The sequence below is a fragment of the Malania oleifera genome, chromosome 11 (assembly GCF_029873635.1).
Source record: "Malania oleifera isolate guangnan ecotype guangnan chromosome 11, ASM2987363v1, whole genome shotgun sequence".
In the NCBI taxonomy this organism is placed as follows: Eukaryota; Viridiplantae; Streptophyta; class Magnoliopsida; order Santalales; family Ximeniaceae; genus Malania; species Malania oleifera.
In genome coordinates, this window is record NC_080427.1 from 46,962,901 (window position 1) to 47,107,079 (window position 144,179).

The 144,179-nt window shown below is 36.0% G+C and overlaps 4 protein-coding genes and 1 long non-coding RNA gene across 7 annotated transcripts; 2 read left to right on the forward strand and 3 right to left on the reverse strand.

The window, feature by feature from the left end:
• Nucleotides 1–27,954: 27,954 nt before the first annotated feature.
• LOC131168318 (truncated transcription factor CAULIFLOWER A-like) lies at nt 27,955–101,913 on the forward strand. 2 transcript variants are annotated; one of them, XM_058127655.1, is made up of 7 exons: nt 27,955–28,593; nt 78,990–79,068; nt 80,174–80,235; nt 80,419–80,518; nt 88,319–88,360; nt 101,366–101,407; nt 101,534–101,913. In XM_058127655.1, the coding sequence occupies exons 1-7, from the start codon at nt 28,202–28,204 to the stop codon at nt 101,639–101,641; spliced, it is 825 nt and encodes a 274-aa protein (XP_057983638.1). In that variant the 5' UTR covers nt 27,955–28,201; the 3' UTR covers nt 101,642–101,913. The 2 variants fall into 2 exon arrangements, with proteins under 2 accessions (XP_057983638.1, XP_057983639.1); XM_058127656.1 differs by having other exon boundaries at nt 96,466–101,758.
• LOC131168319 (uncharacterized) lies at nt 67,795–101,710 on the reverse strand. Of its 2 annotated transcripts, none has more exons than XR_009140280.1 (4): nt 101,548–101,710; nt 91,209–91,279; nt 85,726–85,948; nt 67,795–67,989 (listed from the first exon to the last, which is right to left on the reverse strand). It is a non-coding gene; the product is annotated as an uncharacterized LOC131168319 (long non-coding RNA). The 2 variants fall into 2 exon arrangements; XR_009140279.1 differs by having other exon boundaries at nt 101,514–101,701.
• Nucleotides 101,914–127,528: 25,615 nt separating the features above from the next.
• Nucleotides 127,529–130,567, reverse strand: LOC131168320 (ATP-dependent 6-phosphofructokinase 2-like). Its single transcript, XM_058127657.1, has 2 exons — nt 129,847–130,567; nt 127,529–128,721 (listed from the first exon to the last, which is right to left on the reverse strand). Exons 1-2 carry the CDS (start codon nt 130,441–130,443, stop codon nt 127,900–127,902), a joined length of 1,419 nt encoding a protein of 472 aa, XP_057983640.1. The 5' UTR covers nt 130,444–130,567; the 3' UTR covers nt 127,529–127,899.
• A 6,570-nt stretch (nt 130,568–137,137) lies between these two features.
• LOC131168321 (uncharacterized) lies at nt 137,138–137,728 on the forward strand. Its single transcript, XM_058127658.1, has one exon. It carries the CDS (start codon nt 137,272–137,274, stop codon nt 137,485–137,487), a length of 216 nt encoding a protein of 71 aa, XP_057983641.1. The 5' UTR covers nt 137,138–137,271; the 3' UTR covers nt 137,488–137,728.
• Nucleotides 137,729–139,879: 2,151 nt separating this feature from the next.
• LOC131168322 (uncharacterized) lies at nt 139,880–140,480 on the reverse strand. Its single transcript, XM_058127659.1, has one exon. The coding sequence runs from the start codon at nt 140,332–140,334 to the stop codon at nt 140,125–140,127; it is 210 nt and encodes a 69-aa protein (XP_057983642.1). The 5' UTR covers nt 140,335–140,480; the 3' UTR covers nt 139,880–140,124.
• Nucleotides 140,481–144,179: the final 3,699 nt, after the last annotated feature.

The following is a 144,179-nucleotide window of genomic DNA, read 5'->3' on the forward strand; positions in this document are numbered from 1 at the left end:
GGATTAATGAATAATAAGGGGATAAAGGATTTAAGAAGGAAAAGCAGGCCTCGTCGACGAATGTCCTGTCTTCATCGACGAGTGTCCTTCCAAGCTCGTTGACAAACTCTGTTCCTTGTATATGAAGGAATCCCGAGAGAGTATATTTTGGAACTCTGAATTTCGTCGACGAAGGAATCTTTTCATCGACGAAGTTTCTATAGCCTCGTTTACGAATCCACGTGTCTCGTCAATGAAACCCTACCTATAAATAGAGAGTTCTTCATTTTTTAGTGAGAATTCGTGAAACTCTCTCTCCTCTCTCTTACTAAAATGGTTTTCCCACCTTCTCTCCTCGATTTCGGGCCGAATTTAACCCGATTTGATGATCCAGAACTACCACGAGGTTCGTAGGATCGTTCTATGTAAGGTTGTAGGAGCTGATCGTTGATTTGAGGGGCTTGGGAAACATCCCAAAATCAGGGTAAGTGAGTTATTTTGGGATTTTCTTAAGGAATAATGTTATTTGGAGTCTACGAAGTAGTAAATAGGTGTTTTTTCTTAAGATTTAAGTTAGTTGGAATTTATTTTAATTAAAATAGGATTTTTGATCCAGGGTCCAAGTGAACGCTGTGGATATTAGTTCAGGGATCCTGCCAGCGTAGTTCAGGTAAGGGGAAAATTTATATATTAAATCATGTTTTCATGAATTAAAATGAATTATGTGTTATTTATGTATATATGTTTTTAAATGGTATAAAGTGCCAATCATGTAAAAACATGATTTCTGAGCCTAGGATTGCTTGTATAGCTATGTATATGTGAAAATAAATGAATGAAACTGAAAGGAATTTTCTAAGGAATTAAGTAAGAAATAAAATGTATTTTCAGCATATAAATGTTAATTATGGGTTGACTTATTTTGTAAGGAATGTATATGTATTTTATTGTTGAACTGTGTGGCATGAGATTCTATGCAAATATATGTTGAGTGTATGAGATTCAGGCTAAGCAAGAAAAGTATTGTGAATAAAATATGATATGGACAATGTTGCTTGTGTATGTTAAATGCAACCATGTAAACGTAAGACAGCTGAAAGATAGCCATGTCAGTAAATTCTAGCGCATTTCTATGTGGACTAACTGTAGCAGATTCTAGCGCATTTCTATGTGGACTAACAAATGATGGCTAAAGACCAGCTGTAGTACGAAAGAATGAAATGAAAATGTTATGCAATGAAATGACAATGGAATGACCATGAAATGAAATAACAAATGTGAACGAAGTAAATGGGAAAGAGTCACTTAAAGTGAAATGAAATGCAATGTTTAAAGCTATGAACATGAATAGATATGTATGAATGAATAATGACAGAAAGGAATAAAGTATTATGTTATTAGAAGTACCTATGTATGTAAAACATGTTACGATTAGGCGAGGCGAACTCTTCGCCTGAGGGCTTGCTGAGAAAGGCGAGTGCACTAGTAACTTCAGATGTGGCAGTAGTTGCATAACATGCTAGGGCAGAGGGAACCTATTTGTATAGGCGGGTAGATTTCCCTATCCTCATGGTCTTTGTCGGTAAACTATTGTTGAATGCGTGAGTACGAGATCAAGTTAACGCTTGAGGGCTTACTGAGTAAGGTGAGTGCGCTGGTATGCTTTAGTTGTGACCTCAGGGTTACCTATGTATTAGAGCAGAGGGGTGCTACTTGTATGGGCAGATAATCACCCCTATCCTTGGGTAATCTCATGGGCTAAATCTCTGCATATGTTTGATTAGGTTTAGAAAACGATTCCAATGTTATGATAATGATTTGTAAATGTATTTAAAATGATATCTTTATACCTCATGCTAGCCACACGCTGTTTTAATATGTATGTTTCTTCCCTTACTGAGATGTGTCTTACTCGAATATAAATGTTTCTTTTTCAGGACATCCTCGAGGTCGGGCTTAGGAGCTCGATGGTATTTTAGCATTTTTAGGACTATATAAGAAAGGGTATATGATGAACATATTTTGGGGATGTAAATATTTATGTTTTATGTTTTATGTCGTTATGTTTTAAGGATGTTGTGAGAGAAATGGTTGTGAAAATATTGAAATGTTCTGGAGATGTATGTATCTATGGAAATGCAGGTGATGGTTAAATTTTATGGATTTCTAGTTAGGGGATAGTTAACTCTGGTATTACGGTATTGTGGTATTACTGTATTATGGATTATGGAGATTATGATTATGTTTTTCGCTGCATATGTTATGGATGATGATTTATCAGGATATTATCAGGTATAACGCACCGGACTCGGGATTATGGTTTCGAGGCATTACATTATGGTATCAAGGCAATGATTTTAGGGATTTTGAGGATTTAGGAAATGATTTATACCAGAGTATAGGAATAAGTTAAGATGAGAGTAGGAGTGAATAGGTTAGGTATCGAGAATTAGGTTTGGTATAGGGAAGTATAGGATTTTTTTTTTTGTGATTTTGAGGCGAAAATACGTCGACAATTTCCTGTGATTTTTCTAAAGCAGTCGACGACCTTAGAAAAACCACAGTAAACCTTAGATATTTTTTTTTCTTGAATTGTGAGACTGGTTCTTATATGAAGATTTTGGATTTTTATTAGACATAAGTTAATGATTATGATATGAAATTCTTATCTCTTTTGTGTCCTATTTTCAGGATGGATTCTGGAGATAAGAATATAGAGGCTGAAGGAAGAGAGGATTCAGTAACCTCTAGTGAGGAAGAAATAGATACCTCTAAGGTTCTGCAAGGTATCATTCGCAAGTTAAAGCAAAAATGAAGAAGGCTCTAAAGGAACATAATTGTCCACTTGCAGGACAGGGCTATAGCATAAAAGAGTTTATGAGGATGAACCTTCCAGCCTTTATAGGAGGACCTGATCCAGTAGCAACAGAGAATTGGGTACAGGAGATAGAGGAAATCATGGCTGTACTTGACTGTGCGGACGAGCAGAAGGTTCGTTATGCTGCTTTCAAGATGACAGGAGAGGCGAAGTGTTGGTGGCTTTCTGCGAAGCTGCTAGAGGATCAAAGGGTCGTAAAGATAGCTCTTACCTGTGAGAGATTCAAGGAGTTGTTCTTTGACAGGTACTTTCCTTCGCCTGTTAGAGAGGAAAAAATTGAGGAGTTCACCAATTTGACCTAGGGACATATGACAGTTGCAGAGCATGCGGCTAAACTTGTAGAACTGTCTAGTTTCGCTCCATTTCTAGTCCTGAATGAAGTAAGGAAGGCTAGAACATTTGAGAAAGGCCTGAGGTGCAGGATCTATGAGCTGGTGGTCGGGTTTCAGGTTCAGAGTTTTTCAGAACTAGTTGATAAGGCCTCGGTGTTGGAAAAGAGTATCCTGAGCAGCATTGAACCTTCAGAGCAGAAGAAGAGGTCTGCACCATCTGGTTTTCAATCTGAGGCCAATCAGGGATCAGTGAAGAAAGGGAAGGAAGTAATGGGCTCTATATGTCCAAAGTGTGATAAGAGGCATAGGGGCGAATGCTGGTATGGCACTTCGAATTGCTACAGGTGCGGTAAGCCAGGGCACCATAGGAAAGATTGTCGAGAACCCTTGCCTATGGTAGCTGCTCAGAATCAGGATCGAGGAAAGCAGCAGGTACCGCTTGGAAGAGGTGGTCCACCCCGGTTGTACACACTTCAAGCTAAGGAGGATGCCATCAGAGAGGCAGGTATGAGATGATTTAATTTAATGAAGAATGATTGCATGATTTATATGATATTGTGCATGTTGAGTTCTTATGATGGTAGTTAGCAAATGAATTTAAGTCATGTAAAAGGATTATTCGATAGTAAAATTTTAAGGACAAAATTTCTTAAGGAGGAGAGAATGTAATGACCTGGAAATTTAAAATAATTAGGAAATATAATGAATGAAATGGATTAATGAATAATAAGGGGATAAAGGAAGGATTTAAGAAGGAAAAACAGGCCTCGTCGACAAATGTCCTATCTTCGTCGACGAGTGTCCTTCCAAGCTCGTCGACAAAGTCTGTTCCTCGTATACGAAGGGATCCTAAGAGAGTATATTTTAGAACTCTTAATTTCATCGACGAAGGTATCTTTTCGTCGATGAAGCTTCTATAGCACCTCGTCGATGAATCCACGTGTCTCGTCAACGAAGCCCTACCTATAAATAGAGAGTTCTTCATTTTTTAGCGAGAATTTGTGAAACTCTCTCTCCTCTCTCTCTCTCTCTCTCTCTCTCTCTCTCTCTCTCTCTCTCTCTCACACACACTAAAATGGTTTTCCCACCTTCTCTCCCCGATTTCGGGCCGGATTTGACCCAGTTTGACGATCCGAAACCACCACGAGGTTCATAGGATAGTTTTCTGCAAGGTTGTAGGAGCTAATCATTGATTTGAGGGGCTTGGGAAACATCCCAAAATCAGTGTAAGTGAGTTATTTTGGGATTTTCTTAAGGAATAATGTTATTTGGAGTATAGGAAGTAGTAAATAAGTGTTTTTCTTAAGATTTAAGTTAGTTGGAATTTATTTTAATTGAAATAGGATTTTTGATCCAGGGTTCAAGTGAACGCTGCGGGTATCGGTTCGGGGATCCTGCCAGCGTAGTTTAGGTAAGGGAAAAATTTATCTATTAAATCAGGTTTTTATGAATTAAAATGAATTATGTGTTGTTTATGTATATATGTTTTTAAATGGGTATAAAGTGTCAACCATGTAAAAACATGATTTCTGAGCCTAGGATTGCTTGTATAGCTATGTATATGTGAAAATAAACGAATGAAAGTGAAAGGAATTTTCTAAGGAATTAAGTAAGAAATGAAATGTATTTTCAGCATATAAATGTTAAAAATGGGTTGGCTAATTTTGTAAGGAATGTATATGTATTTTATTGTTGAATTGTGTGGCATGAGATTCTATGCAAATATATGTTAAATGTATGAGATTCAGGCTAAGCAAGAAAAGCATTGTGAATAAAATATGATATGGACAATGTTGCTTGTGTATGTTAAATGTAACCATGTAAACGTAAGACAGCTGAAAGATAGCCATGTCAGTAAATTCTAGCGCATTTCTATGTGAACTAACTGTAGCAGATTCTAGCGCATTTCTATGTGGACTAACAAATGATGGCTAAAGACCAACTGTAGTACGAAAGAATGAAATGAAAATGTTATGCAATGAAATGACAAATGTGAACGAAGTAAATGGGAAAGAGTCACTTAAAGTGAAATGAAATGCAATGTTTAAAGTTATGAACATGAACAAATGTATATGAATGAATCAGCTTATTGGTTTATTGGAGGGAGTGGATTTTTCGATAAATCATTCGTATAGAGAAGGGAACAAAGTAGCAGATGCCTTGGCTCGACAAGGTGCTATGGGGAGGAATAATTTGTTTACAAATAGTAGTCAACTCCCTAAAGTTAGCAATGGTTTGTATAAATTGGAGAAGATGGGTATGGCTTATATGAGGTATGTTTAGCTGATTTTCTTTTGGTTTTTGCTCATGCTTTTTGCTGTTCTTCTTTTGTTTTGTTATGTTGTGTGAGATTTGTTTTGTAGGTCATGATTTGTTTTGTTTTGTTTGGACTTGTAACCTGGTTTTGGCTGGATGTTGATGTTGTTCTTTGGGAGATTTTTAACGTTTGTCTTTTGTTATCTCTCATTGATTGTCTTGTAACCATGGTATTCCTCCACCAAAAGTGAGGGGTTATCAATAAATAAATGGAGGTACCGCCCTTCTTTTAAAAAAAAAAAAAAGTATATGAATGAACAATGACAAAAAGGAAGAAATTACGATTAGGCGAAGCGAATTCTTCGCCTGAGGGTTTGCTGAGAAAGGCGAGTGATTACGCGTCAAAATTGCGTAATTGGGCATCTTAACCAGGGTTTTACGGTTTATATTTTTAATTAAATGTCCAAATTTATCCAATATTTTAATAAAGTTCCAAAATTATCATTCTTGAGTTTTATTGCGCAATATATGAATTTTTGGTAATATCTTATCGCAGGAAAAATCTCGGAAACCAAAATCGATACCTGTTCGTATTTCATGCATAACTTTTTTGTCCAAGCTCTGATCGAGATGATTAAAATTTTTGGAGAAAGAGAAAAGGATTAGCTACAACTTTTGTGTTTTTAGTTTGGTGAGAAAAGGGCTCTAGAAGAGTCATATTTGTGATGAACAGGGAACACAAAAATAAAAATAAAAATAAAAATATATAATAATTCAAGTCCTTTCAAAAGGGCCGGGTCAGATTCATCTTGGCTAGATCCGGGTCTAGGGCAACCCAGCTCCCCCTTAAATCCCCTTCTCTTTCTCCCCTGTTCAGCAGGCAGCCCTAGGAGGGCTCTCCTCACTTCTTCTTCTTCTTCTTCCTTTTGTTCCTTCTCTTTCCCTTAGCTTTTCTCTATTCTCTCTCTCGCAGCTTCTTTCCCTTGTTTTCTTCTTCTTCTTCTTCTTCTTCTTCTCCTTATCCTTCTTCTTCTTCTTCTTCTCTTCTTCTTCCTCTCTTGTTACTTGCTCCTGGAATTTTCTCTGCCAGCAGGTTCTCCAACAGCAGCAGATTTTCACGGCTTTTATGCCTCGCCAACACAGCCTAGCCGAGGCTCCCATCCTCTCCACCAGCCACCCAAAACCAGCAAGGCTGCTCCAGAATTTCCCTGCTGCCATAGCACCACTCTAACAGTAGTCCCCGAGCACAACAGCAGAAACCCGAGCCATCCTCTCCAGCAGCAGCTTTAGCAGCTCCTTCTTGCAGATCTCTCTCTCTCTCTCTTCTGTATTCTTTTATTTTCTTTCTTTTGTTTTCAATTGCAACAAAATATTTCTTTTCTCTTCTTTAGTTGTTTATTAGAATTTTGAAGATTGTTTGAATGGGCGTTAAGTTATTTTAATTTGTTTTAGTGGAGTTTAATATTTATTTATTTATTTATGTTTCTTATAATTAATGTTATTATCAGATTGGACGGATTTAATTTAACTCCTTTTATTTATTTATCATTCCTTTAGTTCCTTTTATTTATGTTTCTATTGTGTTTTATTCTCATTTAAGTCAACTGATAGTTAAACTTTGGTTCAAGTTCTTGGTTTGTATTAAAGTTTTAGTCTTTTAATCTGTGTTTGAATTTTGTCTGTGTTTCCGCTACGTGCTTTAATTCCATGATCAATGTTACCATTTTTAATTAGCACGTGTTTTGATGTCTCCTTAGGTAGATTAGAGTTTCCATTCGTACTCTTTAAATTGAAGCATGCTTGTTTTAGGACTTTAATTTAAGTTTTTGTTTAAGTCTCCAAAATTCTGAAAAATCCCGAATCTGAATTGAATTCAGTACATTTTTATTTTCGATTGGGAGAACGTGAAATTGAGATTAAAATACATTCCCTGAGGAAACGATCTAGCCCTTGGGTTTAATGTTACACGACATAACTCCTATACTTGGGATAGTTTCCGAGCTGCTCATTTTTCGAGTGAATCAGTGAGTGCACCAGTAACTTCAGATGTGGCAGTAGCTGCATAACGTGCTAGGGCAGAGGAAACCTACTTGCATGGGAGGGTAGATTTTCCTATCCTCAAGGTCTTTTCCGGTAAACTATTATTGAATGCGTGAGTACGAGATCAAGTTAACGCTTGAGGGCTTACTGGGTAAGGTGAGTGCGCTGGTATGCTTTAGTTGTGACCTTAGGGTTACCTATGTATCAGAGCAGAGGGGTGCTACTTGTATGGGCGGGTAATCACCCCTATCCTTGGGTAATCTCGTGGGCTAAATCCCTGCATGTGTTTGATTAGGTTCAAAAAACGATTTCAATGTTATGATAATGATTTGTAAATGTATTTAAAATGATATCTTTATACCTCATGCTAGCTACACACTATTTTAATATGTATATTTCTTCCCTTACTGAGATGTGTCTTACTCGAATATGAATGTTTCTTTTTCAGGACATCCTTGAAGTCGGGCTTAGGAGCTCGAGGGTATTTTAGCATTTTTAGGACTATATAAGAAAGGGTATATGATGAACATATTTTGGGGATGTAAATATTTATGTTTTATGTTTGATGTCGTTATGTTTTAAGGATGTTGTGAGAGAAATGGTTGTGAAAATACTGAAATGTTCTGGAGATGTGTGTATCTATGGAAGTGCAAGTGATGGTTAAATTTTATGGATTTCTAGTTAGGGAATAGTAAACTCTGGTATTACGGTATTGTGGTATTACTGTATTATGGATTATGGAGATTATGATTATGTTTTCCGCTACATATGTTATGGATGATGATTTATCAGGATAGTAAACTCATTTATCTCTCCCGTACTCGTCCAGATATTGCCTATGTTGTAAGTGTCGTAAGTCAATTTATGCATAATCCAAGTAAGAGTCATATGAAAGCAGTGATTCGAATACTTCAATACTTGAAGTCATCCCCGGGCAAGGGGCTTATGTTCTCAAAACATAACAGTCAATCGATGGTTTATGGGTATACGGATGCGGATTGGGCAGGTAATATCACTGATAGAAAGTTCACCTCAGGATATTTTACATTTGTTGGAGGAAATCTTGTAACCTGGAGAAGCAAGAAACAAAAAGTGGTAGCCTTGTCAAGTGCTGAAGCTGAGTTTAGGGGAATGGCTAAGGGTCTTTGTGAACTCCTTTGGCTAAGAAAGGTACTCACTGAAATCGGGTTTGCCCCCACTTCCGAGATGGATCTCTTGTGTGACAATAAAGCTACAACTGTCATTTCTCACAATCCTATTCAATATGATCGTACTAAATATGTGGAGGTAGATCAACACTTCATCAAAGAGAATCTTGAAGAAAAAACAATTAGGTTTCCGTTTGTGAAATCTGAAGATCAAATGGCGGACATCCGTACAAAAGTTGTATCTTGCAAGGACTTCTACAACTCACTTGACAAGTTGGGCATGCGAGACTTCTATGCATCAACTTGAGGGGAAGTGTTGGCGTGAACTGTCAATGCAAACAACCAAGAGAGATTTGAGACATTTGAAATCTGTAACATCCAGTAAATAAGGGAGTTTAGCTTGACGAAAAATTGTATAGCAAAGTTAAGTGTTTTTTTCGACATAAAAAAGAACCTACCGCTGAACAATGGAAGAAATATACAAAAGACGGAATTTTTTACAACATGAAGACTGTATAAATTATTAGTAAAAAGCTGAATGAAATTAGATAAAGGTGCTTCTTACTTTTGAGATATAAGCAAAAGAAAAAGAAAAACCCGCCACCATATCATACCTTTCCTCCCAAATAAACCCACTGTCTTCTTTTGCTCCAAGTTTGTCAGCCTCCTCTCCTTCTCCACCAAGAAAAATCAACTACCCACATTCATTCATCTACAAATTCTTCAGAACAGCAACCTCCCACCCTCCTGCTGTCTATACTTGAAGAGAGAGAGAGAGAGAGAGAGAGAGAGATGGGTGGTACAGATTGGAGGCCAGTGGTGGTCGCGGGTGTTCTGTTCATCCTCCTGTCACCACGGCTGCTGTTTCAGCTACTTCCACCCCTTAATTTTCTTCCCTGGGTCTGCTGTTAAAATTTATGTATGTCCTTCCTACGAGGAGTTAAAAAAAAATTTGGGTTTTTGTTGGGTCCTCAACAAGGTTATATTTATGTATATACTCTATGATTCTAGTTCTATAAGTAGAAGCAGATAAAGCAGCTGGAAGCAAGAAGAAAGGGATATTTCTTCGCAGCATGATGGTTGCTGCATGCATGATTTAACTTAATTGAATACTGGATTCTTGTTCTAATTCCAAATCTGGCTCTCCACAGTTCAGTTTACGTGAACCACTAGGGGTAGCTTTTCGCATCTAACCGAAGAAGTAAGGGATATTTCTTAAATCCAAAGCTCGAAGAATGAAAAGAAAGCAAAGATCAACAAATAAACTGGAAATGACACACCCTTTGAGAGACCAAAGTCCACAAGCAACAAAAGAAAAGCTCAAACAACATAGAATAGAAGAAACTCGGCTCTCATGCCTGAACACCGTTTCATGGAGTTGTTTGGCAGCTCCTTATGCTTTTGTAGGCTCTATATGCAACAATCTAACGATTGAACCAATCATAGGGAACCCCCTCCTGAAGTCCAGCAACTCCAAGAGTCCAAGTACGAATCAATATTCAATTATTGCGACGTACATTGGATTCAATCGAAGGCCAGAAGTGAACGGATGAGAGGTGAAAAAAAAAAAAAGCCACATTTTTATAAAGAGTACCGGCGGTTGGATTGGATAACAGGATTTGCATCAGATCAGCCGGTGTAGATGTGGATGTGAAGGGCCAAGATGAGAATGGAGAAGACGGCGAAGAAGATGAGACTGTCTCGTGGACAGGGATGGACTTGCCGTTGGTCTTCATACTGCCCAAATCCACGTGCCGGCTGTGTCCTGGTATCTGGGACAGAAGTCCCGGCGACAACACGACGAAGATGATCACTCCGATCAGCACCGGCACCCAGTCCGTCATTTGCCGCGGCTTCCTATCGTCTTCTTCGCTCTTCGGGGAGAAATCGCCTGGCGATCTGTTCTGCCAGAATGAACGAGCGATGATCGAAGCGCCAAATTGGGAGGTTGCATGCGGTGGTATAGTCTGCATGAGCAGCTTCAAGGTGACGCCTGGAACAGAGGAGGAAGTGGGGACAAGAGCATCGAAATGTGAAACCCCAAACCCTCGACAACGACAGCGAGGGAGCGTAGGTTCCACTCTTGGCGCATGGCGACCTCCATCCCAGCAATGATTCGCCACCTACAGGTACCATCGTCCAGGTTTTATTTTTTATTTTTTTTGTTTGAGAAGGACCATCGTCTAGTATCTAATACGTAACGATCAACGTCACCCATGGTTACAATCTCTCTGACCAGCAGCACCGTGCCAAGCTATGCATGAAGGAGTGAGAAAAAGGAAATGAAATGCACTTTGCGCCCATCATATACTTTGGATATTATGGTGGGGCACCAAATTGGAGGTAAAAGCTGCCAACTACTAATAATTTTACGATGTAATGTTTCAAGTAAAAATCGATTTCGTGAACTTAGGATCAGAAAAATCGAATCCGTTATCTTGAAATCACTAAAGTTACAAATCATATTTCTCACTTCACTTGCCTTGGCTCGATTCAACAGCAATATATTCTCATAACTTTACAACCACACAAAAGCAAGCACCAAAAGCAAAATGAAGGCTTCAAAAAAGAGAGATGAGTAAAATTTCTGAGTATGCGGCTTATCTGTGAAGCATATGCGTATGGAATCTCTTAACCGCAAAAAGCCACATACTTTATCCGTGGCCGACGTATTCCATTCCTATCTTAGCAAAGCCAACCAAAGCTGAGGGAAAAAATATGGAATACATGGGCTGTAATTTTGAAAAGGTTTTAAATTTTAATTTGTATTGTATTTAGATGAAATGTAACATAAAAGTTATATTAAAATTTATGTAAGAGGGTGTTTGATAAAATTAAATGTTAAGGGCTGAACAATAAATTCAAATATGATTTTGTGAACCAATACTGAATTGAATAAAATCTGAATTATTTTAACCTTTTGATATCTAATATTTGAATATATATTATTTTTTTTAATTTTTATATTTTCAATACTTAAGAATATAAATATTGAATAAAATTAATGAGCTATTACATAAGTTAAAGTTTCTAATTTTAGGAAGTGCAGGAATTATTCGAGACTGTCATGATATGGTGAAAGCGATTTTTTCAAGCTATTTTGACAATGGTACGAGCAATAGTGGGAATTAAAAGCAATTCTGGAAGGAATTCGTTTATACTAACGACTTCTCGCAAATTGTTGTTGATTGGCTTTGGAAAGGCAACTGTATCTTGTGGTAACTTTGGGATATTTGGGAGGACCTCATGGCGGAGCTAGAAGGAGTGAATTTCATGGTGATCCATCAATATAGGAAATGCAATAGTGCAACTAATTTTCTCGCTAGAGAAGGAGAAATGAGAAATAATGTCATCTACGAAAAATAACATCTTTTACCACGCTTTCTAAAAGGTATCATTTGGATAGATAGGTTGGGTTTCACTTCTTTTCATCATTAGTTCAACATCTCGATTTTTGTTTGGTAGGTTTAAATTTTTGAATTTTTTATTTTATTTTATTATTTTTGTTTTTGATAGACATATTTAGATTTGTTTCTTATTTAGTTTTGTTTGGATTTGTAGTCTTATTTTGGTTGGTTGTTGGTGTTGTTTTTGTGAAACCTTTAATTTCTTTATCAATAATCTCCCAATGCTTGTCTTGTAACCACGGTATTCCTCCGCCAAAAATGAGGGCATATAAATAAAGTTTGCGTTTTTTTTTTTTTTTAAAAAAAGTTTCTAATTTAACATAAATAATTTTCTTATCACATATTTAACAAATAATTATAAATAAAAATAATATAATTTTTTATTATACAAAAATAAAATTTATTATTTTAATTTTAATCACTTGAGTATTGAGTTTTTTTTGTCATTTTCATTTTATAATAATAAATACAATTTGAAAAGAGATCTCTGAATCAGACTTGTTTCCATGTCTGATTTTATCATAAGAATTTAAAAAAAATTCAAAACTGCCACCAAATGCTCTAATGTCTAATAAGTTCACTTATTTAATAAACTTGTTCAGACATAATTTCTCTTTAGAGGTCATTTAGATCAAACAAATGCCCCCCTAAATTCACTCAAATCCAAATCCAAGGTCTTAACTTCATGCTCCCAAATGTAGCAAGAATATATATATTATAGTACTTCTAAAAGAACAAAACTTTTTTTTTTTTTTGTAGTCCTTTTTATGAAAAAAATTGAATTGCCCATTATGCCCTTTATAAGATATCTTTCTAATCTCCCCATTTCATCTTTTGAGTCTTTCTAACTTCTTTATTCTATTTTGGAGAATGAAGCGACCATATTCTGAAGATGTCAAGTAGTGATACTATTATACCAAAATGCCGAGTTTTTTCCCATTTTAACTTTTTTTTAAAAAATATATTAAATAATACCTCATTCTGGGAAGTATTTCCCAGAATGACTCTGACGTAATCTCACTACTTGGAGTAGCGAGATTTAACCAAATCTCGCTACTCTAAGTAGCGAGATTTAATTGGGAGAATTAATACTCTGGTAGCCCCTTTCGACGCGTGGTAAATCTCTGCCAACCACAGTTTGACGCGTGGTAAATCTCGCTACTCCAAGTAGCGAGATTTTGTTGGGATACTTAATGTTGTGCCAACCGCCTTTTGAATTACCTCCACCCGGATTTCGACGCGTGGCAAATCTCGCTACTTGGAGTAGCGAGATTTGCTTCAGAATAACCTCACCCGTTCTTCCTCCTTTCTTGCGCGAACAGAGTACCTATTGCAGAGCTTGCAGAGCCGAGTAGGTGACCGTTGAAGGAAGACTCTGGAGCAGGTGACCGTTGCGGGCTTCATCACATTACAAGTTATATAAGGAGATGGGGTAAGTTATGATTTTCATGTTCAGTGTTTAGATTTTGACATTATTTTTATTTCATTGAAAGCTTTGATAATTCGAGAGAGAGTTTGTGATTTGTGTGAAAAGATTCGTGGACAAACATTACTCTCAAGGTTTGTATTTTATTGTTTTGGTATTTAAATTTAATTTTTTGCTGATAATATATTATTTATATTTCATTGTTTGGGTATTTGAATTTAATTTGTTGCTGATAATATTTTATTTTTTCCATTCAAATTGTTGTTCAATATTTATTTATTTATTTTTTGGATTGTTGTTTCATTGTAAAATGCATTATCTTTCCTGCCCTAGAAATTGTTGAAGTTTCCTCCACTCACTAAATTTGTTGAATTTTCTTCTACTCTTTTGAATATAATTGTGTAATTATAATTAGATCATATAGTTTACTTTCAAAATGGGAAATTTTGATATTCAATTCTTAAATTTTCTTGTACTGTTTTTAATATAATTGGGCACATCCACAAAAGTTGTGAACATAACATGTAAATTGTATGGTTTTAATTGATGTTTTGAGTTAATATGAGTGCACATTGTAATTATAAATTGTATTGTCATATGTATAAGATCTTAGGATCTTATACCTTATTTTCCGGGTTATTAATAATTATGTTAAAAATTTTAAAATAAAAAATTCTGACTCTTATATTAATGCTAAATAACTAAAAAAAAAAATGTGATATTTTTATAATCTACAAAAGAAGAATCTGAAAAATTGAGAATTATTTTCTAAACATTGAACACATCCTCAGGCTTTTCTCTTCCCTTTATTCTTTTCTTTTCTCCAGTTAATTTAGGGCTATTTGAAAAATTAAAATTTGACAATATGTTTGGTTAATATTTATGAAAATTAATATAACTTAAATTTTTTAATTAAAAAATATTTATGTATTATTTTTAAATCAATTGATATTTTAAATATATAATTAAAAAATAAAATTACAAATAATATATAATAAAAATATTATAAAAATAAAAATACAATTTATTATAATTATTTTAATTAATTGTTGTACTATCCAAATTTATTTTATAATAAAATCTTTTTTTTACATGACAATTGAAAAATTGTGAAAAATATTATATTATTGCTTTTATAATTTTATATATATATATATATATATATATATATATATATATATATTAATTTGAATTCTATTTCAATTTTTTTCATAAACAATTAAAAATTGAAAATAAAAACTGAAAAATGACCACATAAAGAAACATATTTATATAATATGTTTTCTTTTTCACTTTTCTAATCTTTAACTAAATAGTTTTATTTTATTTTTAGATTTATGAATTAGTTCTTCAAGAAACTAATAAAAAAAAAAATTAGGGCCAGCACAGCACAATGATTCATATATATATTGTTGGATGCTACGCCTTCTCAATTTCAAAAGCTAACTCATAGAATAAATCTTTCCAAATACTTAATAATTGATTATTAGTACCTTTCACAATAATTCCAATAATCTCTCTCTCATACATGAGACTCCAATTTTAACCCATCTCGAGAAGAATGTTAAAACATGTTTTTGACACTAGTATTTGGGGTGGGATGTTTTTGACACTAGCTATGAAAAAAATGTTGCTTTGAGAATGTGTGTGTGTAGGCTATGAAAATAAAATAAATTTTATTACCTCTTTGTCTGCCTACTCAAGAATCCAGCTATAATGTGACTTGCTGTCTGGACATCAATGAGTTCTCCCTCTCCTAGACTCAGATGATCATATGGGCAAAGTTTGACAAGTTCTCTTTGAGTGAAGAGTTTTCTTAGTTCTCCAAGCTCATAACCTAAATTTCTTTTGTATTTTGTTCACCAATACTCACAAGCCGACTACTTGGTTTCCAACAATCTACTCAATTCTAACTCACCCAAACTCACATACACAGAAACAATGTTCACAGAATCACAGCTCTAGCTATGAAAGGTTATCTCACCCATCCTCTGTCATTAGTCCATCCTATGTAATAGAACAATGGCTTTAACCAATATATAAATAGAGGCAACTGCTACACTGCACAAAAACTGCCAAAAAAGAAAGGTGCTTGAACAGCTGACCATCATTAGAATCGTAAAGTAGCAGAAAACAATTAGTTGGATTACCCGAGTTATTTTGTAGGTGCAGCAGTTCTAAAAAATGCGGTTCCTTAGGGATCAAATTAAAATAAAAAATTCCATAGGATGAAGCCCCATATGTAAAAGATCCTAGGGTGGGGGGTGCCTGAGGAGGCCATAGTCGACAGAGCACTATTAAAGATCCAATGGTACGAGGGCGAAGCCGGCCTCGACTAGTCACCGTCGATGACGCTGACTGGGAACACTGTAGAAATGATAGCTAAAAGGTCACATTATTATAGGAGAGTAGTAATGAGTTTTTTCCTCCCCGAATTTATGTATTTTTCACCAATGTATCGATATAAATGTAGTGTTCACATTTTAAAGCACTTGCGATAAGACAATCCCATTCCCATTTCATGAATCGGGATGTTATGCGTCGTAAGTAACATTTTTCCAAAAGATCCCTTCAACTCCTTTGAGTATGGCTATTTGGATTAGCAATGAATCCTCAAAAGGCTACTTAACAAAATTGAACTTCAAATTAAGTGGCAACCCAACCCATAATGAGGCAGAGTACGAAGTACCATTTTGGAAAAATTACTCTTAAGAGCACCATTTCATAGTTCTTTGGATTCTAAGTTGAATTACAATTTTGGGAAAATCCGAAGTATATGTCATATGGGGAAAATCAATACATATTCATGTTGTTTATTCATAGACACTGAATTCATCTATTTATTTTCTTCATGGGAAAGTTAGGTCTAAACTCTAAGTTCATTCATTCATTAGAATTTGTATACATCTATTTGGTTTATAGTTATTAGTTATTTCGTCTCATTTACACATCACTTATACATACAATTTTGTCTTGTGTAGGTTTGCTTTATTTCCCGATCGCCGATCTAAATGGCAGAAAGCTCAAGCAGTGATCTAGTCACGGTATTTTTATATATAGGGGGGAACATTATAACCGCATTAGATGGTGTTAGGTATAGTAGTCGGCCAGTTTGACTTATTCGAATTGGCCGTAGGTGTAAATTAAGTAAATTATATACGAAAATATATAAATATTTGCATATTGATCCAAATCAATATGCATTGCGGGTGACCGCAAGATACCCTGCGCGAGACTTAAATAATACAGCGGTCTACGAGGCTGTTTCGATATCAGATGATTATAGGTTGCGCATTGTATTGGACGCACACTGTGTCGGTGAGACATATTTAACGATGCAATTGTATGTCGAGACTATTCCTCAAGTAGGTGTAATTGCAGTTAGGCAACCAGATGAGCCCGCGGAGCAATTGGGTGAAGTCAGTGAAGACACCAAACAAACACATCAGGTCGATGTTGGTGGGGAGGTTCGTGCTATGTCCACAGTCGATTTTAATGAATATCCGGGATCGTCATTCCAGCCATCGGAGTACGAAGCACCTGTTCCTCACACATTTCTGCAGGGAGGTTGTGAAGACATCCCGAGTGCGGTACCAGCATCGTTGTTTGCCATTGGGAACGACGCATTGGACGAGGGCATGAACATTACGAATGATGTTTATATTGAAGACGAACACATGCACGAGCAGGAAATGGGTGAAGGGTTAAAGTCCCCAATGATGTGAACTTACCTCACCATGACACGGACGACGCAACGTTTGACGCGCAATTCATCGGCGAGCTTCCGATGTACGGTCATATTGACCTAGCTGCTGCAGATTTAACTGTGGTCGATGAGATTCCCATACGCGTCACTCGTTGGGAAGAATCCTCTGAGTTGAGTAAGGGGATGCTCTTCGGTTCGAAGGATCAGCTGATTGCCGCAGTGCGAATATATCACGCTCGCACCCACCATGACTTCCATGTGGTGCGATCTACTCCTGAGTTGTGGGTTGCTAGGTGTAAGGACCATGATTGCGCGTGGAGATTGCGTGCCATGTATCGGATGATACACCGTTTTTTCGAAATCACCCAATATAGTGGTCTGCATACGTGTCTGAATGAACTTATATCATAGGACCATAACCAAATCACGTCGTCCCTCATTGCTGGGGAGATAGTGAATATGATCAGGGGAGATGCGTCGACGTCGATCGCTACATTGAAGGAGTTCATTGATCGTCGATTCGGGTATTCAATATTTTATAAGAAGGTTTGGTTAGGCAAACAGAAGGCAATAGACCAAGTCTTCAGTGATTGGGAGAAATCGTATGAAACGTTACCGAAGTGGATGGAAACGATGCGCGCGTACAATCCTGGGACTACAGTCAGGTGGAGGTCAACTCCGGTTCTAGGTAGCACTAACAGCGCAACCTTCGTATCTGTTTTTTGGTCATTTGCAGCATCTATTCAGGGTTTTCATCACTGCCCTCCCGTTATATGTGTGGACGGTACACACTTGTACGGTAAGTACAAGGGCAAACTCCTTATTGCGACGTGTCCCGATGCAAATAGGCAAATATTTCCCCTTGCATTCGCTATTGTGCATGAGGAAAGCCTGGACACATGGAATTGGTTTCTGTGTTCTCTGCGTTTGATTACCGACAGGGACGACATTTGCCTCATATCAGATCGACATCCAGGGATTATCGCTGCGGTGCAGCACAATCCTGATTGGCAACCACCACGTGCGCACCACCGATTTTGCCTTCGACATGTCGTCAGCAACTTTAATACGAAAGTGCGGAGTGTCAATATGAAGCGAATGGCTGAGCGAGCCGGAAGGGAGCATCAGGTGAGAAAATTTGACACCTGGATGGAGAGGATATTCGACGAGGGTGTTGAGCCAGCCAAGTCGTTCTTCGATCAGATCCCTCCTCATATGTGGACTCAGTGCCACGACGGTGGAAAGAGGTATGGAAACATGACCACCAACCTGGTCAAATGTTTCAACACCGTCCTAAAAGGAGCACGTAGCCTTCCCATAACGGCTCTCGTGCAACTAACATTTTATCACGTTGCACATTACTTTAATAGCCGACGGGAGTCCGCTCGTAACGCAATATCTGGAGGAAATACGTTAACTCCGCATATATTGCTAGCGATGGAAAGAAGGAAGCTGAAAGCGACCGGACAACGAGTCACGACGTTCAACCGGTCTAGGGGTACTTTTAGCATCACGACCGCGCAGCGGGGACCCCATAAAGGAAACAATGTCCAAACTTTGAGCATCCAGAGGCGCGAATGCTCCTGCGGGAAGTGGCAATCTTTACACTATCCCTGCTCGCACCTTCTTGCAGCCTGTGCCGAGACACGGCTAAATGTGAGCCAGTTTGTTGAGCCATATTGGAGCACTGCCGAGCACTATGCAACATATGCTGCAGAATTTTATCCAATCATGCATGAGGCATATTGGCCAACTTGCTCGTTGCCAAACTTGCAGGCAAATCTTGCATACGCTAGACATAAAGGACGGCCTAGGAGCTCACGTATACATAACGAGATGGATGCTCGGGAAGGTCGGAAACATATAACGTGTAGCATATGCCGTCAAGAAGGACATAACCGCACAAGATGTCCGAGAAGGCCCCAACCTGGGGATGCAGCTGGACCTTCGCACTGACCTATAACTTATAGGTTATCCGGGATTTGCGTACTCTTACTCCTCGAGTCATGACAAGTTTTCAGCTGCCATTCTACTCATTCCTTCTGAAAAATTTGTTTCCAAATGTTAAATCCTCAAACCGCTTTCATTTTTCCGTGAACACGCGAATGCCCCATGCTCAATTTGTCTCTGAGCAATTGAGTCACTGTGTCCATCAATCAAGAATAGTGTATGTTCAGATGAAAACTTGGTGAGACATTTTCATTTGTACACATATAGGATAAACGTTGAGATTTTTGTTCGGCTCCACCATACAAAGCACCGGGGACAGATACTCAATTCTTATGATTTCTATGTTAATGCTTTTAATATTCTTGCTTGTTTGCAGGATCGATCCAGGGCCATCCAATACTACTGTACTGTGTATGGGCGATCGGCACCGGTCCAGTCGGGCGTGGACCGATTCGCATGCTGACGTGTTATATTGTCGAGGGGGCAGTCAGAGCGTACAGGATAGGATAGGCGCAGACCCTCACATTATTAATTGGATAAGTGACGCGGGTTTTTATGGGATATATCAGATTGGCCATATCCAGTTGGATTGGCATCTTGTGACAGCGTTCGTCAAGCGATGGAGGCCAGAGACACACACTTTCCACTTGCCGCACGGGGAGGCGACTATCACATTACAGGATGTCGCGGTGTTATTCGGGCTACCGATTGATGGGTTGCCCGTCACTGGTCGTACAGCTGGACCAGTACAGCATGGAGGCGTCGGTCAGGGGGGAGGACTTCGCCGCATGTGCGAGAGATTGTTAGGAGTGGTGCCCCCAGATGGTGAGCTTGTTGGTGCCCGCATTCGCATGCGGTTTCTAGAGGGGGAGATGTTTCGCCAGCTTCCAGCTGATGCTGATGATCAGACTATCGCGTGTCACGCACGTGCCCACATGCTGCGATTGATATGTGGGACACTGTTCTGTGACCTATCGGAGAGTTTCGCACACTTGATGTTCCTTCCACTGCTCGCGGAGCAAGCAGAGATACGCCATTATAGTTGGGGTGCTGCGACGTTAGCCTGGCTGTACCGGGAGATGTGCCGCGCCGCTGACGTGTCGCACTCATAGATCGGAGGAGCACTCCGCTTATTGCAGGTTTGGGCGTGAGAGAGATTCACGTCGTTAGCTCCTATGCGCCGCGGTGTCCGACGTCTTATTCAGAGGGATGAGAACGGACGACCGATTGACCCAGCTCCACTCGCGTGGAGGTTAGTAACTCAACTATCTCTTCATTTGCTTTAGTTGCAGTACGTAGTAGTGGTTACACCTTACTAACTTACATTTTATTGTGTACAGGTGGAGGGATCAGTTGTTGGCGCCTAATGTTGCGCAACACACACTGCCCTGGTACAGATTCGAGCTGGACATGCACCGGGAGCATGAGGTAGTCAGATGATTATGTGTATTGATAGTATTTTTCAAGATTTGCATATATTCCCATCCCACCTCTGACATTGACCACATGTCTACGCACAGTTCGTATGGGCGCCCTACACTGATGACATTGTTGCCGACCTACCACCTGGTAATGCAGTTGGGTCGGACCTCTAGGTTGCCCGAGTGCCACTCATATGTTTTCATATTGTCGAGTGGCATCTCCCAGACCGAGTGATGCGCCAGTTTGGCTTTCGGCAGGGCATTCCCGATCGCTTCTGTACTTCAGGGGTTGATGTACGTGGGGAAGACTTGCACGAGATTGATGGTCGCGGTCGGGGGAACACAGATTGGGCTGCGGAGCACGCCATGTATGTGATTATGTGGGTACATAGGCGCGACTACATTGTCGAGGGAGTGCGGGCAGATGGCCCGATGCGTCCGGAGGATCCGTATTACGCGTGGTACAGGTCGATCACACGACGCTTTGTAGATAGGACTGCGGCGGTCTACATGAGCCTCGTACGCTTACTCAAATGTATACCTAATTTGTTACCGTGATTATTAGTAGTTCAATGTTTTAACCACTATTTTCGTATGCTGCAGGCTGACGTATTACACCAGGTCGACTCGCTATCATCAGACCCCGCTGTGAGCGATTTAGCGAGAGTTGGTTTGGACATTGTCTACGAGGACGGGCGATGGATCCCTACACCTCGCCGGACCCGGGCCCCACGAGGTGGTCGAGGAGCTCCAGTACGAGGGGGTCGAGCAGCTACCTCCAGCCGTCCATCGAGTCCGGCTTTCTCACCCCCCATTGTACATGGAGTATGTGTTTGGGCCGTTAGCTGCTGATTTTGCGAGACCCTCCAGTGACCGGCGGATTATCGATCTGACTCTGCCGCGACGCCGTCGATGTCGTACTTACTATATGACCCTCTCGATGTGGAGGAGGTGGACGCACCCGGCTTGCCAGCTCGGACTCTTCCAGATACTACATACGACATAGCTCCCCGTCTACTTCACCTGGAGAGGGATTATCCAGTACGTATGGGCAGAGACGACAGACATGTAGCCCCTCGACGTGACCGGACGCCAGACGCGGACGAGCAGCCAGGTGAGGGCAGACGCAGACGGCAGCCACCCCGACACCGGAGACGACCTCCATGCGGTACCGAGTAGCCGATATATGTATTTGTTAATTAGTTCATACTTTCATTTGTACATCAAATATATGTTTACAGCTTCATTTGTACATAATGTATTTATTCAGTATTCATTTGGGCATAATGTATTTATTAATGACTTCATTTGTACAACATCTATTTGTATAGAATATATCATTTGTCCTTTAATTCTACTTGTTTGGAGTATCATTTGTACATAATGTAATTTTTTGGAGTATCATTTGTACATAATGTAATTTTCTTAATTCTGAATTTATAGATCAGCAATAGGTAAAGTGACAAGCAGGTATCATTTAGTGTACTAATTTGATATGTTGAATGTATACGAATCTGATGAATGTAACGTTGTGAACATACTGGTATCAACTGTATTTGAATAATGTTTTCTTTGCACAGGTGCGTGGATGGATATGCTCAATTTGTAAACAGGACTCTGCCGAAATTAGTATAGTATTTTGATAGGTTCAATGTATACGATTCTCGTGAATGTAACGTTGTGAACATACTGGTATCAACTGTATTTGAATAATGTTTTATTTGCATAGGTGCGTGGATGGATATGCTCAATTTGTAAACAGGACTCTGCCGAAATTAGTATAGTATTTTGATAGGTTCAATGTATACGATTCTCGTGAATGTAACGTTGTGAACATACTGGTATCAACTGTATTTGAATAATGTTTTATTTGCATAGGTGTGTGGATGGATATGCTCAATTTGTAAACAGGACTCTGCCGAAATTAGTATAGTATTTTGATAGGTTCAATGTATACGATTCTCGTGAATGTAACGTTGTAAACATACTGGTATCAACTGTATTTGAATAATGTTTTATTTGCAGCCTTTGATACTTTCTTCCTCGCAGACACTTGGGGAATTTCATGTTAATTCCCAACATAAAGAACAATAAGTTTTGAAATGAGTAAAAGACTCCATAAGTATAATTGTAGTAGTCATTGGAGGAGTAATGACTAGTCTATCTGATCTGAGATCATTATGGTGTTCCCTTAGTTGGACAAATGGTCCGATTTGGAGCCAATTGGCCAGGGTGATTGCTAATCAGAGACGGATTCTTGGGGATATGAGGGCCTAAAAAAACCTGTCAAGGCTCTTAATGCATCCCACTTCTCCCAACAAAAACTGCACGACATTCCATTGGATGGTGACCTTCAACTACTACTGAATGAAAGGAGAGGGACTGTGAAATTATAGATGTGAAAGGAGAGGGAATGTGAAATGATAGGTGGTTTGGGTGTGCTGGATGTGAAAGCCTGGCATCTTTCCTTGCTCACAAAAACACTCTGCAATATCCACTCTAAAAAGGCTTTGTCTGGTCCAAATGCGTCAATCAAATCTACCTGAAAGGTTCAAGTCTGTGGGAGGCCAGGATATCAAATGATGAATTCTCACTATACAAAAAGCTCAATAGAATTAAGAATCAGATTATGTGAAGATGTGCGAACCACCTGGATCCATTGTTTCAGCTTTTTGAGGAATGGGACCTCGATCATTCTAGCTCTTTCATTTGCTATAACTTCTGGATAAGTAAAGGAACTACGGGACCAGTTCCTTGGTCCATGGTGGTTTGGAAGAGTGGAAGTACCCCTATACATGCTTTCACTCTTTCGCTGGGAATTATAAATAAACTACCTACTTGTGATAGGCGTATTGGGTTTGAAGGAAACCTGTATTGTTCCTTTTGGTTGGTAAGAGACTTGGTTTAGCCTATACTGTTTATCTCATATGGAATGCCAGAAATAGGAAAAGGTTTGAAGGAAAATTCATATCTCCAATGGAGTTGATTGTGACAATTTAGAAACATATATACACAGTACTAGGCCAAAAGGTCCCTACATTTGCTCAGGCTCTCTTAAGATCCTGAGTGTTAACTTTATTGCTTGTAATTTTGATGGAGTTCATTTCCCCCCCTATATATGCCCAGTGTTCCATGTAAATACTCATTTTGATCAATATATTTACTTTGAGGTAGTCAAAAAAGCAATATGATAAATTGATGGATCATCGACTCTCTTTGTGCTACAGATAGCGGTAATAAATGGAACATAACATTTAAATATATATTTGTTTAAATTTCTTCTCAAGCTATTGTTGGTTTCTACATCCAAATGGTGCTTGATTTGTTTGCCTCTGTTAATGTTTGATATGCATTGTTGGCCCACAACCTAACAGCTTAAGCATTTAGGTAAAGTGGTATTCTAACTTGGTACTGGAGCTGGGTACCAAAAGGTCCTGGGTTCTAGTCTTAATGCCTGCCGTGGTGGTGTTTAAAAAATTATTGTATTCACTGTAATGAGGGTTATTTATCAAGTGTCCATCTCTTCACGTGTTGTCGGGCTGCATGTGCGGGGCAGTGCTAAAGCTTGTGAGACATTGTTAGCCCATAACCTAACAGCTTAAGCTTTTAGGGAAAGTGGTATTTTTACAACCAATATGGAATGTCTAGTTTGCAATTTCAATTTGTGATATTGTGCATTTTTTTTCTAGAAATCAACTCAATATGGTCCTTGATGTTCAGATATTTGCATCTGATAGCTTTCTTGAATTGACGGAGTATACGCGCGAAGAAATTTTTGGGACAAACTGTCGGTAAGATATATTATATTTTGCATTTTTTTTTTCTGAAATATTGTTTATATTATTAAGCTAGAGTGCCTTGACCCTAGTTGCTGGTTGGAGAACACAATCCCATTCTATCTTAAACCGAGTAAGAGCCAAGTTCTTGTAAAATACATGGAGCCTTAGAGACATCCTTTTCCCCACTCACCTCTTGCTTTTAGATCATTCATGTTTTATTTTACAACTTCTCTTCGTGTTTTCATCTCATTGTATTTTGAAGCCTCTCAGTTAGTCATTCACAAATATTTACAGGCATACAACCATAAGTTACATATGGAATGTTATATTCATTTATGTCTCCTTTATATTGAGGGATATGGATGTTAAAACTTGATATACATTGTTGTCCCAAAACATAATAGCTTAAGCTTTTAGGTAAAGTGATAATGTAACATGGTATTGGCGCTGGTTACCAGGAGGTCTTGGGGTCTAGTCTTGTTGCTTGCGTTTATTGTGTGGTTTTTAAAACTATTGTATTTCCTATAAGTGGTAATCTAACAATGGATATATTATCTTTTCACTGGGGGTTTAGGGAGCTTCTTGGTTCTCATTTGTTGGGAAAATTTCCTCTATTCTGAAATTATAATTGAAGGTTAGAACATTTGTTGGTAAATTTAAATGTGGAAGGTAAGAGCATATCAATCTCAATAATTTAGCGCCATTAATCATCATGCATGGGACTGGTGCTTAGAAGCTGGAAGTCTTGGGGATTATAGGTTGCAGGCTAAATATAAACATATTTAGTAATTATTTTTATAAAAAATTTTAAATCCCATCTTGAGATTTGCTGCCGTCCAAAGAGACTAAGCTCTCTGTCAACCATTTGATATTATCCAATCAGATACTGACAAAACTGGGCTGACGTGGGCCATCCAACTCTGCATATTTTGGGGCTGTCCACCCGAGACGATCCATCCAACGTACCAAAAAACACCATAGCACAAGGAACCGAATTTTTTCCTTATTTATCATTTTTTTAAATATAGATATTAAATAATATTTTTTCACAAAACTAATTCTTAAATTGACACGTGAAAAATCTCGCTACTCCAAGTAGCGAGATTTGGTAAAAATCGCTACTTGGAGTAGCGAGATTTGTTTTTAAAAAATCCTCACTCACCAGTTGACACGCTACTCCAAGTAGCGAGATTTGGTTAAATATCGCTACTTGGAGTAGCGAGATTACGTCAGGGTCATTCTGGGAAATACTTCCCAGAGTAAGATATTCTTTAATATATATTTTTTTAAAAAAGTTAAAACAGGAAAAAACTCCCAAAATGCCGACACGTGTACTTTGGATCCTACATACTTGATCAATTGTAAAAGCAAAAAAGAAGAAGTTGAAAGAGATATGAGTCAATATGTACACGCGCGTCGAAGTTTGAATGGAACAAGACTATTACTTGACATATTCAGTTGGACCATTGGACCACCCATTTTTGTTATCATCTTCTCTCTCTCTCTCTCTCTTAAATGATGCAAAGTGGAAATTACAAACACCACCGCACCCTTTTTCATTTGTTGGGGCCAAAAAAAGAAAAAAAGGAAAATAATGATACTAACATCCCCACACCCAAAACTGTACTAAGGAATCATCTAGAGCTACTTCTGCAAAAGTGTCTTTTGGAAAAAATAAAAAAAGCGCCCTCACATGCATAGCGCGGTAGAAAAGCATCAGCATGTAAGAAAGAGTATCAGGAGTTCAATTCAAAGTACATACACTCACGAAACTAACGGTACCTGTGGATGGTAAGAATTTATTCTGTGAACTAACAAGAACCGTGGATGGTGAGAGTTTTCTGTGAGCCTGCGGGGACCGTGAATGGTAATAGAGATGTGTCCTAGGGATCGAGTTGGCCAAACGTCCAACTGATGCACAGAAGTCGTGTCCGCATTCCGGACTTTACCTGATCAGCGAAACCTAGGGGGAGAACGCTAATCCGTAAGTTTGGTACCGCACCAGGGGATCCGAAGGGCTTGTTGGTGGCTGAAGTTCCTATGTAATCAAAAAAAAAAAAAAGCGTTGAATTTAATAAGTACTGAACTGAAAAAAATGTTGAAAGTCATAAGTAATGTTTGGTTGTATTTAAAATAAGTAGTGTTTGGATACTTACTTTTATAATAGGGCATTATATGATTATTTTTAAACATATTTTGAATTATGAATATTAATATTTTTAATGAACTTAATTATTTTAAATATTCATAAATAAATTTAAATGTTTTCTATTAAAAAATAATATAATATTATTATTTTTAACTAATTACAATCTTGTTATCAATGTAGATTTATAACATATTATTATCATATTAAATTACGATGAAAATAATATTATTAATTAAATATAAATTTATAATTTTTTTGGTTAACTTACATTAGTAAATAGTTCTTGTTAAATTAAAAATTAAATCAGAATAGCTGATATGTATTTTTAAATATATTTCAAATAAAAATATTTATATTGTTATAGTTAAAAATTAAAATGATAATTATATTAATTTTATAATTAAAATATAAATATTTTATATTAACTAAAATAATATTATATAATTTTAAATTAATAATAACCTTATTATTAATTTATATTTATAACATATGATTATTATATTAATTTATGTTAAAATAGTAATTATTATTAACTAAATTAAAAATTTTGGTTTATTTAATGTTAATTTAAATTTATAGATGATTCTTTTTATCTATTGCATAATTTAATTATGATTTACTAATAATTAATAGGTAATTATTCATAATAAAATAATACATAGTTAATTTTTAATTAAAATTTAATTAATAATTATGTGAACTATTATTCTTGATTAACAATAATATTGTTCTTAAATTATATTTATAACATATGATAATCATATTAATTTATGTTAAAGTAATATTCTTAATTAAATTAGTATTTTTAATTTTTAATATTAATTTAAATTAATAAATGGCTCTTCTTCGAATTGAATTATGTTTTATTAATAATTAATTGTTAGAGAACTCATCTTCAAAACCTAAGTGTTAAGGAAAGAGAGTTAAGAGGATCTTATACTAATTTTAAAACTGCTCACAGAGACGATGTGAAATTGAATGGACATTAATATTGATATATTATAATATGTAATAAAATAATATATGAATATAATTTTTTAATTATAAAATAACTATTAAATTTTTTTATATTTACAAAATTGATGCAGTGGCCAAAAAAACTATCACAGTTTGTTTATCAAAATTCACTTAAAAAGTTTTTTAAAAATATGTGTGCTCTACGGCTCTTTATTTTTTAAAAAATTTATAAAAATAATAAAAAATTAAATTATATGATATTTTGAGATAATTGTAAATAGTTATAAAAATATTTGAGATAATTATGAATAGTTATAGAGAAAAATTTGATATATTTTAGGATAATAATGAGCGGTTAAAAGAATATTTTAAAAAAATAAAGATACTTATAAGGATAAGTTTCGCATTTTGATACAACGACACTAAAAAAATATCCCTTACAAAGAATCCAACCAAGATGGTCGAAGAGGCCAAATGTGATGTGACGCTGCGGTGCTCATGCTACGAACACAGCTATTTTCTTTCTCGTAATCTATTTATTTTTCCTCCCCTAATTTCAGAAATGGGAATTTCCACGGCTCGCACGCGCGTCCTACGGTCCCCTCCGACGCCAGCCGCTGCCAACAGTGACCGCCGTAGCGGCACCAGGCCCACGCGCAGTACCAGCGAATGAACAATTGAGGGATCCCACAGGGCAACAAAATAGATTCTCCTCGCCCCTTGATTACCCCAGAAACTCCGATTCGCTCGCTTTTTCCCCCTGATGCGTATCGATGGCGATGACGACAGCGGTGGTGGTAGCGGCAGCGACGATGGTGACAGTAGTGGTGAACCTCTCGCTCGCTGGTATAAAACCCCTGGCTGCGTCCCTCGTTTTTCCAAGCACAGAACCCGATCCGCTCTGTTTCTGGGACGCGGCGCTCGGATTGGAGCTTTTTCGGTCTCCGTTTTTAGTGCTAGGGTTAGGGTTTGGGATCGGAATGGCGAGGGGGAAGGTGGAGCAAAAGCGAATCGAAAACAAGACGAGTCGGTTGGTGGCGTTCTCGAAGCGAAGGAAGGGGCTCATGAAGAAAGCTCGCGAGCTCTCGATTCTCTGCGACTCCGAGCTCGCGCTCATCGTCTTTTCCGAGAAAGGCAAGCTTTACGAGTTCTGCAGCGCCAACAGGTACGCCGTTCAAGGCGCTTTTCTATAAATAGGCCATTCACTGAGCAACTTCGCATTCCCCAAGTCACCCACTCGTCGCTTCGAAAAAAATAATAATAATCTTTCCTTCTCTCTTGAGTATCTTTCTTCAATCTCAGCTGTTCTTAAAGCTAAATTTAAATTTTTTTGCCTGCCGGATGAGATATTTTCTCCACCATTCCTTCGCTGTTTGTCTCACCTCATTAAAAGCTGCTGGCTGGCTGGGATCCTTCGAGTCTTTCGCCCCGGCATAAACCCTTGTGTACAAAAATTCATGACGTACCTGAAAAGTTCATGAATGATTTTGATTGATTGTGCCGTGGGCTTAGGGTTCTGCCACCTTAAGCTCTGCCACCATAGTTTTTTTTTTTTCGCTTTCTGTCTTGTCCCTAATAATTATTCTCTAACTGTTTACTTACTGATTTGTTTGTTGATAAGATATCTGTTCATATGTTGCTTTTCACCGCCGTACACTGTTAATTATTTATTTATTTATTTATTTTGGATTACGTACCGGGTATCCACATGTCCGTTTTACGATCCACGTGACTAATCCTGCGCCCCTTGAAGTTGACCCCACAACTCCAAAAGGAGAATAAATTCAGGAGTTCAGGAACGGAAATGAGTTCAGGAGAGTTTGAACACCTGACCTCATGAGAGGCACTCCCGTAACTCACACTACCACCTGAACCACACCCTGAGAGTACTGTTAATTATTTATTGTTCGTAGCTTTACATGAGCAGGGGGTGTTTCTTTTTCTTACAAATACCGTTAGCCTCAAATATATTCATTCATTCACGACGGGTGTTCTTGCTGCACTCCGATGATGAAGTTCTTTAAGCTCATCAACCATGAACGAAACTTACAGCTGAAGTATGCTAAGTGGGCTAACTTTGATCTACAAAAGCATAATTGGAAAATGCAGTCAAGGAGTGAGCACTCATCAACTTATGCCCCGTTTCGTATCATTGTAAAAAATTAAAGAAACGAAATCTGAAAATCAAAAACAAAATTTAAAAGTTAGAAAACAGTAAGGTGGTTAACATTTGTAAAATTAATACAAGTTAAAAATTTTAATTTAAAATACTTATTTTTATTTTTAAATCAAATAATATCATAAAAATATTATTAAAATAATAAAATTACAAATAACATATGTTAAAAAAAAGTATATTATAACAACAATAACAACAAAATCAAACCTTAAGTCCCACTAGTTGGGGTTGGTTATATGATTCTTTTTTCGCTAAATTATGCGATCATGGACCATTTCTTTTTTACAGATTCAGGGTTATTAAATCCTTATTCACTATCTCCTTCCAAGTTAATAAAAATAAAATTCATTATAACTATTTTACCTAATTGTTTTACTTTCAAAATTTACATTATAATAAAAATTTTATTGGACATGACAATTGAAAAATAGTAAAAAAATTATACTTGGCCTTATCATTATTTTTTAAAAATTTTTGTATATTTTTATTTTAATTATATTTAAATTTATATGATCATTTAATCTTGATTTTAATTTAAAAGTGTATAAAATAAATAATTTAATCTAAAAAAATTATTTTTGAATATTAAAATTTTCGACAATAAATTGTCAAAACAACTGAAAATCATAAAATCTAATTTTTAGTTTTTTGGTAAACAGTTGAAATCGGCAACAGAAATAGAATATTGACAACATAAATAAACATCTTTTTATAACTTGTTTCTTCACTGTAGAGAAATAGAAACAAAAAACAAAAAACTGTAACGATACCAAGCGGACCCTTAGGTTTTGATACTATTACGCGCTTACAAGTGAATGAACAATTTTGGTTAGATATTGAAGCATTGAAAGAATGACATTGTAGGGAGTATCTCACTCAAGAAAACTTTCTAAAAGTTATATAATTTGTGGACTTCCAAGTGTTCCCTTAAAGAATACGTGACCTAAAGAACTTGGGCAAAAGACACTCACCTGACACCTCCCTTAATATTTGGCAAAAAGACAGTCACCTCCCTCGAGTTCTAAAAAATATTACTAACCTCTTATGAGATTTCAAAAATATCATGTACCTCAGGTTTGTCAAAAAGACATATCTCTCTCCTAAAAAAACTTGTTTTTTACAAAATGTAAAAGGAGGTTTGCCTAGGATTTTTTTTTTCTTTGTTTTTTTCAAGGGAGATCCTTAAAATTCTTGAAATCTCTAGGGAGGTCCCTGGAATTTTTTAAATCTTATGGGAGGTCATTGTCTTTTTTCGAAACTTCAGGGTAGGTTAGTGTCGTTTGCCCAAAGAAGTTCATTCTTGCTAAAGGTTTAGGAAATATATTTTTAGATTTTTCTATCAAGGTGTATGATTTGTCAAATTTCCAAGATAAGAACTCAAGATATTGTGATATATACCCCATTTACCCATTCTTAAGGCTGCTAGGGAGGAATTAGCATGGATTTCATTGTTGGTTCACAAAGATTTCAATGAGATTCTGGTGGTGGTTGATTGTTTTTCTAAAATGCCTCAAGTTATTTCATATAGGAATAATAAGAATGTCTTCCTATATTTTTTACCTTTATTTCAATTAAGTGGTTAAGCATTACAATATTCTATAATCCATGTTTTAGATTGGAACACCAAATTCTTTAGTCATTTTCACAAATAATTATGGAATAAAATTGGTACTAGTTCGCTTTGTAGTATTCCCTACCTCCCTAATGTAAATAGCACTAAAAAAAATCAGGGTATTAGTGAATTAGTGACGGCATAAAAATAGTTTCTATATCTACCGTTACTACTAACTTCTAGTGACGAATTCAAAATTTCATCACTAATAATGGAGTATTAGTGACGGATCATAACCGTCACTAAAACCCTAATACTATCACTATAAATTCTAAAACGGCTCAACTCAAATTCGTCACTAATAGTTTATATTAGTGACGATTCCTAGATTCGTCACTATTAATACAATATTAGTGAAGGATTCAAATTCGTCACTAATACCCTGCTATTAGTGACGAATTTGAATCATTCACTAATACTCTACTATTAGTGACGAATTTGTAATTCATCACTAATATCCTACTATTAGTGACAAATTTGAATTTTTTACTAATAATTAGAAAAATTAAAAAACCTTTAATACTAATTTTTTTTAATCATCAATTCTTATATAAAAATTTATAATTACATTTTCGCATACATAACCTGAAACCATAATTACTACAAAATTCGTAAATCATTCAAAATTTCAAATTGAAATACAAATTCAATTAAAATAAAGAAATAACATTTGTTTAGATAACAAAAAAATTTTCAAAATATTCAAAATTCAAATACAAATACTAGTACAAATTCAAATTAAAATACAAAAATTTCATTCGTTCAAATAACAATAAAAATTACAAAGAAATAATCAAAAGTTGTATCCGACGACTGTAGTGCGTGCATGCATGACATCGTACTTATGTTATGACAGACGCAAACCTTACAAATTAAGAGTCATTAAAAAAAATTAGTATACAAATTGAAAGCTGACGCTCAGTATAATCAGGAAAAATAATTATATGATATAACAAATTCGCAAAGATTTCATAATCATACATATTACACAATTTGTACGGTAGTAGTATCAATAATGAAAAAATTAATGTTTAATATATATGACAAAAAATGTCAGTGACAACTTTGTTAACATATTTTGACACACATATCAATCCCATTTCACCATCCCTTTTTTCGAATTCACCATCCATGCTGAGATGGTTCAAGAAGGTTTATCTTGATAGAGTTGAGCCTTTAGAATGTATTAACACTCTCAAACCATGTGTCCTACAACCTTTTATTTATGGAGGTGCACATCTTTCTGCTCCCAGTAGATTTGTATATCATTCTCCATTGTACAAGTCTTTAACTTGTTAGTAAAGATTCTAAACTTTCCAATTAAGAAAAAAAAAAAAGAAAAGGAAAGAAAATGTATCCATGAGTAGCCACATGTACCAGATTTCATTTTGCTTAGATTTTTTATAATCTTGATCATCAAAATATTGATCCAAACTTAAGGCCTCCTTTAGAATTTGGAAAATAAGAGAAAAAAAAAGATATGACAAATTCACAAGCTTGCATATGTATCAAAAACCATACTTGCATTCATACATTTACTTGCACAGATTTAGAACTAAAATAGTGGATCTAGTTAGATAATCTGTGAGAAGTTAGACTGATTATCGAGTGAGAAAATTGTAATTCATATTCAACTAAATTAAGTGTTTGTATTATGGTTTGGATAAGATAATTACTGGCGAATGCCGAGCAATCCATCATTTTATGTATACCTTTCATAATTTTCTACCACATATAATCTAGAATTTATTTCATAACATAGTAATTGAAGTTATGTTTGAGACAATAATTTGGTATATTTGGTATATTTGTACAAAATAATGAAAACGACCCACACAATTTAAAGTGCGAGATGAGATATTGGATGGAACACTTGAAAAAAACATGTTTAATATTTCAGGGCTCATAACAAAAACACCCACAAAAGCCCACAGTACTTCTATGAAAGTGGCCAAACAATTGCCTATAACTATTGTGATAGATTCAACCAACCTGCCCTTTTACAGGTGTAGGCTGGGGGCCAAACAACATTTGCCCCATATTCTCCTCTAGGCCAAAGCATCGCCTATGATGATTTAGACACTACAAAAAATAAATTGGTAATAATTCACCATCCACCATTGCTTTTATTAGAAGATAAATAGAAATTTTAGTTTCTAGATTATTATTATTATAAAATGTCACTATTTTTTTTTTTTTTTTGTGATAGTGTTTAAAGTCTTTTGGGCATGTTTCATGAATGCTTCTTTAAAATAAACTAAGCCTACATTACCTCATTTCTTATGATTTTTAACTTTCACTCATCATTTCAAAAATATTTTAACATTCATTTTATCATAATTATTGTTGTACATGGTTTTTTTTTTTTTCTTTTGGAAAAATTTTAACGCAATTTCAGCAGTATGTTGTCTGTAAATTAGATATTTTTTCATAAAACCTGTACCTGATAGGTTCAAATAAGTCATTTATAAGAAGTTCAAGGCACACTAGAACCTATATCCACTACCAGCATCCAATACACATCAACTGCATCCGTCATGTAGGAGGCATTCTAAACCAGCATGCAATCAGGTAGCAAGCAACAATTCACAATATATAATATATCCATTAAATTAAGAATATAAATAGTAGAGAACAGTGGATAGTATTGAGTTCAGTGTAGAATTGTTATTCATCTAGGCATATGGACATGAACGATAAGGACCGATGATGAGAGCATTTAATTTAAAGAATTACGAAGATGATGCTCCCTCTGAGTTATGAATATAGCAGTGTTATCCCAACTAAGTGCACATTTTATTTCCAATAAGTGCCAAATTCCAGCTTTCCTAACCACCGCTTAATTCAGAAATGCCAACAAGTAAAGCTATCATCCGTACAAGATGATTATCTATCATATGACAATTTCCCAACTAAACAAGATATACAACTATGATAAAAATAAAAAAAAAATAAAAAAACATATACGCATTATGCAACCATATCAAGTAATTAGAGATAACAACATCCAAAAATAGGGTGGACCCATAAGGAGGATGCATTTAGAAGGAGGACCACATCCAAAAGGAAGACGCATTCAAAAGGAAGCCGCATCCAAAACGAAGATGCATCCACAAGGAGGATGCATCCAAAGGAGGTTGAATCCGCAGAAAGGATGCATAGGCACATCCACAAGGAGGATGTTTTCACAAGAATGATGCATCCAAAAAGTGCAATACTAATGGAGCTTTCTGAAACAACAAAGATCAAAAAATAATATTATTCGATGAAAAAATAAATAATTATAAACTTGAATTGAAAATATATGCGTCATGTCATTGAATTTAAAATAGATCTTTTGAAAATCAATGCAATCGACGTTCAGAAATCTGTTTTCAGTCCATTAATGGAGTAGAAATCAAGTTATCAGATTTCTTGATGTTAAAATGCAATTATTCCACTTGCTCGTCCCTTCTTGAGGACTTTAATTGAGCATTGATGGCACTCCATGCGTTTTTTAGTGAAAGGTACATAAATAGCAACTTTCTAAAACAAAATATAAATATATTCACACACACATATTATTATTGGATGTGAAAGACATCTATCATTCTCACATCAAACTTTTATGTGTTATTTTTTTTATTATAGTAATTTTCTCAAGTCATATCTGTTTGTAATATTAATTTTTTGCAGTATTCATGCAAACTATCTATAACTACATAATATAAAAATTGCCCCAAATATGAGACTTTAGTTCTTCCCTGAATTTGTACTTTTGCAATGGGTGGGTTAAATTGAATGTTATGACCCATACTTCTTAAAAAAAAAAAAAAAAAGGAATATCTCCTAAAGTTGTGTTTCAAGATATTATTTTTTAATATATAAAATTGAAATTATTTTTATAAAAAAAATTAACATTCTAAGATGATGAGCACAATACTCTATTAAAGCTTATCATTTACAACTTATTAATTAACTCGTTTTATTCAATCATTTATAAACACCTCAATTCAAACTTAACCTATTTATTGTCAATATTGTAGACTATGGTAAAAATTATTCAACCAAACTCCACTAAAGACAACACAACCGGACATATGAGAAGTTAAAGTTATCCTTACATATAGAGAATTCACATTATCAAGGAAAAAATTGCGCAAGTTCTTATGAAGTGGAAAATTTTCATAGAAGAAGAGTCAATTAAACGTTAGTGAAAGACATGAGACAATTCATGGGATAAAGTCTAAAACACTTATAGTCAAACTCTATTATCATGTCAACTGTATAAGGGACAGAATGTCACGAGTCAAGCTTGTTTAGGGCATTATATTTGCATGTAGCTGCTTGTCTTGTGTATATGTGGTGGGTAATCGTCATGTAAATAATAGTGTTGGTTTTATTTTTTGACATGAGTAATTTGATATTATTATAAATCCTAGAGAATACATGTAATGTTATCTCCCCCCCCCCCCCCCCTCCCCCCCAAAAAAAATGATCCTATTACTGTCACCCCTTAAGACTTAGCTTAATGGTTTTTAGTGTCCAAGTTAGAATAATGTATAAAGCTCTTTAGAGGAGCTAGTATAAGTATTCATTAATCATTGAAAAATTCGCTATATTATAAAATAAACAAAATCATAAAATACTTTTGCACAAGTACTATGTTAAGTCATAAGTACCATACATACCTTCTAATCAGAGGAGTCATCCGCATCATCTGGTTGAGATTGGCACATCATTTGCTCGAGCTGCGCTTGCCTATTCATCATATCTTGCAGCTAGGCTTGAAAGGTGGAGACCGTGTCTTTCAATTTCTGGTTCTCCATTTCCACCATCTACATCCGTCGAGCCATCTCATCCGCACGAGACTCAGCGTCTCGACGCGCTCGTTCCATGTCTGCATGAGCCTCCGCATCCATGGATGATGATGCTGTTGGGGCGATGTATCCATTTCCAAGACCTTTCACCCAGCCCCCTGCTCGTTGCCCAAGCACCTGGGAAGTTATCTGGAAATTTGTCATGTGCTGACTCCCCTCTGAAACAGGTGCATCCCTCAACTCAACCATTCGTGCCTATATTCAGTCATGAAAATGATAAAAAGGAATAAGTAAGACTACAACTTTGATGTTTTGAATCAAGTAATAACCGTCCCTACTATTTTGTTTCACTTACATGTCTGCCCTACGCACCCTCACACCACTCCCCCAATCTCTATTGGTTTGTTCTCTGATAAAGATCTGGCAGCGGCTCCTTTGCGCCAATCCGCTTCCCCAATATCGGGATCACGCTACATTATCATATAAGACATCATTAGTATTATATCATGTAATGGTCAGATAGTTTTATATATAGTAATTACCTGTCGATGATTTACAAATAACTTCGATCCACCGCAATGCGTCGTAGGGAGTTTGTTGCGGTTCGCAGCATTTGTTTCACATATGGCCTACAAGGAAGATGTAATGACGGTTTATTAGCGACATCATTGTGAAAAATTAGTGATTATAATACAAACACATCACTTGATAGTGTGGGTCGCGGAAATGGCGACACACCACCTCCCAATCCTCTTAGGAGATCTTATCGTATGGCCATGCTTCTGGTTCATCTCCCATCGCTCGAAAATGCTCGCGCATTTTCAAGCGATAGCTCTTAAATTTATTGTACAATTGGACGTCGACTGCCCTCTTCACATGGTCATCCTTGAGGATGTCCAAATCGAACTCCTCCTGCATATATAGGTAATACAATTAGAATATTAGACATTTTTTAATTGGCTAGTATATTAAAAGTAAAAAAACGTTTAATTTAAAAATTAAAAGGTTTGGAATTACTTACCAAAATGCGTATGTAAAGAACCATGCGCTGCTCCTGAGTCACCTGCGGCTAGCTGAAGGCCGTGACTAGAGCATATCGAACTCCTCCTGCATATATAGGTAATACAATTAGAATGTTAGACATTTGTTAATTGGCTAGTATATTGAAAGTAAAAAAACATTTAATTTAAAAATTAAAAGGTTTGGGATTACTTACCAAAATGCGCATGTAAAGAACCATGCGCTGCTCCTGAGTCACCTGCGGCCAGCCGAAGGTCACATACTATCAGCATATAATGCCGAGCTCCCGGGTCCACGAAGTGCACCAATCGTTAAGCGGGGCGGTGTAACCTGGAGAATCTGCTGCTTTGTCCTCTCCAGGTGCTTCTTCAGCGACATGTTCTTCGCTGCACAACGGCCTGACCTGATCGTGGATGTAGATGCTGAAAGTAGAGTTAAAATAAGAACAACATTATAATCATACATATGAATAACTAACATCAATAGTTGAAATGTAAATAAATTAATCATATCCTTACCAACACTGTTCATCATGGTCGACAACTCACCCTATGTATCAGTTAGGGGTGAGCAAACGGTCGGTTCGGTTAAATTCGGGTAATTAACCGAATTAACCGAAAAATTCGGTTAATATAAACCATTAACCGAACCGACCGAATTGACGAAAGAAACCGAACCGACCCCGACCGAATTGCCCATTCGGGTAATTCGGTTAACCGATTTTAACCGAAATCATTTAAAATTAATTGTTAGAAATATAATACAATTATAAATTTTTTTTAAAACCAAATCCAACTTAATTAAATACCTTATTTATTAATTTTATTAATGAAAATAATATTTTACCATAGAACAAAGAATCCAAATAGGTTAATTAAACTCCTTAATGCACTTACATAAGCAAAATTTATATTCATAAATTATATTTAAAATCTAATTAATTAGTAATTCGTTTAATTCGGTTAACCGAAATTTTTTTTACCCTTAACCGAACCGAAACCGATTAACCAAAATTTTATAGAATTATAACCGAACCGACCGAACCAGGATTTTTACCCGAACCGAACCGACCAATTTCGGCCGGTTAATTCGGTTAATTCGGTTTTCACCGAATTTTGCTCACCCCTAGTATCAGTCGCATAAGTGGTATTCATGTCTGGCAAAGGTGCCGATGGCTCAGACAATGGTGCCACCACATCGAGACCAACGAGCTCCGCTGGTCTCGAGGATGTCGGATCATCCTCATGCGATGTAGTCGAGTGCCTGAAAGGAAGTCAGCTACGTCGACCTCCTGGTGCCATATCTGTAAATTATTAGACAAGTAAATATAAGAAGTACGAATATTATATGGATGCATAATACATATATTTTAAGCTATTTACACATATCAGATACATAGTGACAAACGTAACATGCTTACCCCCCTATACGTCTTCAATATCGATATCATCCTCAATTTCTAAAGTGTCTTCCTCTTCATTACAGTACTCAACCCCTGTTTCATCTTCCCCATCAGTTTCCTCATCGTCGATGAAGTGAACGTCTATAGAAGGTTCAATTGTAATGTCAGCAGTACGTGTTCTGCCATGGCACCATCCTTATGCAATGGTATAGGATCGAGGCCTTCTTCGACAACATTGAAAGCAGATTGCGCTGCTGCACTTACAGATGGCTCATCTTCTTGGAATGCAGCCTCACTAGGACTTTTCTCCCCATCTGCAACTTCTGTAATAGCGTACAAACTTCGGGGAGGAATCTTTTGGGCTACATGTCATTCACCCTTCAATTTGGTGTCTTTAAGGTAAAACACTTGTTCTGCTTGTGTCGCAAGCACAAAAGGGTCATTTTGATATTAGGTCTTGCTAAAATTGACACTGGTAAAGTAGGCATCGGTGTTTATCCCAGTCTTTTTATTGGCAATGTCCCACTAGGTACACTTGAACGGGTGGACGGGTCTATTGGTTTCATAGCTAAGCTCTATAATGTGGTCCAACACACCAAAGTAGTCAATTTCTTCATCTCCTTCTGTGCCTAACACTGCAACCCCACAATTTTGGGTTATTCTATGCAGTTCGAAGGACTTTGTATGAAATCGTAACCCGTTGACAATGGGTTAACTCGTTGATCAAGGTCACATGCCAACGCGTACAAATATTTACTTGTCGTTGGTTCCTTATTGTAATACATGATTTTCATCTATTAAATAAACAGGAGTTTAGAAGAATAAACCGTCAATAGTGAAAACATACATTGCTTCTCACTCAAGTAGTATTTGTTACTTACACGACTCCCAAACCAATTGATAAATTTCTTCTTATGTCTTTCGTCAACATTCTATTCATTTTGGACCAGAAGTTCAGCTTTATGTTCAGTATATGCAACAGTAGTACATGTTAATGTCAACTAAGTATATAATTATGCATATGTAAATACAATGCAAAGTAAGGAGTTTGGAACCGCGTACTCAATATATAGAACAGTTTCATCACAATTATTGAGGACGTAAAAATGAGCCTTTTGTAGATCGTCCATATCAATGAAATCATAAACTCGTGCACCGAGAGGCCGAACATTTTCTCAAAATATAAAGCTCCTTAGTTCTTCATCTTCGACATTAATAGTATGAACGTCTGCATTTCGCTCCTCACGAGTGAATATTATGTCAATATCATGTAGATACATTGAGCAAAATGCAAAACATTCACTGTCAATGTATGCCTCAATGATTGAACCTTCCGGCTATGCCTTATTGTGCACATACCCCTTCAAAGTGGACAAGAACCTGTGCATTTTATATAGCATTATAGACTTGTAGACACAATAAAGAAAAAAATTAAAAATAAGGAAATCACTTGACTATTTTACAAGAACTTTATAATTTACCTCTCAATAGGATACATCCAACGATATTGAACCGGTCCTCCAATTATGGCCTCGCTTGGTAAATGGACGGCTAGGTGGACCATCACATCGAAAAATGCTGGTGAAAATATTTTCTTCAACTTGCATAGTATGATCACGATGTCATCCTCTAACTGTTCAAGTATGTTTATGCTCAATTTTTTAGAGCACAATTGTCAAAAAAAGATCCCCAGCTTAATCAGCACCGAGCGAACATCTTCAGTCAAGTGTCCACAAAGGAAAACGGGTAGAACCCGTTGTAGAACGACGTGACCGTCATGACTTTTCATTCCTAGCATCTTCCCTTCCTTCGTGTTTATGCATCGAGATATGTTCGATGCATATCCATTAAGGAACTTCACTGATTTCAACCATTCGAAGAATTTATTCTTATCATCCTTCGAAAATGTGTAACAAGCTGATGGCATGAGAATTTTGTCCCCATCAGAAAACATGTGCAACTCAGGTCGTATTCTCATATCTTCCATATCTCGACGAGCATTTGCAGTGTCCTTTGTCTTCCCATTTATATCAAGCAATGTACCAATGACATTCTCACAAATGTTCTTTTCGATGTGCATGGCATCCAAGTTGTGGCGTAGTGGAAGATCTTTCCAATATGAAAACTCAAAGAAGATGCTTCTCTTTGTCCAATTCAACTCCCACTCAGCACATTTTCTTTTTCTACTGGTCGGTGGTTTCCCAAATTTCACATCTCCGATCAACCTTAGCTAGTTTAATATCTCTTCCCCACTTAGACGTTTTGGCTACGACCTTCGTTCAGGTTTTCCATTGAAGCTTCTGACACCACGAGTCCTCCAAGGATGTCCAATTCGAAGAAAATGACGATGACACATAAAGCATAACTTGCGGCCATGCTTCAAGGATAAGGACCCAGCATCCTTATTACATATTAGGCATGCTAAGTAACCTTTTGTGCTCCAACCTGACAGGTTGCCGTAAGCGAGGAAATCATTAATTGTCCACAAGACTGCAGCATGCATCCGAAATGTTGTCTTGGTTTCCATATCGAATGTCTCGACTCCTTTTTCCCATAGTTCTTTCAACTTGTCAATTAACGGATGTAGGTAAATATCAATATCATTACCAGGTGCCCTCGGTCCAGGAATGAGTAGAGACATATAAATGAAAGGTTCTTTCATACATCGCCATGGCGGCATATTGTATGGCATCATCATAATTGGCCACATGCTATACGGGTTGTTCATGTTACCGAAAGGATTGAACCCATCTGAAGCAAGGCCAAGTTTGATGTTGCGAGGATCACTAGCAAACCACGGATGCATTTTATCAAAATTGGCCCAAGCTTCGGAGTCTGTTGGATGGCTAAAGGTGTTTCCATCTTGAAGACGTTTCATTTTGATGTCATCTCATATTTGTAGCAATCTTTTTGCATATATACAATCGTTGCAGCCACGGGATTAATGGACAATATCGCAAAACTTTTTTGGGGATCTTTTTACCCTTCTTCTAATTAGTTGTATACCTCGGTTCACCACATTCTAGGCACTCGTTTGCATATTCATGTTCACCATAAAAGAGTGTACAATCATACCTACATGCATGTATTAGAGTGTAACCGAGACCCAATTGACGCATGTATGTCTTTGCCTCATAAAAAGACTTGGGAAGTGTTTCACCATCAGGCAGTGCCGCCTTAATGAGGTTTAAATGCATGTTGAATGCGCTATAAGATAACCCATGCATTGTCCTTGCATGAAGCAACTTTATCAGAAACTCTAATTTTGAGAACTTTTTATAGTTTGGATATAAGGGCACCCATGCATCTCTCATGAGATTAGCAAATAGTTTACCAAGTCGATTCAACCTATTAAAATCGCAAGGTACGGTACCTGCTGAAGTAGATTCATCACCAGTATGCGACACAGGCACATCGCCCGTGTCCATTGCAATCCTCCTTTGCAAGTCACCTAACATTTCAATTACCCCTTCCGAATAGGTATCACCACTTACTATATTTGCCCCCTTATCTTCATCGTTATCATCATCGCTCTGAACTGCGTAATCTTCACCATGGAACACCCATGTTGTGTACCTTTTCTCCATTCCAAAGTCTAATAAATGTGAATATTGGATCAAATCAATGTGTTTGAATGCTATGTTTTAGCATTTCTTGCAAGGACACCTTATTCTACTGGCTTTGTCTGCACGAGGACGCACGAACTCTATGAAATCATGTACCCCTTTCACATATTCTAGAAAAAACCTACCCCGAGCATTCATCCAACTCTTATCCATGTTCATTAATTACCCTATAACATGTTCAAGTAAATGGTGTTATTATTCTGGTTCTCATAATGTTTATAACGCGTGCATCGTGATTCCTATAATCAATCATCATACTTTAAAGGGTACAGATCCTATTCCAATCAACAATGTTGCATTTATATTGCGATCAATCGCTCAAATTCTTTCGTCGTAGTCGTTATAAATTTCACAGCATCTCCCCATGTCTCTCCAAGTACACGAGATGGGGGAAGTGAACATGTTGCTAGTTTTCCATCACTAACAAATTGTCACGACACCCTACTATGTACCTAGAGAACACAAGTAGAGACGCGCTCGAAATATATAATGACAATTGACAAAGCATGAACAATGACAACAATGTAAATACAACTTCTTAAACTGTTCACATTAGACAATCCAAGAATGGTTGAAATACAAACATTACTAATCGTAAGTGAAACAAATAATTAACATGTTCAAGTGATTATTAGTCAACATAGTATGACTAATAATCAATTGAAATATAATAATTGATTTGTCTCACATGTACGATTAGGTATGAATGTATAGTAACTGTTCTTAGACGGGTCTAAGTTTCAATGAATACATGAAATGACAGTAATTAATTTGATATTTTACTTCATATGACATTTAGTTATTGACCTTTCACTGTACATTTAAGATTGTTGTTTTTAGCCAAGTCTTTTTGATTTTCAATTATAAGCCTAAGATCATCTCTTTTCTTACGAATTTCAAAACATGAGAGGCGTGAGTTAGAATGACTTTAAGTTGTAACTGATCATGCATACATTTCTTTGTACATAGTTTTATTATGGAAAAACTTTAACGAAAATTCGGCTGCATGCCGTTTGTAAATTGAACATATCCCAAAAAATTCCTACACTAAAACTTGATAGATTCAAGAAATATACTAACAATATGCATAATTATTGCTCTTAGAATTGTATGATTCCTGACTCAAATCATAAATTCATACAAAGGCCTAAATTAGTTTGAATGTATATGAATATCATAGAAGGCTATAAAAAAAACCATGGTCATCCACTTGCACATGTGGATGAGCATGGGATTTGAAAAGTCATGTATGGAGCTATGACCTTTGATAATTATGTGATCTTCTCTTCTCAACATGTTTCAAAATCATGAAAATAAAAGGTTCTTAATTTCTTTTACACTATAGTATATTTAATGGACGATGCAATATAAATTAGAATAATAAAATAAAAGAAATTAATAAAATCGGTCTGCGAATAAACATTTGTAACCATGGAAAGTTTTGAATGAGTTTAGCCCGTTGATTTACTAAATGTGAGACTTTTTTATGACACTATGACACATCTTTTGTGATTTATATTGTTTGAGTAATTAAAATGTGAGGGAGCTGGCATTAAATTTATTTATGGCATTCATTTCAAACATACATTATATAATTATTCTCATAAAATCATCCTACATTTTAAAATACAGAAAGGGTTTTCTTTGTTGACAAACTCAACTCCAGGAAATGAAATGAATGAAGGAATAGTAGGGAGGAAGCATTTTGATCTTTTTTATCCAATCCAATTCAGTCCAGTCTAGTCCAATCCTATAACCCTTAGGTTTAGCCACCAAACCAATGGCAGCCTAATATGCATAATAACAAAAATTCAAAAGCAAGGACATTTAGCTCATTTCAGGATCACATTCCACTAATTAAGATGATGCTGAATCTAGAATAATATTCTCTAGTAAAAAGAACAACAGCAAGTGTCATTTTTGTACCATAAATAAATAAATACACTTTTACATTTCCAACACTAAAAGAATTTCCATTGAACTCATATGTATCATTTCTTGCAGTGGGCTATTTTTATCTGGCATTCCTATACAGAGGACTCTATATAATAATTAATCTAAACAGGCAACATCAAAATCGCCCAAATTTTAATAAATAAAAAAAACCATACTAGGGGTTGGGAGGCCGAGGACTCAACAGCGTAGCAGTGGCGGCAGCTGCGGCTCCGAGTGCAGCCGGAGGCGGGGTACTCGACGGCGACTAAGTGGCCAGGTAGCGGCGGTGGCGGCTACGGCTCTGAGGGCAGTCGAAGGCAGGGTACTCGACGGCGAGTGGCCGGGTAGCGGTAGCGACGGCTGCGGCTACGACTCCGAGTGCAGCCGGAGGAGGAAGGAAAGGAGGGGAAAGAAGGGAGGAGGGAAAGGAGGGGGATTGGGGAGGGGAGGATCGGGAGATCGCAGCGAGAGACGAGTGGAAAAGGGATAAGGGAAAGGAGGGAAGAGAAGGAAAATTAGGGTAAATTTAATAAAAGGACTAGTAGTGACGAATCCATAACCGTCACTATAGTAGGGCAATAGTGACGAATTAATAAATTCGTCACTAATATTCTGAAACCAAAATTCTTATTTTTTTTAAATACAGGAAGTATTAGTGACGGTCCTCAAATCCGACACTAATACAAGGGCAATAGTGACGAATATATAAATTCGTTACTAATACTCTAAAATAAAAAAATTGAGATTATTTTAGAATACGGGAAGTATTAGTGATGGTTCTCAAATTCGTCACTAGTATTAGGGCAATAGTGACGAATATATAATGTCGCCACTAATACTCTAAAACGAAAATATTCTAATTATTTTTAAATATGGGAAGTATTAGTGACGGTTCTCAAATTCCTCACTAATACTTGGGCAATAGTGACGAATAAAGAAATTTTTCACTAATACTCCGAAACAAAAAAATTCTTATTTATTTTTAAATACGGGAAGTATTAGTGACGATTCCCAAATCCGTCACTAAAATCGTCACTAATACTGGGGCAATAGTGACGAATATATAATGTCATCACTAATACTCTGAAACAAAAATATTAGGATTATTTTTAAAATAATAGTAGTGATGGTTATTTATTCGTTATTATGGATCTTGTTCGTCACTAATACTGTACAAATCATCGCAAATATTTTTTCGGGATAATTTCTGCGTGAAAAACTATTTCCCACGATTTTTTTCGAATTTTAGTGACAAATTCAGTTTCGTCACTAATAGTTCCGTATTAGTGACGGTTCTCAAATCCGTCACTAACACCCACCTTTAGTGACGAAATTGAATTTATCACTAATAAATTTGTCACTAAAAGCTAGCTTTTTTTTTTTGTAGTGTAGGAAAACCAAAGTGGTTAACCAAATATTAGGTAATCTACTATGGAAGCGAGTCTTTTGTAATTATTTGTGAGAAGAATCATATTTGCGATCGGTGGGTGAAGGTGCCATTGTCAGCCATTCGGTGGATTATGCAAAGCATTATCTTGATTAGGGCTTAATCAAGTTGCCTTGTTACCAGAGAAAAAACAAATAGTCGATTTTTGAGTGTCTAGTGGCAATTTATTCCAAATCGAGCTAGGAAATTAACCCATTTCTAGAGATAAGCACTATTTGATTTTTACTCTAGGGGGGTTGCAAGGGCTTAAATTTTTTGTGGATGGATAACAAGGTTTTTAGGGTATCATGGGTTGAGTATCCTAGATTCAAAGGAACTTAAACCTAAAAGTTGTTAGGATGTTTTGAGAGGGTCAAATAATATGAGGGAGGAGGATAATTTATTGTTTTGTGCTTCATGTAGTGAATAAATGACTTTTTCTATTGATGAGCTTCCTAAGCCGATGGCAAAGAATATTAGTGCATGTTTGGTTTCCTTGTTGGATAGAAAGGAGGAAGTGGCAATGTTGGAGAGCTTAGGGTTAGGCAATTTGCAAGGGAGAGGGGAGGAGAATTTGCAAGAGGAAGTCCTTCAACCTTTGTCATAAATGATTAATAACTAGAGAAAGTTGAAAAGGACAAGGGTTTTGATGGGGAGACAATGGTTCCAAAGGCAGCAAGGGTTTGCTTCGTTGAAGAAGGAATGCTAAAGGCTGGTTGGTTAGGCATAGGTCTCTTATTATTATATTGGACCCAGGCTATGTTTTGGGGGGCCTTTTTGAATCGCTATCAGGGTTGTTTGTTAAGCTGGTCCTTATTTGAACTGATGTTGCTTGTTTAATGAAAAGGATAACATTCTAGGTACTCTTCAACTGGGCCATCCAAATGGCCAGGCCCAAAAACTTTTTCTGCTTCCCTAGTTCACAGAAGCCCAAATTCATTCTTTTAAAAATCAAGAGGGGTTTGGACTTCATCAGCCTTATGAGCAATACGCTAAAGATAACACCAATGCTCATCTTCAAAGTAGATTCACAATAGCTAAGAGGTTAGGGAGTTGCTTTGAAATAGAAAAGGGAAAAGGAGGCAGAATTAGAAGGCTATTTTCGAAAAAATTCAACATGTATTCTAAAGGGTGAATATTCTCTTGTAGAGGAGAGGGTTGTCTATATAGGTTGTATATTTGAGATAAAAAGGGAGAAATTCAGGGTATTATTGCTTGTTTGGAGGGCAATATGCTTGGCAAGGAAGTAAAAATTCAGATAATTTGAGGAGTCGAAGGGTGTATGCTCGTTGAAATGAAGTGCAAATGGACTTTGATATGAGGAAGAGGAAATATTTTGAAGAAAATCGAGATTCCTGCGGTGGGAATAAAGAAATTCTTAAAAGATATATTCAAATGGTGTTTTGAGTATTGTAGGGAGCCAACTGGTAAAGGATGTCTCTAACGTTGATAGTGAAAGAAGTAGTGATTTTGAATGTGATAAAGGTTTACTTTTGGATGAGACTCGCGGTTAGCATGACTATATTTCTTACACTTCTTTTGATCAGCTTCAGAATTTATCTTCAATGGGGATTATTATTTTTGAATATGATGGTATAGTTAATTAAAAAGAAAAAAGGTAGTGACAGAATATTGCCACCCAAGGTCAAGCGATTTCCAAGATGGACCTTTATATTCAAATTTTTTTTGGATATATTGGACCTTCAATTGTCTAGTTATTGAAGAAATGAAGTTTAGCTTGATGATTTAACTTGCTAATACAACTAACACATTTACAAATAGGACCCAACTAAACACATAATTACAAATACTAAAAGAAGTCTCTAAAAAAAATACAAAGAGGTCCTACATACACATCTTTCCTAAAACTTCTTAAACGTATGCCTAAAATGTGTGTGTGGAGTCAGTGACCTAGGGGGTATAGGCAAATCCTCCATAAGGGTTTCTTGGTAAACTTTAGTTTTTTTTTCTTTCTTTTTTATTTCTATTTTTAACATTTTTTTTTCTATTTTGTTTTTTAGTTTTCTTTGTGAGGATGTCATATCTTCGCCTAGATTGTATATTCTCTCACTCTTTTAATATATCTTTATTATTATTATTATTATGAAAAGGTAATCTACTTTAGAGCTTTGACAAAAGAAGCCTACAAAGTGGGATTTTTTTCCTTAAGTTAATCTTGCTTGTACTTCCATGGCAAGTCATTTTAACAGAGAATCCATTTTAATCAATTCATAAACATATTGTGATGCACTAATAAGATCTAGCATTAGTTTCAAAGTCACCTTTATGCAATAAGAAGGTGGAAGATTTTGATTCCACAATGACAAGAGTTCATGAGGAAATGAGAGAGAAACTTTGAGAAAACCATAAGTAAGAAGTAATTATCAATTTTCATAGGCTAGAAGACATTAAATGAAAGCTGATCTTGTGTTGAAGAAAAAACAATTTTTAGTTGTTTCTCATCACAATTCTCCAAACGACTGTTTCATGTTTCTAATTAGGCATAGTGGTGGGGGTTCGCCCCATCCAGATCAAAGGACTTCCCTCCAATATAAGTTTGGATAAGGTTGGAAAGGTCGGAGCTCTATTTGTTCTTAAGGACCGAAAATGCAATTGGTGGGTTCGTCTCTCTTTAGAAGTTGCCTAATGGTTATTTCAGGGATTCTCGATTCTTGTTGGTAATTGGGCAAGGGATTTTGAAGTTTTTGGGTGGGTTATGTTGATTATTGGATGGTGATTCATGTGACTAGGGCCAGGGAATTTCATGGAATTAGAATTTGGATGGTGGGGTAAGAAACATTCCATTTTTGTTCTTAAAGGACTGAAGGGGGAAGGGTGGTATTGATTTAGGGATGCCTTCGTTGCTTTGGAGAATTCATGTCAATCAAGCTTGAATGGAGGAGATAGTAAGAAGTTACGAGGATAATGACCCCATGATATAGTGGTATCAGAGCCAATCAAACTCGATTTGATTCACGCCAAGCGCCCAAGAAGGTAGGCAGGGTGGCCACTGGCAACGAGGACATCGCCAGATTGGGTGGGGGAGAAACTCACTCTAAGCACCCATGAGGGTAGGCAGGGTGACATGCCAAGCACCTAGGAGGGGTAGGTAGGGTGTCTCACTAAGCGCCAAGGGGTAGGTAGGGTGCTTCTGTCCCATATCGTAAGCGGTTGGGAGATCCTGAGGGCTTATAAGCATGGGCGCTACACAACTTAACAAGGTACCTTTTTTAGGACTAAAACTCCTCTTGGATTAGGTTTTTGCTTGAAGTGTAGGTGATGGTGAAGGTTGTTTGGTCTATATAAATTTGTAAGAGAAGTTTGTGCTTGCAAGGGGGGGTAGCTCACAACAAGTAGCTTCTTAAGTACAACTAATGGTGTTGAAGACGATGGTGTCAATTGAGCAATGGAAACTAGAGGTGGCTAGGGTTTCTCGTGTAGAAGACGAGGAGAAGAAGATAGAGGTGGCTAAGGTTTTTGGCATGGAAGATAGTTTAACAAAATTAGAGTGGGCTAGGCCTAGCTTATTGTTTATTAACATTGATTTGGGTTGGCTATTTGAAAATAAAAATAGCTTATTAAACTCTCTAATAGGCATTTTGGTTAAGGAGGCAAAACAATTTTTTATATTTAAAAATAGGCCGAAGCAATGGGGAAGCTTATACAGAAGAGCAGATAGGGCACTCATCGTCATTCAGAGTAGCAACATGTTGAACAACTTCCTTCTTTCAATGAAGTACAAAGTTATTCAGATTGTGCTCTTCTTTGAATAAAAACTTAGATGGTTGTGACAAGGATGCAGTGATGCACTAACATAAGTAAAGTGCATAAGGTGGAAGGAGGAGAAAGGTTTGACAGGTTTAAGGTTTTTCCTTAATTGGAGTAAAATGGTGTGAGGGGGGAGCTTAAGGAATGTTATGGGGGAATCTAGCTCAAAGAATTTTATTTCTTGATATTTGGAAAACTAGGATTTCATCTCTAGTTTGGTGGGAAATCAAGTCGGAAAGGGAGTCTATTATGATAATTTGAGAAGTGTTAAGGTGTATGCTTGTCGAAAGAATATGCAAATGGGTTTTGATGGGAGGAAATTTAATGAAGAAAAGCTAGAATTATCTAGTGAGAAGCACATAAAATATAAAGAGGAATTTGTAAGGTTAATTAAGTATACTGGAATAGCCAATCGTTTAGAGGGCAACACAGAGACTAGTGATTTTGAATGCAAAAAAGGTATACTTTGGAACAATGTGGATATTCCTCACATTCTTCTATTGATCGTCTTAGGATTCTATTTGATGTGCCTCCTCCTCCTTTAGAAGGTTTAGAAGGTATTAACATGTTTGAAGATGTGGTTCACATAGTCGATAAAAAGGTTAAGGATTGAATTTTGTCTACTCCTATTCAAGACTAAATTCCTAGGAAGGATATTGATACCCAAAGGTTATTAGATGACTTGGGCCTCAAGTTATCTGATCAAGTAGGTAATGAAGTAAGACTTGATGGTGGCAAATTCTAGGTGAAGAAAGGTCAGAGAGAATTAGCTAATTTGAAGTGTTTGGTGAACTATAATGGGAAGGGTTTAAAGAGGGGATTTCTTCGCTGATAATTGTAGTTTATTTTTATTTTTTTAAATTGTTCCTTTTTGAGTTCTCTTTTGTTTTATTTTTTTAAGGATTTTTTGTCCTTGCTTCGACTGTACACTATACCTTAGTATATTATCTTTCATTAATAGTTTTTATTTTTATTTTTTAACTTCAATCTTAGACAAGCTTGTTGAAAATCTAAAATGTCGAGACTTTAACTATATGATACTGATCTACGATAGGAGTATTCTAGTGGTATGTTAATTTCATTTCCAAAATGCTTCACCCTCAAATAAAGATTCTTCCAAAGATAGAAAAACTAATGAGGAAAAGAAGACTGGAACATGTTGGATTTTCAAGAAGATCAATGACAATGCTACGAGTTGATGTTGCCTCCATCATCCACTCTCATCCTACCCTTGATAACATTTGTTGTAATTTCATGGAAACATGCAAAGAAAATTCTTTCATGAGTTTTTTTTCATGCATAGGGAGGATTATGTAGCAATTAGAAATTCAAATTTTCAATAGGCTACAAATTCCAAAATGGGCAATTTTTTTATTTTATTTTTGTTAAATTACAAGGGACCAATTTTGGAACATTGAGCATCTGTCTCTTATCTCCAAATCACACACCATTCAATGCGTTCGAAAGAAGTTCATAGATAAGTACACCACTTATAGCTAGAAAATAACCATTCCTTGTAGAAGGTTAGAGAAAGATTTAGTGATGCTTTCTACTTAGGGGATCAAAGATAAATGCACCACTTGTACCTTCCTATATAGACTCAACGACTCCTAATAGAAGATTAGAGAAAAACTAAACAATGCTTTGCTTTCTGCATTGGGGGATCAAAGATAAATGCACCACTTGCACCCTTTGCACATAGGCACAATAGGAGTGCATGTTAATGTATGCAAATCCCTTAATATGTACCACTTTGGTAGAATTATGAACAATATGACTTGGTCAACTTTGAACAAATTAACTCTTAGTCAACAACAAAGTTGTAGTTGAAATCTTGGGATGAAAGCCCCTTAGTCTTAGTTCCTTTAGAGTGAATTTGTTTTATAGGCTAATGTTTTGCATGACTGAACCATATTCAATAGTGTTGGATTAGTTTGGCTATGATATTATACCATCTCATATTTGGTGTTTAAAATTTTACGGTAGCAGTTATAATTTAATTTTTATAATTTTTTTAGCAATGAAAAATGCTGCAACGATACAATTTCTGATGTGAAGTAATGAGTATGGATAAATAGGGGGTAGTATAGAATGAAGAAAAGAAATGAAGAAGAAGATAGAAGAATGGAGAAGAGAAGAAGACAAAGGTTACAGATAAAGGAGAAAGTTCAAAAGGAAAATCAGAGATGGAGAAGTGAAGAAGAAAAGAAAAAGAATAAAGAATGAGAGTGCAAAATGGGGGATTGAAGGGGAAGAGCAGAGATCAATTTTGGGCTTTCATACCAAATTATACAGGATAGCATCAAGAATTGCAGCATAGAAAGAAATTAGAAGAGATATAGGAAAACAAGGGAAGGGGGAGAAGAAGAAGGAATAATGAATAAGGGGGAAGGAGATGCACTTGGGGGGGGGGGGGGAGAGATCTTAGATTAATTCTCAAATTTTTTTGATAGCAAAAGAAGAATTTTACTTATTAATAGATTAAGAATGTACAAGTAGGAGAATAAGACATCTCCTTTGGAAAAATTTTGGAAAACCCAAACAAAAACAAAAAGAAAACCAAAAATAAAATAGAACAAATCAAAACCAATGCACTCTAATAGTTTGACAAATATTGCCAGTTGCATTGAATATTTGAAAACTCACTCACTTAAATTCAAATGACCCACACACCAAAGAGAAGCCAAATAATGAATCTTCTCCCAAACTAGAAAATACAAAAACTTCTTGGTTGGAAAAATACACACATTGCCTTCCATCTACTACCCTCCCAAATATTGCAGAGAAAGCCAAACAAGCCATTGTCAAGTTGAAGCACACAATATCCACCACACCAGTTCTTGCCCTACCAGATTTCAATAAGATGTTCATCATTGAGTTTGATGCATCAGAAGTTGGCATTGGTGCAGTTTTAATACAATATAGATGCCCAAATTCTTTTACCAATAAGGATTTTTCTCCGTCCCACATCAGCATGTCTGTTTAAAATAAAGAGATGCTAGCCATAGTGCATGGAGTTACAAAGTGGAAGTTGTATTTAATTGGTCGACATTTCCAAATTCAAGCTAATCACAAGAGTTTGAAGTATTATTTGGAGAAATAAATGTGTTCCATGGAACAACAAAAGTGGGTCACTAAGTTGTTGGGCTATGACTATGAAATTATTTACAAGAAAGGGACTGAGAATGTGGTGGCAAATGCACTTTCACGACTTCCTAAACAAGTTGAACTTGCAGGTATTTCTGTACTTGCATGTACTACTCTTGAATATATTAGGGAGGAATTCTGGAAAAATCTGGAGACTAGAGGTATTATCCAAAAGTTACAAAATGAGCCAACTTCAGCCCCTCCTTACCTTTAGGATTCTCTAAACTTATTGTATAAATGAAGGATTTTATTAGTGCCTAATTCAGCCCACAAGCAAACCATAGTGCAAGAATTACATGCATCAGCAGTTGCAGGTCACTCTAGTTTTCTTAGAACCTACAGCGCATTTCTCAAGGATTTTACTGAAAGGGAATGAAAGGTGAAATAAAAAAGTTTATGGCAGAATGTGATGTTTGTCAATGACAGAAAAGGGAAATCATGGTGAGCCCAGGCTTTCTACTGTCTATTCCTACTCTAAAAGAAACTTGGACTGATATCTCCATGGATTTCATTGAGGGAGTACCATCTTCTTATGGTAAGTCTACTATTTTTGTTGTTGTGGACTGTCTCACAAAATATGCCTATTTTTGTGCCATAACTCACCCTTATACTGCTATAAATTTTACTCATACTTTTGTTAAGGATATTGTAGTCAGTTGCATAGAATTCCTCAGTCTATCATCAGTGACAGTGACAAAGTATTTATTAGCAACTTTTGGAAGGAACACAATTGAATATAAGCATTGTATATTGTCCACAATCAAATTGGCAAACAAAAGTTGGTGATGGGTGCTTGGAGACTTATCTTTGATGCTTTTCTACCAACAAATTGAAGGATTGGATGCAATGGCTCCTATGGAAGGAATGGTGATATAATACCACTTATCATTCCTCCATCGAGTTGACTCCATTTGAGGCAGCTTATGGTTGAGCTCCTCCTATTCTTGCTAGGTATTCATTTGGATTATCCAAAGTTAATCAAATTAACAAGGAGTTACATGATCAAGACAAAGTACTTCAAATCCTCAAGGAAAATCTTGTTGTAGCTCAAGCTCGTCTGAAACAAGAAGCTGATAAGCACCATAGTGAAGCGAAATTCTTAGTGGGAGATTGGGCATTTCTCAGGCTACATATAGACAAATATATTTGACTGTTTGTTCTTCAATGAAGTCGTCTACTCAATTCTATGGGCCTCATAAGATCCTAAAATGCATAGATCCCATTGCTCATCATCTTGACTTACCAACATATTTTAAGGTACATCTAGTTTTTCATATCTCTTACCTAAAAGAGAAGTTAGGCGAGCAAGTTACTGTGTAGCACCACTTGTTTGATGTTGCACCTATGGGTGAGGTTCAAATGCAACCATAAACAATTTTGTATAGTTGAATGGTCAAATGTAGAAATAGAGACATTGCATAAGTTTTAGTTAACTAGTCTCACTTACAATCTAAAGACGCAACTTGGAAAACTTATCAATCCTTGGAGGAGATATTCCCAGAGTTTATTGCTGCTTAGCCTTGATGATAAAGCCAATTTGAAGGAGGTGAGAATGTTAGGATTCCCAAATCAATTGGGGTTTTCTCTTTAATGATAGAATTCCCAAATCAATTAGGATTTATAATTAATCTACTATAAATCCCATTTAAGTCTATTTAATGTTAGGATTATTTAATGTTGTGATTTTTATTTAATGTGTTAGGATTCGCAAATCAATTGGGATTGAGTCCATTAAGGACTTGGATTGGGATATTTTACATTCCCAATAAACCCTATATATGTATGTAACCTTATGGGACTTTTCCATGCAATTAATAACATAATTCATAGCCTTTGGCCAATTTGGAGGCATTTCCCCTCAAAAGTGATCAAACCCTATTTTCTTTTACTATTTTCCTTTATTAGAATTTTCCTAATTTCTCCATTATAAAACCCTAGAGGCTTATCATAATATCAAAAAAAGTCCATTATATTAGAGTTAGGCTCAAGGATGGATGATAAAGACTCGTTACCTATTAATTCTTTCGTTTGTTTAAATTGTGTTTAACGTCACTAATGCCCCCTTGCACAGTTTTAGAGAACAATTAAATACACTCTTCCCCATATAGTTGTTTGTTTTGTGTAAGGTCATTAGTTTGCTCCAAGGCTTACTCCCTTTTCTTTAGAGTTTTCCTTTGTAAGTTGTGCCAAGGCTTCCTTTTCATACAAGGCTAAATCAGCTCCCAGCTAACCCACCAACTCCTTCTTCATTTTAAAAAGATAGCTCCTCACTTCCCCCCTCCCTAAAAATTAGTATGATTATTTTCTACTCTCTACCCATCATTTCCTTTGATTGTTTTGTCTTTCCCTCCCCTTAAGTAAGATGTCAGAATTACGTCCCCTCTACTCTCAAGAATCTCTAACTCCTTTTCTGATGATCCACTAACTAAACTGAAAGAAAGCTATGGATCGATATCAAGTGGTGCATTCTTGAGATTCTCCTTCATCACCTTCAAATCTTTCAAACATTGTGTCTTTTATACCTCTCCATTCAATTAACCTAGAAAGCTTTGCCCACCCTCCCTTTCTAACTTTCCCCTTGACTCCAATCCACTATGCTTACTCATCTGATTGCTAGAAGGGGTACTGTCGAGATTTTGATTAAATGAATGACCTAACTTAAAGATAGGTCTCTCCCTTTATTTATAATACAAATCAAATACATTCTAATGACAATAATACCCTTACTAATTCTCACTAATTAACATATTAACACACTTAATAATAATACAAAAAGACATAAATAACCTCTAACCCTCCCCCTCAAGCTGAAGCATAACTGTCATATGCTCCTAGCTTGTACAAATAAATTTAACACGAGCAACCCTCAAAGATTTGGTAAACAAATTAGTAAGTTGCATGTCAAACTTCACATAAGCAATAGTAATGAGCTTCTACATAAGTTTCTCCCAAACAAAATGGCAATGAAATTCAATGTGTTTCATTCACTCATTAAAGACCGGGTTGGAGGCAATATGAAGAGCAGCCTAGTTATCACACATAAACTTCATAGGATTTGAATGTGAAAAACTCAATTCTTCCAATATGTTCTTCAACCAGACAAATTCACAAGTAGTGTGTGATGACTCTATATTCTAATTCAAAACTTGACTTGGTCACCATAATTCATTTCTTACTTTTTCAAAAAACCAAATTACCACCAATTAAGATACAATACCCGGTTGTGGATCTCTAGTTGGAAGGTTACCCAACCCAATTTGCATTTGTATACCCCTGAATATAAGTGTGACTTTAATCACAGTATAAAATATCTCTCTGAGGTACACTTTTGAGATATCTCAAGATGCGAATTACTGCGTACCAATGATTTGTCCTTGGAGAATCTAGAAATTGACTCACAACACTTGTTGCGAAAGATATATCTGGCTGAGTGGCTATAAGATTATTCAACTTGCCAACAAGTCTTTTGTACTGTCTAGGATTAGGTAGCAAATTACCCATAGCCGACACTAACTTGCTACTATAATACAAATCAAATACATTCTAATAACAATAATACTCTACTAACTCATATTGATTAGCATACTAAAAAACTTAATAATAGTACTAAAAGACATAAATAACCTCTAACAGGTATCTGCATCATTAAGTTTCATTTTCTTAGAGCGGGAAGGTCATGGATCCTCTTCCTAAAGTGGATCGGATGCCACCTTAATTTTACCTTTTTCAACTCATCTACTAATAGCCCATCTTGGCCCGTTATTTATGTGCCCACATTTTTTGTCCCCAATACCATCATTAAGGAAGGTGTTACTCTCGAATTGCACATTAATTCTCTTTCCCTTCATCGGGTGCTCTTTAAAAACTTCAGAGAATGGCTGGTATCCAAGAGCCTCTAAAAAACATTCTACTTCTCCAACTGTTGCACATGATGGACTATGTTCCTAGAACCACAATATAAACGATGTACATTGCATTATCCTTCAAGGTCAATAGATAGCTTCATCAAGGCTTTTATAAATTTGTGCCATCTCTTATTTTGATTCCCTTTCAGGACACAAAGTGCTTGCCTTCAACTTCCAGAAGACTACTTCTCAATACGTATGAACCTACCCCTCTCCTTAATTACTCCTTAACTCTATATGAATCCTATGTCCCTCTCAATGGAAAAAGCATCCTCTTCTTGCCTATTCGCTTCCCTTAATGGACCTAAACATATCACCCCTAAGGATCTCAAGATTCATAAGAACTACTCATTTTTTTTAGTAAAATATAAGAGAAGAAACAAATTCTGACTACCAAGAAGTTGAACTATCTAAGTAGTTAGAATTAAAAATTTTCCTCTCAATCTTCACAATAGCATGTACAATTGTCTCCTTCCGTTCCCCCACAAGCACATAAGACAAAAGAGTTATAAAAACATGTACTGAAAGGTGAGAAAGCACTATCAGGCAACAAGTAAACAAAATAGCTGACTTGCACTAGTCAATAGGAACGAGAGCTTCCCAAAGTTATCTATATGGTAGAAGGCTTGCGAATCCTGGCTAATGATTAGAATGAGAGTCTAACACTAGTAAGATTGCAAAAGCATATTTGTTGCTAAAGAATAGAGTCCAATCAGTAAATGTTGAAGCGGTCAACTTTGATGGGATCGCAACAACAGTCCCAATTATAGAGGCGGGGAGTCTATCACTAATGGGGACACTTGGAGAGAGTTAAAGCAAATGAATTTGTTTTGAAGCAGTCTCTATTAAGAAAAAGTCACTTAAGATGTGATTCACTCAATATAAGTCACTAAAGGCGTGAATCATTGACAGCTAGAGTAGAAACACTCTCTGTCAAACAAGACGACTATGAAGTTTGTGTAGTCTCAGTTGCTAGAGATGTCAGTCTCGCTCTCTTTGTCATTGATGGATTTAAGATAACCTCAAAATCAAGGATGGTGTGCCAGAGGATACGTGAAAGTTTGTGTGAAGGGATACCGAGAGAAGGATAGGACTCGATAACGATGTGTATGTTAAGGCTTTGAAATGGTTTTAGAACTAAAGCAATCTTGGGGCTTTGAAATGATTTTTGTTCTAAGACATTAGAGACAAAGGTTTTCAACCTTCAGTACATATAAATTTGCATCAGAGATACTTCTACAAAATCCATAATTGGTGAAGAAAGAATTAATCATCTGTTACCAAGCTCTGGGGACTTGTTTCAGCCCATACAAGGCTTTCTTCAACCTGTACACTTTGTTGTCTGAATTTGGCAATTCAAATCCTGGTGGTTGCATCACATAAACCTCCTTTTAAGATGATCATTGAGGAATGTAGACTTCACGTCCATTTGAAATAGCACCCAGCTTCTGTGTGCAGTAGTAGCCAAAACTAGACGGATTGTTTCCATACAGGCTATTGGTGCAAAGGTTTTAGTAACATAAAAACCTTCCACCTGAGAAAATCCTTGTACTACAAGGCGAGTTTTGTACTTCTCTAAAGGTACCATCAGCTTTATATTTTACCTTCCATATCCACTTCATGCCGATTACCTTCCTGTGAGGGGAACGATCCACAATCTCCCAAGTATCATTTTTCATGATACTTTCATATTTAGCTTCCATAGTCGTTCTCCACTTCGGATCAACCAGCACTTCATCTAGGCTACTTGGCTCCTTAACTGTACTGATTATATCAGCCATTAAGGCCATATTTACCAAGTGTTCTGCTGATCGATGTTGTTCCTCTATTTTCTTCAACCTTCGAAGTCCATATGGTTGTGAACTTTGATTCACAAGTTCTGGATTGCCTTCATCAAAGAGATGTTATACCCACCTAGGGTGTGGCTTCTGAATAGGTGCTACTGGTACAATAGGCTAGTTTTGAATTTTTTCATCATTCACCTCAATCTACTGCTCTAAGTGAGGCACATGGTAGGTTACTTTATCGGTTGATGATAAAGTGGGCTGATCTCTATCTCCCACTGAGTGTGGTCCTTCATCAAATATCACATATCGGCTTGTGACAATCTTCTTTGCCTCTACATCATACAGACGATATGCCTTCGATTCTGTATTGTATCCCAAGAAGATGCACTTGCGACTCTTGTCATCTAACTTCCTTCGACTGTCATCTGGAACATGCACAAAACATCTACAACCAAATGTTCTAAGAGGTGAAACGAAGGGTTTCTTACCAGTGTAAGCCTCATGAGGTGTTTTGTTCCCCAAAGCTTTAGTGAAGCATCGGTTGAGGATATACACAGTTGTACTAACAGCTTCTGCCCAAAATGATTTTGGAAAGTCTTGTGCCTTCGTCATTGCTCTAGTTATCTCCATCACAATGCGATTTTTCCGTTCCACAACGCCATTTTGTTGTGGAGTTTTTGGTGTCGACAATTGGCGCTTGATACCAAATGCACTGCAATAATTGTTGAACTCCCCTAATGCGAACTCACCTCCTTAATCTATTCGAAGTTTCTTTAATTGCAAACTTGTCTCATTTTCAACAAGTTTATGCCATACTTTAAATTTTAAAAAGCCTCAGCCTTATCACGAAGAAAGTATACCCACATCTTTCTACTATAATCGTCGACTAACAACATAAAATAGAAAGATCCTCCTAGTGCAGGAGTAGTCATTTTACCACAAAGATCTGCATGTACCAGCTCTAGAGGAAGCTTTGATTTTTTGTTGGTCTCTTGTGGAAATGACATATAATGTTGCTTGCCTAGTATGCAAGCTTCACAAGGCTCTGCATTATCAACTACTACAGGCAAATCAACCACCATTTCCTTTCTCTGCATCTCCTTCAAAATTGCATAGGATATGTGTCCAAACCTTTCATGCCAAAGTCTACTTGTTGTATCTCTAGTTGTTGCGGCAAGTTCCACAATCTCATATAGGTTATTCTTTCGAATACCTTCACCCACAATGCTGTCATTGCTATCAATGATCTCAGCTTTTGTTTTCATAAATCATACTTCATAGTCACAGTTAATGATAGTAGCTACAGATAAGAGATTCCTCTTAATTTGAGGAACATAAAGGACATCTAAAAGAGTTTTACTTTGACCATTTGTGGTTTTTAAGGAAATGGATCTAGTGCCCTCTACTAGACACTTTGCATTATTTCCGAAAATCACATTCATAGGTTCATATAGAGGCTTAAGGGAACCATACCAGTCCTTTTTGCTGGTCATGTGTAAGGAAGCTCCACTGTCAAGTACCCATAAGCAATCTTCTGGTACTGTTTGAGCAGTTGAGCACATTTCTTTTATAACAATGAAAAGATCTAATTCTAGTTCAGCACAATTTTCCACTTGTCTGACATTCCACATAGGCTTCAACGTGCCGTTCTTTTCATCATGGATACGTTTTCTACAACCCTTGGCTGCATGCCCTTTTTGGTTGCAGTAGTAGCACGTACCAAAAAATCTCTTCTTGTTCTTTTCCTTCTTCTTTTCAACATTATTGTCCTTGCCTTTGATTTGCATGGTGAAAGAACTATTGCTTTCATTTTCTCTGGTTCTCAGCCTCATCTCCTCCTCTAGTAGTAAAGCACATAATTCCTCAAAGGTTAGTGCAGGAGTTCTAATATGCATGCTAAGAGCAGTTACCAAATTGTCATATTTTGATGGCAGCATTCGAATACATCTTCGAGCTAACTCCTCACTAGTCTTTGATATGCCCACCGCCGCCATCTGATCACAAAGATTTTTTATTCTGGTGATGAATACTTCTGCTAATTCTCCGTCATGTAGTTTTTCTGCAGCAAGTTGATTCTCCAAGTTCTGAATGCGTGTCTGGTTCCTTGTTTCATATTGATTCTTCAGACCATTCCAAGCATCTACAGCCTTGGATGTATGCTGGATACATAAGTATAGAATCAGATACACTTGTGACAATAGCAGAAAATGCATCTACATTCCGCCTTTTCATGCTTTGACAAGGGTAGCATCTGGAGGGATGATTACCTTAGGATTGGTGGGATCAGGCGTGCCAATCGATTCTAGATCCATAACTTGAGTTGTATCAAGTAGTTCATATGAATCCAGAATAGCACTCATCTTGAACTTCCACAAAGTGTAGTTTGTGCTGTCTAGCTTTCCTTCTGTGAATTCTGGTGGATGTATCCGAAGTGCTGATAAAGATGCAGTAGCGGAAGATGAAGTTCCTACCATTGCAACGTCTCAACAATTATAGTTGTTTCTTCTTAGTAGCCTTAAGCTCCGATATCATGTAGAATAACAACACCAATATCTTTTTTGAAGAAATGATTGAAGAGATAAGACAAAGTTTTATTACAACAATTGAATTACAACAATCTGTCCATCCATGCACTCACTAAATGAGCTTCAATGGCGAAAGGACAACAAATAGAAAAACAAAAGAGGACACAATTTTGCAGTTGAGATGAGTGTAGTGCTCCGATGGGGGGGGGTCTTATTTACAGCCTCTGGTCTATAGAAGAAGCACATGGGTGGCTCACCTACCACGGCTGACTTTGACATTAGTGGCCGACTTTGACATTAGTGGTCCTTTTCAACTTTAGTGGCCCTCTTTGACTTTAGTGGCCGTCTTTGACATTAGTAGCCATATTTGACATTAGTGGATGTCTTTGACATACCGTGCCCACCGTTCACACCGGATAGGCCATATCGTCTCAGGGGGGCGTTGCCCCTGGACCCCCGTGTCTCGGAGGGGAACGTCTTCTATCTTCGTAGTACCATTGCGGTCTACCGCTTCGACCTCATCTAAACCATACGTCAGGTAAGTGTGCCAATTAGCTCGTGGGAGGTAGGCATTGCACACATATACACCAACATGACTTGGAGTTGGTAACGGTAGTATTTGCACTAAAGATCTGGCAGCACTACTTCTACAGTGAAAAGTGCGAGATCTTTACTGATCATAAACCTCAAATACTTCTTCACCTAAGGAGTTGAATATGAGACAATGTAGGTGGCTCGATCTGATTAAGGACTATGACTGTATCATTAGTTACCACCCCAGGAAAGCTAATGTGGTAGCTGATGCTTTGAGTCGGAAGTCAATGGGTGCATTGATTTCAGCAGTTGTTGTACGGCATCAGATCATGATGGATCTGGAGAGGTTGGGAGTGAAGTTGGTGGATAGAGACCCACAGGCGTTCATCACTAGTTTAGTTATTCAGCTAACCTTGTAGAAAAGAGTCAAAGCTAATCAGAAGAAAGATGTAGAGCTGATAGAGGTTATGGAAGGGGTTTTGGATGGTGGCAAAATTCGACAATTGAAGGGCCACAGGGAATTGGCAAATTTGAAAAGTTTAGTAAATTATGATGGAAACAGTTTGAAAAGGGGGTTTCTTCGTTAATTTCATTTAGTTTCTTTTTGGGATCTAGTGTTTCTTATTTTATTTTTCCTTTTTCTTTTTTTTTTGTTTGGTGGAGTCCTTGTCCCCGCATGTTGCATCTTCTATTCTTTCTATCTAATATACTTTCTTTTGTTATACACACACACATGATGAAGAGTTTTATATTGTGGTGGTATGCTAGTTGGGTTAGTGAGTGCACATTTGTTCTCAGATAGTGTCTAGCATAAAGAATAATTTTGTATATTATAATCATATTGCATATCATGGGTGTTAAGGTCATAAGATTTGAGTGCTTGAAGGATGGGTGTTTTGATTTTTAGTTTCATTTTTTGAGCGGTAAGTGATGGTAATCATGGAGGATTTGTGGATTTTTCTCATCCATCAGCCTTGTCCATTCACAAGCACTTGGTTGTGCATTACCTCATGCTTCAGGTATTTCCTAGTTTGGTTGCTCAAAGGGTAATGAAACAAATGAATCTTGGTACATATAGTTAAATAGTGGATGAATGGATCTATTTTGTCATTTTTATGTTCAAATTTGACTTTTCAAAAATTCACTATATTGACATATTTTTCTTCAATTATTTAATGCAACTAAATCCACTATAATGTGTGCGCTCTTGACTCTTAAGCTCCAAAGAATTGCAATCAGAGTTCTTAGTTAGACCACATCAACTTTGAATTGTGAGTGTAATTGGAGCACCTTTAACCTTATCCACACGAAAATAAGAAATAGACAAACTACATGAGACTAAAAAACGTGTTTTCTTGCATTACAACATAAGGTTAAAGTTAAGATATACAATAAGAAGAAGCTTATAGGAAATTGAAGATAGTTTCAACCCATCAATCTGAACTATATTTTGAAGAAGATGATCCTTTAAGTCCATAGTTATAGGAAAGAGAGGTACCATCACTCAACGATCAGGACAACTCAAATTGGTTAAATGAAAAGGTTGGTGGTGCTGCAAAAGGAGGTGATCAGCCACCAATAAATATGCATTATTTGAGTTCAAATCTTGAATGTACAAAGAGTGATGATATCCTTGATTTGAACCCACCAAGTGATGATTATGGTGGTATGGTGTTGGTGCTAGGGCTAGGGTTGGGGGTGATCGATGGTGATGGTGGTGGCAGTGCAGAACATGATTATAAGTGACACGAGGACATCATTTGTAAGGGATACATGTCCTTTTGGTCGTTATGGACCGCATGATATAGCTAAAAAATTTAACTTGGGTAATCCTTCTGAGTACCAATCTTAACAACCCAGGTGAAGGAGTGCTACTAGTGGTGGTCCTAGTGGGGGTCATAGAGCACATATTATAAGAAGTCACCAACACTGAGATGGTGATTCTAGGATTTATATGGTATGGTTCGCAATTTTGGAGACCTTGGTTTAGATTATTCGTCATTTCAATCATATGGATCTCATAATAGATGTTATCATCCAGCATATCCATCACCTCAATACTATGATCATATATCATGCATATCATCCTTATCTTGATGGGTTAGGGACTAATGAATCTTCTTCTATTCACTACCCAAAGCCAGTTGCAACACAACTTATGAATATCATTCAAGATATGGTCAAGGAGGAGATTATGCACCTCATATATCTGTTGAATTTTCGCTACTAGTAGATTTTCAAGATAGCAAAGAAATGACGTGAATATGGATTTATTCAGCTAAGTATTTCGACAAGGATGGGTAGATAATTCCCAATCCCAATCTCAAAAACTCCACTTAATCTTTACATGCTCCAAAGTAACCTCTTTTTTTTCTTTCCTATCTAATAACTCAAGCTCACCTAAAATATTAATTTTATTAGCCTTAATATTCTTATAAACATCAATATTCCACTGTTTGAATTAGGCGCTTAAGTTTTTACATAAAACTAAACCCTTCCCACTCCTCAACATCCTCATTTAAAACAATTTTAATTAGAAAGGACTTACGATCAAAGCACATATTACTGAGTCGAAAAGGAGCCAATCACCAAATGATCCAACACTAGTCTAGACAAGAGACCCTAAGAAAGGTCATAAAATTCATCCTCCGATTTACTTGAAATCAATAACCTATCTAAATGACTATTTACTGTTGTCCTCCTTCACTTGATTAGGAAAATAAAGTGTTGGAAGTCCCAACCCGGAGTATATGGTCTAGAGGAGAGGTGAATAGACTCTTTTCGCGGAATACGTATTTTTCTACAAAATAAAAACTTTTGGCAAGATAGAAGAAATTATATAGAAATATAAATATAAATCATGCACAAGATATAAAATAAAGAGTGAAAGGGAGAGAAAGAACAACACCGATATTTTTACGTGGCTCGGCACCAAGCCTACGTCCACGCCTTAGCACCAAGCCATGGATTCCACAATCCACTAAAGATACTCCTTCACCGGCGGAGAAGCCTTACAACTCGAGAACAAATCCCTACACTTGGGAACAAACCCCTACCGCGCTCACCAAGAGCCTTCACTTCGGTTCACAAAGAACCTTACAACAATGGTTCACAAAGAACCTTACAAGAGATTGGAAATACAATTTAATGTTCCTTAAATGAGCCAATATGAAACACAACCAAATCCTCACTCTATTCTCTCAAGAAATGAATCTTACAAGATAAGTGAGCAAGAGAGAATTGAGCACTTGTGAAAAATAACTAAAATGCAAAGTGCAAAGTGCTTAGGTTTTGGATAAAATGATATTTTTCACAAATATAATCAACAATGCTCAAAACCATATTAATACAAGTCTAAAAGCTTGTATTTATAGCCCAAGAACCTTAGGAGCCGTTAACTAGCCGTTGGGGGGAAGAAAAATATTTTATTTGGCCAACTAGCCGTTTTCCACCCGTTGGGGCGCTTCTGCCCAGAATTCGTCAATGAAATTTGAATTTCGTCGACGAGATCCCTAAATCAGAAAAAGTCATCAAAATGAAAGTTGTGGCATTTTGTCTTAGCTTTCCAGGGACACCAAGATCTTCTCATTTGGACTTTTTTATAAAAAGTTATATCCAAAATACCGCAAGGTATTCAGGACTCAAGATTGCACTACAGTAATGACGATTGCTTTGTTTTTCTTCGTCAAAAAGCATTTTAATGACTTAAAACATTCTTAGACAAAAGTATATGAAATATATTGAGTCTAATGAAGATTAAAACTTGTCCAAGTGAGTTTCCCCATAAATATAAGATATCTTGTTTTATGAAAATATATTTGAAAACTTGTTTCGATATCTTATATGCTTAGTATGTCCTTTATTGAATATACTTGACTTTCTTTGAACCTTTAGGACATTAAACTTGTTTTAACATAATCGGGACAAGTATAAAAATGTTCTTAAAATTAGAATGTTAAAAACTTGTCCCTTTGAAAACATATTTGATTTTTAGGATTCATTTGACAAACTCTTATTTTAACTTAGAAAGCCATGAAAGGTGAGTTTGTGTTTATGTCTTTAGTGCGATCTTATAAACTCATGTGTCCTAATATGCATGTGTTTTGCTCAAATCTTGCTCATAAATCATGCAAGAAACACACTCACAAGAATTACAAAACGTACTACCTCACACAACCCTTATTACAAATAATTCTCCAATTAAGCTTCATTTGGTTGTGCTTGGGTCATTCCGAGTACATGTCCATTTGATCTTTCCTTCTTAACGTCTACTCGGTCCGATCTTTGCCTTCAATCCAATAATTCATGTACGAGTACCTATAGTAAACATGATATGTATAGATAGGAAAACACTAGGAACAACATATAGGTTAATATCATCAAAACACATTAAACAATGATGGTGTAGCCACTAAGGCTAACATAAAGCATTATCGAAAGGAAGATTCCCTAAACGACAATCCCTAATAAACCTATTAAAATTCTTCATGCATGAAATAGGATTGCCTCATTTTTTTTCCCCTCCGAAAATCTCACCGTACTAAAATCTCCCCCAAAAACCCACCTAGGATAGTAGAAGCCATGCACCGCAGATAGGCATTCGACATCCCAAAAGTAACACCTAAAAGCAAGTTTGCATAAAATTTGTATAAATTTTGATTAACAAGTTGTATTTTATAACCTATGCTTTAAAATCACAATGTATAATATAAAATTTATCATTAAAAAATTATTAAACAAAATAATAGGACAAAACTAGAAAACGAAAAAATTTGAAATTGAACATTGCAAAAAAGAAATGACAACCATCAAAATATATAATTTCTTAAAGCAAAACACTATTCATATCAAATTGTTTATTAATGCTTTTCTTTTAAGTTTTACAAAAGTTAAATAATTTTATATCATTAATGTCATCATTATAATCTTTATGTATAAATCAAGATTATTTTCAAAAGAAAATTTTGAGAGAATATGAGAAGAACAAGTATAAAATAATAACATATTTTTTTGTCATAACATGCCAATTCATGGGTGTCGAAGTGGTTGTCGCGAATGACTCCATGAGTATCGGTGCATAACAAATACATAACAATAACTATGACTCTAATTTTATTTTATTTTTTTTATTTCCATCACTTAGCACAATGGTATTGCAACCAAGGTCTTAAATTTCGGTTTTAACTCAAATTTCGAAGCTCCAAAAGTATGAAAAATTTTGACAAAAATTTCAATTTCAATGTCAATTTCTATTTGGATTTGTAAAAATAATGAAAATTAATTGTAAAGCATGGAATTCTATTATGAAGGTTAAGAAATAATGAATAAATATAATAATGTAAGCTTTAGGACTAATATATTACAAGTAAATACATCTATATTGTGCATGAGGTGGAAAAGTAATAATATTATATGTGCATCAAATATATTTGTAAGATAACGTACATTAAACATATTTAATGTATCATTTAATACAAATGAAACACATAAATCATTTAAATACTTTTTATTATACAAATAATGATAATTTAACTATGAATGGTTAAATAAAATGTTATTGTAAGTTTATTTTTTCCTATAATTTCAAAAACACTTGGAATAATGTTGTTTAAATAAAAATAAATAAATAAAAATTAAGAGAGAAATTTCACTTCACTCTTAAATTTCTCATTTGAATTCTAAGAAAATTTCATTGTATAGTTCAAATTTCGATAAGTTGTGCTAAAATTTCAAGATTTTGATAAATTATGAATGATTCTTTGAGATTTTGATGGTAATTATGCAAGACGAAATTCGATTGCCATTTCAATTTCAAGGATGACAGGAATAAAATTTTTTGATAATTTCGTGAAAATTTAAGACCATGATTGCAACCCCAAAGCTTCATTATAAGGCCACTATTTAAAACCATGGAATGGCCTAAAGATCATGATGTGAGTTCAAGAGATGATTGGTTTAAAATGGAGGAAAGGTAGGTTTCGTACAGTATCCAAAAATATTTTTTCTTTATAGGAAAATGTCATGGCTCTCTCTCTCTCTCTCTCTCTCTCTCTCTCTCTCTCTCTCTCTCTCTCTCTCTCTCTCTCTCTCTCTCTCTCTCATGTGACATGAGGACTGGAGTTGAGGGTACTCTGATGCCAATGTTTCCGACAATGGCTGGCATTGCTTGAGTGTGTTATTTTACTAGTGTTGAAGTTTCACACAATTGAAAGATTAGGAGGAAAATCAGCATATCAAATGGACAAAACTTACGGCATCTAAAATTTCATGCATACATACATTTATATTAAGTAATAATAACACATAAAGGTTCATAGTTCAATCCGAATTTGAAAACAATGATGGAGTGTCATTAATTATAAGTATAGGCTTCAAAGCCACTACAAAAAAGAAGGCTTTTAGTGCCGATTTAATGATGCCTACGAAGTGGTGCCTATAATAGCGATCTCAACTAACTATTAGTGATGGTTTTTAAAAACCGTTACTAATAATGGAGTACTAGTGACGGTTTCATTCCATCACTAAAAGCCTAAGACCATCACTATAGCTGATACATTTTCTCGGCTGGAAGTCGTCACTAAAGACATACTATTAATGACGGTTCAGATCTCAACTTTTAGTGACGGTTATAGAATTATCACTAAAAGTTTAAAATAATCTAATTTTTTAAATCACCAAATAATCCCTGTAAAAACCTGTAATTAAATTTCTGCACACATAATATTGAATCATAATTAATAAAAAATTCATAAATTGTTCAAAAAATGAAAATATATAAATAAAAAATTGTTCAAAAACATCATATTATACATGATTTGTTCAGATAACCAAAAATAAACATGCACGTTATTTAGTGCTCGTCATCATCCTCACCTTGTTGTGACGGGCTGCAAACCCTACAACGTAATAATTATACAAAAAATTAGTATACAATTTTTGAATGGTATGTACTATAAGTACAAATGATTTAATAGCAAAAATGATCAGATATAGTTAAACAAAATATGATACAATCTTAAATAGCTAAGTTTGATCAGCCAGAATTAACCCCACTCGGTTTGGACCTGTTATGTCCAACTCGGACAATTGAGTATTTAATATCAACTAAATTTACTAAATTCACTTTTAAGCGCATAATTTTCAATCAGAGAGCATCTTTTGGGTATCATCAGCTCTAGCACGTCCAACTCAATGTCACGGACGTGTCGAGACTGACCGCACTCAGTTTGAACCTTGTATGCCTAACTTCAATACCTGAGTGTTTAAAATAAACTAATTTGACTAAGTTTGTTTCAAAACGCATAATTTTCAACCAGGGAAGAGTTTTGGGGTACCGTTAGCTCTGACACGTCCAACTCAATGTCACGAACGTGTCAGCACTGGCCCCACTCGGTTTGGACCTCGCATGCCCGACTTGGACACTTGAGCACTTAAAATCAACTAAGTTTACTAAGTTCGCTTCTTTTCAATCAGAAAGGAGTTTTTGGATACCGACAGCTCCGGCACGTGCAACTTAATGTCACGAACATGTCGAGATTGACCCCTCTGTTTGGATCTCGTATGCCCGACTTGGACACCTGAGTGCTTAAATGAACTAAGTTTGCTAGGTTAGCTTCTAAGCGCATAATTTTCAACCCGGGACAAGTTTTTGGATACCGTCAGCTCCAACACGACCAGTTCTGAAAAGTTTTTGGATACCGTCAGCTCCGACACGACCAGTTCAATGTCACGGACGTGTCAGGACTGACCCCACTCAATTTGGACTGCATATGCCCAACTTGGACACCTGAGTGCTTAAAATCAACCAAGTTTACTAAGTTCACTTCTAAGCACATAATTTTCAACCGGGGACGAGTTTTTGGGCACCATCAGTTCGGGCACTTCTAGCTCAATGTCACAGATGTGTCGGGACTGACCCACTTGATTTGGATGTCGTATGCCCGACTTGGACACCTGAGTGCTTAAATGAACTAAGTTTGTTAGGTTGGCTTCTAAGTATATAAATTTCCAACAGAGGAGGAGTTTTTGGGTACTATCAACTCTAGCATATTTGCTTAATGTCACGGACGTGTCGAGACTAACCCTACTCTGTTTGGACTTCGTATGTTCGACTTGGACACATGTTTTCTTAGAATCAACTAAGTTTATTAAGTTCGCTTCTAAGCACATACTTTTCAATCGGAGAGGAGCTTTTAGGTACCATAAGCTCCGGCGCGTCCAACTCAATGTCACGGACACGTCGGGACCCCACTCGATTTGGACCTCGTATGTCTGACTTGGACACCTGAGTGCTTAAAATTAACTAAGTTTGTTAAGTTCGCTTCTAAGCGCATAATTATCAAATGGGGTGGAGTTTTTGGGTTCCGTCAACTCTGGCACCTCCAGCTTAATGTCACTAACGTGTCAGGACTTACCCCACTCGATTTGGACCTTGTATGTCCGACATGGACACCAGAGTGCTTAAAATCAACTAAATTTACTAAATTTTCTTCTAAATGCATAATTTTCAACCGGGGAGGTGTTTTTTGTCACCGTCAGCTCAGGCACGTCCAGCTCAATGTCACAAACGTGTCGAAACTGACCCCACTCAATTTGAATTTTGTATGCCAAACTCAGATACTTGAGTACTTAAATGAACTAAGTTTTCTACGTTAGCTTCTAAGCGCATAATTTTCAACCAGGGAGGAGTTTTTTTTCGTACCGTCAGCTCCAGCACGTCCAGCTCAATGTCACGAACGTGTTGGGCATGATCCCACTCGGTTTGGACATCGTATGCACGACTTGGGCACCTAAGTGCTTAAAATCAATTGAGTTTACTAATTTTGCTTCTAAGTGTATAATTTTCAACCAAGGAGAAGTTTTTCGGTACCGTTAGCTTTGGTGCGTCCAACTCAATGTCACGAACGTGTCTAAACTGACCTCACTCGATTTGGATCTTGTATACTCGACTTGGACACCTAAGTGTTTAAATGAACTAAGTTTCATAAGTTAACTTCTAAGCGCATACTTTTCCACTGAGGAGTTTTTTGGTGTCGTCAACTCTCACATCCAGCTCAATGTCACAAGTGAGTCAGTATTGACCTCACTCAATTTTGACCTCCTATGTCCGACTTGGACACCTGAGTGCTTAAAATTAATTAAGTTTACTAAGTTTGCTTATAAGCACATAATTTTCAATCGGTGAGGATTTTTTGGGTATCATCAACTCCGACATGTCCATATCAATGTCACGGATGTGTCGAGGTTGACCTCACTCAATTACGACCTCGAATGCCCTACTTGGACACCTGAGTACTTAAGATCAACTAAGTTTACTAAGTTCGCTTCTAAGCGCACATTTTTCAACTAGTGAGGAGTTTTTGGGTACCATCAGCTCTAACGCTTCCAACTCAATGTCACGGACGTGTTGAGACTGACCCCACTCGGTTGAGACTTTGTATGCCAGACTTAGACACCTAAGTGCTTAAAATAAACTAAGTATACTATGTTCGCTTCTAATCGCAAAATTTTCAACCAAAGAGGAGTTTTTGGGCACCCTTAGCTCAAGCACGTCCAACTCAATGTCACGAACGTGTCAGGATTGCCCCCCCTCGGTTTGGACCTCATATGCCCAACTTGGACACATGAGTGATTAAAATGAATTAAATTTACTAAGCTCGCTTTTAAACACATAATTTTCAACAAGGGAGGAGTTTTGGGCACCCTTAGCTCTAGCGGGTCCAGCTCAACGTCACAGACGTGTCAAAACTGACCCCACTCAGTTTGGACCTCATATGCCCAACGTAGACACTTGAGTGCTTAAATGAACTAAGTTTGTTAGGTTAGCTTCAAAGCGCAAAATTTTCAATAAGGGAGAAATTTTTTGGTATCGTTAGTTTCAGCACGTCTAGCTCAATGTCACAGACGTGTAGGAATTGACCCTACTCGATTTGGACCTCATATGTCTGACTTGAACACCTAGGTACTTAAAATCATCTAACTTTACTAAGTTCAATTCTAAGCACATAATTTTCAATCGGGGAGGAGTTTTTGGGTACTATCAGCTTTAGCGCATCCAGCTCAATGTCACGGACATTTCAAGACCAACCCCACTTGGTTTAGATCTCGTATGCCCAACTTGGACACCTGAGTTCTTAAAATCAACTAAGTTTACTAAGTTCACTTTTAAGTGCATAATTTTCAACCGGTGAGGAGTTTTTGGGCAATGTCAGCTCGGGCACATCCATCTCAGTGTCAAGGACGTGTTGGGACTGACACCACTCGGTTTGGGCCTCGTATGCCTGATTTGGACACCTAAGTGATTAAAATCAACTAACTTTACTAAGTTCGTTTCTAAGCGCATAATTTTCAGCCAAGAAAATTTTTTTTGGCACTATCAGTTCGAGCACATCTAACTCATTGTCACGAACGTGTCGAGACCGACCCCACTCAGTTTGGATGTCGTATAAATGAACTAAGTTTGCTAAGTTAACTTTTAAGCGCATGATTTTCAACCGGTGAAGAGTTTTTGGGTACTGTCAACTATGGCATAATTTTCAACTTGTGTGACAGGTTTATTCAGCTAGAAAAATTCTTTATTTATTGAGTTTAAGAATGAATATGAGGTAAATCTAGTTATCACATGTCTTTAAGGTATAGCACTTTGCAAATTAGTAGAGTTACAACATAGGAACCATTTGGATAGGCCCATAAGTGATGAAACATACACATAAATAGACAATTTCAAAAATTCACAATTGGATGTTAGTTTGAAAATATTGTACTTTGTCTTATACGTTGACTAATGTTGCTAGTCAATCTTGTTTAAAGCATTATGTTTGCATGTGACTACTTGTCTTGTATGCATAGGATGAGCTACCACCGTGTAAATAGTAGTATGCCTTTTTATTCATTGAGTATGTTTGTTTCATAGTGTATAGTGGGAGCATAACTGCTTAGTTTGTTTGATATTTCTTGGTGTCAGAGTTAGAATATCATATAAAGCTCCTTAGGGGAGGGTGAGCGTTCATCAATTATTATAAAACTCACTAGCATTTTGTAAACGTGCTTAGCTTATTTGCCTCCCTTGCTAAACACACATTACTTACGAAGGTGATGTTAATGAATTAAGTTACTTCAATGTTTACTGGGTGTCTGTCATTTGTTTACGTGAATTGGTTACTACTTCAACTTACTTTGCATTTGATTGTTGTGGTAAATCATCATATTCTTTGACTAACTAGTAAAGTAAGAGTGTTTTCACCAGTGCTACATGACCCAGGTGCGAAGTGTTCATCTTGTGATAGTTGGTATCAAAACTTTTTGATTAATTGCTTCATGGATTTTGCTGCCTTAATATCGTGGAATTGTGCGAATAGATGAGAAGTCCTGTCATTTGATGCCAAGAGAATTGGCGCACTCGAGGTGCAAGTTGAGGCAGCCAACATGGCCGTGGAGATAATTAAACTAGCTGACTATTGATGCATTGGAGGGATCACAAAAACATCAATAGGGTTCCATTGTGGAGATGTTAAAGGACTTCCACAGTATTGTAGAATCTTTATAAATCCAGTTAGGGGATTTGAATGCTAAGATGAACTTGATAGCTCGTGCTATGGGGAATTCTAATTCTATAGGAATAGAATATGGAAGAACAAAGGTGCAAACCTTGAGCGCGTCTTGGGTGACCATGGTGCTGAGGAGTTGAAGAACTTTTTATTTGGCATGGAACAATACATTCACGTAATGAAGACCAACTCAAAGGAGGTAAAAGTATTCGTGGCAACAATGTACTTGAGTGATGATGCAAAGTTATGGTGGGGTACAAAGTACAATAAGACACAAAATAGATGATGTGTAATTGATTGTTGGGTAGACATGAATATAGAGCTTAAGGCCCAATTCTTTCTTAAGAATGTTAAGTACAACACTTGGCGCAAATCGCGAGACCTTAAGCACTCTAGTTCAATTAGGGAGTATGTGAAATAATTCTCTATTTGAGGTTGGATATTCAAGAAATGTTAAAGAAAGACAAGTTGTTCCATTTTCTTGAAGGGTTGAAACTATGAGCAATAAAAAAACTTTATTGACAAAAGAGTTCAAGACTTGCCCACCACACAAGATGCCGCAAAATGTTCGATTTACTATGCTGGAGAAAGTTCCACAATATCCAAAGAGAGTGACATGGATGTAAATGATAGAGAAGTCTTTCAAGAAGGGCAAACTTAAAAATGGGGAGTTGACATCAAAGCATCGACTTCAAAAGAAGCTTCGTTGTCTCAATTTTAACATATCCAATGGTAGGGGCAAAATGGCATGTTTTTTATGTCGAGACCATCATAGAGTTGTTGATTGTCCTCACAAGTCATCACCAAATGCCTTGTAAACTTCCATCTCATTAGTGACAAAAGAGGATGATGAGGATGTGGAGGAAACCCCAAGGATGGGTGCAGTGCGAATGTTTAATGGGCAGAGTACCCATGCGATAATGGATACTAAGACTACCTATAATTTTGTCCCGCGAGTAGAAGCATTGAGACTCAACTTGAATTTGGAGACGAACCCATATGCATTAAAGCGGTTAACTCCGTAGCTCAACCTTCTCTGAAAGTAGCTAAGCAAAGTTTAAACAGTGGGTATGTGTCTCAGTCCAGGATTGTTCTAGTCATTAAGCTTGCCTATGACCGCTTGTCTTGTGTGCATGAAATTGGTTACTATCATATAAATTGTAGTATAAGTTTTATTCATTAACTATGTTTATGCCTTAATGTAAAGTGGGAGTATGACTCTTCAATCAATTTGATGTTTTTTAGTATCAAAGCTAGAATAGCAGATAAAGCTTTTTAGAGGAGGGTAGGTGTTCATTAATCATTGTAAAACTCACAAGCATTTATTAATGTGTTTAGCCTACATGCCTCTATAGCTAATCACACGTTGCCTACGAAGGTGTTGTTAATAAATTATATTGCTTTAATGTTTAATGTGTGATTGTCATTTGTTTACATGAATTGTTTACTAGTTAAGCATAAGTGCTTTAACTAGTGTTGCACGGCCATTCACAAGGTGTGAATTGTTCAGTCTGAGATTGTGAGATGCAAATTTCATAGTCGTGTCAATAAATAATTCCCAATTGATACTTGGAATGGAATTCTTGGGGGTGATTAAGGCAGTAAAAATGTCATTTTCTAGCTCCCTTCATCTATAGGAGACCACCTTGCATGATGCAAGTTGTTGCAAAGAAAAGGGGCGATCCTCTCAACTATGTAGCTCAAGAAGGGTTTAAGGAGGGGTGGACAGACATAACTTATCACATTGGTGGTGAATGAAGAGGTAGGCCAAGAGCAGGTGCCCATTGCATCCAAGTTGTGTTAGATGAGTGTAAGTTGTGATGTCAGACAAGCAACCCCACAACTTCATGAGTTACTAGAAATGGGTTATATACATCCTTCAAAAGCATTGTTTAGAGCGCAAGTGTTGTTTTAGACGAAACATGAAGGGAGAATACAAATGTCTGCAAACTACTGCGCTTAACAAGGTGATTGGCAACCAATATCTTATTCCACTGATTGCTGATTTGTTTGATCAACTAATTCCTCATGCTAAGTACTTCACCAAACTTGACTTGCAATCAGACTACTATCAAGCGAGTAAAACAGATGTTGATTAGCCAAAAAATACTTACATAGCGCAGTACAAGGCATATAAGCTCTTAGTGATGCCCTTTGGGCTGACAAATGCGCCAATGCCATTCTACACATTGATGAACCAAGTGTTTCATAGGTACCTCAACAAGTTTGTCATGCTATACCTTGGATGATATTGTTGTATATAGTTTCACTCTGGAGGAACATGTAAAGCATCTACAAAAGGTGTTCGACATGATGAAGGAGAGCAACCTTTTTATGAAGGAGAAGGTGCTTTTTTACTTAGAGGAATATCGAAATTCCTTAATCATTTGATTAAGCAAGATTGTATTAGTATGGATATGGAAAAGTTAAGAGTTGTTTAAGACTATAATATTCTAACAACAGTGAAGGAGTGACATTCCTTTCTTGGACTCACCAACCATAGTGGCAAGTTTGTGGAGGGATACTTAATGAAAACTGCCTCGTTAACAAAACTGCTAAAGGGTCATAAGTGGAACTAGGTGGAGAAGTGTGATAGAGCCTTTGACAACTTGACGGAAGCTAGATACAAGATCTGATACTTACTCGTATGGACATCATGAAGTCCTTCAAGGTACATAGAGATGCATCAGATTATGTCCTTGGTGATGCCTTGTTACAGGATGGGCATCATGTTGAGTTCGAGAGCTATAAGCTTAATGAAGTAGAGTGAAAGTACACAACTCAAAAGAATGAGATACTTGTAGTTCTACCTTTGTGCATGACAACATTGTCTACTTGGGTCAAAGTTTGTGGTGAAATAGATATGTCGATTGTCACTTACTTCTTTATAGAGTCAAAGTTATCACCTAAGCAAATGCATGGGCAAGAATTCCTGGCGGAGTTTGTAATTTCTTATTTGAGCTCAAGGCAAGGCGACTAGTTAAGCAATAGTGCTTTAGCTAGTGCTACACAAGCCTTCAAAAGGTGTGAAGTGTTTAGCCCATACAATTGGCTGTGTATGGAATTCTATATGGCTTAATGGTCAACACTTTGGTTCAATTAACTAGGTTGTTTCCTAATGAGAGATGTGGAGGAGGAGTTTAATTACATAAAGGACAATTGGCAAATGTGAGCAAATCGCATTTTGATGTCTTGCCAAAACTAATGAGGTTTACTCGTGATTGGAATGTTATGAGCAAGGATGCAATGGAAAGAAAAGATTATTGGAAATTCTCAAAGAATTTCAAATGCTCCTCCCTAAGAAATTTATAGCAACAATGTCTTGTTAGCTATATTGGTGTCATGGCGATTGGCCATGAGACCATTAAATTCTTTCTCAGTCTTAGAAACCCTATAGATTATAGAACCTTTGATAGACAAAATCTCCATGCATGCATTCTTTCTCTCTTGTCCCTACAATACACTCAATCTTGTTCACAATGAGTGCACTTATGCAAGGTAACTTCACGACATCCACCCCTCATCCACAATTGTTGAAAACACTACATTAGCACTGAACAGACTTAGCAAGCATTAAAAAAAACAATCTCCAGAGGTACCAAACAATCATTAACATAGTGTTGCAAGCGAACAACTTAAAAGGTTAGATATTTGGACTAAAATACATTATCCACAATTTGATATCATGGTTTATATAAAGGTTCAAACAATTTGGGATCAAATTTCATTAGAAACAGGGCTTTACAAAGCCTTATGCACTAGGAGCCATCAACCTTCGACCAACACGTTTCTTAGGTTTCTATGCTATTTTGTGCAGCTTTGAATTCATTGCACGGTTTGGGTTTGTCCAACTAATGTAAATGCTTTTTAAGGATGTAGGAAGTAGGGAGAAGGTGGTTTGTGGCTGTTTGATTGCTTTGCCATTTTGAGCATGCTAATGAGGGAACAAGAGGATCTCCTAGGATAAGTTCACTCCACGTTGCTTCAGTCTAGAAATTGTGTTCCTAGCCTTTTGATGTATAGGGTGGTATTATCTTGAGTGATTTGCAACATGATTGGAGGGTTGTTTAAGTCATCTTTTATTTTCATTTTTATTTTCTTAAGGATAGTGTTTTCTTCCCATTTTGTTTATTTTGGAGGATGCCTTCTTCATCCTCTTCTAATTTTTCTTCTTAATAAATACTCTCTTACAAGTAGAAAAATAAACACTCATTGTCAGTTGCAGTGCACACCAAGTTTTTTTTTTTTCCTTTTGCGTGTGGCTATCCACAAACAACTAGGTGAAAATCATGAATATTAGGGAGGTTGCCTTTCTTTGAACCCAGACACAGTGGTTATTTCACCCATTTAGCCTCTCTCCATCACCCCCAACTTGTGAACACATCTAAAGAAAACATTCACCCTTACCATTTATCAAGAACTATCTCATGTCTTCTTGTTCTGAAAACAATCATCGCTTCCTCAACTGGTATCTCCAGCAGTTAAACAAATAGCTAATCTCACCAGCAAAAAATTTACACAACCCAGAGTCTGGTCCCTGAATTATCTATGTACAGCCTCTGAAAAAATGGACACTTTAAGTTTTCTTTTGGACACTTGAAATTGCCATCTTTTGTCTTCAATGCAACCAGAGGTTGCTCCCTCCATTTTTCTACATACTACCTCAATGGAAAATTAAGTTAGATGCTAATATTCCATTCACCTCCATCTTCAACACAACGTCAATTATCCAACTTACAATGTTGCTGGTAATTTGGCAAGCTAATTTGGCCTCTCACACAACTGTCTTAAAACTGTTCTCTCTTAGACTCAGTACACATCCTGAAATCATGCAACATCCTTGTATTTTAAGCTATACTGCCCATGCTCTTTTTAAAAAAATTCATAGATCCTAGAGTGCTTCTCTTGCATAGCATTGATATTCTGATTGATGTCCTCGGTGCAGGGGAAGTATTAAAATGGATTGTTTTTAGGCACCTCTTGATCACCAACATTTTCCATTCCATCCTATCCCTGCCTACGCGGACAAAATTTTCTGGATTAAACTGTAGTTAAATCTATAAAACTCTAAAGGGTACTTATTGGTGGCTTATAACTAGATAGCATCCAAAATGGATGCTTACGTAAATCATAATTGTTAAAACAATAGGAACCACACAACATTTATCCCACATTAAATTATTACTGAAGAGAAGATCGGTTATTTAGATGCAAAAATTAGAGATTTATTATTGACTTTCAGAATGCTACCTCGATGTCATGAGCTACCTACATGCTATATAGGGATTATTTTTATTTATTACTAAGGGGATGAGTCAAGGATTCTTCTAACCAGCTTCTAAAGGTTGAGTTGCACAACCCAAATTTATCCCCTAATGGAAGTATGAAAAAACATCTCTAGTGGCTTAAACATTTAAATCTATAATGGGTTCTTAGGTATTTTATTTTACTTTGTTTTATTTATATATTTTTTTGAGATTGAAATAAGAATCTTAGCTGGAATTTTACCCAACATCTGGGTCGTCTGTCCTGCATCTTATGCACTGAAATATACTACCTTGATATCATCAGCTAGCTATAAAATTCATGGTTGGATTAAGTTCATACTTAAAAAGGGGATCAATCTGGTATTCTTGTACCCAGTTTCTGAAAAGCAACCCCTGTAGCCGCCCAAAAAGGAACTGTAGTGATCTTGATTAGGGATCCCTACAGAAATGGGTAGAAATCCCATAAAAAATATCACAACATCGTGCTCCAGTGATTTCTTATCCAGCCTAAATCTTGGCAACCCAGATTCTGAACAGAGCAAGTCCTGTTACCAAACTTGTCTCCCTCAATGATCACTCCTGGTAGAAATTATGGATGAGTCTCTACCACTGAAAAATCATGACCTTCCACTGCGACATAAATTCAAATGATATTTACGTTGAGAAATTTTAGGACAGTTGATTTCCAGATGGGTAGGGTCAAAAATTAATTTAAAAGAATCGAGTTCAAATTTCTAGCAAAACTGAAAGTGGCCTACTAGCGATTGCTTCAAAAATGTCTAATCTTGCTTTCAATTTTCGTTAGGAGGATGAAGGAAATTTGTGATTGCAAGTTGAAATCAATTGTAAAGAATTAAGTCAATTTCTAGGCCACTCGTTGCTTCAAAATAATATTTGTCTTCACCTAAATTTCTTTTGTGAAGATGTACATATAATCATTTCTGCTAAGTTATTCAAGCAATTTAAGGATTAGCTGGTGGTAAAATGGACATAAATCTTCCTGTGCCCTGATATTTTTAGCAGATTTGTACATTTCTTTACATTTCATGAAACTTTACATATTTCTTGTGTTCTTTATGTTAGTTTGGGAAAGATACTTCATCAGTACCAGACTCATTTAGAAATGGAACAAGCTGTCCAGAGGAGAGTTCAAGAAGCCAAGGTATGTCAAATGACAACATTATAGAGAAATCTTCTATTGTTTATTTTGTAGTGTGCGTGTGTGTGTGTTTTTGCTTTAATCTTTTATCAGTTTCATATAAAGGCATCTTTTAACCAAGTGAAGCCTTCTTTCCCAAAAAGAAGCGTAATACTGTTAGTAATTAAATTTGGGCAGGTTTCAAGCTCTAGATGCAATAGCATTTGAGCAGACTTTGAAGCAGAAGAAAACTGCACCTATGTCTAGAAACATAGGTCTTTTTTTTTTCTCTTTTGTTGGTGTGGGTGGGGGAAGAAGTGAGGTTGGGAGGATACTAAGACAAAAACATTACCAAAAAAATAGTTTTGAGGCAACATTAGAGCTCTTTAGCTTTCTGATTGTCCAAGGTACTTTCCGATCTCTAAGGTAAATCTAGAGGTAGGGAGGACACTTATAAGATACAAACAACTGATGACTTGTCAAAAAATAGTTTTGTGGCGACATTAGAGCTCTTTAGCTTCCTTATTCTCCAAGGTATTTCCCGATCTCTAGGGTAAATCTATGTCTAGCTTTGAAGTGTGCTGCTGTCTATCAGTTGCCACAAACTAACAGGCTGTCTCAAGCCAAAGAAGGTTTGGAGATTTACCCAAGTTTGAGAAGGGATGAGCATTACAATAAAGATCTGCCAGCTCAAATTTAGTTAGATGTCTGCAACAATACTGGATGATAGTCATATATTCATTTAAAGACAATAATTCTATGCTAATTAGGATCATCACGTTGGTAAATGCACAAAATTTTCATTGAAAGCTAACCCAATGCACATTTTGAGGTTTACTTTTTCAAGATCCTAGACTAGGGAAGCTTCCTTCTTTTTGGGTTACTCATTGAGACAGAAAAATAATCAGAATACTAAGGCATGTCACTGGCAGGGAAGGAAAAATAGGAAAAATGAGAAGCAAAACAAAGAAATAAAAGGGAAAGAACAAATACACCAGCAGTATTCTACTCATTTAAGAACTAATAAGATATCCTTGCATTATTTGTTTCTTCTCCGACAATGTTTCTTTTGGTCATTCATTTCTGATTTTAACCACAATTTTTTTCTTATTTCTCGGCACTCTCGCAGAAGAATCATGCAGAATATGCACATACGGGTACAGGCCCTCATCTATTGCATATGGTGCAAAGGTAATTTTGTATTATGCGTGCTGGAAACTGACATATTTACTTCGCATCCCATTTCTCATGCACTACTTGCATACGGGGTACAGGCCCTCACCTATTGCAATTGGTGCAAAGGTAATTTTGTATTATGCGTGCTTGAAACCGACATATTTACTTCACATCCCATTTCTCATGCACTACTTGCAGGTATCTTGGGGAGAAAAAGGTTGAACAACTAGGCATTAACGACCTCACAAAGCTCGAGGAAGACTTGGATTCCATGCTAAGAGAAACCAAATCTAGAAAGGTTAGTTCTTACATACTGTCACTGCTGAAATCTTGAGCACTCCTTCAAATACCCAAAAAAAAAATGACAACTATGGAAATGCATGGCTCTGTCCTACTTTACTGCTTCTTAAATGGAGCAGTAAACTTAAACCTAAAGCAACCTTCAAGCATTATTGAAAATCCTCGACCATGATCATCAAGACAGCCCAAAAAGAAAACATTCAAAGATGCACTGTTTCATCAATGCCCAAGAATGATACATTGTCAAGTGTTCCACCTTGTCACCTAGATGAACCCTCAAAATGCCCATTATAGGTGAAACATTCAGCTTACAACTAGAATAACCAACTTGCTGCTGAGCGAAATGTCCTACTTTTATAAACTGTAGAATTATTAACTGGATGGCATCAATCAACAAGATTAAAGATCAAATTTCTGCCTCCCAAAAAATAGGCAAATAAAACAATTTCATCTTCTCATCTTATGGTATATATACTACAACAACAACAACCCTTAAGTCCCACTATATGGGATCGGCTATATGAATCATTTTCTGCCAATTCACACAATCAAGGATGTTTTTTTCGACCAGCTCAATAATTATTAGATCCTTTCTCGCTACCTCATTGCAAGTAATTTTAGGTTTACCTCTACCATTTCTGCTACAATTAACAATAACTAACTCACTCGTCCTCATTGAAGCACTATTTGGCCCATGTTTCAATTGCCCAAACCATTTAAGTTGCCCCTTTTTATCTTATCTCCTACTGGTGCCTTGCCTATCTTATTGCAAATATATCCGTTCTTCAATTTATCCTTACATGTTACACAATTCATCCACCTTAGTTTTCACTTTTTTGCAACTTATTTTTTAGATATGTTGTTTCTTATTTATCGAACATTCTAATTAATACAGCATGACTATTCTTATAGTCGTCCTATAAAACTTTTTTTTTGTTAATTTTAGGGGTATTTTATGATCACATAACACGCCTAAAGCATTGCTCCACTTTGCCTAACCTGCTTTAACTCTATGCATTACATCCTCTTTGATCTCTACCTTTGCTTGTATGATAGATCCAAGGTACTGAAATCTAATAGGCTATTAATTTCTTGATTATCAATTTTAATCTTATCTCCACTGTTTCCCCTTATGTGGTTGAATTTACATTTCATATATTTTATCTCTTTTCTACTTATTTTAAAGCATTCCTACTTTCATCAATTAGAACAATATCATTTGCAAACAACATACACCATGGAATCTTATTTTGGATAGTCCTAATAAGTTCATTGATCACTAAAGCGAAAAGATATAGACTCAATGTAGATCCTTGAACCTTGATGTACCCCTGTTGTAATTGGAAATTCTTTAGACTCTCTTCCTTCGGTCCTAACATTAGTCGTTACTCTATCATACATATCCTTAATGACATCAGTATATCTGCTACATTCTCCCTTCTTTTCCAAAACCCACCAAAAGACTTCTCTCAGCATTTTATCATATCCTTGAGGTCAATAAAAACCATATGCAAGGCCCTTTTCCTTAAACTTTTACATTAACCTCCTTAGAAGATGATTAGCTTTTGTTGACTACCTTCTAGGCATAAAATCAAATTAATTCTCTAAGACCCCCGTTTCTAACCTTATTCTTTGTTCAATAACCCTTTCCCACAATTTCATTGTTCGACTCATATGTTTGATTCTATGGTAGTTATTACAGTTTTGAATATCACCTTTGTTTTCCTATAAAGTTATTATTGTGCTTTTCCTCCACTCCCTTAGCATTCTCTTGGTTTTTAATGTAGTGTTTAAATGATCTATTTACTATATACTTCCAATATGGCCTAAACATTTCCAAACTTCATTTTTGATTTTATTATGTCCTCTAAATTTCCCACTTCTCATCTTTTTTAGAGCCATCTTTACTTTGCTAATTCTAAGTCATTTCATTTTCTTTCTATAACTCTAGCAAGTTTATATACATCACTTTCTTCTTCTTTTGTAACTAGCCTAACATATAGATTATCATAAGCTTTATGATTAGCTTCACTAATAGTTTTTTTTGCATTTTTTTTCTACCCTCTTTATACTTTTCAAAGTTTTTAATTTTTCTACAATTTTACCATGTTTTGTACCAAATTCTTTTCGATTTTACGACTTTTTGGATACCTTGATCCCACCACCTTCTCTATTGCATGAGGATCTTCCTCTAGATTTATTTACAATCTCTTTTTTTTTTTTTTTGCCCTTTTAATAAAGGTAACCATCCTATTCCACAGATTGTTCGCATCTTCCTTATCCCCTATTAGCCAGTCCCTCTGATAATTTTATTGTTAAATTTCACTACAATTTTTCCCTTCAAGCTCCACCACCAAGTCCTCAACTGATTTATTTTGTTCTCTCTCTTCCACTTCCTAGTACATATATCTAATATTACTTACAATCCTTCCACTATAAACAATACCCCCCCGCGCCCCCCAAAAAAATCCTAGTTAAGAAGAAACTTATTTGACTTTTATTTTGTCTACTCTTGAAAGTTATTAAATGTTCTTCTCTTTTCTTAGAGCATGTATTCAAGATTACCAATTTTTAGGTCATGGAAAAATCTAAAATTGAGTCACCAAGCACATTTTTATCTCTATATCTGTGGCTTCCATGAATCCTCTTATAATCTTTATTGTCCTTTGCAATATGTCCATTCAGATAAGCTCCTACAAATGTTTTTCCAGACCTTGATATCTGTTGTATAACCCTATCCACATCCTCCAAAATTATTTTTTCAGTTTATTTGCCTTAATTACATTTGTTATCTTTAAACCTAATACTAACATAATTTTTATAATCCTATCCTCTATTCTTTTGATATCTACCACATTATCTTTTAAGTCCTTATCAACAATTCCCACCCCATTCTTTATGTTTTTCCTTTCCAATATACCAAAGTTTAAAACAAGGTCTTTCAATTTCTATTTCCCCCCTAGCCACTTTGTCTCTTGAAGCGATCTAATGACATGTATATAATGCATATAATTCAAATAAAGCTATAGGTATTTACGTACCTGCATCATATTTTCATCTATCACCAAACAAGTCTCTAAGGTTGCTGAAGCAGTGCTGTCAGTCAGACCCCTAATGATGTTCAATCCATTTCCAATCAAAAGAGCAATATATCAAGAAGATATCATTGTTCTGTATGAAAGATAAGCACATGCTTGCCTGAAAGAGCTTGCAGTTCCTCTGATGCATTCACGATAAGAGTGTATTACAGCTAGGAAGCAAAACCACAAAAAAGAACATCACACAATAAAGCCTAGACAATGAGAAATCTTCTAGAAAATTCTAAACAGCTTGCTGAAATCATGTCTACCAAGGACTGAGATTTCCAAATAGCTTGTTGGAAGGTCAAAAGTAGAGATCTCGGAGTGGTCGATACAGGGGATTCAAATAGTCTAGTGTAGAAACTAAAGGAGAGTATTGGGTAAAAGGGAATCAAAGAATTCACAAGCCTGTTACTATGCTATACACCTACTCTATCCATTTTTGCTGGTCTAGAATAGGAAAAAGCCAGAGCAATAAAGTATACTTTGTTCACCAAAAAGATTTCAAGAAGTTATCTAATTGCTATAGCTCATACATCAAAGCTTAATGCCAACTGCAGAAATTCATTCTCGTATATGAAATGCCTGTCAAGCCCAATAGCTTGGTTAATGAAATGCCAACGTTGGCCTGCCTTTATGTGCTAGGCATGCAATCTAAGAAATCCAAGCATTCAATTCTAGCACATCTTAAAACTCAAAAATGCACACCCCAACGAAGGGAGAATGATGCAAGGGATAATGGCATCGGATTTATTTGGGACTTGAATTGAGTACTTCTTTCAATTACCATTCTGTTATTGTAGCCAATCAATGTTAACAAGCACTGTAGACTGGTGTTATCAGTAATAACAGGTAGCGTAGCAGGACTGCACACAAGGGTATCAAAATTGCCTTTATTTCAGTACAAGTCAAGCGTATTTTGGGTCTTTATTTTGAATTATTTTTGGAGTTCTATTTTATTTTAACGAGTTTATTTTGGATGGCCAAGATATGTTTAGTTCAACAGTCATTATTGTTGAGGTTAAGCTACCATGAGGCATATGCGTAGGTGTCAAATCAAGATTCAAACTGTGAATCAAAATCCCAATAATCAAATCAGAACATTCCATAAACAATTCCAAAACAATTCTATACAATGTGCATATATGCACAAGAAACAAGAGTAAAATATATTGAATTTTAACGACAAAAAAAATCATATTTCATATATATGCTTTTGCTAAGTAATCGAAGATAAAGAAAGGTATTGGAAAAATTTAAAGAAACGCTGAACTCTATGGTGTTTGAGGAAAGGAATTGAAAAAACAAAAATAAGAAGTGGGTCTGTTTGGTATCGTTGTTGTTTTCCATTTTCTATTTTCGTTTTTCCAAAGTGAAGAAATAGATTATAAAAACACGTTTGTTTATGTTGTCAATTTCTGTTTCTGTTCCTAATTTTCAGTTGATCGCCAAAAAATTGAAAACTAGATTTCATGGCAAACTTTTAATATCCATAAATAGTTTTTTTTGGATTAAATTATTCATTTTATACACTTTAAAATTAAAATTAAAATTAAATTATCATATGAATTTAAATATAATTAAAAGAAATATATATATATATATATAAATTTCAAAAAATAGTAATGTAGCCAATTACAAAATACGTTTACTATTTTTCAATTGTCATGTCCAATAAAATTTTTATTGTAAAGTAAATTTTGAAAATAAAATAATTATAATAAATTTTATTTTTTATTATAGTAATTTTTTAATGCGTGTTTTTTGTGATTTTATTATTTTAATCATATTTTTATAATATTATTTGAGTTAAATATGAAAATGAGCATTTTTTCAATTAAGTTCTTAATTTGTAGTAGTTTTATAAATGTTAACCTAACAAGTTACTGGTTTCTAGTTTTTAGTTTCTATTTCTGATTTTTTATTTTCATTTCTAGTTTTTGTTTCTCTAATTTTTGACAGTGATACCAAACAGCTCATAAATTTTTGGTCTTTAACAACAAAAAAACCCATATTTCATGCATATGCCTACTCTAACAACAAAAGAGCAAAATAAATAAATAAATAAAAACATAAAGAGAAAACTGAAACAAAACTTATTAAGAATTTGAAAAACTAATAAAACCTGCGAGCATGGCTGAACACAATACCACCTTAGCCAACCACTTCTTTGCCCCTTCTACATAATATCAAAATAATATCTTCTCCAAAAGTGAGCCGTCATTTTGTATAGGAAACAGAAGGCCTAACGTCATGTGCTCCAACTCCAAGTTGCCAACAAAATGTCCCAGCATTCTGTGTTCTCCTCTTTCAAGACCAAACCAATGGAGAGGGGGAATGGAAGGAAACTGTGAATGGAAAGGAAACTGTGTTAAAAAAAAACAAGAAAAAGAAAGGAGTAACAAGAATTTTTATTCAATTTTAAACCAGTCAGGTCCAATAGGATTTGACAGGCACAAGATCTGCAAATCAATCAACTCAAATCAATTCACTCAATTCAAGGTTGAATCCATCAATTTGGCAATGATTCAAAGTTTTACCCCATGATTCTGCAGTAAAATTCAAATCAATTTAGCATAGAAGTGATACAAATAGTTTGATTTGGATTGTCAATCATACAAAACAACTATATGCATATATGTATAATATTTGGTTTCCTCCACTGTCTATGTTTGTTGCAAAACCTTAAAACCCTAGAGAATGACACTTTCTTCTACTAGGAGTGATTCCCAAAACATACTAACATGATGCTAATAGTTTTATACATTCATTGATTCATATGCTACCCAAAATTATTTTCCCCGTCTTGTGTCATCAGCCTTCTATGCAGACGAACATCAAAACTGTATCAACACCAATTTTGTCAAAGTGAATAAGGAGATAAGAAAAAATAATTCTATTAGCTTCGGCCCAAAGAGTACAATAAGGGGGAGAGCAAGATGTCCTCAATAGAACAAAAGAAAACAACTACAAAAATTTCAAAGGTGCAGCTGCCAATCCTTAACAATTTAGGGCATTGGCAAACCCCAAAAAAATCACATAGGAATGGGTGCAAAGAGAAGCAAGAACATTGCTCTCTCCAACAAGAGACCTGGTAAGGGCTTGCAATCATTGGAAGTCCTAGCATTCTTTTCGGTTCGTCAAAAAATAGCAAAAACCATGCTACACTATAACACTTCTCCCTTCCTCTTGCCAAAATCCCAGTATCTCACTAGCTAAAACTCGCCCACCGCCTACTCTGGAACCTAAGCTTCACCAACAAAAGAAAAGAGGGCACTTTAAATATGTGTTCAACCCTCAAATGCAAAAACTAAGAAGAGTTGAGCATTCGTTTCATTGGATTTGCAGCACAACACACACATGTAAAGATTGAGAGCCTTGTTGGGCCTTCTAATCTAAAGAAAATCGTGTGTGCTAACCTGTTCAAAGTGACAATCCAAATAAAAGTATTCCCACACCATGACAAATTGCCTTCCCACACCTCTTATTTCCATTATTCACCTGTGCAAAATGATTTAGGGTATCGAGTAAAGTGGCAAGTTCTTCAACCTCTTTTCCGTTGAGATTCCTAAAAAAGTGAAAATCCCAAGAAGAAGAGCCTCCATTAGAGGGAAAAAAAGTGCGATGATCGGTGCATTGTGAAGGGAAGAAAGTTCAAACATCAATTCAAATGAGCCCTCGCCCAAGCATCCTAAGTGCGATGATAGGTGCATAATGAAGCGAAGAAAGTTCAAACATCAATTCAAATGAGCCCTCACCCAAGCATCCTAGGCCTACTGACCCAAGCATCCTCCCAAAGTTGAACACTGTTGTCGTTTCCCACTTCAAAATGGGTTAGTGGGAAAAAATACTAGCAACTTGAGACATGAACTTCCAAGCGTTAGCATGAGAAACAAAACACTTCCTCTAGTGTCCACCCATTTTGATTGAACCCACACTTTGCTTCTAATCACCTTGTGCCATAAAGAGTTCATCCCTAAGGGAAACCTCCACAACCATTTTCCGATTGGAGGTGTTTGGAAACTACATTCCCAAGTCCCAACCCCCTCCCAATTTGGATCTATTGACAACCTTTGAGCTAACAAGGTGACCTATTTTATTCCCCCTCAAACTTGACTAGAGAAAGTCAGGAATCATCCTCTCAAGAATCCTAACACTATTGAGCAGCTAGAAGGCATCAAGAAACAAATCATGCCATTTTCATCCCACTTATGCCATTGATATTAAGCTTGTCTACTTGCCCGTCCCAAGATAAATACAATTGATTTATAGATCAAAAAATCAACAAGATTTAGATAGCATGTACATCTATCATAGTTATCCTTACACCAAAAACTAATGCTTTTTAACCATCTTTGAACCCAACAAGAGAAGTTTATTTTTAAAGGCTCTTCGATTTCTTTCTTCAAAACCCTCTTCTATTGGATAGGGTAGGCAGCCATGATATGGGCTGACTTTGTTTACTGATTCAACACAATAAACAAATATACAAACAAATAAAAACAATCAATTTGGACCAAAACCAAAATGAAGGAGCTACGGAAGACAAGCTAGTGTCTAGTTCACTACTTTGTTACTAGCAGGCATTAAATTTTATATGCATTCACTTTATTCATATAAATAAGTAAAAAATAATAATTATTGTGGATCCTAGTCATGTGAAAAACAAAAACATGACCCTAAACATGGGGATGCTTATTGAGTTAAATTATATGCAGACCCAGCTAATGATGGAAACCATGACAGAACTCGAGGAAAAGGTGCGTCCATATCATTTTACATCTTACTGAATGCATTTCGCTACAATATATGTTGATATTATTTTAAGTATGGAAAACTATAGAAAACACACTCCATATATTATGTGAGGCAGGAACCTTTGCATCCACCTGCATATGCAATTTTTTTAACACAATTAGAAAAATATGTATTGTTCAGGATGCTTGGGAAAGATGGCAGCCGCAAAGACTTTCTGCTGCTAAATTATATTTTGGAAATTCTGTTGGCCTGGCGCATTATTTGATGTCAAAGCTTAGATATAACTTATAAGGTGTACAACACTAGTCGCTCAGTTACAAAAGATCAGAGAATTATATTTATTGTTTGGATTAGGCACAAAGGAAGTATTCTAGGAAAGGTGCAAATGGAAAACTTTCAGCTGCTAAATCCTACTTGAATAATGCATGATTCAAATATCTTATTTTGTGGTCTATAATTTTAACTGAATTTAAGATTTAGTTGCAGGGTTTTGGGAGAAAAGTAGAAACACTGCTCTTCTCTGTTTTATCTCTCTCAAAATAATTCCTAGATTTTTCTCTTGCTGGTTTGACACATTATTTGATGTCAAAGATTTGAAACAAGAGCTACAACACTAGTTGCTTTGGTCAAGTTGCTGTCGAACCAAGTAAATCTTGAATTGAAGTGATTACTCATAATATACTGCCCAATTGTGTCTGAAGTTCATGCTGTTACAATCCAAGCCCAACATATGTTCCCATTAGTTAGAGTTGACTACCTCAAATCAGAAGCTAGGGGTCTTCTATTTTAAAATTCTTTTAATTGTTCAAATATATACCACTAAGCATATTTTACATAATTGAAACCATTAAGGTAAGCCTTCCCTTTTGAATATGGAAGAATATTATATGATACAGGAAAATGCATGCCCACGACTACTCCAAGTCTATTAAGAAAGCTTAACTTTACATGTAATTGAGCTATTCACAAGTCAAAACAAGTCGATCCTGTTCATGTTCTTGCTCAACTTATTTATTAAAAGAGCCCCAAAACTTAACTTAAGAATCACTCATTTATATAAATGAATCAGCCTAAATTATTTGTTATGCTAAGCTTCTGAGCCACTAGAGAGCAACCTAGTTCGTTTGTAACCTTAGTTATGAGTCATGGTGATAATGAGGATCATGCCCATTTGTTCTTACATTACCTTGAAACTTGGTTTGGCACAAGTCACAACTTTTTTCAATAGCCATGAATTTGTCGAAAAAAATTGCCCATGATTGCATGCATTGATGGAAAAGAATTCATGTAGCTGACTGCAACGAGTGTGACTTAAGGCTTGGTTTTTTGTTGTTGTTTTTGTTGTTGCTGTTGCTGTTGCTGTTGTTGGGAGAGTGTTGAGTGTGCCCTTATTCTTTGGAAGCTTTAGAGGTTTTGGAAGGCATATAACATCAGGACCATGTGATGGTGTTAGTTTTGTTGTTATTTGGAGTGGTTGGTTGGAGAGAAATGCTCAAATTTTCATGATCTTGGATCTTCTATGGACTTAATTTGGGATTGTATATTTTTTGTGTCCATGTGAGTGTTTCTTACATTGGGTTGAGTAGCTCTTTTAACCTAGTCTTGGTTTTCTCTTGGATTAACTTTTCTTTATTTCTAATGTTTTTTGAGGATTTCATCATCCTTATACATTCTTCTTTCGTAATATATTTCTTTTTTGGTCTTAGAAAAATGAGATTGGGCATTAACAAGGAGAAAATGGCCAAACAAAAAGCAATGAGCACTATGGGTAGGCTTTAATGCTCTAATATCATACTACAGCTATGGAGGAAATGAGTCATCCTAATTATGGTTGATTTCATGTTCTTACGTTAAGATGCATACTACATGAAAGGGCATGCACATACATTTGTTATTATGGTTATGTTACATGCATCATATGCACTTTTTCATTGCATTTACTATGATTAAGAAAATGCATTTTGATTAGCAAGAAAATTTAATAGAAAATATGTATATTGAATCTTGTCTATGGATCTACAAAGTTCCTTATATCATGCTTATTGTTTCTTAAGAATGAGACGGTAATCTGAAACACATGAATAGAAGCATACATACAAAATGGATTAGTAAACCAATCAAGTGTCACATGTTTTGTGAACTTCCCATGGTGCCTTTATGCCATATGCTTACATTTGGATGAACTTGTATTGCCATGGGAAATAAATTACAATCAATCCAAAAGTTATGCATGGTTGTATTAATCAACATTTTCTTTGTTGAGCACCTCCCTTTTGCTACTTTGTATGAATGCATGCTAAGATTTAATAAAGCATTCATGTGTTTTGCACTAGCAACAATTATCGTAATTCATTTCATGGATGATCTGATATTTAATTGAGAGGTTGTCATAGTTTAGAATTATTAGCCCATCAAATTAGTCACACCTCCAAAATCGACTGGGTACCCTTGGAAGGAAGACTGCTACAAGGTTGTTAGAAACATTGGCTTCATAAAGTAGTAAAGATCTATGACTACTACTTCCTCCTTTTCCTTTGCCAATGCCAGAGCATGCCTCTACAATGCCTCTATTCCTATAGATTTATAGTTAAAATCTATTGAACACAATTGGGTGTTCAATAATGGATATTATAAAGCTAGGTATTGGGATCTAATGGACTTAATGAACCTTTTATTTTTTCAAAAACTATAGTGGATAGACAAAAACCACTCTTAAAGTTTCAAATGATGTACCAATGTGTCTAGCCATGAAGCATAAATATGGGATATAAGATATAAATGTAGTGAAATGACCAATATATAGGTAATGACATGGCATAAGGCGGAGGGTGTGAAATAGAATCAACTCACCCACACATGGTGTAAAACTTGCTGTAATTATAATTTGCAATATTACACCTCTCAACAATCCTTCAAGAAGCCTGCATGATGCAAAACAATGTTAAGAGTACTGATTAAAGGGAAATTAGAAGAAGAGGAATACAACAACAACAACAATCCTTCAATCCCACTAAGTGGGGTCGGTTATACGAATTCTTTTTCTCCAATTCAACCGATCGAGAGCATTTTGTTCTACTAAATTAAGGGCTATTAAATCATTTCTCACTACTTCATTCCAAGTTATTTTAGGTCTATCCATACACCTTTGCATGTCAAAAACAATAAAACACTCCTCTTCATAGGTGCTCTGTCATGCCTACATTTCAAATGCCCAAACCATCTAAGTTGCTTTCCTTATCTTATTTTCAACCAGTAATATTCCTAAATTAATGCATATATGCTCATTTCCTAGTTTATCTTTTAAGGTTAAATCACTCATCCACCTTAACATTCGCATTTTGGCAACTTTTACTTTTTATACATGTTTTTTAGTGGTCCAACATTCTAAACCATAAAGCACAGTCGGCCTTATAGCCATCTTATAAAACTTCCCTTTTAATTTTTAGGGTATCTATAATCACACAACACGTCTGACGCACTTCACTTTACCCAGCCTACTTTAATTTTATGTATTACATCTACTTCAATTTCCCTTTCCATTTGCATAATAGATCCAAGAATCGAAATCTATTAGTGCTAATAATTTCTAGATTATTAAGTTTAATCTTCTCTCCACTACTACGCCATATGTTATTGAAATTATATTTCATATATTATGTCCTATTCCTACTTAACCTAAAACCTTTGGACTCTAATGCAGTTCTTTCATTAATTAGCACAATATCTTCTACAAAACATTATCCTAAAACAAACTCTGAATAGATTTTAGTTCAACCAGGTTTGGGTTTATCACTCTATCATCCAGTCTATTATTTCCCATTGAAGTCACTGTTGACGCATGAAACAACAAAGAGAGAGAGAGAGAGAGGATTTGAGAACTCTGTTTCAAAATAACCTTGACACCTCACCTTTTCTCTGTCATATATAAAGGAGCTAGACTGCATTTTTTACCTACAAAAGAGATCTCTTAGTGACATATAAATATCATCCTTCTCCTTAGATGCTGTCGATGCTTTAGATATTATATCAACTGTTGCAATCTTTACTAAGTTTGGTCCTTAACTAGGTACTATACAAACTAAAAGTACATGTTTTTTACCTACCTGTAATTTATTCACCTCGTTTTGTCAAAGGAATCTTTCAATTGAAGTATTGATAAAGATATGGACATTTTATTATTTTTATTGTTATTTTTTTTCCAATTCCACTTCCCTTAATTGCTCTTGTGACTCCATTTTGTATAAGATCCCTGCTCTACCTTTGCAATTTTTTTTTATTGTGGTGCAAAATTGCTATCATTACACATTCGGTCCAGTTAAAAGTCTAGGAGCATTCCTAGCCTCCTAGAGTGCACCCTGCCCACTCATTTGGTTTTTAATTCATTCATTCAATTAGTACTATATCAATTATTTAAATTTTTAAACTTTGAGGAATCAAATGCCACCTTTCTCAGCCATCTCAAAAAAATTAAGCATTCTTCGGCCTTCACAGTTTTTATCGGACATAAGGAATATAGCAAGTGGAATTTGAATTACGCATTATTTTGAACACATTTGGATTTACTACAAACAAACCCCCAAATATACGTAAGTACTACAAATTAAATTGAACCAACATAAGGACTACTAATTAACTAAACACAATTGGATTTATGACCCAACAAACCCTTGACACTGTTCTTTGAAATTGGTCACCAAAGTGGGTCAAAGTGATCCATCCAAGAACCATATTCCTATCCTACATCATTCCCTCCTTCCAACAAGAACTTGACTATGTAGAGTTGGGAAAGCACGAAGAAATAAAAAGAATCATCTTGCTTCATGAGAAAGAAGTAGTGGACACTTTAATTTTTTGAGTGGAAGAGCTTGTGATGACATCTTCTACTTCTTCTAGTTAAATGGAAGAGGTGTAAAAATTTTCATGGACATCGTGCTCAACCCTCCTATCAAATAACCATGGAAGCCCCAGAAAAATAAGACAAATCTTGAGAGGAAGGATGGCTAAATGCACTATCTCCATAATTGAATCAATCTTCAAGGCAAGCAAGTAATGGGCTTTGAAGTCGGTATTGCTCACCTATGAACTTGTATGGATCAGGATGTGGTTCAACCTCCAAGTTTAACTTCCTCACAACATCATCAAAACAAAATTTATAATACCAAAATCAATAGAAATTACCTAAGTTTGAAAAATGATGGTTTGTCTTGAATTTTCATTTTCATTAACCCTGCAGGAAATGAGTATAAGTTGCAGCACTAAACAATCTTCCAAGTTGACATGTTTCTTAAAGTCAATTGAGACTTCTCTCTCGGCTTCAATCATCTTCCTTTTTACTACAATAGCCATGACTTAGTTCGCACATTGTCCAGACCAATGCCCCAAACCTTGCCATTTATAACTCTTGGTTGCTAGTTGGACCATAGATGTTGTTTTGGAATGCTCAGGAGTCCTCCAGGGATTCCCAACCACTCAACTTTCCTAGCACAACTATACTAATAGAATTCTCAAATTGAAGGGTTGATGCAGTTGTAGAATGATTACGCAGCATATCCTCCTCCATGCGAGTGGCAATCTATATTGCATATCCAACTGAAATGAGATGAGAAGCAGCAAGCTTGAAGGCATTAGTGAGCTTCAACCCTTTCCTATACAAAGCAATCATCACATTCCCTCACCACCTTGCCAGCACAAAAGCAAAATGATAAAACCAACTAGTGTAATCAACCACATTTTTATCTCATTGCTTCAAATCAAAAGGTTGCCAATGAACACACTTCTGGTAAATGGAAGATACAAGTTGTTGCTGCATGGATTTCTTCATCCAATTCAATGTTCTAGTCTCACCAATATATCCTTCTAGAGATTTGTTCCCTTCAATTTAGATAGAGTCAAATACAACTTTCAAGCATGAATGCCTTATTCATGTCATATCATCGGAAATAGCAGTATAAAGAACACACCCAACAAATGATCATCTTGTTCTTCATGATGCTCAAATGTGTGGGAAGCAACATCACTTATACCACTTACCAGTTATGTCAGAAAATCAATGGGCCTCTTACCTAGGCCATAACTTCAGTTGTCAGCTTATTCAAATTGGTAATAATAGTCTCCCAACTCAATATCAGTCATCATGATGCTCATTATTTGGGTTTACAACCCAAAAATCCCTTGAGCCTAATTTTTGAAATTGATATCTAAATTGGACCAGAGAGATCGTATAATCTGATTCCCATACTAGGCACCTATGTTTTGATGAACCCTCCATTTCATTAGATACACTATGTTTACCATGTACGCCAAATTTAAATCTAACATATAATTAGACAGTTTATCTAATAGCTACTGTTTATTGTAAACAAATTGTGTACTTAAACCTGTTATCAAGCACCGTTTGGATGAGCTAACTTCTGAACAAGAGGATAAATTATCCTTTAATCTCTAATGATGTTGACATTTGACATGCATGACAAGAATTCACAATACCTTCAGATTCCCAAACAGAATATAGTAGGAATGAATTACATATTCCATATAAATATAACTGTTTATTATTACCAAAAAAAAAAGACAATGTCATCCTGAAGCAAATCACAATGCAAAAATTGGCATTATTGCAACCAATATAAAATAGTATACACAAAACAATCCCATGCTGAGATTTGAAAATATCATTTCTTGTCTACACCATCTTTGCTAGAATAGTTCAAACTTTTTCATCATCACATGTACCACCAGTAGGCATATTCTCCCTACGCCTAATTTTGTCACCATCATCACAATCAGTGTTATCTTTTACCCAAATTGGGCTTCTAGTGCCCACAAACCAGTTCCCAATGTCATTGATGCTAACTCATGAACCTAATGAGCAACAACCAAAATCCTAACCCATATCAAATGAGAGTGTAGCATCATCACCTTATCTGCCCCTTAGTACCCACAACAAAAATCTCCAATAACTCCAAAGACATCTTCAACCCACTAGTGGTCTTGTTAACCACACACTCAAAACACCAACTTTGAAAGAGCACTCACTTTATGGCAAGCCACAAAGTGATATCACCAATCAACATAGAGAACATCATCTCCCCTTCTACATTTCCAAGCAACGCCACCTCCAAGTTGTAAGTCCCAACAGATGGGTTCAGCAATATGTATCCTTTTGCATCAATCCGCTCAATCTATGACAATCTCCTCAGGAAAGTTGGAATGCTATCAAATCTTTTATTCTGTCTGTCCAAGTTATTTTAGGTACAAAACTCCTCCTCCTATTACCTTTAACAACTACTAAAAATCTTCCCTCACTAAACATTATTTTATCTGTCTTGCAATAGCCCAAAACTCTCCAAGCTTCCTCTGTGCAAGGAATTAAGAAGAAACTAGTGCTCCATTTCAACAACCCTATGCTAAAATAGTAGGTGTTTACCCCTGCTCGCCCAAGCTTCCATCTCTGAACCTAGCAAGAGTATTTTCGCCCTTACCAACTGGGCGCGAACATCAATTTGTTAGGTTTTATTAAACTTAATAAGACCAAGTCTGATAAATTAATTTTGTTTATAAATAAATGAACTTATCCTAAGACCAATTTATCAGAATAACCTTGACACCTCACCTTTTTTCTGTCATATATAAAGGAGCTAGACTGCATTTTTTACATACAAATGAGATCTCTTAGTGACATATGTGTTAACAGAGATAATTCAGGCAATTAGGTTGTAAATAATGTTGATTAGGCTGTAAATAATGCCGAAAATCTGGCATCATTTAAGTGCCGAAAATCAGGCAACAACAATGTAAATCTCTTCTATATAATGAAAGCAAACCTGATGGCAAGGGCATTCAGACCAAAATTAACATGGTATCAAAGCCCTTCTTTGATTCCGTCGTTTTGGTGTTAATCACTGGGTGTGATTCTCATCGATTTTTTTTTTCTTTCTATCGATTTCAGCAAGTTCTTTCCTGCTTTTCGTGGGTGTCGGTCTTCTCTGTGGTGTCCACTTGGGTGGTTTCGAGTTTTGTTTGGGATTGCCGGAATTTTCTTTTTTTAGTTGTGCACGTTGTCCTTCGTTGCGGGCTACTCATCTCGGTGTCTTTCTCGTGGTGGCAGCGCATCTTTGTGGCTGTCGGCAGTTTCTATGGTGGTCAACAGCTTCAACTCCTCCTGGTGTGATCGACGAAGGTGCTGTGTTTCTACCTCTGCTGTGTTGTTTTTCACATAGAGCAAGTATTTCGAGTTAGGCTTCCGTGTTTGATATGTGCCTTCCGTGTTTGATCTAGCTTTTTTTTATTTCTGCTGACCTTTTGTAATATGGTTGTCTGTGTACCTCTTATTATTTGGATTTGGACCTAATTTGAGTTAGGCTTGTCGTTTATTTGGTTGACTGCTTGGGCTTATTTTTTTTTAGTGCCTTTTATCATGTCTATTGAAAAGACTATTGTTCAATTTACTGGAAATAATTTCTCTACCTGGGAATCCCAATTTAAAATGTTCTTAAAAGGGAACGAATTGTCAAATCATATTGATAGTTATGCTCAAGTTCCCACTGATAACAAGGAATTTGCACAATGGGAGGTCAAGGATGCTAAGGTGATCACTTGGCTGTTGGGGACGATTGAGTCTCACCTTGTGACCAATCTTCGCTGTTTTACTATGGTTTATGCTATGTGGGATTAACTCTACCATATTTACCACCAAGATCACAGTGCTCGGAAGCTCCAATTGGAGCTGGAAATTAGTAATTACAGTCAAGGTAATTTACCTATTGAACAATTTTTATTCTGGTTTTATTAATCTTTGGAGCAAGTATTCTGCTATTGTTCATGCTAAGGTTCCCCCCACGGCACTCGCGGCTCTTCAAGCGGTTCATGCTGAGAGTCAACACGATCAGTTTTTTATGAAACTTCAACTTGAATCAGTTACCCAACCAAATTCAATTTTATATATTACATCTTCTTCAATTTCCCTTTCCATTTGCATAATAGATCCAAGAATCGAAATCTATTAGTGCTAATAATTTCTTGATTATCAAGTTTAATCTTCTCTCCACTACTACTCCTTATGTTATTAAAATTACATTTCATATATTCTGTCTTATTCCTACTTATCCTAAAACCTTTGACTCTGATGTTGTTCTTTCATTATTTAGCAAAATATCATCTGCAAACAACATAACCAAAGGATCCCATTTTGGATATTCCCAGAAAGTTCATCAATTACTAAAGTAAAAAGATAATGGCTCAAAGTAGAACCTTGATGTATACCTATTGCGATTGAAAAATATCTAGATTCCACTCCTAAAATCCTAATGCTAGTCACCACTCTATCATACATATTCTTAATGACCTCAGTATATCTACTGCAAACCCCCTTCTTTTCTAAGACCCACAAAAGAACTTCTCTAGGTACTTTATCATATGTTTTTTTTCTCTTGGTCAATAAAAACTATATTAAAGTCATCTTCTTTTTCCTAAGCTTCTCCATTTATCTTCTTAAAATATAAAGAAGGAAGATAGAGAAGGAAAAAGTAGAAGATACAAAGGAAAATAGGGAAATATACTTCCTCTTCAATTTTCAAATTCACCAACTCCCTCTTATTGTCTTTCACACCCGATTTATTAAAGCCTAAATTACAGGAAAATTATAAATAAACCCATAAAGATACAGGAAATTAGAAATAAACATGTAAAAGACACATCTACTAAAAACAAACCCCCAAATGTAAGTCTACTAAAAATTAAATTGAACCAATATAAGGACTACTAATTAACTAAACACATTTGGATTTACGACCCAACAATCCCTTGACCCTATTCTTTGAAATAGGTCTCCAAATTGGGTCAAAGTGATCAATCCAAGAACCAAATTCCTATCCTACATCATTCCCTCCTTCCAATAAGAACTTGACAATGTAGAGTTGGGAAAGCAACAAGAAATAAAAGGAATCATCTTGCTTCATGAGAAAGAACTAGTGGTGCACTTTAATTTTGTGGGTGGAAAAGCTTGTGATGACATCTTTTACTTCTTCTAGTTAAATGGAAGAGGCGTAAAAATTTTCATGGACATCGTGCTCAACCCTCCTAGCAAATAAACATGGGCGCCCCAAAAGAATATGACAAATCTTGAGAGGATGGCTAAATTCACTATCTCCATAATTAAATTAATCTTCAAGGCAAGCAAGTAATGGGCCTTGAAGTCGGTATTGCTTACCTATAATCTTGTATGGATCAGGATGTGGTTCAACCTCAAAGTTTAATTTCCTCACAACATAATCAAAACTAAATTTATAATACTAAAATCAATAGAAATTACCTAAGTTTGAAAAATGATGGTTTGTCTTCAATTTTCATTTTCATAAAAATTGCAGGAATAGAGTTTAAGTTGAAGCACTAAACAATCTTCCAAGTTGACTTGTTCCAGTTAGTTGAGACTTCTCTCTTGGCTTCAATCATCTTCCATTTTTCTGCAATTGCCATGACTTAGATAAGACATTGTGCAGATCAATGCTCCAAACCTTGGCATTTGTAACACTTGGTTGCTAGTTGGACCTTAGAAGTTGTTTAGGAATTCTCAGGAGTCTTCCAGGGATTCCCAACCACTCAACTTTCCTAGCACAACTATACTAGTAGTATTCTCAAATTGAAGGGTTGATGTTGTTCTAGAATGATTATGCAGCATATCCACCTCCATGCAAGTGGCAATCTATATTGCATTTCCAACTGAAATGAGATGAGATGCAGCAAGCTTGAAGGCATTAGTGTCTCTCTTGGCTTCAATCATCTTCCTTTTTTCTGCAATTGCCATGACTTAGTTAGGACACTGTGCAGATCAATGCCCCAAACCTTAGCATTTGTAACACTTGGTTGCTAGTTAGACCTTAGAAGTTGTTTTGGAATGCTCAGGAGTCTTCCAGGGATTCCCAACCACTCAAAACTTTCCTAGCACAACTATACCAGTAGCATTCTCAAATTGAAGGGTTGATGTAGTTCTAGAATGATTACGCAGCATATCCTCCTCCACGCGAGTGGCAATCAATATTGCATATCCAACTGAAATGACATAAGATGCAGCAAGCTTGAAGACATTATTGAGCTTCAACCCTTTCCCATACAAAGCAATCATCACATTCCCTCTCCACTCTATGCCAGCACAAAAGCAAAATGATAAAACCTACGAGTGTAATCTACCACATTTTTATCTCATTGCTTCAAATCAAAAGGCTGCAAATGAACACACTGCTAGTAGTTGGAAGATACAAATTGTTGCTGCATGGGTTGCTTCATCCAATTCAATGTTCTAGTCTCAACAATATCTCCTTCTAAAGATTTGTTCCCTTCAATTTAGATTCAGTCAAATACAACTTTCAAGCATGAATGTCTTATTCATGTCATACCATCAGAAATAGCACTATAAAGAACACGCCCAACAAATGATCATTTTGTTCTTCATGATGCTCAAATGTGTGGGAAGCAACATCAGCTATGCCACTTTCCTGTTATGTCGGAAAATCAATGGGCCTCTTACCTATGCTATAACTTCAGTTGTCAGCTTATTCAAATTGGTTGTAATAGTCTCCAAACTGACCTCCACATTTTGTACCCTACCGGACAACTCAATATCAGTCATCATGTTGCTCGTTATTTGGGTTTAGGAACCAAAAACCCCTTGACCCTATTTTCTGAAATTGATATCTAAATTGCACCAGAGTGATCCTATAATCCGATTCCCATACAAGGCACCTATGTTTTGATGAACCCTCCATTTCATTAGATACGCTATGTTGACCATGTACGCCAAATTTAAATCTAACATACAATTAGACAGTTTATCTAATAGCTACTGTTTATTGTAAACAAATTGTTTACTTAAACCTGATATCAAGCACCGTTTCGATGAGCTAACTGATCTTTTAACAAGAGGATGAGTTATCTTAAAATCTCTAATGACCTTGACATTTGACATGCATGACAAGAATTCACATTACGTTCTGTTTCCCAAACAGAATATAGTGGGAATGAAATAGATATTGCATATAAATATAATTGTTTATAATTAAAAAAAAATGTCATCCTGAATCAAATCACAATGCAAAAATTGGCATTAATGCAACCAATATAAAATAGCATAGATAAAACAATCCCATGCTGAGATTTGAAAATATCATTTTTGAAAATATCATTTCTTGTCTACTCCACGTTGGTTAGAATAGTTCAAACATTTTCATCATCAATTACCTTAATATAGCACCGCTTTCTTTTCTTTTTTTTTAAATTATTATTTCCCATTACAATGGTTATTCTATTCTCTCCACGCTCCAGTGTGCAAATCAAACTTAAACTAAATTGAAAACAATATCCACAACAATTATTCAAACTTGAAGCATACCAAAAAGTTATTAAGAGGTGTAATCAGTGAGTGGGGGGTGTAACTACATGGATGCATGAATTTTTATTAATTCATAAAATAATGCCAATTCTGATGGAGATGGTGATTGAATAATTTTCTCAAAATCCCCGAGACTTGAGCACTCGCCTATTCTTGTCAAAAAATGAACAACTGGGTTTAGTTGTACGATTTAGAGATGATAAAAATGAAATCCTAAATGCTAAACAAAAAAATAATGCTGGATGCAATAGGGTAACCTCTGACTATTCACAAGTTCTAGAGACCCAAAAGAAAACATTGAAAATTTACATGAATAATTGTTAGAAAAGAAAATCTACATTCTAGAGATCTCCTCTACACAGTTAACGCGTAGGGAACAGAACTCAGCAGGAAATCTACACAGATAGAATGAAACTGCACCCCCTAACCACAATGACAAAGACAGAACTAAGAATGAATAAAAGAAGGGAAAACAAACAATCGAACTAAACTCCTTTCTAGTGTAGAAGAGAATAAAATTTACTAGCATTCCATTTGCTACACTAAAAGTGGCAAAAAAAAGAAGACATCAAAAAGAAGAAGAGCAATTTACTAATATTCCATCTGTTGTATTAATTTTGTGCAGGAAAAGCAACTGCAAGAAGAAAAGCAACTCATGGAGGGCGAGGTAAGCAGACATAAAGAAATAAATAAACAAGAAAAGAAAGACAGACATGAGAGAGAGAGAGAGAGAGAGAGAGAGAGAGAGAGAGAAACTATATATATATATAAACATTTTATTTGTTGGTTGTAGATAGCAGCAATGACCAGCAGCGAAGCTCTGCAGCGAAGAGAGGACGGGGAGGAGAACAGCATACCCCTTCATCTCCATCTCCAGCAGACAATGCTTCATTTTCTGTAACTCTAAGAGGGTCTCTCACCTGCACTCCCTGCTCGCCTCTAAATAATGTATGGATTCCTCTACACATATACAATTGAGATGCTATATATAAAAATATTTTGACTGAGTGTGTAATAATCCCTATCTGCTGTCGCATGGAGGGTTAATGGGCCCTGCGTGGCACACCCTCAGCCGTCGATTATGTACCTTTGAATATAGGTGCTAACTAAGTATTGGTTGTGTACTTGCACTGAAATTATATTAGTTTTGTAATTTTTTTTCTTGAAACAATTGTGTTCAACATCCTTTAACACTGATTAATCTATCGGGATAATGGTTCTACTCTTATATATTTTTATCCACTTAAATACTAAGATATTATCAAAGATATTTAATTAATTCATCAAAATAATGGGTTCTCCCCCTATACCTTTTTCCATTTAAATACTAAAGTATTATCTAAAACTAAAAGTCCTAATTTTCAAGATTTGAATTCTGATCATTTAATTAGAAGTGTCTTAAGTTTACCTTTTTTTTTTTTTTTTTTTTTTTTAATATCGCCGGATGTCCACGCCTGTCAACGTCCGTTTTACGGTCCGCACCGGTTATGACTAATCCCACGCCCTGTAAAGATGGCCCCACATCACCACAAGGGGGGTAAATTCAGGAGCCCGCCGCAGGAATCGAACCCAGGAGTCATTTCTACTAACCGTCAAGCGGCACTCCACAAGATCCGCCCTGCCAACTGAGCCACCTTTGGAGTGTAATCTTTTTATTACTATGTTTTTTTTTCTTTTTTTTTCCGTTGATCTTTGCTTATTATTAAATGTACTTTTAATAAAATAGGAAAATTTTGACTTAACTCTTTGAGTTTCAGTTATATTGTGAATGTCCACTTTAATCTTTACATTTGATTCATGAAATGCCTACCTTTAAAATTTTGATAACTATAATAGAGAATTCAATTGTTTATTTTTAAGAAATATTTTATTATCATAATGTATGAAAATTTAAAAATTTTAGAATAATAACATAAAAATTAGAAATAATTTTTTCAAATTTAATTAAATACTTTTTTCATATTGCATGCGACACACAAGTAATAATATCTTAGGAAAAATATAAAAAAATAATGTGGTACTAAGTAATTTTCTTAATAAGGAAACTTGAAAAGATCAAAACACTTGTGAAAATAATTAATTGAATTAAATATCAATTCTTTTAATTAACATCTATACAAATTTTAAAATTGCACGAGACCTTTAAGTGCATCATCATCACCTCATTGCCTACAATTCTAACTCAAAATTTGTTTCTATTCTAATAAAATACTTTGAACAATATATCAGTACTTGATTTAAATTCTGATTCAAACATGATCAAATTCATCTAAAAATTTAATGAAATAAGCTAAAACATACTAACTTCCTCATGTGTAGATATTTATATCTCATAGAAAGGGAATATATAAAGTCATGGCTGTAGGGCTAGTGTAGGGGTGAGGATAGAGTGATAGGTGTCCTTTGGGGTACCTTGAGGGGCTCATAGGTGTCCTTTGGGGTTCTTGAAGGGCTTATGGGGCAATTCCTGAGTCCTTGTCTTTCTATTTTCCTTTTTCTTTTTGGGACCCTCTCCCTTTGGAGTTTGAGCAAATCACTCCCATCTCATTTCTGAATCATAATTCATAAAGGATATGCTAAGTATTTAAAAGATCTTATGCCATGTTTGGGAGTTTGAAATTAAAACATCATACTTAGTCTCAAATGCCGCCTTAATAAAAAGGATAATATAATGGAGGAAAAACAAACAAACAAACAAACAAAAAAATAAACAAACAGAAAAATATTTATCTTTTTTTTCTCATCATTGATTGGTGCCTTGAGTATTTATAACAACTAATTTTTCTAATTGAAATATCATATAAATGTGCTTAATAACGCTAAGTTTCAACTTAGTTCGTAATTTTATAATATAATACGTCAAGGTGACACTCTACTGCTGAGACTGAGTTATATCCCTCCCCTGCCCCTATCCAGATAAGTCAAAGGGTCGAGAATCGACACGAGTTATAGTGGAGGGATGTGAAAAATCTTTAAAATATAAGATACGATATGAAACAAATATTCTAATAAAAATATGACAAATATTAAATTTTAATGTTTACACAACATTACAGGTAAAAAAATTTAATAAATAGATTTTGAATTATTGTTTATTCTATAAAAACATCAATATATGACTTCTTCCGATGCATGTATTAATAAAGTTGTTTATAAGAACTAACACTTTTTTTTCAAAAAAATATAAAATAAAAACATTGACATGAGTTATTGTACAACATCATGCAAATATATGGATGTGAAAAATCTTTAAAATATAAATAATATATGACACAAATACTCCAATGAAATATTAGGCTTTTGTGGAGCCTAACTGCGTTCAATCTGGATGATGACCCGACTTTTCTTTAATAAGAGATTTCTATCTGTGCTCATGAGGGTCCAAGGACAACAACCTTGGAAAAATTTTTTGGCCTATTTTGTAGTTCATTCGGAACCCTGTACGCAGTATACAAAAATGATTGTTTTTGGGTGATTAGGATAAGCGGTCACACTTCGCGAGAGAGAGAGCATTGTACCGCTACACTCTGTATTTTTTTTTTTTTTTCCTTCCTGATAATAGTGAAATCCTTACAACTCCGTGGATTTTGAATTATAGTTTATTCTATGAAATATAAATAATATATGACACAAATACTCCAATGAAAAATATGACAAATATTAAATTTGAATATCTACATAACATTAAAGGTAAAAAAAATTAATAAATAGATTTTGAATTATTTTTTATTCTGAAAAAAATATCAATATATGACTTCTTCCCATACAAATATTAATAAATTTATGACCATTTTTAAGTTATGATTTTCTACCTAAATTCTTAATTATTGTTATTTTTTGTTTATTTATCGATGATTTAATGAGTTTTTAAAATTTTAATTAAATATAAAATTATTATTTGGATGGTAGTCCTAGGTCTCCAGTTTCATTATATCAATTAAATGTGAAAATAAGTTAAGTAATGATAACAAAATTTCAAAGTTTAGAGACTGTAGAAGCGCAAGCAAAATCAACTTAAACTTGCACCCTTCTTAGATGACGAGTGCATGTTTTGTGGGGAAGCTTTCTCGGAGAGTGGAAGAGATTCCTGGAGAAGCCCATCTAATCTCTTTAAGTTTTAAGATCTCTTTTAATACTAACATTTCTCCATTTTTACAAGCTTTATTCATTTGAACAATTGCAAATTTGCCCCATTTGGGTCAAAGTTATTCACGACCATGTCGATGACATGTCCAGCCCATGCTGGATGAGTATTGAAGCCTAGAACTAATATTTCTTTATTCTGATATGCATCTGGGATGAGGTACTGCTTGATAGATGCCTACGCCATACAAATTCTCAGCATCGTATAGATGGTACTGCAGAACCAAGCATGAGGAGCTAGCTGTAAAAGCAGCCTGAGAAAGGGGCGTTCGGGATGATGACTCGCGAAATCAACCTTTTGCAGTCTGAGTTACCAAGAAAAGCAAATTACGTGGTTAATAACTCAAATAAGTTACTTTTTCATCTGTCGCTCAAGGGATGTTTGGTAGGATTTATGCTGACAAAGTTTTACTCATGGTTTCAACCCATGAAAAGTGAGGTTTTTTAAGTTCTGCTTTTGACTTCCATGAATTAAAATTTCAGAGTAACTTGTTAGTAAGTTCAAACAAGCATCATCATCACTTAAATATGAAGAGCAGCATCACCAAAAAAAAGAAAAGGTGAGAATGCTGCTAGAATTCAGACAAGGAAAATATTTGCTGGTGTCAATCTGATTATAAGCAAATCGGCTGCCTGGGCTAAATCAAAACATCTTGAAACTAAATGATTTTGTCTGTTGCCATCTTGAGATCTAGTAAACAAGCTATAATGCTATCTTGAGATCTTAAATAAACCACTTCAATTTGACACAGCAATGAGCTCCCTTCATTTTACATTGGTCATTTTGATGAATAAGGTGCTAAAACCCTTGGTTTGTATTTCTTAGAAACAAACAATACACACACCGTGAATCTCGGAGTGAAAAGCCTTGAGGGAAATATAAAAGATTGGTTGCAAAAGTGAAGCATCAACAAGGTAGTAACTAAGAAGCCAAAGAGCTCATCGGAAGAGACAAAGTAATGAACAACGATACCCAATGTCGGCACCGCCTTTGCCGACATATATGGACACATTCTGGCGAACCCACTAGTAAAGCTTGATGTATATTGTTGACTCACAACCTAATAGAAGCTTTTAGGTAAAGTGGTATTCTAACATGGTATCATAGTTAGTTACCAACAGTTCTGGGTTCTAGTCCTATAACCCGTGTTTATTCTATGGTCTTTAAAAAATTTACTATGTTCCCTATCATGGGTATTTATCGTGTTTAACTCTTCACGTGCTATCGGGCTGAGCTAGTTGCTGGGAGGTCCTAGGTTCTAGTCTTGTTACCTGCGTTTACTATGGTATTTTAAAAAAAATTATTTCACACCCACGGCGGATTCCACCACCACAGAGACGGACAGTGGTAGCCACAGTACCACAGTCAGCGCCACCACCAACAAGAGAGCTGCCCAAGAGGTGGCAAAATTGGTTCAACCGAATGATTCGTCACCTATCCAATTAAATTGAGTTTAAATTTGAAAGGAATCAATTTGTTTATAAGTGGATCAACTTGAACTCAACTTATTTAATAAACAAGTTAGACACATTTGGATCGGGTACCCATCGAGTGACCCATTCACCTTTTTTTTTTTTTTTTGCTTTCGCCCCTTTGGCCTTTAGGCTGTCTGCTTTTAGACTTTTTTTCTTTTTTTTTTTTCTTTAAGTAACGTTTTTACTAAAAAAATAAATAAATCAATCAATTTTGATGAAATATTAATGAAAAATTAAAATAAATAAATTATATTTTTAAATGAGTGCTTAAAGGGTACCCATTTATTAAACAAACAGGTTTAGATTTATATATTATTTACCCATTAATAAATGGGCAAATCCAAACCTGTTAAACTTCCATCCATTTGTGACCTGTCCAAACTTAATCCATCAACCTACTTTACTACCCCCACCCCCAACTAATAGCTAGTAACGCTCTTTTTAAAATAAAAAAATAAACAAAACTGTAATACCTGCCATTAAAACAAATTACTTCTTGGGCGAATATTAACAATTATCATCATCTCCTAGCTCGATAAAGAAAGTTTAATTTAACTAGTCACCTCGGATTTTTTGAAATTATTTTTTCACCTTTTAAAGAGGGTCTTAATTGTGGAAATTGTTTATTTAAGAATGAACTGCTCTCTCTGAGCCCTTCTTGTCTTGTTTTTGGCTTTTGTCTTGTTTGTTTCCCTAGAAAGCCAAAAAAAAAAAAAGGGAATCCTAGGTGGGAGTCAAAAGAAGTGTTCCACTTTAATACCTCAATATTTCTTTTTTGGCTTTTGAAGCTTGAAAAAAGCAGATAGGAAGCATTTGTACATTCTCATCTCTTTAACTCTTTATATCAACCAGAATCACAGCAGCGAAGGTTGGAGGATCTCTCATCCCCAACACCCAAACCAAATACCCATTTCTTTTTCCTTTCCAACTTTTCTTGCTTTTTCTCCCATTTCACTGTTCACTGAATGCATGGTGTAGACACCCCAATTTTAACCAGGCCTTTCCAAGGAGACCTCATGTCAAAACCTTCCCACGTTGGCTATGGACCCCACACATTCTTATAGGTCCCACACTGGTTGTGGATCTCACACATCCTTGTAGGTCCCACACTGCTCGTGGACCCCACACCTTCTTGTAGGGCCCACACTGCTTGTGGACCCCACACATCCTTATAGGTCCCACATTGCTTGTGGATCCCACACATCTTTGTAGGTCCCACATTGGTTGTGGACCCCGCACATCCTTATAGATCCCACACTGCTCGTGGACCCCACACATCCTTGTAGGACCCACATTGCTTGTGGACCCCACACATCCTTACAGGTCCCACATTGCTTGTGGATCCCACACATCCTTGTAGGTCCCACACTGCTTGTGGACCCCACACATCTTTATAGGTCCCACATGGCTTGTGGGCCCCACATGTGTTGTGGGCCCCACATCTCCCAGTACGCTAACTTGGATTCCTACATCCGATGCACGTTACCCCCTAGTACGCTAGCTCGAATTCCTACATCCAATGCACGTTACCCCTTTTGGTACGCTAGCTCGAATTCCTACATCCGATGCACATTACCCCCTGGTACGCTAGCTCGGATTCCTACATCCGATGCACGTTACCCCCTTTGGTACGCTAGCTCGGATTCCTACATTCGATGCACGTTACCCCCTCTGGTACGCTAGCTCAGATTTCTATATCTGATGCACGTTACCCCCTCTAGTACGCTAACTCGGATTCCTACATCCGATGCACGTTACCTCCTTTGGCATGCTTGTGCCTGCTGGCTCGGGTTCCTATAACCCTTAAATGGCTGGTGAACCCCACATTGCTTGTGGGCCCCACATATCTCCATTGGGCCCCACATGTGTTGTGGGCCCCACATCTCTTGGTACGCTAGCTCAGATTCCTACATCCGATGCACATTACCCCATCTGGTACGCTAGCTCGGATTCCTACATCCGATGCACGTTATCCCCTGATACGCTAGCTCGGATTCCTACATCCGATGCACGTTACCCCTTTGGTACACTAGCTCGGATTTTTACATCCGATGCACGTTACCCTCTTTGGTACGCTAGTTCGGATTCCTACATCCGATGCACGTTACCCCCTCTAGTACGCTAGCTCGGATTCTTACGTCCGATGCACGTTACCCCCTCTGGTACACTAGCTCGGATTCCTACATCCGATGCACGTTACCTCTTTTGGCGCGCTTGCACCTGCTAGCTCGGGTTCCTATAACCCTTAAATGGCTCGTGGACCCCACGTGGCTTGTGGGCCCCACATGTTTGGTGGGCCCCACCTCTCTTGGAACGCTAGCTCGGATTCCTACATCTAATGCACGTTACCCCCTTTGGTACGCTAGCTCGGATCCACATATCCGATACCTTGCTAGCTCGGGTTCCTGTAACCGTCAAACGGCTTGTGGACCCCACATGGTACGTGGGCCCCACACATTTTCGATGGGCTCCGTATAGCTTCTAGAACCCTCATATTATTATTATTATTATTATTATTATTATTATTATTATTTATTTTAATTTGTTAAATGCAAGCATACTTTGTCCCCCCATCATCATTCACCACATGTCATGTTTCTTCCCTTTATCATTCTTCCCATACTATATTCCCTTCATAATTCTTCATCTCATACTTTGTTCCCTCCATCATCACTCACCATATGTCATGTTTCTTCCCTTTATCATTCTTCCCATACTATATTCCCTTCATAATTCTTCATCCCATACTTTGTTCCCTCCATCATCACTCATCACATGTCATGTTTCTTCCTTTTATCATTCTTCCCATGCTAATTTCCCTTCATCATTCTTCCCCCCATACTTGGTTCCCCCCATCATGACTCCCTTATGTCTTCTTTCCTATGCTTGCCCCATGCTAAGCTTATAAATAGTCCTCTCATTCCAAGCACAAGGGAGGAGAGCTCTTAGTGGTGGTAAGGAGAAGATTTCAAATATTGAAGTTTTCTATCATGAGTTTGTGAAGCTAGTTTTTTTTTAGTAAAGATCAAGAGGTCGACTGATCCCGTTTCCTATCGGTGTTGAGTCATCCCATTTGAAGAAGGCACCCCGTAGTGCCTCAAATCAGAGCTCAAGAACAACTCTCGGGAAGACGTTGTAGAGCAGCCCTAGTAGACTCATCAACAAAAAAAGAAAACCGGAGCAGAGCAAAACGAAAGAAGATCAAGCGATCAATTGATCCCTTTTCCTTACCGGTGCCAGGTCACTCCATTGGAAGAAGGTACTCCCTAGTGCCTTGAGTCGGAGCTCAAGAACAACCCTCGGGAAGGCACTGTAGACTAACCCCTGCGGATTCACAGACAGGAGAAGAAGACCGGAGGAGAAAAAGACGATAGGTAAGACCAATGAACTTTCTCTTCCTATGTTACATCTCCGCCCCCCTTTCCCGAACCGACCTCTGCTGGTTTATTTAATTCTATTTCATTTCTTATTTTATTTTAAATGACTTCTTTTTAACTCATAAAAAAAAAAAAATTTTCATAAAAGACACAAAAATTCAAAAAAAAAATTTGTCAAAGAAAATTCAAAAATTTTTAAGGCTTTGAAACTTATTTACATTTGAAAATTTTTGAAGAAAATTCAAGAAAGTTTCCAACATGTTTGGCAAAAGTTAGATCTGTTTCCCTACATTAAAGATTTTCAAAAATACATTCTAAAGTCATATCTTTAAAACTATGACTTTCATGATTGTTGTCTAAAATTCTGTTGTATTCGGAAGAATATTGGAAAATCCCAAAAAATCAATGGTCTCGACCAAGACCTTAAACTGGTTTTTCCCCCAAACTGGTCAACGTTTGACCGGCTCACCATTCCCAAACTGGTTCACCCCAGTTTTCTCCCTCTCGCCTGTATATTATTGTTGTATCCATAAAATTCACAAAAATCACGAAATTTTCAAAAATTCCAAAAATATTTTCACATTTTGATTTCAACTGATTTCATTTGTGTTATTTTGAAAGTTCATGAAAAATCACAAAAATTATTTTCACACTTAGGAAAAATCACAAAAATATCTTTTTAGGCACAAGAAAAAATCATTCCAACCCCGAACAAATTTCAAAAACCTCCTGGAATAGTATTTTTGATACTTTAAGAAAAAACCTATAGATTTCAAAATCCCCGGGACCGTATTTTGTATCCTATTTTCGATTTTCCTTCCCGATGATTGCGACCAAGAGCATTGGCTCTTTGGGGTATTGGATTGCCCCGGTTCTGAGGGAATACCTATATAGTATTTTTATTTTTTTTTAAACTTTTGAAAGGGAGTAATCTTTAAAGGCTTATTACATTTATTTCGGGAAAATTCTTTATTAATCTGGTACCGTTCGTAAGAACGGGCGTGTAGGGGGTGCTAATACCTTCCCCTTACGTAACCATACTCCCGAGCCCGACTTTGGTGACGCAGACCGATTCTACCCCTAACGGGGTAGCAATCAAGTGTTCTAACCACACTTCAAAAGGTTAGTGGCGACTCCACCACACATCGTTTTCTACGAAAATTCACATTTTCAAAATACACATTTATTTTTTCCAGTTTGCAAGCCGAACCCATTTTTAAACCAGAGATTGGTTCTCTGGGCCAGGTCCAGGACGTCGCGACACATGGGTTTCAACAGGAATCTTTTATTTTATATACATAACCAGAAAATGTATTCAAGATTCTTCAAAATTCTTTTTTAGTAAAATTATGTTTCTCCTTCTTATTACCCTGTTTTTATTTCTTACAAATTAGTGGATGAATATACAAAATGCACAAATGATATACTTTTATTTTAGGTTTTTTCAATAAAATTCATGATTTTATATATATATATATATATATATATTTAATGTAATTAATTCTGATGTTTTGATTAAATAAAAAACTATAGATAATTTTAAAAAAATACTATATATTTTATAAATACTCATAACCAACAAATAAATGTTCATTGAGTTATTTATAATTTTTTGAAAAAAAACACTTCTTACCTGCCCTCAAATTTTAAAAATGTCATAAACTTTTGGTTGAGCAGCAGGCCATGACCAAGACTTAAGTTGACGAACTTTCAAACTAGAACAAGTAGAAAATTGTGGTAAAAAAAAAAAAAAATAGTAAAGCTATAAAAGATTGACACGGAGATTTACATTGGTTCAAGACACACTGTGTGTCTTTATATCCAGTTGCTGCTGTAGTTTAATCCACTATTGTGATCAAGAGGTTACAGAGTACAAGTTTACTGCATACATCTATACAAGAACTGGTCTTTGCAACACTCATCCCAATCCCGGAAAACTATACAAGTTTCTAATGAACTCTCTCAAGTGGGAAGTGTTTCCCAACTCTCTCTATTTTCTTTCAATCTCGCGTAGAAAGAAAAACAGTATATATTATACAAATTTTTTTCTTTACTCTTATATAAAACATCAAGCCTAAGTAATTGACAGAATTACCCTTCTTTAGAACCAATGGCTGCAATACATTTGGTTAGGATTTTCCATCTGTTATAATAGAAAATGACTAACTACAACTGCCATCTGACTAGAACGATAGCTATCTTCAAGTTGAGTCACACGCACCACATTTTCTCCACCTTGGATCAAGCTTGTAGATTATCTTCACATTACCCAGCCACAACAGCAAACTGCACATCTTAATTTTCCTGATCATCAGTGACTTTAAGCAAGTTTAAATAAAACTTGAACTTGCTTGCTATCACAGCCTTTGTAATCATGTCTAATGTATTCTCTTTAGTATGGACCTTTTCCAGAGATATATTCCCTTGTTGCATTATATCTCTAATAAAGTGAAACTTAATGTCTATATGTTAGGTTCTTTCATGATACATAAAGTTCTTAGACAAATGTATAGAACTCTGATTATCATAATAGACATTTACTTTTTCTTGATTTACCCCAAGCTCACCAATCAGACCTTGAAGCCATAATGCTTCTTTAACTGCTTCAGTTGCAGCTATATATTCTACTTTAGCTGTTGATAAAGCTATCACATGTTGTAGGCTAGCTTTCCAACTTAAGCCAAACAATGTAAAGACATAATCTGTCAAAGATCTCCTTTTATCTAGATCCCCTGAAAAATCTGCATCCACATATCCAACCAGGACTGTATTACCTTTACTTTGTTTTGATTTGTATAACAAACCATACCTGGATGTTCCCTTTAAGTATTTGAATACCCACTGCACTGCATTCCAATGAGACTTCCCTGGATTTGCCATAAATTTTCTGACTAAGCTTGCTGAATATGCTAAGTCATGTCTAGTGCACACCATGGAGTGCATCAAACTTCCAACAACACTTGCATAAGGAACTTTTGACATTTCAAGCTTATCTTGATCCAACTCTGGCAAGTCTTTGGAGGATAACTTCAAGTGTCCAACTAAGGGAGTTTGAACTATTTTTGATTTTGTCATGTTAAAATTTTCTAGCAACTTTTCAACTTAGCTACCTTGTGACAGAAATAATGTACCCTTTGTTCGATTTCTATAGATTTCCATCCCAATAATTTTCTTTGCTGGTCCCAAGTCCTTTATTTCGAACTCCTTGTTGAGTTGAAACTTTAAACTTTTGATTGCTTCTTTATCAGATGAAGCTATAAGCATATCATCTACATACAAGAGTAAGTATATCATTTGATTTTCATTAAAATTTTTGTAGTACACACAGCTGTCATACCTGCTTCTGGAGTATTTATTTTTCACCATAAACTCATCATAACGCAAATACCATCGTCTGGGGGATTGCTTCAACCCATACGACTTCTTCCGTGATCAAACTTTTCCTTAAGTTCCTTTTCTGATGAAACCTTCAAGCTGCACCATTAGAATTCTTTCTTCTAGATTAAAACGCAAAAATGCTGTTTTTACATCCATTTGTTCCAAATCCATGCCAAAATGTGTAACAAAAGCAAGCAGAACCAGTATAGAGGTGTGTTTCACCACAAGTGAGTAGATCTCTGTTAAAATGTCAACCCCAAATATCTTTGTAAATAAAATACAAATTAGGAAAGTGGGTAATTATGGGGGATTTGATTTTATTCAATAGGAAATTGTTTTCTTGTTTAGAATAGATAATTGTATTATATATTGGATTGTACGTAAGAACAAAATAATGAAGAAATATTTTTTCCAATCGTTTCTTCTTTCATGGTATCAGAGCTAGGGTTTCTTAAACCCAGCTAAACAATGGCAGACAGCAAAGACTCTACCTCCTCTGCAAACATCAGCGGTGATTCAGAGGTTACATCCGGTGGGAGTACGAATGATAACACAGTCTTTCCACTCTCATTGGAAAAACTAAACGGAAAAAATTTCCGTGAATGGGCTCAGTCCATGAAACTGGTGATTGAGGGAAAAGGAAAGCTTGGTTACCTTACCGGTGAGCGAAGGAAACCAGATCCTTCTGACGCTATAGCACTACAAAGATGGAAGTCCGAAAATTCCATGGTCACGGCTTGGCTCGTCAATTCGATACAACCATCAATCGGAAAAATTTATTTGTTTTTGTCGACAGCGAAGGAGGTCTGGGAAGCCATACGTGAGACGTATTCCGATGTCGAAAGTTACTCCCAAATCTTCGACATCAAGACCCGATTGTGGCAGATGAGGCAAGGCGAGAGAGGGGTTACCGGGTATTTCATGGAGATGAGTCATCTCTGGTAGGAGCTCGATCTGAGCACCGACGAAAAGTGGGAGTGCTCCGGCGATAGCACGCGATACCGAAGGAGGCTCGAAAACGAGAGGGTTTTCGAGTTTCTTGCCAGCCTGAATCGAGAGCTTGACGACGTGAGGGGACGGATCCTTGGCCGGTGACCTCTCCCTTCAACCCAAGAAGTCTTCCCAAAGGTCAGAAGGGAGCAGAACAAGAGGCGGGTGATGTTGCGGCCCCAAAATGAATCCGCTGGGCTGGACCCGGCTGTACATGGATCCGCCCAAAAATTAGATGGGCTACATGCTAGGCCGAATGCCTTAGCTGTAACGACCTGCCCCTTTTTCGCATATATATTTTTTTTTATATAAATTATCATCACATCTTACATTCCAGCTCAGCAGGTCACAATCCACCTAGGCCCGTGGGCACCAGGGATATATCAAAGCATCAAACAGAAGCCCTAGCAGAAAATATACAAACATGTACATCTCAATACCATATACCACAATATACCAGAGTTACTACAATCACTATATTTTCATACATACATCCCAAAAATAAAACCTAGGGACATTTCCCACAAAATCTAACTGTCCCTACAAAACTTACCCTTCAAAAAGGATAGATAGACCGTACTATATCAGCGGGGCTTTTCCCACTCTCCTATCCGAGGCTCCTGAAAAGTTAATAAGATTTAGGGGTGAGACACCTCTCAGTAAGGGAAATAAACTAATACCAGTGTGTGGCAACATGAGTATTCTGTGTTCTACATATACCATATATAACATATTCAATACTGTTGATCAAATCTGGGAAAACATATGCATATCAAAACATGGCAGAACATACTGCATTTTCATAAACATTTCTCATCTCACATCATAATAATAATAACATAAAAACAATCCTGGTAGGTTAGCTGGCTGTTGTCATGTATTACCCCCACATGATTGGGTTGTGTGGCCCGAAGGCGAGACCTGACAATGGTTGGCCGACCACTGCCAAGTCAAACAGTAGTCTGTAGGTCCGATGGGTCTACCCAGACTGGTCCGTACACCAGGGGCGATAACAGCACACTTCTTAAAAATAACCACATCGACCATCCAATCTCACACCACTCCGTACAGTGGCGTTAACACAGATATCATGATCACGAGAACCATGGACACATAGCAACGGTACCGTGCAAGTGCTAGCCTAGACCAAGCCAACCAGGTTCTGATATCATATACATATACTAAAACCGTGATACATAAATATCTCATATCATTTATTTTCACATCAATCATATCATTTCACATATATAAGTGTATCATAAAAATCATCGGCCCGTACGCCGGTATTACACATTCTAACATAGCACGGCCCGTACGCCGGCAAATCACATAGCACAGCCCGTACGCTGGCAAATCACATAGCACAGCCCGTACGCTGGCAAATCTCATCCACATAGCACGGCCCGTACGCCGGCAAATCTCATCCACATAGCACGGCCCATACGTCGGCAAATCACATATACATATAAAAATATCTTGGCCCGTACGCCGGTTTTCCATCATAGAAATCCATATTGTCCCCATTCAAAAAAAAAAAACAGTATTTCACAACATTTTTATACTCATGCCACACTAAACAAATTTTTTACGTATTCAACATATCATCATTTAAACAGTATTTTCCAAATATAAATCATATATATAAATATATTTATTTTTCCTAAAACCAGATGCTATATATATATACATACATTTTCTCAAAACAAAACTAGCTTAGTTTATCCCCTTACCTGATTCCTGAAAAGCCCCTAAGAAAATCTTCCCCGTACCCACAAGGTTCTCAACTCAATACCCTGAAAATGAAAACTCGCAGAATTAAAGTTTAGTATTTTCGTACGTACAACATTTTCTATAACTACCACTAAGTCAAATTCGACTTAAAAAGTCTTACCTCAACTTAGGGATGATTCCCAACGTTCCCAATCAATACCCTGGAACTGAAAATTTTCAGTATTAAAGTTCAGTATTTTTACGCGTATATCATTTTCTTCAACTGTCAAAAATCCAAATATTGAATATAAAGCCTTACCTTGGATGTGGGATGAAATCCAACTTCGTTTCCCTGACGATCCGCTCCGGCAGACTTGTAGAGAACTTCGCCAGGAGCGTCGTGGTGGCTTCGGTTTGTCGATCCGGCGTAAAACTAGCCCGGAATCGAAGAGAGAGAGAGTTAGGAGAGAGAGAGAGAGAGAGAGAGAGAGAGAGAGAGAGAGAGAGAGAGAGAGCACTACAAAAAAATATCCAAGTAAGCTTCTTGAAGAAGCTTTCCACTTTCTATATATATATATATATATATATATATATATATATATATATATATTTTCCTTATCATACTATTCATTTTACTTGTTAATTTAATTAATTTATTTTATTTTATTATTTTATTATTATTATATTTTTTTAAAATTAAAATTTATTATTATTATTATTTTTTTCCTGGTTACTACATTAGCTCTTGCATTAAAAGGCCCAGAAGGACCTAGTCAATGACCACAAAGAGGAAAAATATGGTGCGAACATTGTCAAAAAACAGGTCATTCAAAAAATACCTGTTGGGAGATTCATGGAAAACCAGCAGACTGGAAACCGAGAAAATACCACAAAAATCGTGGGTACCAGGCCAGCACTGGCGGATCAACTGAAAGATCACAAGGAGAGAACAATGATACCCCGTCCGGTAGTGTCTTTAGTCCTGAACAGTTGGATCAATTATATAAGATATTTTCATCAATGCAAACATTGGGTCAGTCTTCCTCTGGTTCTCTGGCTCATCGAGGTAATCATCTGTCAGCTTTAAAAACCACATCTTGTTACAAATGCCCTTGGATAATTGATTCGGGTGCATCTGATCATATGACTGGGTCGTATCAATATTTTTCATCCTATTCCCCATATGCTGGGAATTTGAAGGTAAAAATTGCAGATGGATCTCTCTCACTAGTTGCTGGAAAAGGAAGTATCCGCATATCTGATTCCTTAACTTTACAATCAGTCTAACATGTCCCCAAGTTATCGTGCAATCTGTTATCTATCAGCCAGTTAACAAAAGACTCGAACTGTTCTGCTAAATTTGTTTCCTCCCATTGTGTTTTTCAGGACCTATCATCGAGGAAGACAATTGGCACTGCTAAAGCGTATGAGGGACTCTACTACTTTGAGGAGGCAAGTTTGAGTGAACTATGTAATACTGCAATTTGTGATTCTGCATCTACTTCTAGAAATAGTGAGCTTTTGTTATGGCATTCACGGATGGGTCATCCTAATTTTCAATATTTAAAACGTTTGTTTTCTTCTCTTTGTTCAAATAAAATGGCTTCTGAGTTTCAATGTGAAGTGTGTGAGCTTGCTAAACATCATCGTACTTCTTTTTCATCATCCATATACAAACCATCTCGCCCATTTGCTATGTTTCACAGTGATGTATAGGGTCCCTCACGTTCCCTAAATCGCACCAATACAAAATGGTTTGTGACCTTTATCGATGACCATACTCGTCTTTGTTGGGTCTACTTACTGAACGACAAAACTGAAGTCCGCTCCATTTTTATCAATTTTCATACCATGATTCATACACAGTTCCAGACTCATATTCAGATCCTAGTACTGATAATGGTACGGAATATTCCAATACCATCCTGGGAACTTATCTTCAAGATCATGGGATTGTTCATCAAAGTTCTTGTGTGGATACCCCTTAACAAAATGGGGTTGCTGAACGCAAAAATAGACATATACTTGAAGTAGCCCGGGCTTTAATGTTTACTACCCACATGAAACATTATTTTTGGGGCGATGCCATCTTAACAGCCACACATCTCATTAATTGAATGCCAAGTTGAGCACTCTCATTTGTCACTCCTCTTCAGAAATTTCAGGAAAACTTTCCTACCTCTCGACTCCCTTCCAGTCTCCCACTGAAAATTTTTGGCTGTACTGCTTTTGTTCATGTCTATGCACACCATCGCGATAAATTGGATCCTCGTGCCATTAAATGTGTCTTCATTGGTTATTCACCTACCCAAAAAGGCTACAAATGCTATGATCCGGTCTCAAAACGACTATTCGTTAGTCTTGATGTCACCTTTTTTGAAACCACTCCTTATTTCTCAAAGCCCTCTCTTCAGGGGGAGAAATGGAGGAGTGAAGATCGTTCTTTGATCTTTTTACTACTGAATCTGCGGTTACTCCAGTTACTTCATTCCCTGACCCATCTATTGAGTCTTCCATTACATTACTTCCCGACTTGCCAAACACAACTGAACACTTACCCTCAGGGGGAGATGCAGGAGAACAAAACAACACAGACATACTGGTTTACTCAAGAAGCCGAAAACAAAGGAGAGGGAGAATCTCATACCTGAGGCACCAAGAGCGTTGGAACCGATGATGGCTCCAAATAATCATGAGCCCTTGACTTATCCTGATCTGGTAATTGAGTCTTCCTCTGATAATTTTGCACCTGATGATATCAATCTACCTATTGCAATCAGAAAACAAACCAGGTCATGTACTCAATATCCTTGGTAGAAATACATGTCTTATAAAAGCTTGTCTATAGGATATCGTGCGTTTATCTCTAATCTTGATAGGATGAAAGTACCAAAAAACATTCAGGAAGCTCTAGAAATACCAAAATGGAGAGAGGCAATCTTGGAAGAAATGCGAGCCCTAGAAAAAAATGGAACTTGGAAGTTGACAGATCTACCGAAAGGGAAGAAGCCAGTAGGTTGTAAATGGGTTTTCACAATCAAATGTAAATCTGATGGAACAGTTGAAAGAAATAAAGCCAGACTTGTTGCAAAAGGCTTTACACAGACCTACGGCATCGACTATACTGAGACATTTGCACCAATGGCAAACTTAAATACAGTTCGGGTTCTCTTGTCCCTGGCAGCCAATTTAGATTGGCCACTACAACAACTTGATATTAAAAATGCTTTCTTAAATAGAGAATTAGAAGAGGAAGTTTACATGACTATACCACCTGGATTCAGTAGAACAGGTGAAGAAAACAGAGTGTGTAAACTAAAGAAATCGTTATATGGCCTCAAACAATCTTCGAGAGCGTGGTTCGACAGATTCGCAAAGGTACTAAAGAATCAAGGGTATCGACAAGGGCAATCAAACCATACACTATTCTTCCAACAGTCTGAAGGAGGTAAGAAAACAATTCTAATAGTGAATGTTGATGATATAATCCTTACTGGTGATTGTCGCGACATCCCGGGAGCGCGTGTGCCCCGGGCGGTGAAATAAAAATCAATTTTAAATTTCGAGGAAAACAAGGAGTGTCGGAGTCGCCACTAACCTTTTAGTGTGGTTAGAACACATGATTACTACCCCGTTAGGGGTAGAATGGGTCTACGTTACCAGAGTTAGGCTCGGGAATTCGGTTACGCGAGGGGAAGGTACAAGCACCCCCTACGCGCCCGTTCTTAAGAACGGTACCTAATTAATTTGAAATTATCCCTAAGTTAATCTAATAAGTCTTTAAATTACTCATTTTGTGAATTTATAAATACACATGAAAAATAAATAAATAAATAAATATAATATATACATATATATTCCCTCAGAACTTAAGGTACGCGAAGCCCGAAGGCTAATACCCTAGCATTAAAATCATAGGGAGTTACGTACAAGAAAATAAATAGTAAAATAAAATAATAAGAGTAAATATCATAATACATAATACAAATTTTAAATATACCTGAGAAACAAAAATACAAAGAATATTTGATATTAATAATAATAATAAAAAGTAATAACAATAGTAACAATAATGAAAACATAATACTATAATAATATTCATATACTAATAATACCATATTAATATTACAAGCTATGCTGTAATAATAACATACGATGATACCACAATGACACTACCTAAATAATTAAAGAATAATAATTATATACTAATAATAATATCACATGATAATAACGCTACCTTAGCATATGAATATGTATGTATGATAATAAAAAATGACTTGTACTCTTATATATTGTAATAATAATACGTAAATCAAATATATATACGTACACTAATAGTAATAATAACATCTATTTTAACACACACGCACATATATATATATACCTGCATAAAAATAATAATAATATAAAATAATACTACACATCTAAAAACATACATATGTATATGTATATAATAATAAAGATAATAATTACAACAATACTAATACTAATAATGATAATAAGCATATTTTAATAATACCAAACCTACCTTAATATTAACACATAATTAATGATAACATATACAATATGGAAATAATTAAAGAAATAAATTAATCCTATAATTAACACGTAAACTATACAATTTGGAAACAAATCAAGTGAAATTATGGGAACAGTTCAAATTATAATCTATTATGCAAATATATATATATGGGTACAATATGGAGACATGTGATAATTAGGAAATATACCAAAATCTAACATGGAGATACAATAATGATACGAAAATAAATATGTAATCAAATATACAATAAGAAGGGTAGGTAAAAGTAACATAAAAATGCACATAAACATATGAGGTGATCACAATAATAAGATGTAAACTATACAATTAAGTGATAATATAAATATGGCAATAAATAATTAAGGCAATGACAATAATACATATGCATGCAAATTAAATACACAATTAAAATATGCAATCAATAATAACATAAATATAAATATATAAGGTCATCATAATAATAATCACATAAATATGCAAAAATATATAATCAAATAAATATGCAACATAATAATAATAATAATAATAATAATAATATGCAAAATAAATATACAATGATAATATTAACATGACAACAAAAATTATTATATTTAAATATTACAATTGAAATCTTACCTTGGCAATGAAAAAAAAAAATCCTACAACAATGAAGACAAACCAATTAGTGTACCATAAAAGAAATTAAACGACTATCACGACAAGGATATGTAACCTGTAATAACAATGTTAAATCATGAAACACGTATAGCTAAATATATATATATATAAACTGCTTAACATAATCAACAATTATTCGTAACAATATAAACAATATAAACCCTAAATATGGACATGTATACATTGAAATTAATAACGACAATAAAAACATAAAAATTCCATATACATACAAATGTGACGATAACAAAAGTTTTAACAATAATATACAACAATAATCATGGCAATAATAATACAACAATAGAATATCAATACTAATAAAATCAATATGATAATCAACATAATAACAATACTAATAACAATATCCCAACAGTATAGTAATTTTACTAATAATGAAATACAAACAGAATAGTATAAAAATGTTACAATAATGTTATTAATAATAAGATACAAGCAATGTAACAATATTACTAATGATAATATGTAAATAATAATATTAATACTACTAATAATATAGGAATAGCAATAAATGTAAAATATATAGGTATATATATGTATATATATATTAACACTAACAATAAAATAAATATATATATGTGTGAGTGTTGTGTGTGCTTTAGTGTGTGAGTGAGTGCATGTGCGTGTGTTGTGCATAGATGCAAGGAAACTCACCAGATACTTACCAAGATGAAAATGGCCGTAGAAGAAAGATGAGAGACACCGCGAGTGGAAGTGCCTCTGTAGGTTGCTGCTGTTGGGTCAGCTGTGTTCGTCGCCGGAGATACTGGAGGCTGGTCGGAGTTGCAGAGGGTTGTCGAGGTGGATGTTGGCCGAGGGGGTTGCAAAGGAGAGTTGCTGGTGCTGATTTTCTGCACTGGCCTGCTGTGGTGGAGATCTGCTGCAGGTTGGGAGGTTGCTGCCTGTGCTGGTGATGCTCTGCTCGTGTGGGCTGGTCGAGGTCCTGCTATGGAGCTGGAGGAGCAGCTTTGGTGGCCTGCTCTGGAGATGGAGAAGAGAGGAGCAGAGGGAGGCTGGGCTGGAATGTTAGAGGAGAGAATGAGAGTCTACGGCTGTGTGAAGGCCATGAGGAGACTTAGGTTTTTTCTTTTTTGTTTGGTCTCCGCCCCTTCTGTGTGTGCGCCCCCTGTGCTGTGACCTTGGCCTCTCCTTTTATAAAAGAATTTTTTGAAAACCTAAAACAAACTTCCTTTTTTGATTTTTTTTTCTTTTTTTTATACTTTTATTCTTATAGTAATAATGAAAATAGAAATAATAATAATAATAATAATTATCATAATAATATAAATATCAATAAGGTAATAATAATAATAATACTACTACTAATAATAATAAATAATTATAGTAAAAATAAAAATAATAAAGATATTATCAGTAAAATAATAATAATAATAATAATACTAATAAAAATAAAGTAATAATTAATAATAATAATAATAATGATAACATTACTAATAAAGATACAGATAATAAAAATAATAATACCCAAAATAAGATACTAATGCTAATACTAATAATAATTATAATAATAATAAGGTAAAAGAAATAACTAAAAATAATAGTAATAATAGTCCAGAATAATTATAGTAAATTAATAATAATAATAATACTAATAAATAATAAAAATAATCATAAGAAAATAATAATGAAATAACGATAATAAAAATACTAATAATAATAATAATAATAAAGATAATGATAATAAAAATACTAATAATGATAATAAAATAATAAAAGGGAACTCCTTGTTCTATTTGGTTAGGGCAAAAATAAGGTATCTACAAGATGATACTGTAGAAATGGAGAGAATGAAGAAGGTTCTGGCTATTGAATTTGAAGTTAAAGACTTGGGATAGATGCGATATTTTCTAGGCATGGAAGTGGCAAGAACGAAAAAGGGGATTAGTGTTTCTCAGCGAAAGTATGTTACCGACCTCCTAATTGAAACTGGCATGCTAGGGTGAAAACCCAGCGAAACCCCGATAGAAATAGTAAAAAGGGTTGAAGATTGTGGAAAACCAGTAGAAAATGAGAGGTATCAGAGATTGGTTGGCAAACTGATCTACCTATCACATACTAGACCAGATATTGCATTTGCAGTTAGTGTAGTAAGTCAACACATGCATTCACCAAAGGAAGTTCACTTCGATGCTGTATACAAGATCCTTAGATATCTCAAGGGATCCCCAGGAAGAGGACTCTTCTTTAAGAAATGTGAAAGCAAGGAAGTAGAGATCTTTACAGATGCAGATTGGGCAGGATCAGTGGAAGATAGAAGGTCCACCACAGGATATTGTATATTCGTCTGGGGAAATCTCGTGACTTGGAGAAGCAAAAAACAAAATGTGTTGGCTCGTAGTAGTGCTGAAGCTGAATTCAGGGCAGTTGCTCAAGGGATTTGTGAAGGATTGTGGTTACGAAAACTATTGGAGGAATTACGGGTACCGGTGAACCTTTCTATCAAACTCTACAGTGACAATAACGCAGCTATTAGCATCTCTCTTAATCCAGTCCAACATGACAGGACTAAACATGTGGAGGTAGACAGACACTTCATCAAAGAGAAAATTGAAGAAGGAATTATATGTATGACTTATGTACCAACTAAGGAACAAACTACAGATATCCTCACCAAAGGCTTGGGACGACAGAGTTTTGATGATCTTATTAGCAAGTTGGAGATGATTAATATTTATGATCCAACTTGAGGGGGAGTGTTAAAATGTCAACCCCAAATATCTTTATAAATAAAATACAAATTAGGAAAGTAGGTAATTATGGGGAATTTGATTTTATTCAATAGGAAATTGTTTCCTTGTTTAGAATAGATAATTGTATTATATATTGGGCTGTACGTAAGAACAAAATAATGAAGAAATATTTTTTCCAATTGTTTCTTCTTTCAATCTCATTATAATCCACTCCCTCCTTCTATGTGAAACCTTTAGCTACAAGTCTTGCTTTGTATCTAGGCTTCCCTTCACCTTGCAGAGGCTCTTTCTTTTTAAAAATCCACTTACTCCCAGCTAACTTTTGATTTATTGGCTTGTCAACAAGGGTCCAGGTTCTGTTCTTCTCTAAGGACTCCATTTCCTCCTGCATGGCCTGAAGCCATTTCTATTTTTCTAAACAATTCACGGCTTCATATGACTTTGGCTCAAACTCGCTCATATCATTGGCGACCATTAAAGCATAGGTTATTAGATCAGCATATCCATACTTGTCTGGTGGCTTAATTTGTCTTCTCCTCTTATATTTTGAAAGCTAATAGGATTGCAGGTTTTTTGAATCAGTAAAGGACTGATCTTCTTCTTCAGGGATTATGTTGTCTACCCTTTCTGAACCTGATGCTTCATTTTCTTTCAAACTTTGAATCTCCACCCGAAGCTCAACATCACATGGCCTTCCTGCATTTGATTGTTTACTTGCTGAACTCATATAGAACTCTGTTTCTCTGAAGACAACATCCCTGCTTACAAGCATTCTTGACTGATTTTTATTCTTGAACCAGAGCTTATATCCCTTGATACCTGGTGGATATCCAACAAACATACACTTCCTAGCTCTAGGTTCAAGTTTGTCTTGTTTGATGTGTGAATATACCACACAACCAAACACTGTAAGATTGTTGAAGTCTGGAGGATGTCCTGTCCAGTATTCTCTGGTGTTTTAAAATTTAAAGTAGCTGAAGGACACCTGTTTATAAGGTAGGCTGCTGTAGTTACTGCTTCTCCCCAGAAACCTTCTGGCAGTCCAACATTAATCAACATACATCTGACCCTTCCCAGTAATCTCCTGTTCATTCTTTCAGCAAGCCCATTCTGTTGAGGTGTATTAGGAACAGTGTAGTGTCGTACTATTCCTTCATTTTTGCAAAATTTCTCAAACTCAAGAGTTAAGATATTCAAGACCATTGTCTATCTGCAGCTTCTTCATCTTCTTTCCTGTCTGTAATTCTACCATGTTCTTCCATTCTCTGAATTTTGAAAAATCTTGGTCTTTTATTTTAATAATATAGACCCCAACTTTCCTGGAATAGTCGTCAATGAAAGAAATGAAATATCTACCTCCACCTAGGGATTCATTTATTGCTGGTCCCCATAAATCTGAGTGGACATAGTTCAGAATCTCACTGCTTTTGTGCTTACCAGCATTAAATCTCACTCGGGTGCTTTCCTAAGTGTACACACTTCACAAAAATCAAGTTTACCTGTGCTGTCTCCACACAATAAACCTTGTTTATATAATTCAAACAACCCCCTTTCGCTGATGTGTCCAAGTCTTTTGTGCCACATTTGAGTTTTCATGTTTACATCCTCATCAACTGCAGCTGTAGCACTTATAACTGTACTTCTTAACAACACATACAGACCGTTTTCCCAAATCCCTTCATGACTGTCATGGATCCCTTTGACACCTTCAGAGTTCCATTTTTCCCTTTATAATGCAGCCATTCTGCTCTAATACACCCAAAGAAATTAAATTTCTTCTCAGTTCAGGAATATGTCTTACTTCAGTCAACAACCTTTCAACCCTATAGAAAGTCAAGACATGAAACTAATTCTCCTGATGTGCTACCAGTTGGAGGATCAAGTGTGTGACCAAGGCCAATAAGGATCCTTTACGCCTGGAAGATGAATTTGAATAGGGTCAAGACGTGGGAGGTAGGATTGGTTTGGAGACACGTGGAATGCAATTCGAGGCACGTAAGACACGGTGGTAAGGCCCACTTGAGCAACTATTGAAGAATTAGGCTTGTTCTCATGAGGGAGATGATTTATGTTCAAGGGGGAGCAATTGAAACTCACAAACTGAGGGGGAAATTGTTGAAAATTCCACTTGTGAGTTTGTGCCACATTGAAATATTTGAATGGATGATGGGTGCTTATATACATGGTTGGACCCAAAACCCAATAGGTTTAAACTTTTGGGTCAAGTTGGTGCTCACCCATGAGTATCAATCTTACCTATGGACTCCTTTGGTGCTAACACTTCTCTTGACATTGAACTTCCAAAATATTTACATCCTTCCCTCACTTGTCTTTGTTTGGCGTCCCTCCTCGCGACATTAAGAGGAGAGGCAGTTTCATAAATAAAAAAATTTAAATATATAAATAAAAGAAAACTAAGGTTTTGTGTTAGAGAAGAAAAAGAGTGTTGGCAACAGTTTGCCAAAAAGAAGATGTGGGGAACAAAAGACCCACTTGGGTGCTTGATCGGATGATCAAACGGACTTTGATTGGCTGGAAATTTTACGTGTGCGATTGCGATGGCAAGGGCTTCAACTTGATTGACTTTGATTGTGGTATTCCTTTTTGACTTCTGTCTTCTGGCAAGACCGTCTCTTATTGATCTCTGATTCTTATAGGTGAGATCGACTTCCGAGACTGTTTACAATTTATTTCAATTGTCTTTGTTATTAAAAGCTCTTGTAGATCTTGTGGACCCTTATATTTTTCTCTTATCTAGCGGATTTGGTCTATATCGAAAGTCCTATGGTTTTTATCCAATTTGGGATATTCCATATATATTTTGGTCTCATTTTTGGGTGTTTTATTAGTTTACTATTTTTATTGATTATATGATAATTTATTAAATAATTTAGTTGTTGTATTGCTAAATTAAATTCTGAAATTGGAATTTAATGACCATATCTCTAACCCATTATTATATTTAATTGTGCAAAATGGAAAAAGTTGTGCAAGTACTTTGTGCGGATTCAATTATTCATTATTTTTTTTTCCAACAGTCTTCTTGTTAAATATTAGAAAAATTCTTCATCTTTTTCCAAAATTTTAAGAGAGATTAATGAGGTTTTCAAAGTCTTAAGAAAGTTTACCTCATTTTGTTAGATGTAAAAGAAAGTTTGTAAAGTTTTAAAAGCTTAAAAGAGGTTATCTTCCAGTGATGACAATGTCTCTTATTTTAATTCTTTTATTTCAATTTCTTAATTAACTTATAAAAATTAAAAAAAAAAACGCAGAGCTCCCCCCTTTGAGAAGATAAGGAAAAACCCCAAGAGAGAGAAATAGAGAGTGGAAGAACCCCAAGTACCCAGTGGGTGCACATACCCATCCATCCATCCTTCACTTCTTTAATTTGGTTTATTTTTCAATGCTTATGGCAAAATCTATCTTGCACCCAATGGGTATGTGAAAGAGAGAGTAAAGCAGGCATTCAATCATCATCGTAGTGGGCAACACAACCATCCATCCCCTCAGGCGGCCTCAACTTTAATCTTGTTCAAATGACATCGACACTGTCATCATGTGTGAGAATAGTCTTCCCCCCGGTTTTGTTTTGTCTCCAAATGCCTCGTCCATTAGCAGGGCCCCCTGCTAATTGTTATCCATTATATTTTGCTGTTTGGTCATGCTTTAAACAAAGAAGAAGACGCTGGAAGGACAGACAATATTACATTGTATCCACCCAACACACAGGGAAGGAAAACGATCTATGCAATTTCCAATACATAAAAATTAACCTTACTGCTCCATCGTTGGTTAGGAACTCGAAATGAGATTTTCTTTTGTGTAAAAGTTATTTTATAGTACATTTTTATTCAGCTCCCCCCATGGACATAACACAAACACATAATAGCACAGAGGCTGACCAAAACCTACAAACCAACCTATCCTTAACAGCAATTTTCCAATTTCCACATGCAAATACAACTCCTCAATCAACAAAACAACCCTTAAGGCTCCAATTTTCTCCAGTCCCCTGCTGCTTCCTCCGGATTACAATTTTCGCTACCTGTTGACAGATACAACAGTTCATCCAAAATACATCCAAACCAGCCAGGTAGGCATACAGAATGATACGTGCCTCAAACTGAGAAAGGGCATACTATTAAACTACTCTTGTTTTTCAGCTCTTTGCAAAATCTGGTTGATTAGTCACAGATCGAACCCATGCCCATTTATGGTCATTTATGTTAACTTCATTTTTAGCTTGTGCCACCTCTGATAGCGGAATATATGCATAGTTCCCATTGATGGGGCCTGAGACAAACCCAGTGTATCCAGCCATAACCCCGTGGATTGCCGAGTGAGCCAAAAGCGTACAATATAAGTTATCTGTAGCATTTGCAGTGACTGCACGAATCATGTATGTAGGATCGATGTACTTCACAGTAAACAATTCCCCTGGATGGTCCCTAGCCCACCACCTCTTCAGCTCAGACTTCAACCACCCACCAACATCTAAGAAAACTGGGTTGCCCGATTCATCCTTCTCTTCCTTTTGAGCATCGTTCCTCGGTATCATCTCCTGTCCTGCTCCCTCGGCAACTACTATCACGGCATGCTTGTTCTCTTTCAATCGTTGTCCTAGAAACTCGAAGAGTCCTCCCTCTCCTTCCAAGTAAAACTCTATTTCAGGAATTAAACAGCAGTCCACGTCACAGCTGCTCAAGGTGGTGTGGAGGGCAATGTGTCCAGTGCTTCTGCCCATTATCTTTACGAGGCCAATGCCGTTAACTGCACTCTCAGCCTCCACATGAGCTGCACTGACTGCATGTTGGGCCACTTCTACAGCAGTCTGGAACCCAAAGGATCGGTCAATAATGCCTACGTCATTGTCCACAGTCTTGGGGATTCCAGTAACTGCAATGTTCAGTTTGCGGCGACAAACCTCGTCAAATATCTTCACAGCTCCGCGCATTGTTCCGTCTCCACCAATTATGTACACCTATACATTTGTATAAGGATTAGCTGATATTCCCCAATTGGTAACACCCATCCAAGGGAGACATGATTAGAGTAGTGGGTCAATCTCCCCAACTCAAAATCCTTCCTAAATGCACACAGAACCTTTATGTGAATGAATATTGAAAAAGTAGCTATCTAATGCAATTCTGTTGAATACATGATCCAAGAGAAAACCATATGGCAAAATAAGGACTTGAACAACTCGACACATAGTTGGACAAACCAACATGCAACCCTCTCCCTCCCTCCCTCTCTGCCATGAAAATTTCTCATAGGAAACAAGAAAACAACAATTACATGTACAAGCATGCAATATAAAAGGCTTGATTTCAATGCCATTAAGACTTTGTAATATGTTACTTAACTGCCCCTTTTTGTCATATTAAGGGCATGACACAACAGAGAGCCTTAAACCTAAGGCAACTTATTCATATCCCAACATTAAACAACTCCACGAGGCTACTACAACAATACATCATCTGAATCACATAATATTCGAGAACTGGGTTCAAAGAGAATATCATCACCTAAAGTAACAGCGCCATATCAAGTACCCACAGAAAAGTTCAACCACCCCAGTTAATGTTGTAGAAATTAAATGCTTGTATCGTGATTTTACTGATTTAGGAATGGCCCTGTGCTTAACTGCTTATCCTACACAATGAAATAACTCAATGTGATTGATTGGGGGAAAACAGAATCGATCATTGCAGCTCATTCATACACCTGAGCTTGTTTGAAAGCAGGGCAATCACCCACCCGATAACACACTATTTCAAATTGTAAAATATGACTTGTGTCCTGATCTTTTCACACACTAAAACTAAAAGATCTTGCTTGATTATCAAACTAAAAATATTACAAGATCTTGCATTGATTAGCACTAGTGTTTGGTCCCGCACAATGCAGACATATGTCAAAATTGTAATCATGCCCAAGAAAAAAGTCAAATTAGTTAATAAAAACTAAGTATACAATTCATAATAAAAAAAAAAAAGTCAATTAAAGTTGGAAAAAATTGAAAGCATTAATTTGAAACTGCTAAAATTTTTTTGGGTAATACCTAATTACTTTCCCTTTAGCATTTATTATGAAGGGTGCTTACCTGGTTAAATCCCCTTTCCTGGATCGCATCCACGATCTTCTGAAGATCAAATCCGCCCCGGGAGGTCTCCAGAGCCGTTCCCCCCCGCTTGTGCCAGTCGTTCACCAGCTTCGGGTTCAGCGAAACGGGTTCGGAGCTGTAAAACCCTCGGTACCCCGCTCTGACGCCGTAGATCCGCCGGACACCATAAAGCTCCCAGAGGCCCACCACCAGCTCCCTTATCACGGTGTTCAACCCGGGGCAGAGCCCGCCGCACGTGACGATGGCGGCCCGCACTTCGCCCGGGTCGAAGAATATGGATCTGCGGGGTCCGGCCTGGCGGTACGCGAGGTTGGGCGACGAGAAGTCGCCGGAAAGGTCGTGGACGATGTGGCGCAGTACGACGTCGGAGGCTGAGATGTAGAAGCCGCGGGTGGGGTGGTAGAACCGGTTCTGCTCCAGCGGGTTGGTACGGGTCCCCAAGTCCGGAAGGTAGTGGGTCAGGTGGGGCAGGTCCCGGAGAGTTACGTAGGGAATGGAGAAGTGATCAAACTGTGCTTGGTTTTGGCTTTTGGCGCCCGTCGGAGCTGCGGGTTCTCGGGTTGCGTCGGTGCCCATGGCGGCTTCCGGCTTTCCCGGGCGGCGATCAATCAATGGCAACGGGGGGAAGAGTCCGTAAAAAGGGGAAGGTTTTTACTTGCGTGGCACGCATCGGATTCGGTGCGAAAAGTGGGATTTTTTTTCCCCGAATTTACTATTTTAATAAAACTTATTTAAAAACATTACTTTATTTTTCAAATTGATACTTATATTAATTTTTAAATAAACATTTTTTACATGCCCCCATATAAGAGACTAAAAATAAAGATCAATCTTTATGGTTACACTAAATAATGACAAGTAATGTCTCTCTATTCCAAAGTGATGATCCAATTATGAACATTTTGAATATTTATTTCATCATTTTTGTTGCATATAATACAAATTTAGGAGTAAGTTGATTGATGTACTTTAAGATATGAGGGTTTTATTTTTTGGAGTCTCCATATCTTTTTCTTTGTCTTTAGGTTTTTTATTTTCACATCTTTAGGAGGACTTCTTGTGTTGTGATTGCTCCTTTTTGTTAATAATATTGTATTATTTTTTTGAAATAATGTTTTTCTATTTTATTCAAAATTAGGAAGTAATATCTTATTAGAATCATGAGAGAAGTAATTGACATAGTTAATTTAGGCTTTAATAATAAACTTTCATTAGCAATTTACTTGAATTGTAAGTCATATAAATTACAAATATCAAGGATTCATTCTGATTCAATATAGAACGACTTTTTATTTTCCAATTGGGGGGTGATTGTTGAGTTGGCCCTTAATGAGTTGCATGTTATTATTGTACTAAGAAGAAAGTCAGATTTGTGGATTAGACGGGTGGTTTTCACAATGGCATGTTTAATGAGTTTGGTCCCTTTTCTCTTAGTTACACGTTATTGCTTTCGGTGCTTCCATAAATATTGCATGCTATCAAAATATCTATAGAGCTTTTTAAGGATGTTTAGTAGTTGAAAACAATATACATTTTTTTTTCAATGAATTTAAAAACACACAAACAAACTTAAAAAATCTCATAAATCAATTCATGTAGGTTGTCATTTCATCAATATGCAGGCCATGCCATCGAAAAGTGTCATACTTTGCGTGATGTCATTTATGACTAGACTAAACAGCTCCCCGTTGAATGATTTTGATTTGTCATGAAGAACGGCTATCATCCATCATTGTTCATTCCGTCTTGAATTCCTTTCCGCAACTCCTAATAGTCAAGTGACATTGTAGAGATAAAAATCTTAAGAGTATTGTTATTTTTTGTAATCATTGTAGTTATAATTATAGTTATATTTATATTTATTATCATATAGTTATTACTACTATTATAATAATCGTATAATTTTTAATTTTAAAAATAAATTTTATGGTTGAAAAGAATATAAAATACAAGACTGGGAAATGAACAATGAAATTTGAGAAAGAGAGAATAATGATAATTAAGAAACTATATGAGTATTAATTAACTTTTTTAATCATGATAGTTATAATTATAACTATTGTTTTTATTGTTGTTTTCGTGTTGTTATTATTATTATTGTTGCTATTATTGAAGTCGTTGACGTTGACATTACCATTCTTCTTTTTCTTCTTCTTCTTCTTATTATTATTATTATTATTATTATTATTATTATTATTATTATTTATTGTTGTTGTTGTTACAAGTAATATTGGTTTTTCATTTTGATTATTTCCTTAATAATTATAATTAATAATTTTTGTTGTTATTCTTATCATAGTTTTTATTGTTATCACTATTGTTGTCATTGTAATGTTTTTGCTGTTTTTTTTTTTTTTCTGTTATTCATTTTTTTTGTTTTATATCATCATCATCATCATCATCATTATTATTATTATTATTATTATTTTTTTTTTAACAATAATTATCATTATTTTATTTTGTTGTTATTAACACTTATTCTTGTTGTTTTATTATTTTTGTTGTTGTCATCTTGAAAACCCCGAATTTGAATTGAGTTCAGTACATTTTAATTTCGATTGGAAGAACATGAAATTTGAAATTAAACGCATTCTCTAAGGAAACGATATAACTCTTTAGCTGAATATTACACGACATAACTCTTATACTTTGGATAACTTTCGAATTGCTCATTTTTCGAGTGAGTCAAGCTAATCAGATATTGTTCATTGAATGAGTGTAAAGGGGTGTTAATACATTCCATTTATATAATCGTACTCCCAAATCCGACTTGGTAACACAGACTATGGACTATCGGTTCCCTTGAACCTAGGAATAGCTTAGAGACCAATGAACGAGTGGCATATTAAATAAGTATTCTAACCTCACCTCGAGTTCAATGGGTTAGTGGCGACTCCTTTTGACCATAGCTTGACCTAGTCCTCGTCATATGCATTTCCCCCTTTACATAAACTTGAGCTCACCATTCGGTCAAGGCAATGTCGGAGTTTCAACCTTCGTATTTTGGGAGTTGACCCCTTCGGGACACTACAATAGGTACGTTAAACAAAGTTAAGTACCATATTTATTAATATATAAGATACAATGACGAAATGTATCTTTAATGATTAATGAATGGTTTCCTAGATGTATTATAATAACGGATCTCATTAATCCATGTATTATTAAGGAAAATATCCGATTGAATTAAGGAAATTAAAGGTACATTTACCTTGGATGAAAGGAAAGGTTACATATATACATTCATGATTCTTTGATAAATTGAGTCACTTATAGAACTATGTAAAGGACTCTTTGGTCCTGCTTACTACTTAATCAAATTTAGAAAAATTTTCGTCGTTGAAATCAAACACAAAAGTGAGTAATGAGATTTAGCAACAAAGGGAGAATCCGTCTCTCGTATCATAAGGGAAGAAGCCTCTTGTATGACCACATACGGTTTGTATTTTGAAATTAAGGTCAAATTTTTATTTTGTTGCGTATAAATTTGGTATTTGTTGCAAGCATTGTATATGCATATAAGTATAAACCAAGGTGTCCATAATTAGAAAATTATGTATGTTAAATTCCCAAATTATGATATAGATTTCTAGATCAAGTAATTTTTGCACAATTGAGACTGATCAACAAGAATATATATTAAAAAAAAAGGTAATTTCTTGTCTCAATGGAAATAACGAAAGATATATCATGAATTACTTTTTAATGTTTTTATTTAGTTCTGATTCATAAAATATGCTAAAAAATCCTTCTTATGAAGATTTTCAAACAGATTCATTAAAAAATGATTAATTTTTAAAAAATAAAATAAAATATTAATCATACATAAGAATCAATTTTTTACTTAGATTTTATTTTATATATATATATATATATATATATATATTCACTTTTCTTAATAATCAAACATGAAAAATGTAGATTCTTTCCAATTTCCTTTTCCTTTTCTAATAATTTTTAAATTTTAAGCCCTTTATAGCCTTCGTGACCTTCATAGCCTCCTCTGGCAATCCTTACTAGCATCTAATGTTTCCTCAAAGCTTTGTTACCATTGCTCTTTCTCTATCCTTGTAAGAAATTTCAACAAGAAAAGGCTCGCCTTTGGTGGAGAAGACTATCTCACTAAGTTGACTACTAAGGTAAACTTTGGAAAATAAAACCATTTATTTTGGAGAACATTGAAATTGTGAGAACAATTTCTATCAATAGAGCTAGTGTTATATTGTTAGGGTAGCAATAGGACAAATGAAAGTGTGTATTCTTGCAGGTGATTAAATTTCACCTATGGTTGAATGAATTAAATAGGAGATGTCTGAGGATTCTAATGTGACAAGGTCTGCTACTAATTGATAGAATTTGAATTTTTTTTTTTTTTAAGAAATAGTACATGCACGCTTTGTAGGGAAAAAAATGAAGTAATGTGTTGTTCTTAGTAAGCAAAGAAGATTCTCCTTGTGTTAATTTTTACTACAAGCTAGAAAATTTTTGCTAAGAAATCAGCCCAAACGAGAAGATGAGCCAACCCCATCCCAAGCCCTAGCCTGTAATTCTATTCCAGAGTCAAGCTCAAATCATGATCTCCAAGCTCATTTCGAGATGTGTCGAAGACCAAGCTACTAGTGTATTGGCTCGAGCCTGAACATGTTAATCATTTGCAACCTTGAAGTCTTACGGATTTGGACATATTTGATATGAGCCTATCTCTCCTATAGTATATCATAAAAACAAGGACCTCTCACATGATGTGTTTCTCATCTTTTAAATTGATATTTAAACTAATTTTTTGCATTTCTTTGTTCACATATGCATTTTTTATAGTAATTGATGCAAGTCTTCACAGTAAAACTCATTTAAGAGTAACATATAAGCATTTTCTCGACAATAGAATGACTTCTTTTTACAAGACTACAATTAACTCAGAAAACATCAGATTGTCATGATAAATAATGTAAAGTGTACAAACGTTATTATATTTTTCTACTTGTTTGGTACATAAAAATGGAATAAAATAGGGCACAGTAGAATCAAGTTTTGTTACTTGTTTTCTTTATTTCCATTTTATTTTCATTCCCTTTTATTCTATTCCTAAACCAAACATGTGGTTAGAATAAAAGATATTGAGCTCCTGGGACATTTAATTTTCAAGACACTTATACCCCTTCCCTTCCTAATAGATCAAGTAACAAACTTAAAACTGATCAATATCTTTTTCTCTTAAACTTAACTATCAACTTTTGTCCTTTCCACGGACCTAAAATTTTTTGTCTATTTTCAATATTTCTTCTTCTCTTGCCCTATATAAATTATTATGGGCCTCAATTGTTTGCCTATATTGGGCTTTTTGGAAAACTTAGGCCCAGTAATGAAATGCATGCCAATATAAACCATTCTAATGGGCATGGGGAAAATTCAAGTAATTTGAATTTAGACACGTATATAAATAAAAATTGAATGTCTAACATAAATGAGAAGGGGAATGATGGGGAGAAAAGAAAAGAAAGAGAAAATAAATATTGGAAAATATTATTTTTTGAGCAAAATAATTAAGGAAATGAAAAGAATAAATATCTAGATAATTGTTTTATAGAATTTTTTTTATTCCGATCAACTCTTCAAATTTTATTAATTTTTATTCATATAAAAGGCCATACCCAGTGTTCTTATCTTTCGAGGCTCAAGTAGAAGCCCATGTACTTATGTTTTCTCATATGAATTTCTTGTCTTCAAATATTATTGATTCAAATTTTTATTACATTCATTTCCTACCAAATTTGATTCCACAAACCAGATATGCCATAATAAATTTTAAAATTTCAAGCATGAATTAAAAAATGACATGAAAATTTGAAGGAAGGAAGATAATAACATTCATTAGCTATTTTTGTTGCACAACTCATGTGTAGTAGGAAAAAAGACTTATTATCATTTTTATCCATGAGTAGATTTAAGTAATTGATTACAACAAATATGTTTAAAATTAAAATATTTGGGCTATTAGAAGGAAGAATAGACTATAAAAATTTTGGGGTAGGGAAAGAGAGTGAAGTTTGATATAGAATAAATTGCCACTTGAGACTTGAATGTCCCAAATGCAACTAAAAGGTGAAGTGAAACAAATGTTAAAATGAAATGTAAATAAAAAGAAAAGAAAAGAGGATACATCTAATCAATGGTAAATCTCTAATTATAGTTATCTTATGTTTGGAGAGCTCTTAAATTTAGATTTGTGTTGAATTTAAATAAAATATAATATATAAATGCATAAAAATTTATCCAAATCCGTCCAAATCCAAATATAAGATCTAAAATTCATGGTCCTGAACTCAATGTTACGATCACAAATGAGTCAAATTTGCTTAAGAGCAATTCGGTAAGAACTCATTCAACATAAATGTCTCCAAACTCATTCAATTTGGTTTGATTAGGGATGGTTCAGATCATTTACATAAGGGAACAAGTTCGAGCAAAATATATTTAGGACCAATTTGAGCTCAGCTCAAGTTCAAGCTGAGTTAAAAATTTTACAAGCTCAAGCGTGGTAAAGCTTGAGCTGGCTCGATTCAGTTCGGCTAGACTAATTTGCAACACTAATTATATTATGATATTATTGACAGGCCTATCTATGCATCAAGTTGAACCAATTGTCTGGTACCACTGGTTAAACTAAGTAAAGGCCCTTGGTTTTAGATCTTCAATCTTTAAGCAAAGATGTCAAGATCCTAAATATAGCAACAAAATTAAAATTGTGTTTGAGCCTCAAATTCAAATTTACACAAAAATAACAGTATTATATTCTACCAAAATCAACACAAATCTAAATCCAATATCAAAAACCAAAAACTCCCAATATCAGAGAATCTGTATTCTTCATGCCAGCCACCAGAACACAATCTTGAAAGCTGAATCTAGCTTTTATTATTATAAACAATCATATGTATACCCAATTGACACCAATGTTTAAGCTTTTCCTCCAAGAGGTAAACCAAGGGAGGAAGCATTCCCAAAACCCAGCTCATGCATCTTTACAACATGCCAAGCCCTTTCCACTCCTCTTTTATGATATTTTTAGGCTCCATCCTCATATGTCTAAAAAGCAAGGAAAAGAACATGAAGACTGTATAAATTATAACTAAGAAGCTGAATGAAATAAGAAAAAGGTGCTTCTTGCTTTTGAGATATAAGCAAAAGCAAAAGCAAAACCCACTACCATGTCATACCTTTCCTCCCAAATAAACCCACTGTCTTCTTTTGCTCCAAGTTTGGCATCCTCCTCTCCTTCTCCACCAAGAAAAATCAACTCACATTCATTCATCTACAAATTCTTCAGAACAGCAACCTCCCTCCCTCCCTCCTGCTATCTATACTTGAAGAGAGAGAGAGAGAGAGAGAGAGACAGAGAGAGAGATGGGTGGTGCAGATTGGGGGCCAGTGGTGGTCGCGGTGGTTCTGTTCATTCTCCTGTCACCAGGGCTGCTGTTTCAGCTACCGGCGAGGGCAAGGGTTGTGGAGTTCGGGAACATGTGCACCAGCGGAATTGCCATTCTGGTTCATGCCGTCCTCTACTTCTGCATAATCACCATCTTGGTCATTGCAGTGGGTATTCACATACATGCTGATTGATCCAAATACAACTTTGAAAGCATTCCCCTCCCATGTTTGTTATAATTTGGCCTTCATGGAGACATTGTTCCATAATTTTTTTCTTCTTTTTTTGTTTGTTCCACTTCCGCCCCTTAATTTTCTTCCATTGGCCTGCTGTTAAAATTTATGTATGAATGGTTTCTTTCCCACGAGGAGTTAAAAAATCTTTGTGGTTTTTGTTGGTCCTCGACAAGGTTAAATTTATGCTGAATTGTTGGATTAAATAGCTATATACTCTATGATTTTAGTTCTACAAGTAGAAGCGCATAAAGCAGGTGGAAGCAAAAAGAAAAGGATATTTCTTTGCAGCATGATGGTTGCTGTATGTATGATTGAACTTAATTGAACACTGGGTTCTTATTCTAATGCTAAACCTGGCTCTCCACAGTTTAGTTTACATTTGCTGGGGGTAGCTTTTGGCATCTAACCAAAGAAGTAAGGGATATTTCATAAAGCCAAAGCTTGAAGAACAAAAAGAAAGCAAAGATCAACATTTAAACTGGAAATGACACCACTTAATGAGACTTACAATCCACAAGCAACAAAAGAAAAGCGCGAACAACATAGAATAGAAGGACCTCGGCTCTCATGCCTGACACCATTTCATGGAGTGGTTTGGCAGCTCCTTATGCTTTTGTAGGCTCTATATGCAACAACCTAGATTCAGTTTTTATTATTTTCTATGTTCATTAAGCTCATATGTGCTACTCAAAAAAGGGGCAAAAATAAAAAAGATAAAAACCTAAGCCCCAATCTGATGATGATGGCATAATCCACAAGAAAAAAACAGTATAGACATGAGGGGGGGCCTTGGATCAACATAAGGTTGCTACTTTGTAATTGTTTAGTCACAGATTCAAGTCCAAAGAAACAACCTCTCCACATAAAAGCAAGAGTAGGGCTGCACACGTGTGGTAAGGACTTGTCCCAGAAAGCCACTTGCAACGGTGGATCTTGGGTTCGAAACCTGCCACTTGCACCGCACATCCGGATTTATCTCCTACGTGTTGGCTGTGGGCACGGCTGGCGTAGGCATGGGATTAGTCTAGCGCATAAGCCCAGGAAACCCGACGTATCCAAAAGAAAAGTAAAGTTGCACACATTGTGACAATCCTTTCTCTACCCTCGCAAAACGGGGAACCTTGTCGCCCAGGGACTACGTTGAATTTCATTCTGTCTTTGTGAATCCACCATCGGTGTGTCAAAAGCCTAGTCTCAAATAAATCCACTAGGGGAATGTGTTCCGTGAGATAGATTGCCACATCTAAAACTAATCCTACTTTGATGGTTTCAATGAAAAATAATAATTTCAAGGCTTCTCAATCAGTTAGGAGCTTTGGAGACCATTTTTAGAAATGGTGTTGAGATAAATAAGTACCAATGGAAAAAGGTTGAGGTAATGTTCGGTTTTGTCTATTCCTAACAATAGAATGATTATAATAGAAGAGCTTGATAGTCTATTGAAGAAAATATGCTATTGTCATAAAACAGATAATAATGTAAAAATTTATCAAATTCATAAGGACAAGGAATAACTATTTCTAAATTTCGACATGAGAAAGTCTATTCCTTTTCTATTCCATGTTGGATAAATTTTGCACGAGTAAACTTCCTTCTAAATTAGCATATCCTTCTAAAATTTTCATTCCTTCTCTTTATATTTCATCCTATTCCAAGGAAGAAGCATTCTGTGGACCATATGTGACTAAATGTCTAAACAAATGGCTTCGAACATCTCTCCTCTTACAAGGAGCAAGTTTCAGCCTCAGGTTTCTGTTCCAAACATATCATAGGATTGATATTGACATGCACCAAATCTTATCTAAGAATAGGTAGAAGATGATGAGGGATGAGATGAAGGGATGGAACAAATGAAAGAAATTGAAATTACTTGAACTTCAGGATTAAACACGATTTGATTGTATGGAAAAGGGATTCATGCGCTAATATGGTGCTTGAAGCATACACTATACACTGCACTTGGTACAAGGAAAGAGGAGGAAGCGAAAAAGGAACAAAAAAGAAGAAAGGGCACTGAAATTTTATTTTTCTTTCCCTTAATTGATAAGAACATATGGTGATTGAACCAAGTGCAAGATCAATGTTCACGCCTGAATTGAAAGAAACAAGATAACAGACCAAAGGGTTAGGTCGTTTTGTAATGTTGAATGGAAATTTCTTCTCCTCCTCCCTTTCTTCTTCTTCTTTGATTAGCGAAAACCATCAAAGTAAACCAGTAAAGTTATAGTATGATTAAAAATTGACATGAATATAGTGCAAAAGAATAAAGTAAAACAAAACGAACAACATTGCTTCCTAATTCAAGCGACCTAACGATTGAGCCAATCAAAGAAAACCCCCTTCTGAAGTCGATCAACTCCAAGAGTCCGAGTACGATTCAATATTCAACGATTGCGACGTACATTAGATTCAGTCAAAGGCCAGAAGTGAACGGATCAGAGGCAAAAAAAAGAAGAAGCAACATTTTATAAAAATAAAATATCTGCTACATACATTAGATTCAGCATTCTCACAATTTGACTACACGGTACACATCACGGTAGCAGATCGAGATAAAGAGTACTGGTTGGACTGGATAACAGGATTTGCATCAGATCAGCCGGTGTAGATGTGGACGTGAAGGGCCAAGATGAGGATGGAGAAGACGGTGAAGAAGATGAGAGTGTGGACGGCGATGGACTTGCCGTTGGTCTTCATACTGCTGAAATCCACGTGCCGGCTGTGTCCCGGCAGCTGGAACAGAAGTCCCGGAGACAACACGACGAATAGGATCACTCCGATCAGCACCGGCGCCCAGTCCGTCATTTGCCGCGGTTTACTGTCGTCCTCTTCGCTTTTCGGGGAGAGATCGCCGGCCGATTTGTTCTGCCAGAGTGAGCGAGCAAGCGATGGTCGAAGCGCCAAACTGGGGGGATTGCAGGCGGTGATATAGCAGAGTGAGCAGCTTCACGGCGACGCCTGGAACAGAGGAGTCAGTGGGGACAAGAGCATCGGAATGTGAAACCCTTAACCCTCGACAACGACAGCGAAGAAACAGGAAAGTGTCGATTTCAGAAAACTGTTAGGCCCCGTTTGGTCAGGCTTCGGAAAAACAATTCCCAAACGAGGAAAATTCATAAAAAAATATGAAAATCATAATAGGATAATGGCTCTCACCCTTTATTTTCTACCACCCTAAATTCTTTCTTATCCTTATTATTTAGGACATTCTCTCATCTTGACATACACATTGAATACTTAAAGTAAATAAACATATAAAAAAAGATAAAAGATGGGAGATATTTTGTACATGGTCCGTTATAAATCATTTTATAATTTCTTCTAAAATAGTATAGTTTTTTATTTCATCCGCCTGTAAAGTAGGTATAGCCGAACCACATAAATTTTTATCTCATATCTATTTATTTTCCTATATCTTTTATAATACATTATCAGCACAAGACTCTAACTATCTGAAATATTTTTTAAAATTCTATTTAATTTATTTCTTGTAAGTTTTTACATTTTGTTTTTCTAAATTACCATATTATTATTAATTTATTCACATGTCGAATCTAAACAAAGTTGAATTTGTTCTCCTTGATATCAAAGGTAACAACTATTTATCATGGTTCTTGATATTGATATCCATCTAAATGTAATGAACTTGGGAAACGCTATTTTAGATGGAAATACTGCATCCTTGCAGGATTGTGCAAAAACTATGATCTTCCTCTATCATCATTTAAATAAAGAATTAAAGACTGAATACATCACTATCAAAAACCCACTTATTTTATGAAAATTTTTAAAGGACATATTTGATCATCAAAAGATTGTGATTTTACCAAATGTTCGGTATGAATGGTTGCACTTGAAGTTGCAAGATTTTAAAATAGTCAGTGAATATAATTCAACTCTTCATAAGATTAGTTCGTGTAACGACCCAAAGAATATTGGTATTTAAATAATAAAAAGAAAGGGAAATGAAAATAGGAACAGAAGGAGGCAGTCGACGACGTTGCATTTTGGATGGGATAATCCGGAGGAATTTTTCAACTCCTCGTCGACGAGGGTATAAGAGGAGCTCGTTGACAAGGACAGGATTTGTCAACGAGAAGATACTGAGAAAAGGTTTATGGAAATCTAAAATTCGTCAACAAGGGTTGAAGTTCGTCGACGAACTTTCTATAGGATTTGTCGATGAGGTGACGTGGCTCGTCGACGAATCCCGCAGTATAAGTAAGGTTAAACGTGATTTTTCAGCCAATTTCATGTGTAGAATCTCTCTCTCTCTCTCTCCCTCTCTCTCTCTCTCTCTCTCTCTCTCTCTCTCTCTCTCTCCTCATACGTTCCCTACCCTTCTCTCTAAGATTTCGGGCCAATTTTCTGCCAGTTTGATGATCTGAAGCCACCACGAAACTCCTGGAAAAGTTCTCTATAAGTCTACCGGAGCGGATAGTCGGTGGGGCTGAGTTGGAAACCATCCCAAATCCAGGGTAAGACTTTCTATTTAATATTTGGATTTTTGATAGTTGTAAAAAATGTAGTATGCATAGAAATAATGAACTTTTGTTTTGGGGAATGTTGTTTCCAGGGTGTTGAGTAGGGAACCCTGTGTGTGCGGGACAGATTTTCTTAAAGGCTTTTCAGGAATCGGGTAAGGGGATAAACTAAACTAGTTCTTTTATGAAAATGTATGTATATTATTATAACATTTAATTTCAGAGAAATAAATATATTTATAAATGATTTATATTTGGGAAACACTGCTGAAAATGATGGTATGTTAAATATACGAAAAACTTGTTTTGTGTGGCATGAGCATAAATTAATATGAAATACTATTTTTTGGGAATGTGTTAATGATACGAATTTTTATAATGGAAAATCGGCGTACGGGCTGAGATTTTGATATAAATTGCCAGTGTACGGGCTGAGCTATGTGTAACAACTCGGGATTTTTGCACAGGGTCTCGTCGACGAGCGCATAAGGGACCTCGTTGACAAAGCCACGTCTCGTCGACGAGAAAATACCAAGAGAGGCTTTAGGGCAACCTGAAATTCGTTGACGAGGGAGGAACTTCGTCGACGAAATTATTGAAGAACTCGTCGACGAGATGACGTGTCTCGTCAATGAATCTGACCTTATAAATAGTGAAAAACTCGGATTTTTATCTAATTTCAATGCTCCTCTCTCTCTCTCTCTCTCTCTCTCTCTCTCTCCTCTCTCTCTCTCTCATGCGGTCTCTCTCACTTCTCTCTTCGTTTCCAAGCCTATTTCTCGCCGAATCGAAGATCTGAGGCTACCACGATGCTCTTGACAAAGTTCTTTGCAAGTCTGCCGAAGTTGATCGTTGGGAAAGTTGGTTTGGATTTCATCCCAATCTCAGGGTAAGACATTTTATTTAGTAATTGTCTTTCTCTCAGTTATGAGAAATGTTGTAGGTAAGAAATACTGATATTTTGTTCTGGGGGATTTTGTTTTCAGGATGTTGAGTTAGAAACGCTGCGGGAATAGAGCCAAAATTTATTAGGGCTTTTCAGAGTTAAGGTAAAAGAAATATACTATGCTATGAGTTTTATAATGATATAAGAGATTTCATAGACACATATATATACTCGTTTATTATACAGTTTTTACAGAATATGAGTTTAAATACTTGTGTGGCCTGAGTAGATTTTCATGTGATGAAGAACTTATATGACTTTTATAATATATCATACTATACTAAATACACAAATATAGGCAGTATATACAGTTTACGTAGTTTTTCCCAGTATATGGAGTTATATAGAATATACAGATATAGCTATATATTCACAGAAATTATGTAGAGAGATATACATGCATATATAACTTTTATACGAATAGTTTCATGAAACAGATACGTATATATATATATATATATATATATATATATATACACACACACACACATATACATGTATACAGCTTTACTCAGATCAATATATATTACAGTTTTATACAGAACAATATTTATAGCCTTTACAGTATACCATGTTTCCTATTACCATAACATACATAGTATACAGACAGAGTATATAGATAGAGTATACACACAGATATACAGAGATAGCATCAAGATGCTACAGATATAGTATATAGAGATTACAGTGTTTACAATACAGAAAGATAGCGTTATGGTAATTTTGAAAACATGATGAAAACAGTAAATGAGTATATATGTATATATATAGTGTCAGATCCCTGAGGAAGATTACAGACAGATACAGTATAGATAAAGAATACAGAGCATGGTACCGTTGCTAGATATAGATAGAGTGCAACCACATATCTCAGATAGTGTGTGGGTATCGTCAGCCGTGCTCGGAGAGTATGCAGCTCCCTAGTTCACTGGGTGGAGGGGGCCGGTTTGACGAGGTAGCAGCCAGTCCCGAGTCTAATAGTGGATGCAGTTTGACCGACCTGAGGTAGGGTAGAGGATATTGACTTATCTAGAGGGCCGACCAGATGAAGTCCCGCCTACAGGCTGCACAACCCTGTCATCAGGGGTCAAATCACGACGTACAGAGTTCCAGGGATAAAACACAGTTATGTATATGTATATAACTTTACAGTATATGAAGCGTATAGTATGATATTAGCAGTATGAAAAATAGAAAACACAGATGATACAGTTATATTT

Excerpts from the sequence above, each read along its gene's own strand:
- LOC131168318 (XM_058127655.1), top strand. The coding sequence starts at position 28,202 with ATGGCGATGACGACAGCGGTGGTGGTAGCGGCAGCGACGATGGTGACA. Across the intron at positions 80,236-80,418 it reads CTATTGCATATGGTGCAAAG|GTATCTTGGGGAGAAAAAGG; the intron begins GTAATTTTGTAT and ends CACTACTTGCAG. Across the intron at positions 101,408-101,533 it reads AGCAACTCATGGAGGGCGAG|ATAGCAGCAATGACCAGCAG; the intron begins GTAAGCAGACAT and ends TGTTGGTTGTAG.
- LOC131168321 (XM_058127658.1), top strand. The coding sequence starts at position 137,272 with ATGGGTGGTGCAGATTGGGGGCCAGTGGTGGTCGCGGTGGTTCTGTTC.
- LOC131168322 (XM_058127659.1), bottom strand. The coding sequence starts at position 140,334 with ATGACGGACTGGGCGCCGGTGCTGATCGGAGTGATCCTATTCGTCGTG.
- LOC131168320 (XM_058127657.1), bottom strand. The coding sequence starts at position 130,443 with ATGGGCACCGACGCAACCCGAGAACCCGCAGCTCCGACGGGCGCCAAA. Across the intron at positions 128,722-129,846 it reads AGGAAAGGGGATTTAACCAG|GTGTACATAATTGGTGGAGA; the intron begins GTAAGCACCCTT and ends ACAAATGTATAG.